At 40.3% G+C, this 131101-nt stretch overlaps 4 protein-coding genes and 1 long non-coding RNA gene across 5 annotated transcripts; 2 read left to right on the forward strand and 3 right to left on the reverse strand.

Moving 5' to 3' along the window:
• Positions 1–7571: 7571 nt before the first annotated feature.
• On the reverse strand, positions 7572–10574 carry LOC108676701. Its single transcript, XR_001931189.1, has 3 exons — positions 10513–10574; positions 10024–10155; positions 7572–8364 (listed from the first exon to the last, which is right to left on the reverse strand). It is a non-coding gene; the product is annotated as an uncharacterized LOC108676701 (long non-coding RNA).
• Positions 10575–26384: 15810 nt separating this feature from the next.
• Positions 26385–52615, reverse strand: LOC108676685 (transmembrane protease serine 9). The gene is made up of 13 exons (XM_018164807.2): positions 52412–52615; positions 48329–48384; positions 47830–47933; positions 45193–45352; positions 44250–44343; positions 43253–43401; positions 39985–40153; positions 38730–38785; positions 35338–35450; positions 32820–32973; positions 32545–32641; positions 29585–29727; positions 26385–27389 (listed from the first exon to the last, which is right to left on the reverse strand). Exons 1-13 carry the CDS (start codon positions 52584–52586, stop codon positions 27216–27218), a joined length of 1644 nt encoding a protein of 547 aa, XP_018020296.1. The 5' UTR covers positions 52587–52615; the 3' UTR covers positions 26385–27215.
• Positions 52616–60422: 7807 nt separating this feature from the next.
• LOC108676694 (acyl-coenzyme A oxidase 3, peroxisomal) lies at positions 60423–113653 on the reverse strand. The gene is made up of 13 exons (XM_018164821.2): positions 113333–113653; positions 112605–112748; positions 111488–111695; positions 71818–71989; positions 71320–71483; positions 70803–70966; positions 69200–69333; positions 67901–68013; positions 65647–65801; positions 63506–63677; positions 61988–62110; positions 60988–61137; positions 60423–60575 (listed from the first exon to the last, which is right to left on the reverse strand). The coding sequence occupies exons 1-13, from the start codon at positions 113401–113403 to the stop codon at positions 60423–60425; spliced, it is 1923 nt and encodes a 640-aa protein (XP_018020310.2). The 5' UTR covers positions 113404–113653.
• LOC108676707 lies at positions 85207–89244 on the forward strand. The gene is made up of 5 exons (XM_018164840.2): positions 85207–85936; positions 86051–86185; positions 86419–86553; positions 86736–87393; positions 87524–89244. Exons 1-5 carry the CDS (start codon positions 85303–85305, stop codon positions 89238–89240), a joined length of 3279 nt encoding a protein of 1092 aa, XP_018020329.1. The 5' UTR covers positions 85207–85302; the 3' UTR covers positions 89241–89244.
• Positions 89515–103629, forward strand: LOC125178537 (protein wings apart-like). The gene is made up of 2 exons (XM_047882519.1): positions 89515–90697; positions 103074–103629. Exons 1-2 carry the CDS (start codon positions 89515–89517, stop codon positions 103367–103369), a joined length of 1479 nt encoding a protein of 492 aa, XP_047738475.1. The 3' UTR covers positions 103370–103629.
• Positions 113654–131101: the final 17448 nt, after the last annotated feature.

Consider the following 131101-nt stretch of genomic DNA (forward strand, 5'->3'; position numbering starts at 1 on the left):
TGGTCTAATTGAAATTTGATTGCAAAGAATATCATGACAAATTCATCATCATCATGACAAATTCAACAACAATCGCGCTCCGCAACAACAACAATACCATCGCAGGGCCTATTCTGCCTATTTGCCAGATTTTCTGCCTATTATACCAGTCGTACCACGAGCAGTCTACTCAGAAAAATAAAGCGGCTTTATTGTCCAAAAAGTGGAACATGTTTTTTGCACCAAGCACTAATACAAACTTAATTAGCCGAGCCAAAATGGGTCCGGACTACGCACACAAAGGCAAAAGTTCCTCAACATTTGGACAAAGTCCCACTCATTTACCTGGGTGTACGCAAAACATCTCACTATGGGGTTCACAAACATAATCAGTGTTATGATCCGTTAATAGTCGTAATAAGTTCATGAAAATTTTTAACCGTCTATAGTAGGTATGGGAAATTTATCACTATATTATGAAGTATAGTTAATTCCCCAGATTTCGTAGCGTTTAAAAAAATTTTCATTTAGGCACAATTCATCATTATCTTTAATATGGTGAGGGCAAAGGGCTGGCTATAATACAGTTAAGATAGTTGACTTAATTACTCCAGAGTTCCATTAGTGTGATCAATAAAATAATCATCGAATAACATTATTATAATGCAGGTGTCAATTATTGTCGAGGTTTGAGAGAGTTTCTAAACGGAATGCAGAAACACATTCAATGAACATTTTCGCCCCTATAATTTTAGGCTGAATTCATCTCTGTATTAGGGCTCGCGTTAATACACAAGGATATAGGAATGTCTCGGCTGAATTAACTAATTATTCTACGGAAATAAATCAGTAAAGTAAGAACCCAATCGAATGGTCATGTATGTTTGTTTATTCACTGCAAAGCAACTGTGAGCTGAAGATTTCAGCCCCAAATTTAGTGCCGTTGGAGCACATTATATACGTTCAACAAGAAAGTTAGGCTTGACCACAGCAAGTTATGCTAACGTGCGTAAGTCTGATGTAATAATTGACTTAACTAACTCCATCAGAGAAATTGTCCCTTTACTAATATGGGCAGGGCAATTCTAATTGATAACTTTTTATACCCACTTAGGAGGAACTGAATTTCCTACTGTTATCCTAATCGGATGAGGCGGAAGTGTTCACTAATTTTAGTGAATTAATTAGTAATTTGGTTGAATTAATTAGTAATTTGGTAATTAATTAGTAATTTGGTTGATCGAAAGTGCCCATTGCTTGGCTCAAGTGGGGCAGAACTTCTCATCATTAATACTAAGTTAAGTTAGGCGAAAGCGACCAATAATTACAATATTTACGTGAAGTCCCTGTTGTTCAATTGTTGCTTTGTATCCGCCAGCCAACCGAAATTTCGTGGGCTGGTTCATGAGCAATTAGACTCATTCTCATGCCTGAGACCTGAAATAAAAATGCTCAATGACTCAAGAAAAATGCAATTTTTGCTAAGTTATGCAGTCTAGTGCACTCGCCAATTTTTCCTCCAATGAGGACGTTTTCAAACCAACTTTGAGGACTTGAGATAAATTACTTTTGATGGTCGAGGTAAATATGGCGAGTGATTGGCGCCCTTCAACAATGTTCCAGAAAGAAATAAGTTGCAATAATAAATGTAATTCTTCAACAATTAAAAGTTTGAGTACTGAAAATAGTCGTAACGACCACGAAATATCTTGACTAAACAAAAAATTATAATCTTTAATGAGCTGTAAAATAATGCGATCGAGTTGTAAATAGAAACATGTAAGACGGCCAATCCATAAATATGCTTTATACCTAGAATCAACCATATTTTCACATGTTTGTTGTCTTGGCTTCTGTCGTTTGATATATTCGTCTTTAATTGCGTTGTGAACCTAAACCCGCTGATGGAAGACGCCGCACGGTAGATTGGCCGTTTCTTTCAAATCTCGTCCGGCTCGCGCCCGTCCGCGCGTATCGTGAAGCGATGGACAGGCCACACCACGACCATCGGTGGTAATTGGCATGTTACTTGAAGGCCGTACATAAACGATAGGCCGCTTGCCACTCACGACCATATTTCGCTTGCTAGATAAACGATGATGCTCATGCAAGTTCGTATGTAAGTACATATTTGCCTACAGGGAGGCGCTAACATCTTCATACAGATTTGCTTACATGCAGGAGTTAAATTTGGAGAATAAGTAGTTACATATAGCATCTATACTTTAATACAGATTATGTACCTATTCACAAACCATGTAGAGTTAAATGTTGAATGTAGATTCGACAAGATTGAAGTAAATTCAAGTGTTGGCACCCTTACTGAACGGAACTTTTCAGTAATTTCCAACTTGCCAGATGCACATCTCAGTGACCGTAAATCCGTCCTAAAGGAATGTCATGTTGCTCCATCGCCAATGGCTGAATGCAGTCGTGAAGTTCGCCTACCTTTCCTTAGTTAATGGCGATCCGTTTGTCATCTCTCTTTAATGAAACCTGCCGTAAAAAAATATCTGATGACCGTAAGTTTAGTAATTTTTAACAACGTAGGCTTGGCCGATGAATTGTTACGGTTTACCGCTTAAAAAAGTAGTAACTCATTGACTGATAATTAATAGATAGGAACAAAGAACGATACCGGAGTTTGTGTATTTTCAACCACAGAAATATCATGTAAATTGTACAACGATCGCTCCCAATGCAATGCATCACCCATAGAAAAAGATTTTTATATGGATAACAACGGAAAAATGTCACACCAGCGGAAACTTGAATTTATACAACTTCTTTCAAAATTCACACTTGAGGTTGTAAACTTTCCGAAGCAATTCCGAGTACAGACTTAGCTTGATATTAAAGAGCATCAATTTAAGTACAGATCAAGATAAATACTGCGACACAACGTAAATATGTATTTTCGAATAACCGTTACACATCTGGATGATGTATAAATGGATAATATTTTCAGTTATGGAAGGTTTTTATTGCTACTCAATTTGTTACGCGGTAAAAAAAGACAATGCGACAATCTATGTCCGTGATAAAATACTAGTGGTTTTTGCCTCATTACACTTGTGTTCCTTTGAAGATAGTAATGAATATGGGCGACGCATACGCAATTTAATCACCCAATTCGGTATTACTAATATTAGTGGTCCTATTGATTGATGTAGTCGTACGTATAAAACTTCATAGAAACTACGACTAACAGTACCGTGTGCCACGTGGTGTATTGTCTGAAGATCTGGACAGCAGCACTCTTGCAACCAACAGCATCCTGGGCACAGGTTCGATCGACGGTGAATTCATAGTTTCTTCGAACGCGAGCCCTTGAGGTATGAGTATCCAATGTTTATTCAGCTCAGACGATATGTTAGCATGTACTGAAAAGTGACTGATAGTATGAGAATGAGTGAAAAATTCAGCTGAGGAAGAGAATCGATGAAAGGGCAAATAACGATAATTTTTTTTATTTTACTTAGGAGGCGGCCATGGATGATGTCGTGTAGCCGCCTTGATGTTACGCCGGCGCGTCAGGCCCACGGCGCGCATGTTGCAGGCGCTGCCGCGCAACGTGCGCCTAAAGACCCGTTTACACTAGTGGCAACGACATGCGCTTTGAGTCGTTTGCTGCAGTGCCTCACCGCGCACAACCGTTCACACTACTTTTTTACTCACTTCTATAACACCTCCCCACAACACCTCCTATAACACCTCCCACAACACCTCCTATAACACCTCCCCACAACAGCTTCTATAACACCTCCCCACACACAACACCTCCCCACAACACCTCCCACAACACTTCCCCACACACAACACCTCCCCCACAACACCTCCCCACAACACCTCCCTACACACAACTTACACACACTTGTTATATATAAATCCTACCAATACACCTACACACGCTAAACCAAAACACCTTCCTAATAAAGGCTCGTTTACACTAGTGACAACGACATGCGCTTTGAGTCGTTTGCTGCAGTGCCTCACCGCGCACAACCGTTCACACTACGTTTGTAAGTGATAGCTCGAGACCGCGCGCTTTGAACACTAGTTACCACCTAGACGTCAATGAGGATGGATGTCACCGAATTTGAGCTGTGGGCCATTGTTCTCGGGTGTGCTGGGGCCCGCGATTCTTCGCACTATGTCAGTTGTAAACGAGAATTTAGCATAGACATCATGATTAGAGAACTAGCACATTCAAAAAGATACAGTTTATAAAAATATAGTCTATTCTTAAATAATTCGTACCGATATTATATCATCCTTTGAAATCGCTAAACGGTAATGCAGAAATTGTCAGGAGTTGCTTAAATCACATAAACTAAACACGTCATGTAAAAATAACTTACATCATTTGCATTTCGATTTTTGTACTCCTTTGACCGAACAGTCCATAGGCATTCGTGTTCTCTATAAAGATCAATTAGGCGCTCTACTAGAGAGTGACTCCAAACGAGAGTGGTGCTTAGTCGACATTTGGTGTGCCGGACCAGCGTACACAATCAAGCTTACTACTACTAGACCACAGACAGCTATCTACTAACTAAGAATTTAAAAGCAAAGAATAGTCCACACAAATTCATATCTTTATAGAAAACGTTTCGGAGACCAGCTCCATCGTCAGTTCGTAGAATCTAGAATCACAAATTAATACATTGAAACCATAGGACGAATTCGATTTCTTTAATTAATTAATTTAGATATTTAATTTTATTTAAAATTTTAATTCAATTTAAATTCTTAGTTAATTTGCGATTTAAGCATACCAGTGATATCAATTCTTTAATAGCTATCTACTAAGCGCCGCGCTTGTGTTGCATGAGGCATGGCCCCTGTCAATCGCTAGCTCGTCAATCGGTCAAGAAGCGCATGCAGAGGCTGCAAAGCGCCTCTGCATGCGCTTTGAGGCACTTGACTCTCGTGTTTTGCCCCTAGTGTGAACGGGCCTTAAGAATTCCAGCTGGCTTTGAGACACTTGACGACAAACTGTAGTCTTACCTACTCGTGATTCAAAGTTTTCCACTAGACTTCTTGCCAATTTGGAATTGACATACCTTAAGCACACTTTGATGACCTGAACAACTTAACGTAACAAAATCTAATGTTCGTTTGCAGCATAAGTTAATGGATATTAAATAATGCTCTATAATCTGTTCTTTTAACGATAACTCGCCAGAAAAGACTAGGGGGTGAAAATGATTCACTGCAAAACCGTTTGAGCATGCATTTATTTTGAATTTAAGGCATTGGTAACTTCTCCAGAAATTGACGCTTTCAGGCTTAAAAGGATAGATAGAGAATTATGCGTATAATATTGAATACCTTTTAAAAATTTAAAACATTCGTCTTTGTTTACTTGATATAACCTAACAGTTGCAGCTAGCTTGCCCCTGCAGCAATGCCACCTACATCTGTCTTGTCTACGCCGTGACAGTATCCCATCCTGCACCATGTGCTCTATTTGAGTTTCTGGCAAACTTACAGGAGGTCCAAACGGCTGAGGCCAAGCCGCCGACGTAATGTGCACTGGAGCGAGTGCCCAGCCCAACATTCTCTCAAAAGGATTTGGAACCTCTATATATCTTCCCAAACTTTCTAAAAAAATCAATGAAGCTGGAATAGGAGATTGGAGAGCTATATTTTATTATCACTCCAGGTCATCGGAAGTAATAGAATATTACATGCCTGGTGTCTATTAGCGTAATATTTTGAAATATTTCTACATCATTAACTATATCTTAGACAACGGTCTCTAATTCTGGCACGGAATTTATGCTTCATCCATTGAATCAAAAGATGAAATTACTGGGCTAAAGCAATAAACTATTAAGTATTTATATTCATCGTAGCATCCGTACGTGTTCGCGACACATAAACTTATTATTTTTTTGCAATATTGGAATATTTGGGGAGAAGAGATGCGGTGGCTGACCGTTTTCACGAGCTTGTCATGGTCGTCGAAGCATACGAACATAAACTGCATCATACCATTTCAATTGAAGCAGCGACTGGCATAATTTTGACTCGAGGGAGTACATTTTCATCAATTGCAATTCAATCTATCAACAACCAAAGTTTGAAGTTTATAGTCTTGTATCAAAATGCCTAAAAATTGTTCAATTGTTCAAAGGAGAAAAAATCATCAGGTAAAAAAATATTGCCGACATAGCCCAAAATTATCGCATGCACCAGGTTGGCTGGCGTAATTATTTATTGTTGGCATAATTATTTAAATGTTATTTCAGTGCATTATCACGAAGGTAATTATTCTCGGGAATTTCTTTAACTTGCTTGTCGCATTCCAGCGCATCGCCCGTGGTTTGGCTGTTTAGTATGGCGTGCAGTTGGGGATGGAATTGTCGTCTAAAGTTCCAGCTCAGTCGCCAGAATGTATTCTGATGAAATATTTTAATTCTGTGAGAACTAACTTTCATTAAAGGGTTTTTGCTATTGATGTGCCCGAAGTGATGTATTGCTATTGATATATATTTTCGGTGCAGATTGATTCAAGATTTTATATTGTCTTTCGTTGTGCCAAACTATCAATGGCCATGTGGTCACATCAGAATGAACTATGTCCCTGGTATGTCGTAGTGCAAGGTGTATGGCAATGCTAGAGCTTCGTGAAATGTGTCTATATAATGCTCGGTTGGTCCCTTTGCGCTCCCTATAAGACCGCATTCCATGGTGTTGTCGGTTTTGAATGGCCATGTGTTCGTATAATGTTATTTTATATTCCGTCTTCAATGCCTGTATGTCATGAAGTGAGATGGGTATACAGTTTTGGAATTAGTGTTATGCGATCTTGGGTTCTGAGAGGCGTGTTAAAGATCATAATGGCGTGTTTTAGTGTGTCGGAGGAATAACCAGCGGAGATTTAGTGAATTAATACATATGGTAGGCGTGGTTCATGTGATTCTGTGAATTTCTTCATCAGTCCCAATTTCCTGCGGAGCTCTAGTAAAAGAACTCTATTAGAAGGCATCGACGAGTAACAGAAGGCATTTATCCACAAATTGTGAGCAGCTTTGGCTTCAAACGCTTATTGTATCAACATTTTCGTGGGGTTTCGTCTGTCCCTTGCACACAGAAAAACAGGGTATTTGATATACATATAAAGCTTATTGCTCGAGCAGCATGCGCAAGACTACCAAATTCCTACCCACTTACCAGAAGTGGTCTTTAGTTTTAAATTCCTGAGTTTCGAATGTTTCCTTGATGTGTACCGACGACCTGCTAGGATGAAACCTGAACATCGCCGTAGTCTAGTGACACCAGTAAGAAATTTCTTGATGATCTTACGGAAATAAATCATCCCGCAAAATAAAATTCACGTTAAAAATTTCAAAATCATTATTTCGGAATGTAAATTATGAAGCAACTTGATTGCATGTAAAAAGTGAACAAATAACTTAAAAGTGAACAAATGATAATCAAATCAATTTCAGATTTAATTAATTTCTTTGTCAAAAAAATTTGGTCACGTATTATCTTCGCTGTCATAACCTTATTCAACGGCGTGTTCACACGTCACTCTTCATTGATATTGTTTTTAATTTGATGAGTATAAATGATACCACAATTAGATTCATTTGTTATTTCAAATGAATATTTTATTTTAAACGGGAAGAATCCCCGGTTCCCGCAGTGATGATCATAAATAGGAAAGAGCAATTATCGGGGCCTATATATGCTTAGGCATGGCTGAGACTTGATATTTCGTTACGTATTCAAGATAACTCAAACGTGGGAGGTCAGAATAAACGTTTTCCATGAAAATATACCTGCAAGCAATAAATTAGAGCAGACAACATTCGCTAAAACTTAACCAAATATAATTTTCATAAATTACTTGATCTTTATTTTATTTTCTCTAGAAAATAAGTAATATTTTAGATTGAAAATCAATTGGTAGCGTATGGATCTGAATGCATATTTATTCTAAAAACACTAACTAAACATACCTATTTTCATTTGTACGCTGAAACTGAGAGAAAAGGAAGTGTTGCGCAAGAATATATAAGGGGCTAGGAAAAAAAGGGAACACTCATAATTTATATTGTTCATAGTCATTAAGAAGCCAAGGCTGAGGCAACGGTATCATATCCAGGGACGAATGGTATCAACATTGTCACCTGACACATTGTTAAGATTGTTAGAAAATGAACAGACAGACACTATTAAGGATGTTTAGCTTGTTTCTTCGACAGCTTGTTTTCAACTTTGTTTCCTATGCATTCTCTGATTGCTTGTTTTAAATTTGTAATAAAGATAAAAGCACAAGCGCGTGTGATGCCTACACCGTAGAGTGCTGACTGTCATCTTCTCCCTCTGTCTTGGTCTCTTGCACGGTCACAAATGGGGGACCAGCGTCTGCACACACGAGCAACATGATTACAATTTCATTATTTATGAATAAAACAGTTGACTGGGGCTGAATGTTGATGTTTATATAGGATAATGGTGGCTCTTGCACGGTCACAAATGGGGGACCAGCGCCTGCACACACAAGCAACATGATTACAATTTCATTATTTATGAACAAAACCGTTCACTAGCTACAACTGTATGGTGATGTTTATAATGGATTGTATTGGGTAAGAATTGATCTAAATGAGTTTTCAATTACTGAGTATACCACCGGAATTTCAAATTTATTCGACTTCTAGCCCGAAAAATTCCGTTAGCCAAAATTCAGATAAAAAGCCACTCGTCAGCCAAACGTTACACGGCTTCATAAAATTCAAGATGCATGAGAATTTCGTTCTCTTCAATCTCGATTTTCTTAATGCATGCCATCATCCGTGAAACTTCTCTCCTAATTGTCGCTTTCCTATTCCAATTATACATTTGCCCATAATAATGGAAACAATTTTTGTACAAAATAAAATGATAATAAATGAAAGGCCTACGCCGACTCACATTTTTCATATTATTTTTGTTCAACCTCGCTTCGAAATTCGATACTTTAGCTCATGTACTCATGAAGAAAATATATACCTCGCAAATAACATGTCATATTAGAATTTATTAATACTTTTTTTCTCTTTTGCTTCAAAATCTAAAATAGCTCCTAAATATCCACAACACTAGGTGTCAAGCAATTAAAAAAACATGTTTTCGCAAAATATATACTGATTAATGAGCCTACGATGCGAGCAGAATGCCTCTAATTCTCTCTCAAGTTAAAAACGCAGGCAGCGGCGACGACTTTCCTGGTTGGGCTCTTCGGTATAGAATAAGTAGCTTCAATCACGCACGCGTGACAAAGTTATAGAGGGAAATTGTTAAAATTTCTTCTGAAACACTGTTTCCAAACCAATGATAGATGCAACATAGGTAAGGAAGTTTTTTTTTTTGGTAGTGGCTCACAATCTGGAGCTGGCCGAGCTATCGATTAGCGCTACGTTGTCTTGAAATTGATGAATGAAAGTTCTATAAAACTCACTTCCATTTGAAACTATTCGGACCATCGAAACAATTAGCGTAAGTGCTTTGTCATCATGAGAATTGTTTATGAATTTCCGAAAATCAGCTGAGAAATGCATTCAGTTGCACGGAAAATAATTCCCCAACGTACATGATTCTACCCCTACTGAAATCTACTCGATTCAATCGGCAGTTTTCACTATTTCAGTACTGGAAGTCATCGTGAACTCGCTAATTTCATCAATCTTCATGAATGGAATGGCTCTTTCATTGCGGACGATGTTTTTTTATACTCCGAAGCACATAGAAGGCACCTGGTTCTCGTAGCTTCCGCAAATTAATAATGGATTTGCAAAATGAATTATGTACATCACATCAAGAGGGCGTTTACAACACTGATAATGACAAACTTTGCTGGTAGAACTGCCATCTAATAAATTTAATAAGCCGTGAAGATCCTGAAAGTTAGCCGTTATTTACCTTATACCGACACTCTGATAAGTTTATTTGAAGCTACCGAATAAAGGTCGTATATGTTTGTGAGTTACACTAATTATAATAATAAAAGAAAATGCCTGCAAAAAACAGACATTGTGAACATACTTGAAGAGGGTCGCACGGTGGTGAGCAATCTGTCGCGATAAGAGTAGCCCACGAACCCCAGAACAGCGACCAGCAGCAGGCAACCTATTACGATCCCCGCAATGGCGCCTCCCGCCAGACCTTTTCCGTTCTCTGCGCGATTAATTGATAATTACTGATGAGTAAAGCAGATAACATATGAAACACCTGTCACAAAAATCCCTTGGTTACCTTTATAAGCTGAGTGCTTTCGCGTCGGCGAAATTTCTTCAATGATCTATCGGAATCCACTTTTTGGAAAAAATTCAGATCATCATAATATGGAATAGATCATAGAACAATTTAACATGATAAACAATTAAAAGCTTATGAAGGTTTTTTCATAAGAGTGCTATAAATTGATGAGGGCATTGTTATTTTGTTTGAGAATACCCTATTAGTATCAACAAAGTCTTTCGTGTTTGAACGCTATCCTTGTCTGTTGCTCCTGCGCGTAGATAACACACTCACCAGGCGTTCGTGTTGTGCCTATTGGAGGTGGGGTACTTTGAACAGCGTCATCCCCATTTACTGCACAAGCGAAATAAAAAAAGATTAAATGTGTTATTAAAGTCAAAAATAAGCGGGAAATGAAAAAAAAAGTTAAATATGAAATTGAAGTCGAAAATCAAGCATTAGGTATATCGGCAAGTCAAGAACCGTCATATAAGATGAAAATAAATAGTAATATTGATTACCGGTGCTCATGCAAAGACTTCTACAAGATGGTACACACACCTACAATTGTCTGTAATTTAAGGTCTTATACTTCGAGGGAAAAAAGTTGATAATTTTAAACTAATTTCTCGTAGCCTTAAAACTGTGAAAACGCTAGATTGGCGCTTTAGTCTTTTTTGCACATTTCCTGAAGCACATCAATTGCCGAAAAACAGTAAATTATTAGAGTATATGATCGTTTAGGATAGATAGACATTGCTACTTTGAGCATAAAATTGGCTAAGATCAATGGTCGGTTCAAGATTTCTGACATGATCTGCATTTTACTTTACAATCTAATTATCAAGTTTTGCAGAAACAATTTCCAAATACGTTCAGGCTATGTATTACTTCGTATTATTATAATAATAATTGTATTGTATTATTTCATAATAATGGTATTATTAATATTAATAATTTAAGCCGGTGAGAGCCAGGAGGGGGAGGGTTGCTCAGTGCCCGGGGTGCAACAGGGTGCTGTCGGTCGCCAATATGGCGAGGCACCAGAGGGCGTGCCTGGTGTGGGACCCTGGGGGGGGGGGCAAGTCCCTGACGGGGATCGACGGCCCGGAAATGGAATGGAAATGGAAAAATGGTCACTTTTTTATTAATATTTATTTAGTTCTAATAAATTGCGTATACGACATGCGACTTGAGTGTTGCATGTTATACAGTAGTTTAGGAGTACCGAACGTCTACTAGTGAAGGCTTTTCTCCGGATGGCCGTACATCCAAAATGAGAATCAAATTATCCCGAATCCCGTCATTTTAAATGAAGTTACTAATTACGAAGCTTAAATTTACATACACAATTTTCAGAATCAAATTTTAAAAGTTATCCAGCGCTCCACTCCTCGTTCCAAAGTACCTCATGGTTCTGCAACTGAAATTAATTTCCAATTTCTTAAGTTCAGATAATTTTTCAGCAACTTAGGTTTAGTAAATACGAGCCCGAGCAATCGCACTATATACGAGTATTTACGATGCAAGGCGAAAAATCAACAAACACGCAGTATTTAAAAAAATTATGCATACATCGATCGAGAAAAATTCAGGTGTAACACGGGTTTCTCTATGTATTTCATGTAAATTCAGCACAGGTATGCTGCCAAGATTAACCATTACGCAGACATCGTGCTGATCCTGACAAACGATATTGGATCGCACAAGAAGCATGCATCTCTTAAGGGGACCGGCTACCCTAAAATTTTCAATTGTGGCGTTTTCCGGTTTTTGTGCTCATCTGAAAGCTGGAATTCTGCTCTTTCCAATGGTACCACTGCCATCGCTGTACGCCAATATTTACGTTCATGACGTCTCTTTAAAGGGAAGCGGGTGGGAGAGTTCTTCAACTAATTAGATATAAAGTAATTAGCTGCTGAAATCTTTGAATATAGTTTCTACTTGAGCTATGCTGCAGTTACATGCTTAGTCTCATCTTAAAGCTGACATTCTGAGCTTTCCAACGATACTACTGCGATCCATGTACGGCGATATTGACGCACACGGCCGGGCTTTAACGGGGGGCGGGGGGTGGAGTTCCTTCAGTAAATAGACCTAAGAAAATTAGAGCGGCAAGACTACATATATTGGTGTATCTGGCATCTGAGCTCAGTCACCCTAATAACTTTGTACGGAGAGGTGAGCTACAAGTTGCTGCTAGCATCCTTGAGTGGATTAAGCTACAGAAGCCTGTAGTTTGGTATCCATGCTACATTGAGTGCATATTTCGAGGCGCGCGGGACTTTGTCGCGCCGTCCTGAAAAGTTCAACTTATTGTCACGGAAAACCTATCTCCTCCTACAGTTTTTAAGCTACAGCAATGATACACATACCATTAGACTCGCAAAGACCAGGCCTATCGATTTGAACATCACTTTTTTAAATTTCTGTCTGGTTCGTTTTTTATATGCGGGAGAAGGGGCTGGGAAATGAGAAAAATGGGAAAAACGCGCATAAAAAAAAACTATAGGAAAAATGAAAAAACCCATGTTTGAATCGACAAGTATGGTCTTTACAAATTGAATGATACGTGTCTCGATGTTGTAGGATGATATTTGTAGGAGAAGATAGATTTTCTAAAGTACCCGTTTTTAGCCGTTTTCTATGAATTTCACGTTTTCTATCAATTTTTTCGCAAAATTCATAGAAGCAAAATGTCATTTTTTTTTAATTTTACGTATGTATGTGAAGTTTCATGATGGTCGGATAATAAATGTAGAAGTTTTTCTGGAGGGTAGCCGGTCCCCTTAACGAGGTACTCTTTAACTAAAACTAGTTTTTTACGACATCACCTCTTGATAAGTGTACCTTATATATAAAAATTGACTGAACAAATGTAAATGTCTCTAGAATAGGGGTGAGATACTTATAGTAACTCTCTTCATTTCAAATTTCTCAATCTGAATTGAAACAATCGTAGGAACATACGAACCAAAAACTTAGATTAGCGTCGAGAAAAAACATTTATTATATGGCTAGAAAATACTAAAATAAATATGATGAGTTTTAAAGGGAAATCATGGCAAATGATTGGCGCCTGTCACCAGAATTTCATGAACAACTCGCACGGCTAGGAGGTGAAGCCCTGGCATACCTCAGCTCAAGGTACCAATGCTATTCAGATAGGAGCGACACGACTATAATGTGTGGGGCATGAACTACGCAATGCGGTAGTGGGATGCCATTATATCTTGATAATTGGGAAGCTCCTATTTTATCGTGAAGAAAATTATTATTGTAATAGAATTAGGAGCAAACGAATTACACAAGTTATTTTCTTTCAGATTTCGTTATAGCAATACTCTCCCTCTCAGTTAACGGACAGATTCATTGAACAAATATTATTATATATATTTTTCCTGAGTTAGCTCCATCGCCTGGGCGCTATAGTGGAGGGTCTCCATGTACTACAACATTACCGCAATATATACGTTCTTCCTGCGACTATAGGGCATCTCCCGAGCGAACACGTCTGAAGAAAGATATCGCAACGGAATTCCGAACGCCCAGAAACGCACTTAATATCAAGAACTCATTCAGATCAATTCTCCTGTCACAACCTCAGTACATTTACGGTATTTCTCGTTTCCAAGTCGCTTGACGACGGACAACTCATTCGTTGAAAGCTCAGACTATTTCTATATAGTTAATCAGTCGGCGCACGTATAAGGTGCTTATACACGAGGCGAATAGTTGCGTCAACAAGTCGACGCAACTAAAATTTGTGATGATTGACGTGATCAGAGGCAACTAGCTGATGCATTGCACGCAGAGCAACTCAAGTTGCTATGAAGCAGTCAAGTGTGCCCAGTAGCGGTTCATACTGAATATAGTTGCGTCGCTCTCAATTCTTGCCCACTGTAGCGCGCACAGCTTTGGAACTCTCGCTCGCCTACACCATGCACATTCTTACTCGACAACTCCCAATGTCGCACTGGCGCAGGCGCACTGTACTGAAAACAATTTCCTGGTGTATAGGCCCTCAGCCGGCAAAACTGTAGTCGACTCAACTAATCGACGCAACTAATCGCCCCGACGCAACCTTTACATAACAAGGTGGAGTGGTACAACTTCCTTGTTGAGTGAGGCATATGAGAACCTGTCTACCTAACAAAAATAAGACTCTTTATTTACAGTGATTTGTGAAGACCTAGACATATTTTTATTATGCGAATTGTTTTTCATTAGATCAACGTAATTGGACTTATATTTCATTAATAAATAATGAAAATTTATGATAATACCAAATGAAAAGCATGAGGGATTCACTTCTTTCCTCATGAGATATGGGTAAATTTGAGATGATATTTGCAACTTCATCAGGTTTTGAGTTAAAAAATCTGTAAAATCGCATTTCTATTCCCATTTCAATGGCAACTCGCATAAAAATGGAGAGGCAAGCGTGTGAAGTGAGTGTTCAGGTTGAGGCGTAGAGAAAAGTGGGGTACAGTTGTACGTAGGGGATGGGAAAAATATCAATTATTTTACGTATTAAGGGATATAGTATCCCTCCCTGCCGCGTCAATAAAGGCTAAGACTTGTGTGCTTTTAATACCCTGGACCATTATTATATATCAACCAATATAGATGGAAAAACTGAAAAGTTTCATTTTGCCCCGTAATTCTCCCAGTCGTAATTCTCCAGTATTACTTAATTAGGAGACATAACCTTTTCAAAATTTAATACAGAAGTAAGATCATTTCGCATGCTTGAGAGCTGCTGCTATCCAAATGATATATTGTGATGGATTTTCCCATAAAAATATCAATATGCATTGATGAATGGTCAACGAATAACATTATGCATCGTATAGCTCATTATGAATCTTTCAGGTATCTGTCTCAGCTGCGGCTCGTGCTTCAAGTAGATAATAAATGAAGCACGAGCTGCAGGTGAGCAGATATATCCAAGATGCAGGGTGAGCTTACTTATAGGCACGAGCTGAAGCTGAGACAGAGATCTCCAAGCGGACCAAGGCACGAGTTACAGTTGTATATAAAATCGAAAAAACATGAATTTTTATTGCATTATTGTTTTTCACAGTGTAAACTTTTTTTGCGCGTAAGAAGTTCCCTGTTTTGCGTGGAAGTCACATGAATAACTATAATAATGTAAAATATGGCTGACTCAAGTAAATTATGAGGCTCCCATTTTCTGTAATAATATATGGATTTGCTGTTAATATTGACTTTCGGATCATTTGATTAAAAAAAATTGATTAAATGTAAAACTTTCCGTTGTTACCATTTGAACGAACAGATCCTCGCACAACCAGCAATATGAACTAACGGATCCTACCGCAATTGTAGTTGATGGAAGGAATATTGATAAATATAAGGACTTACGTGGTTACACGGGGTGGAGTGCGGTTAAAACGAACCCTCGGATTAAGCGAATTTTTTTAAAAGAAACGCACAGGAAAATTTCTCTGTAGTTGAGGAAATGAAACCTGCAACGCCGGACATCGTTAATGCTTGTGGGCTCGCGTTCTCAATCGGCACGAGTTTGTAGTCGTTGAATATGAGTAAAATTTAATGGATTGTTAGCGTTCAAACTTATTTTTCCTAAAAAAAGCCTCATGAGCAGTCAATGCCGTTTGAATTTTGGGTATATCCTTCCCTCATTTTATTGAAAAGTAAGTCATGAGTAACTCAAGTAAAATGCAGTTTACAGAGAAAACACTGTTGTAAAACTTTGGCAGCAATATATGTATAATTATTATATGTACTTTTGTACATTGTATATGTACAAATGTATAAGTAGTTTTACTTTACATATTTATAGAAGTTACTCATTTGTATGGAGTTTCAAGTACTTCTGATGATATTTAAACTTTCTAGAGTTTCATTGATTGATCTTCGGCTCAATTTTTTACCAAATGAATAAAAAGTTTAATTATCTGAAATGCTCGCAACGCATTGATACGCCTCAGCAAATATCTGTGTGGATGAGATTCAGAACATCACGACCCCAAGTGAATTATGGCATATGTGTAAGCGGCATCTTACCCTCAACACCTTGACTTCAGCTTTCGCGAGAATTATCAATATATAACCAATAACTTTCAAACTAGATATAGTCGGACCATTTGATGAACGAATGTGGATTCGCGCAAATAAAAAACCTGAATACATGTTAAATATCTACAAATGCCTGGCTGACATGTTTAAATGCTGTTTTTTCACTGGTGCACTGGGCATCGGATGAATATGTGAGTTTTGCAAAAATTTATGTGCATAAAATTGTCTTGCACACGAGAGCGATCCATTGCATTATGATTATATGATACTTGCTTCACGAAATTTCCTCATGCCCTCTAACAATGAAAGACAATGAATTTCGTATCAAACCAATTCTATTAAAATGGTAAAGTAATTAGAAATTTCAGAACATCAGCAACACCGAGATCAGAATCAAATTACCTCGTCAATTGTAGCAATACTTTTTGTTGATTATCCATGATGAGTGAGCGGAAAATCAAGCTCTGGGAGGTAAGTGCCGTATTAAACAGACAAAATCTAAAGATATCTGTGAAGTATTATAATGAGAATAACTATGATATTTATCATGGTTATTCTTTAAGCTTATAATGATGACGATATTAATAACATTAAGAAGAATACTAATAGTATTATATTAATTATTAATACAATAAATATGATGATAATTATAATATAATAATAACAATGATATTCAACGAGGTGAGACGCACCAACGTCGAATTCCGTATCGTAGTAATTAAAAACGCGCAGTCAATTGTACTCTAACCACCTGGCCAGTGGCGGATGCTTTTCTTAGAAGAGACATTTCTGGTAACCGACAATGGAGGTTCCCGTAGAAAGAAGAATCTTTCGACGAAAACAATATAAATACGAAGAAGCTACGGAATTCCTGACGCCCAGTAACTTTCTTATCGGGTACATCACTATTCCGGTCGATGTGCAGTAATGTTGTACATTGTCACGTACTTCCACATGGTGGAGAAGAAATTAAATGGCGACGTCATGGATCCTACAGGACTCTTACCTTCCTTAGAGAATTGTATACCAAGTACTAAATAACCCCTGATAGAGCTCCAAAAACTTTATCTTGCACGTTTAGCAACCCAGTGCCAAGCCTTGAACCATGCTGGTACTCAGCATGGAACTGAACACATCCGAGGAATCTAATTTATGCACGCTGACTTCGTTAGATTTGAGGCCCCGGTGCATACTGTATCTCTCGAGTTGAGGATCTATTGCACTTACATTTGTACACTTATCTCAGATATCAGACAGCTTGAAAAATTATAAATTGTATGATCTAAAGAAAATATTTAATCTATGTGTATCATAACAAATTCAACAACAATTGCGCTCCGCAGAAGCGCAAAGATTTTGCTTGCTGCTATTCGACCTCCAACGCTACATCCGGGACCCGATGGCGGGGTAACCTGCCTATCGACGACTCTGGAACGGAGGACGACGAAGGCGGTGCACCAGCGTAACCGGGGACTAGGAAGTCCCAAACTCATCATAAGGACATTAAGGAAATTGATGCCACATGATTTTAATCCTGCAACCACATTTCAGGATGAAAAGGTCGCACAATAACATTAATGGGGATTAATGATATGTCGGGGATTGTTGTTATGTTATGTTAAAAGTTGTTGTTGATGTTATGTTAAAAGGTCGGGATTAACATTTATATGCAATAAATAGCAGAAGTAAAATTGGTCTAATTGAAATTTGATTGCAAAGAATATCATGACAAATTCATCATCATCATGACAAATTCAACAACAATCGCGCTCCGCAACAACAACAATACCATCGCAGGGCCTATTCTGCCTATTTGCCAGATTTTCTGCCTATTATACCAGTCGTACCACGAGCAGTCTACTCAGAAAAATAAAGCGGCTTTATTGTCCAAAAAGTGGAACATGTTTTTTGCACCAAGCACTAATACAAACTTAATTAGCCGAGCCAAAATGGGTCCGGACTACGCACACAAAGGCAAAAGTTCCTCAACATTTGGACAAAGTCCCACTCATTTACCTGGGTGTACGCAAAACATCTCACTATGGGGTTCACAAACATAATCAGTGTTATGATCCGTTAATAGTCGTAATAAGTTCATGAAAATTTTTAACCGTCTATAGTAGGTATGGGAAATTTATCACTATATTATGAAGTATAGTTAATTCCCCAGATTTCGTAGCGTTTAAAAAAATTTTCATTTAGGCACAATTCATCATTATCTTTAATATGGTGAGGGCAAAGGGCTGGCTATAATACAGTTAAGATAGTTGACTTAATTACTCCAGAGTTCCATTAGTGTGATCAATAAAATAATCATCGAATAACATTATTATAATGCAGGTGTCAATTATTGTCGAGGTTTGAGAGAGTTTCTAAACGGAATGCAGAAACACATTCAATGAACATTTTCGCCCCTATAATTTTAGGCTGAATTCATCTCTGTATTAGGGCTCGCGTTAATACACAAGGATATAGGAATGTCTCGGCTGAATTAACTAATTATTCTACGGAAATAAATCAGTAAAGTTAGAACCCAATCGAATGGTCATGTATGTTTGTTTATTCATTGCAAAGCAACTGCTGAATGTGAGCTGAAGATTTCAGCCCCAAATTTAGTGCCGTTGGGGCACATTACGTATATAAGTTCAACAAGAAAGTTAGGCTTGACCAAAGCAAGTTTTAATAACGTGCGTAAGTCTGATGTAATAATTGACTTAACTAACTCCATCAGAGAAATTGTCCCTTTACTAATATGTGCGGGGCAATTCTAATTGATAATTTTTTATACCCACTTAGGAGGAACTGAATTTCCTACTGTTATCCTAATCGGATGAGGCGGAAGTGCCCACTAATTCTATTAATTTGGTTGATCGAAAGTGCCGATTGCTTGGTTCAAGTGGGGCAGAACTTCTCATCATTCATACTAAGTTAAATTAGGCGAAAGCGACCAATAATTGCAATATTTACGTGAAGTCCCTGTTGTTCAATTGTTGCTTTGTATCCACCAGCCAACCGAAATTTAGTGGGCTGGTTCATGAGCAATTAGACTCATTCTCATGCCTGAGACCTGAAATAAAAATGCTCAATAACTCAACAAAACTGCAATTTTTGTTAAGTTATGCAATCTAGTGCACTCGCCAATTTTTCCTACAATGAGGACGTTTTCAAACCAACTTTAAGGACTTGAGATAAATTACTTTTGATGGTCGAGGTAAATATGGCGAGTGATTGGCGCCCTTTAACAATGTTCCAGACAGAAATAAGTTGCAATAATAAATGTAATTCTTCAACAATTAAAAGTTTGAGTACTGAAAATAGTCGTAACGACCACGAAATATCTTGACTAAACAAAAAATTATAATCTTTAATGAGCTGTAAAATAATGCGATCGAGTTGTAAATAGAAACATGTAAGACGGCCAATCCATAAATATGCTTTATACCTAGAATCAACCATATTTTCACATGTTTGTTGTCTTGGCTTCTGTCGTTTGATATATTCGTCTTTAATTGCGTTGTGAACCTAAACCCGCTGATGGAAGACGCCGCACGGTAGATTGGCCGTTTCTTTCAAATCTCGTCCGGCTCGCGCCCGTCCGCGCGTATCGTGAAGCGATGGACAGGCCACACCACGACCATCGGTGGTAATTGGCATGTTACTTGAAGGCCGTACATAAACGATAGGCCGCTTGCCACTCACGACCATATTTCGCTTGCTAGATAAACGATGATGCTCATGCAAGTTCGTATGTAAGTACATATTTGCCTACAGGAAGGCGCTAACATCTTCATACAGATTTGCTTACATGCAGGCGTTAAATTTGGAGAATAAGTAGTTACATATAGCATCTATACTCTAATACAGATTATGTCCCTATTCACAAACCATGTAGAGTTAAATGTTGAATGTAAATTCGACAAGATTGAAGTAAATTCAATTGTTGGCACCCTTACTGAACGGAACTTTTCAGTAATTTCCAACTTGCCAGATGCACATCTCAGTCACCCAGAATCCGTCCTAAAGGAATGTCAGGTTGCTCCATCGCCAATGGCTGAATGCAGTCGTGAAGTTCGCCTACCTTTCCTTAGTTTAATGACGATCCGTTTGTCATCTCTCTTTAAAGAAACCTGCCGTAAAATAATATCTGATGACCGTAAGTTTAGTAATTTTTAACAACGCAGGCTTGGCCGATGAATTGTTACGGATTCTAACGCTTAAAACAGTAGTAACTCATTGACTGATAATTAATAGATAGGAACAAAGAACGATACCGGAGTTTGTGTATTTTTAACCACAGAAATATCATGTACATTGTACAACGATCGCTGCCAATGCAATGCATCACCCATAGAAAAAGATTTTTATGTGGATAACAACGGAAAAATGTCACACAAGCGGAAACTTGAATTTATACAACTTTTTTCAAAATTCACGCTTGAGGTTGTAAACTTTTCGAAGCAATTCCGAGTACAGACTTAGCTTGATATTTAAGAGCTTCAATTTAAGGACAGATCAAGATAAATACTGCGACACGACGTAAATATGTATTTTCGAATAACCGTCGCACATCGGGATGATGTATAAATGGATAATATTTTACAGTTATGGAAGGTTTTTCTTGCTACTCAATTTATACGCGGTAAAAAAAGACAATGCGACAATCTATGTACGTAATAAAATACTAGTGGTTTTTGCCTCATTACACATGTGTTCCTTTGAAGATAGTATAATTTATATGGGCGATGCATGCGCAATTCAATCATCCAATGCGGTATTACTAATATTAGTGGTCCAATTTATTGATGTACTCGTACGTATAAAACTGCATAGAAACTACGACTAACAGTACCGTGTGCCGCGTGGTTTATTGTCTGTACAGCAGCACTCTTAGACACATATCCCGAGGCCGCGAGCCGCGCAAGAGCGAACCGTAGCGCTTAAAAAGTGTACACTTCGTCGATATTACGGAGATATTGCGCGGGCGTTCCGTGTGATCGTCTCGATCTAAATGTACCTCGATACGCCTTTGATTTTTGACTGGGATGAGAGCACTTAACTTTGTGAAAAAACTGTTCGGGGCTTATGCTGAAAATTCCTGATAACATCAAGCAATGTTATGTGAGCAAAATCTAATAATTTAAAAAGCTTCTTCATTTGTTGTGACATCTATTTTAGGAATATTTTAATTTGAACTAATGGTCGTGCTTCAGGAAAATAACTTTATACACGTTGCTGCACTTGCAAACTGTTTCTGCCTAGAAAACATTTATTGAGATGAACAAAACATATACATAATTTCTGTGCAAATTACAATCAGATATTGTACTGTATTTATATATAACTTACCAAGTTTTTGAGAGAAAGTTCGGATAATTCGACTGGCGCTGGAAATCACCGTAACGTGACTACAAACAGAAACATTGAATTAGCTACCTAGCTGGGCCGGACAAATAGAAGAGTCTATACAAGTATCTATGGGGCGAAACAATTAGACAGAGAGAAAATATTACATTCATAATGAGTTAACTGGTTCTCCAACAATATGGAAATTATTTAGCAATGTATAAGTAGTAATTAACAGTAGCACTGTATTTAGTAATTAATAATATTTATTTGGTCTACGTCATGACTTTTTTCAGACAAGTTTGTTCCTTGAAGGAACTTAATTTAAATAAATAAAATCTAATTATTATCCTGCTTATCGTAATTGAATTCGAATTTGAAATTCATAAGAAAGTCACTTAAACTTTCGACAGGCAATTTGGCTTATTTTAATTGGGGTAGTTTTGCTGCAAGGAATCTATTGAACCGACGCAGTGATCGAACCGCGGACAACTGACCAGATATTCGACCAGAAAACTCGGATAGAACATGACTGCTAGATTATTATTGTATTGTGATATTCGCCATGAATTATTTGTATGACAGTGCTGGGCCAAAGCAAAAAGCAACATATATGTAAGCAGGATCTGTTCAATTTTATGACGCTTTTCCAAATTCCGTCATTTTTTTCGCAGTAGGAATTGAATTTATTGCGAAGAAATCGTTTACCTCGTCCGCAGTTATTTTACACCCTATACTTGGAATAGTTTAGTCATGAAATGGATTCATGATTATTCTTTCGGTAGAATTCGATTAAATTTAATTTTAACAACATTATCGTATACGAGAAAAAAGTTTGCGGTGACATTTTTTTTTTGTTCAATTATACAGAATTCGCTGGGGTTGCGTGACGCGGTTCCTTTCATGGCAGAGACGCCAAAGAGAGCAGCCAGTTAATCTTGTTAAACGTCAACTCATTCAGTCCACCCTTATTAGTCAAAGACAACATGTCTAATTTTAACACACAGTATAGTAACCACTCATTTTCTATATGGTCAACTCAGAGGTAATTATGTCTACCAATTTAGCTAAGGCAACACGCAGGAAATGAAAGACCATTTTACTCGAGACCAATATGGTGGTGCCACTACAACTATCAAATACCAACCGTTAATTATTTTCATGGAACTGGCCTTATGTAGACGCGTTCTTGTCCCGGTGGAAACCAGGGCTTTTAATCGCAAGGGCAAGAGCATGTTAAGTAGTAGCAGTTAGCAACAATACATTTTAAGTAATAGCGGTTAGCAACTATACTTAACTTGATGAGATACCATGCGGAGAGGTGCAACGTATAGTCCGTAAAACCAAACACTCGAAGGTAAATAAACGTGTTTGTGCAAACCACTCTTGTTGATCGTTGTAATTAATCTCAATGCTCTTCGTGTTATTTAGGATTTTCTTGCGAACAAATAATCAATATGCAATTGTAGCCAAAAGTCCAGACGCTATCCATCGCAAAGTCCGTTTAGAAAAGATCTGGTCAAAAGGCCAGTATTTAGATCTCCTGTGAACGAGTCACAAAAATTACATGAATCGACAACAAGGCGCAATTACATGAATCGACATGAAAATTACATGAATCGACGACATAACAACTAGGCGCAAATGAAAGATAAAACGAGCAGAGAATTAAATAAAGTGTAGATGATCGAAACCAATAACTTTCAATTATAACTTATAAAAAAAAATGGAAGGAAAAACCCATATCTTGCGTATAAAGGGTACTGACAACTCCGTTTCTTTCATCAGTCAGCGCTGACCTTCATTATTAGTATTGTAATGCAGGAAACTGCATGAATATTCCAGTGCTATCGATAAAAGATAATAAACATGACAATAGAGTGAGATTAGTGATAAATTGATATTATAATATTATTATACAAATAATATAATAAATTGTGAGAATTTCATTATGCATACACATCGATCGCCCCCTTGTACGGTGCCTCACTGGGACGGTCGCTATGGAGACTTGGACATCGTCACGTTTCCACATATGTAGATTAATTAATTCTATACACCCTCATGAATAGGTAGTGCAGTTAGTATGTTGATGAATAATACTGACTTTAGAAAGATTACCGCCTTTCTGTTCAAAGTCATGGATATTCTCGAAACCTCAAATTATTATTCAACCTCAAACCTCAAATTATTAAACTTCAAATGGTTATTTTTGACCCAATGACCTAAGTAAAATTTTGAAAAAAGTATAAAAACCTAACCTTGCTGGACCAAACCTTAGTAGAAAGGTGTCATTATGGAAAAATTATTATTCCGTTATTTCTCATATTTATTATTTAACATTATTTCTCATTTATGGAAAAGTGCACTATTGTGCTCGCCTTGTCCGTCTGTCTGTCTGTCCGTCCGTCCGTGACCTCAAGTTTTCATCGACGAGAAAATGCGCTCTCTGTCACTCACTGCAGTGAGTACTGAGTTATATTTTTTAGAATGTCCGGTAGTGTAGTTCATTTATTTTCGTGTCCGGTATTTTTTAACGCATTTTTAAGTTTCGGCTGTGTCTGTCTTGAACGTATCAGCTACCAAATACGCGCGCCCACGATCGCCCCAAACTCGACAGGTATTTCAGCAGTTTCTGTTTTGGCGCTTATTTCGCTCTGGCAACAGGAAACCAAAGCTGACATAGAGCCGCTAATTTACACCGCTAGGCAAGCTTGGGGCATCCATGTGCCAGCGGCTGACAGGAATAAAAATTTCGATAGGGATGCTAACGGCTGAATTCCAAGAAATTCAGCACGTCTAACGTCCTGACAATCGTACGAAAATAGTTCAATGAATGATTAAGAATAATTTAAGGGGGAGGTATACTTTTTTTCGGATTTGGCTTTTCTGGTATTTAGTATCAACTTAAAGCGGAGATTCTGCCCTATCCAACGATACCACTGCGATCCCTGTACGTGAATTTATACGTGCATGACGGCTCTTTAAAGGGGGGCGGGTGGTGTAGTTCCTCCACTAATTAGATACAAGGTAATTAGCTGCTGAGCATTTTAAATATAGTGCCTGATTGAGTTGCGCTTTAGTTACTCGTTTAGTCTCATCTTAAAGCTGACATTCTGAGCTATCCAACGATACCACTGCGATCCCTGTACGTGAATTTATACGTACACGGCTGCTCTTTAAAGGGGGGCGAGAGGGGGAGTTCCTTCACTAATTAGATAGGAGGAAATTCGCTTGCCAACACTAGATATATGGTTTTTTCTGGCATCAAGGCACAGTCACCCTCCTCGCTTCGAACGGAAAGGTGTACTGCAAGTCGCTGCTACCACCCTTGAGTGGAAGGAAGCTACAGAAGCCTGTAGTTTGGTATCCATGTGTGACCGGAAACACCGCCGCGAAGTTGAAATAGTTATGAGGGGGGGGGGAAATGAAGAAAAAAATTGAAAATGCGTGTAAAAAACTAAGGCAAAAATAAAAAATCGGGCTTCATTACTCGATTGGTATGGTCTTTACGCATCGAATGATATGCGTCTCTATGTTGTAGCTCGAAAACCCTAGGAGGAGATAGATTTGAACAGTACCCCTTTTTTTGTCCGTTTTCTATGAGTATCACGTTTTCTATCAAATTTTCCGAAAAAATCACACGAACAAAATTTGATTCTTTTGCGGTTTTACATATATGTGTGAAGTTTCAGAAAGATCCGTCCGTAAACAAAAAGTTTTTCAAAAAGTATACCTAACCCAGCTTGGCTATTCAGATGCTGACCGCCATAGGCAATCGTTAGTAATTCAGGTAACTGTATCATAGGCGCATACTGCCGTATTTCAGGCTGTAATATTTATTGTTACTATTTATTACTGTCTGTGAACGTAATGTTCATGTAAATATTAGACTAGTAATTTCTCGTTTAGGTTTTTAGTCACCACTGACGTGACCTCGCGTAGGAATCTACTATACCTTATCATTCATTATGACGGAGGTACACAGAGGTACGTGGTTCTTTTAGTCGTGTTTATTTTTAGTGTTGAAAGTGCTCTCGTGTTCAAGTGAAGTTTTTATTAACGTTTCAGAGAATATTTGAAGTTATATTTATTCCTGTATCTTATTTCATCCGTGCTATATTTCTGCGTCCATTAGTTTATTTATTTAATTTTTCTAATATTGTGTTTTCGTTTTGTACGTGCAGAAAGGCTCCGAAATGAGGACTTGATTAGATCATTATTGAAAATAGTAAGTCGATCTAAAGAAAGCGCACGGTTTTTGTTATTTGCTTATTTCTTGGTATTGTATTCATTGATAGGTTGTTTTAATTATTATTTTTTTAGCTCATTTATTCAGTTTTATTCATCCTTCTGAATGACAATAGTTATTACAATACAATCATAAGTAAATATCTGGGGCCACTGACGGTTTTATTTCTATATCTTTTATTTACTGAATGAGCCCTGACAGTGGTTACAGTTCAGAGTGCCGTGATTGGCGCAGTGAGGCACGGGTTCGATCCCAGCTCTGTGCGCCAGTTTATGGTCACAATCGGCGAGGAGGCCGGGCGGTTAAGCACAGAAGAATAATTGTAGCAGTGAGTTGCGAGTTCGAGACCGCAACAAGCTGTGAATGTTCTGCGATGTTAAGAATCGGCGACAGGCCTGCGGCCAACTAAACGCTGAAAACGCTATTATTATTATTATTACTTATTATTATTACCTTCTCGTACTCGGCACATTGCGTGCTTTCATAGGAAAACCAAATAAGAAAAACATTGTGTATAAGAATTGTTTTATTGAAGAAACGAAGAAATCATGTATAGAATACAATAGAAATAATTCACGATAAACTGTTCATTGGGAGTGCTCTAATTATATATGAATGAGCTGAAGCGTTCGCTGCGAGCTCGCCAATGACAAAAAATATTTGTAACTTTCGTCTGTACACGTGTTTCCTATCTAACAATAGTTTAGTTTTCGCTGAAGTTTATGAATGGTAAGCTGCACTCTGTTGTGGTGATTGCCAAGCACCAACGGGGAAAGTGGAAAATAATCAAATAAGTGGCAGACCCCAAACGACCTATCCAAGGATGTCAATGCTGACTCAGGTACTTTTCCATCAATCTCTCCCACGTCTAGTGAATAATACGCCTCAATTACAGATTATCTAATCTTAGAGTATAATTATAATGAATAGAATGAGACGCCTGATGTCCGAAGTCAATCTGGCGAGTAGTAATTACTATCCCTGGCTTTTTGATCTCTATATACTGCATTACCTGTTTACCAATAATTACTTATAGTGTATCCCGGTGTTTTAATTTCACATTTTCACTAAATAAGATTGAACCTTGCCCATCAGGTCAATACTTTCTGGCTCTTGATATAACTTTGGAAAAGTGACAATAATTGCAGTTTCATGCATGGAAAAACAAGCACACGAAAGATGCAGTTTTACTTACTACCATTCACTTACAGCTTTGCGGTGAGTATAAAACTGATTATAAATGTACTCCCTCGACAGTCTGATGGAAAATTTGATGACTTATGTAGTTCACGAGTTCGAGTCGAATATATAAGCAATTAGTTATTCAGAAAAAAATAACCTAGGATCCGTACAAAGTTTTCGCAAGCCACTCGACGTGTTCAGGTACACCGAGAGGTACGGATATTTCGTGCGACTCATTAGTATCACGTGAAGAAGTGCCAGAAGTAACGATGGAGAAGAGCTCATATCGACCTGCAGAGTTCCTGGTTACTAATGGAGCTCCTGATGACCCCTGGAAAAATAAGATGAGCTTGAATATTTTTTCAAGACCAGAAAACGTCATAAACAGAGATTTCATATTTTCTAATTGCAAAGGCTTAGAGCCTTAGACTATAATTTATTTTGGAGAATGTTGTCATGCTTTTGTGAGTTTGCTTGAAGCCTGGATCTGTCAATATCAATAATTGTTCATTCGAGCGCGTATTGACAAGGCATGTATGCTATTAGAATAAAAGCAAATCTACATAGCATCGCGTGTTCCAGCTACTCTACTATAATACTATACTATATATACTTTATACTATATACTATATAATACATACTATAATAACACTATACCCAATGCAAGGTTGCCTCTTATTAAAGCACCCGTGCTTTGTTAAGCCAATTTTAAGAAAAGGTTCTAAATTTTCGGGATTTTTTTTTGCTCGCCAGTCGAGATCGCCAGCCATCAAAATAACATATGTATTCGAAAGCCTTTGGACGAAGAAGTGAAGAAACAACTGCAATAGTGTGAGAGAAGTTTACGGTGGCAATAAACTAAGGTGGAAATCTAAGGTTTCCACAAGACGAATAAAGAAGTCTGTATTTCGATTAAGTTATAAGGCAATGAGTGTTTTCGAAAATAATTAACTGGATTCCTCAAGCTAAAGAAAACTTTGATTTGACTAAAAAACGAAAAAGTTTGATGTTGTCCAGTGTATGATGCCTTTGACAAAAGATGACCAAGAAACTATAGAAAAAATATCTATATTGGATGAATGAATTCTCATCTATTGTTAGTGAGTCTTTTAATTGGAAACAAGCCGTTTAACCAAGTTTTTCTGAAGAAATCATTGCAATTTGAAAATCCCGATTCCTTATATTCCAAATTCTATCATTCTGCATCCCAAAATCCGTCATCCAGTTTCTCGTCATCACGAATCTCTTCATCCCGAGCCGCGTCATCAAATAAATCGTTTCATAACTATAATGTGCTCAAATTGTCTCCATATATGTCCAGCAACGAGCTGCAAACCAACCAACTCGCAAACCAATAGACGTTAACAAATACATATAAGATATATTGTTATAAATTGGTTATAAATACAATAATTTGAATGATACTGCAAACAGTACTCCAGTTAGTGCATGAATATTTCCAGGCAAATAGCAACCCTATGTATACCAAAATGCCTACAGCAGAACGATGTCAGGTATTTTACATATATTTTGTTAAAATTTGTTTGTATGTGGGTCTGTTTGTATATGTGGGCCTGTGTGTGTATGTGGGTCTGTTTGTATATGTGGGCCTGTGTGTGTGCATGTGGGTCTGTGAGAGTATGTGGGTCTGTGTGTGTATGTGGGTCTGTGTGTGTTTGAAGTTAGGAACCTCGTAAATGCAGGGTCTGCTTGGGCGCGGATCCAAATACTAACTGTTTCGAGATATTGTGGGAGCCTGAAATTTTATTCTTATTACGAGAATAGGAAAAGGTTGAGGGAAAATATGAAGATTGGATGAGAAATCGAAATTCGGTCTGCAATTGCAATTTAAATTTAATTTCAAAGATTCGAAAAAGTTTCATGTGTACTTTGAAATGTGGGTTTGAAGTGGTCTTTACTTGATTATATTACTTGAAGTTTATTATTATGAGATTAGGGACAACGGCCATGACCGGATTAGAGATTGCAGGATTCCAAAATTGCAGGAATTATGAAGACCGAGCAATTTAGGTCTAACCTGCTACTAACGAAATTTAAGATAATACCTTATCAGCAAGTTCTCGGGTTCAAAGTCTATTAGTTAGTATCGAAAATTTTTAAAGAAATAGCCTTGTTTCTTTGTGCACAATGACAGTACTTATGATTCAACAGTAAACAATATAAAGATTCAAAAGGAGACTTTGGGTGTGGTGAAATTTATCGGTCAAATTTATTCAAATCCAAATTTTGTATGAACTGATTTACAGGCAATTATCACAAGAGCACGATATTAGGTTCACTCACGAGCACATACAAATACCTGATAGAATTTTATTACACAACTCATGCGTAAAAAGCTACTAGAATAGAATTACACAGCAGATTCACAGCTCATGCGTAAAATTATCGGGCAGTGAAGTAACGTTGTAGAATTTTCCCAAAATCTACTAAAATTCAGACATTCATTAACCTGAATATACTTGTATAATTACGCTATATTAATTTAACGCAATGTTTTATACTCACACTGCAAGCATCAACTGGGCCTTCTGCTTCGGTTACACACACGAATGTTTCATTCGAATATGTGTCCCATGATGGGCCCAATCTGGCTTTGCAGGCTGACTTGGGCACTGACTTGACTTTCCTGACCTGCATGATCTCACGTCCTGGAAAACAACGACAGAATAAAAATTGAACATTGCACTCTTTTTTATGACATATGCATTCAAAATTTAATCAGATAGCGTCTAACAGTTTTCAATGTTTACTACGTCTCATGAACTATATAAGCTTATTTTGTACATAACTAAAGAAGCAGGTTTCTCACAGGGGATCCAACGTTGCTATCAAAGCATTCAAGTTTCTGTAACATCTTTCTATGTACGAAATGTTGTTATCATAAGTTTCCTGATACTTGGCTTGCGTCGGGAGTTTCTCATAAATTGAATGCGGTTTATGAGCCTTCATGTAATATTATCAACTTTCATTTATTAGCACCTACGAGCATTGGACCAATACAAAATCTATTACACCATAAGTTAGGAACCTTTAGTAAGAATTATCACATTCTTTCCATTGCGTCACAAAAATTGTGCTGTACTTCCAACATTAGCAGCATTAATACAAGAGTAACCACGACTGCAGGATATTGTGTTCCATCTTTAACTCAGATCTATATACCAAATTATCAAGCTATGACAAATGATTGTTGCTTATTTGCGACTTTGCTTATAAACAACTAAGGTTTTCAACCATCCAATTTTCCGGTCTTTTTCTCGGGAAACATTTGATATGTTCCATTTAAACTTGAATACAACCTCTAGTCAAATCTAATATTGCATTAGTTTGAGGCCATCTTACATATGTATATATTGCTTAGAGACCATTCATTACATCAAGTCAAATTTTACGTTTCAAGGTAACCAGGAAACAAATGTCAAAATTAACCAATGTAAACTCATTGCTTAGTCAGATATAATTGATGTTGTTTAGACCTGTTCGATGTAGTAAGTCTCGGCTGCTTTTCTGCTCGCCCTGTTAGTTACGGATAGACCACTGAAGTCTTCAACGGAGTAGTTCTTATCAGTTATCACCTACCGAAATATATCTACTGAATGTGTAGCGACCATGTTTATATCATTCCTCCAGTTACCCCCGCAACTCATTTTCTAGGAACGTTGCTAGCCTAGTGAATTCTAGCAGAGTTACGCATCAACTCTAACTCAACATTATTATCATGTTATTGCCTTAAGCATCATTATCAATTAGCAACTGCAGTTGATATTCTGTTAAATATGATTTAGCTACATATGCATATTATTAGCACTGAACTAAGAAATTGCAATAGTAAGTAACTCCTGTAGTCATAATCATTTACAAATCTGAAATACAGCGCGTAACCTGGTCTCCAGACCTAGTTCCAGAATTCCAGTAAATGAGAACTCCTACTGTGTTTCATTCCCGAATACGAAACATAATTGCAAGACGCTAGCGCAGTCTGGTCTCTGACTAACATAATTGCAAGACGCTAGCGCAGTCTGGTCTCTGACTTACACGCCTTAGCCGAACCATAGGGCGTTTGGTATAACCAAACGTTTGGCACGAGTCATAGACCTTAAGGGAATCAATACCGCGCCGCTAGCATTCCCACGTCTTACAAATGGTACTTGAGATGGGAACTGGTAGTAATGGAAGTGTGTGCTATATGTGGCATTAGTATCACTCGGAAGTTAATTTAATTATGACTTAGTATTGGATATACGTACAAGTATGTTCACTTCTTTCAATGAAGCTACAATGTATGATGATAAATACCAGGAGAATTAATGTCTCGCAATAAAAAGTTAATGACTTAGAGATTGATTGATTTAAATTTAAAGTCCATCACCTAATAATGGATTCCTAGTAACTTGAAGATTGCATATTAATGACCTAGTACAGGGTGCGGCGTGGGAACTTACTCTTTTAAAAAAATCACAAAGTAAAAAGTATTAAAGATAGCGTTTTAATTCTTTCTTTTTTACAAAGAGCTACATTTAAAGTTTCGTTGGGTTTACTTACAAGTTTAATTCTTGAATATTACATCTTGTAGGTGACCTCCATGCTGTTCAATACATTTTAGGTCAATTTTGGTGATCACGTAACGGCAATAACCGCAAGAGGTAGGCGACAGATGGGGTGGATCTGGCGGACGTTCAGAACAAGAGAAGCGGAACCGATGATCATACTCTTTAGAGCCCTTGTAATACAAGTTCTCGAATACTGCTGCCAGCTCTGGGCCCCGTTCACACTCGGCGCAGTGCGGCAACTGGAAGGTGTCCAGCGAACCTTCACTTCCAGGATCAGAGAGATGGAAGAGTTGAACTACTGGGAGAGGTTGAGGCGCCTGGGTCTGTACTCACTGCAGAGGAGACGGGAGAGGTATGTCATTCTGTACACATGGAAACTGATAACCGGAATGGTGCCAAACTTCGAGAGCGAGACCTTCAGGATTGAGACATATCACAATGAGAGAAGGGGGAGACTGTGCAAGATCCCCCATTACGTAACGGATCCGCAGTCAGATTTCAGTCCTTGTGGGGAGGATCACTTACCGTGGCAGGGTCAAGGCTGTTCAACGTTCTACCAAAGGATCTAAGAGAGGGGGAGTTCACCCTGGAGACCTTCAAGAGACAGGACGTTTTCCTGGGCACAATCCCAGATCGACCTCCCCTGCAACACTACCAGCGGCGAGAAGCAAGCAACAGCATCGTACATCAGGTGGCCCAAATGAGGGCGGATGAACGATAATCAGAGGCGGCGATCCATCGTGGCCTGGGACTGCTATGTCCCAAACAAGTACCAAGATACCAAGATTAAAACCGACAAAGCAAAAAGTTGTAATAATTTAATTTTTGACAAGTACACCTGATAAAAATCATAAAAATGTTTGTTTATTGTACTTCCTGGCCTCATAATTCTAACTCCATTTTCACACTACCCACTAGAAATATCCAGTCTTATCGCAGTTCTCGTATACACGCTGGCATCTGGGAGCGGCTCCTCCCACGGCTTGGGCCAGCAGATGGGGGCCACTTCGCTCTGAAAAAAATTGTTATATTGAAATGTGCAAGAAATTGTTCGAGGAATTTCCATCGCTTGCAGAATATATATTGATCAATATTGAGGCTTGGATAGAAATTTAAATTCTGAAACAATAATAGATATTCCATGGAAAACTACTGGGTTAGTGGAAACCCTCTTGGACGACATGACTCACCGTGAATGGGACATCTGCCCCAAGACGCAACAAAGCCATACCAAGCGTACGAGCTGCAGTTGAGTCGTATTCAGGATGAATCTCAACAGACTCTATTGAATTTACTGTACTGCCAAGAGAGCCTCCAAAGCGAATTACTCCCTCAGAGACGTACCTGGAATGGATATGTTTTGATGAGTCCCAGCGTAGCGAGTTCGCTACCAATATAAACAAGGATGCCTGTTTTAAATTTCTTCCATCGCTAAGTATCCTACTCATAATGCAATCATAAAAAGTTTGAATTAACAGTGCTCTCGAAACTGAAATCCAAAAGGCTCATTTGGACGGATACAAAACGTGCTGTTTTGTTGTAATGAAGAGCGCTCATTTCATTTGAAGAGCCAGCTATTTGAAATTTCTTTGTAGTTAAACACAAGTTCGTAAGGCATAAGAATGAACTTTTTTAATAATAATCATGAAATTACAGAGTAGAGGGGTTGCATTGGCTATTGAAAGCATTTATTGCAGACGGCAGTGATTGAACGAGCCACGCATTTTCGGTTCTCTCTGTAATAAAATGTCACTAAGGACGGAATTCACTTCAACAATCTACAGATGATGTGCTCAGAAACATACGAGAACAAATATGAAATAGATTTGCTTCCAAGTGATATTCTTAATCAGCGATTGCAAATAATTTTTTTTTAATTTTAAAATATGGCTTGATTTCAATCAAATTTGGAATTTTATTTATTTGCATTATTGTAATTAAATTTAATTCTGATAAACAATTATTGTTTATATGGGCAAATTTCCTCGGAAATTTGGAGCATGGTAAGATTTCGATCAACATCTGGGTGCTTGGGTATTAAGGTTTATGATAGTATAGCCATTCTCATGAGAATGTCGCGATAGTTTCGAACGTTTTAGTCGGCAAATTAATATAGATGGTTCTGAAGTTCGCGATTTTTTTTTCAGACGAAGCTCATATGAATGCGAGATGAATATTCATAAGGATGCGTTAATGAAGGTAGTTTAGGCTACTGTAGGATTCACTCTAACAAAACTGAATGAGCCATGCACAATAGAACGAAGACAATCTTAATGCTCGCTACTTAGGCACAAAAAAAAATTTTTTTTGTTGAAGAAAATTATGTGTCTGCATTAAATTGATTGGATTGCCTCAGATATTTCTTGGAATAATTTTCTGTAGGTTGGCATTATAGGTATTCTGGGCTTCTACGAAAATCTTAGCTAGCTTGGTGTATATAGCTAGCTCGGATGTGGATGATTTGAATCTTTTAAATACATTTATCTTAACGATATTTACATTCAATCTGTATATTATTTTGCGGGGATAGCGATATTAAAAAATATCTATTGTCACAAAAGAAAATCACTGGAACACATCGGGATTTTCCCATAAATTCAATGTGGTTTATGAGTCTACATGTAATATTGACATTCACATATCACAACCTACGGACAGAGGACGAAATATTTGATAAATCAGGTGTAAATGCAAAATCTATTACACCATAGGTTAGGCCAACCTTTAGCAGGAATTACCATCCCCTCTCTATTGCGTCACAAAAATTGTGAGTTGCTTTCATCTAATGTTAATACTATTCTTCAGTTAAAACTCCCTTGAGTTTTAAACTCCCGTCTTCAGAGACGGTGGCATGATCAGTTTAGTTTTCAAGTATTTTATCTAAGATAGATTGTGACGTTATATTTAAAGCCCTTTCTGGCAGCTCTGGGTCTCAATAAAAACATTTTAGAAAATTCCTTGCTTGATTCCGAAGTTGGCAGTCTCTGCTCTTGTTAATACAATTTTTCAGTATCGATGAGAAAAAAATCATCTTGGTGGTGCAGAATTATAAACGCTTTAAATAACCTGGTGGTCTTCTGGGATTCTTGGGATCTGTAGCTTTTTCCTGAGCTCTGACCATTACGTTTCGGTGTTTTGAATGATAGGAATAAAGCTCGTCATTTTTTGATAGTTATAGAAACGCCTCGATCCGCATCAAACTTTGACATGTACGGTATATCAGCTTAATTTTTGTACACTAACGGAGTACCAAATTCGTACGGAGTAAAAATTTTTCGCTAACCCCCAACATTAATAACACAGCCTCCGCAAACATCGTGTGCTCCAGCAGACTTCTTAGAATTCTCCCATACTTAATATACTGATATAAATTAACATATATCAGTAAATTTTGTTAAACACTACTGTGTTATCAGCAGTAGGCGATACGTATACACCCGCTGGAAAACCCCAAATATCTGTTTATCTTTTTGTGTCTGGAGCAAAAGGTTTGAGACATGGATACTGACATCAATAGAGGGTTCTCCGCAGTTCATTATCTACTAATATTCCCATGAAATACATGAGTCTTTTCCGATTTTTAGGTCAAATTGATTGTGTCGTATGTTATTAGTACTATTTCCGTTATGTAAAATACTTATGTGAATCTATTTTTTCTTAAAAAATAGATTCACGTTTCATTGGTCACTCGTCACATTGCGCACTCACGTTTCAATACAATGAGCTGCTGTCAAAACCCAGCGCCGGTTCATCAGCACTCCATTGCAGAACAGGCTGAGGGTGCTCACTCCACCTCTGTGCCTCTGCGTGTACAGCCCTGCCTGGAAACGATTTAAAAATTGAATCAAATAAATCTATATCAATCTTCAGCCATAATAAATTTACTTTTAAATCTTACGAGCAATATCAGTGAAATACGAATTTTTAATAAATTTAAATTCTAAAACCAAATACATCTTGAATTGTTCATTCACGATTAGCGTTGAGACAAATAGAATAAATAGATTAGAAATTTCTTAATTACAGGCTGAAATAATCGAAAAACCTCAAACCTTGGTACCATTAAAATGTAGGAAATTATTGAACGTCGTTCTGAGATTTTGCGAGACTGGGATTCGTGAACCTATAAACTGAACCCAAAAGAACCAGAAAGAAAACTACCATCCAGATACTATATTTCACCAAAAGAATTTCATCCTAAACTGCATGCAACGAATATTATTAATTTTGTTGTGCTTATAATGACGACTTTAAAACATTACCATGTGCAGCCTGTAGCATATAACGTTTCCTGTATTCTTGATAACTAGCGGCTAAGAAGAAGCACGTTTTAGAAGTCGTGCTCCGTACGCCTTCGTTCCTGTTTCATGTTCATTATGTTGGTTCCAATAAAGCCTGTTCCGTGCTGCCGTGTTCTTCCCACCTTTCACGCGCGTAACTTCATACATTACACAGCCAATATTTCAAATTCATTAGGCTATTTGTTTCGAACATAATATATGCATCTTAATAACACATTATTAACCTACGGTTAAATTGTAACTTCAAGTAGTGGAGTAATTCGTATATGCATGAATTTAGAATGAAAACAGTATTACATGAATTCGGTTTAATTAGAAAAATTGATAAAAGAGAATAATTCACGAATAATTACAAATAATAAAGGAATGAGGGCAACATTTTAGGGCATAATTTGAAGGAGATTGGTGTGGTATGAATAGAAAGGTATAGGTAAAAAAACTGTGGGTCGTTTAGGGTAAAAACCAAGCAATACGGCGTTGCGGGTTGCGAGGTATTTAAGCAGCACAGCGCACTGCGGGAGTCAGTCGAGCACGGAGCGAAGTCTTGGACGGTTGTCTACCGAGTTAGCCGGCAATAGAAGCCCGGCGTAAGTGTGAGGAGCAGAGTGTTTAAAGACAACCGCGACGATTTGAGATGAACAACCAGAATTAACGGCCCGGAAGCTACAACGCGAGTCGAGTTCTACGAATTACCTGCCGACAGCGATTTTCACCGAAGCCGAGTTCTACGAATTACCTGCTGACAGATTTTTTCACCGAAGCCGAGATCTACGAGTTACCTATCACCATAGATTTTTAACGAAGCAAAGAACAACGTCGAGTATCTACGAAGAAGATATCGCAATCGAACTATATGAGCTCCGAGGACACTACGCGAGTGAATACCAGAGAACAAACATCATGAGTATTAATTTCCCAAGCCTCGTACCGAAGCTTCACAGTCAGATTTCCGTGGATTGCCCTCCTCCACAACTCCCGGTGATGTATTGGTTTCAGCAATTGTGCTAGGCAGTGCTCTTAAATGTGTTTGAAATTTGTGTCTAATTATTAGGTTTTATCCGTGTCCTCATCATTATCACCGTGTTCCAGCCATGTAATTAAGGGGAGCGTCTAGGGTAAAATTTATCTCGGCTATTTACAAACGGATCACTCTGAAACTTGGTACACATATGTAAAATAGAATTCTAAGACATTTTTGTTCGTGTAAATTTTTCGAAAAAAATGAAAGAAAACGTGAAATTCTTAGAAAACGGCCAAAAAAGGGGGTACCGTAGAAATCTATCTCCTCCTAGGATTTTCAAGCTACAACATTGAGACACATATCATTCGATGCGTAAATACTATATCTAAAACGCAACACGAGGGTTTTTAGGATTTCTCATTTTTGTGGGTGTGGGGGCATTTTTCGTAAATTTTTCGAAAATTTTTCGATTTTCCCCCCCGCCACCCCCCCTTTTGCGGAATAAAATCCAAACTATAACGAAATTAGAAAAACGCCCGTGTTACGTTAATCGAATGGTGTATGTCTCATTGTTGTAGCTTAAAAACTCTAGGAGGAGATAGGTTTGCAGTGACAATAAGTTAACTTTTCAGTAGAGCCCGTCAAAGTCCCGCGCGCATCGAAATAGGCACTCAATGTAGCAAGGATACAAAACTAAACGTTACTGCAGCTTGATTCCAGTCAAGGATGGTGGGAGCGACTGCATGCACACCTCCTCATACGACGCCAGGCGGGTAACTAAGGTGCACTTCAAGCAGACACTCTATTTAAAGTGCTCGCTGCGAATTTCCTCCCATTCTATTTGTTAAAGAACTACCCCACCCCCCTCCCTTTCATGATCTGTCGTGAACGCATAAATCAACGTACAGAGATGGTTTTGGTACCGTTGGATAGATCAGAATGTCAGCTTTAAGATGAGACTAAAAACCGGAAAAGCCGAAATCCAAAATTTTACCCTAGACGCTCCCCTTAAGTGCCCTGATTTTTATAATATAGGAAGTGTTGAGATATTCATGTGTTGTTTGTTCTTTTCCTTCTTGTCTTCTTGTTAATTCGTGCTGCCATATCGAGAACCAATAACTTGCCTCACTTAAACCGCTAAGGCTTAATCAACATGACATTATAAGAAGTTAACATAACGTAAAACCTGAAGGGATGAGGTTTTCTTTCTTGATAGATCATCACAAGAAGTACATTGTCCGAAATTAAATTAAATAGGAAAGAAAAGCATCAAGAATTTAATAGAATAGAACCATCATAACTTTGTCAATTTTTTTTAAAGGCCTTTGTCAATTCAAATTGAACTGTTTAAAAACTGCTGCAACTGATTCTTAGTTTTGATTTGAACTAATGACTATATAACCTTTCATTGTAAGAATGAAGTATTGGTAATCTCGACGAGAGAAAGAAAAATAAATTTAAATTGTTTAAAAACGGTCAGGCTAAAGAGCCGCTGTGCACTGCTAAAGACGCTTCAGAGCTGGCGATTAGCTACGTATTTTGGGCCGCTGGTGCTGTGTGAGAGCAGGACGGAAGTACACTGTTGCAAGCCATTAGGTACGAATATCGTTAACGAAGGTAATTTTATCAGAGATCAAAGGGCTTAATTTTAACCAGGTAGTAAATACGCATATAAATGTATATATGTTTACGATTATACAACGACTCATTATCGATTTACATGAATACGAGTATAAATGCGCCAAATAAGAATGGTTAGGACAACAAATAAAAAACTTATGGAAATGATCAATAATATTGATGTTTTAATTGATGAATTGTCAACTTTAGGATCTTACCAGCCATGGCCAGCTATTGTCGGTTGCGCGTCGCACCTTCACGCCACAGCCTCCCCCTGCTCATTATTAATCGTTGTTATTCGCACCACATCAGACAAAAACTGATCTGTGTGTATCTAAGTTTATCATGATTGTGGCGAGGTGTCACTAGGAAAGAATGAAAAAACAAGAGTTGACACAGATTGGCCTAAATGATGAAGGATAAATGGAAAAGACGTTTAGTGACGAAGGTAGATGCGTATCACAATATAGAATGAGGGTTTTAGATGCTGAATAAGGGTATCCGAGGCGAGAAAACTCGGCAGGGCTTTGGATGTCTTGCCGAATGTGTAATGAAAGGGTTATGGTTTATTTTTCACAGTATTTATATACAGGTTCTAGCTTTAAAGTTCCTCGAAACAACTCACATACTACATAGCAGATAACAAGCACATAGTGATAATCAGACTGTATTTGGATGTCTTGCCGGATGAGTGATGAAAGGGTTATGGTTTATTCTTCACAGTATTTATATACAGGGTCTAGCTTTAAGTTTCTCGAAACAACCCACATACTATATAGTAGATAACAAGCACACATGGTAATCCGACTGTACAAATTATATCCTTGCAGTTATGGAGCATAACTCTTTCGCTACCAAGCGTTGGCCTGCTCTGCTGTCCATGGAGCCAGGTGATAAATTTTATCTTATATTGTCTCATTTTTCGCACAGTTGTGGCGTTTAATTAGCAATAGTTGAAACTGAACGTATGATTCTTCATTACACGCAAGTTGTCATATGAAACCCTTCAGACAACACTCGAAAATTTATAATGGTCAAAATGGTCCTAATATTAACCCAACGCCTTTTGATACCCGAGCAGAGTGGCGGACTTTTGTAATTCTGATACCTATTGTGATACCTATTCTTCCTTCTCTCAGTTTTTTCTACAGGACGTTTTAGGGGTTGAGCCATACAGGACGCTCATTTGAGCCATACAGGACGCTCAGGGCTGAGTTGTATGATTTTGTATTGTATGGTAGTTAGGTGTACCGAACAGGATTCATCCGAAAGACTTGCCTCTCACTCACCAGCAACAGTCTCCCCTGCAAGGAATTTATTTGCCACATGAATTTATTTGCCACGCAAAACTGACTGTACTTTGCAGCCACCAAAACACGAAGTAAACAGGAAGGCATCCATACCACTACACAGAAACGAAAGCACAAGACCCCAAAGAAAATATTTGTTTTGACAATTACATAAATTATTTACCTTGTGCAGATATGGTGTCTCTTATCCAGTTAAGGTTAATGGGCGTGCTGAGTGGTACGGCGCCTTCAGCAAACATTGTTAAGCTGCATGTTGGGCCGTTGGTGACGATGCCAGCCAGAACGTGGTTGCCCGATGTTGACTGGAAGGTAACTGGTGACCCTGAAGCACCCTGACATATGTAAGTTTAAATTATTATCATAAACTATTACTTTTACGTCTGACAGACCGTAAACTTATAATGCAAATGTCAGTTAAGAAATTTCTCCTAGTGATTGAATTCCTACTACGGAGTATTAGATAGACACCTATCCATTTTACTGGTATACGATGTCGGTCATGCGCCCGAATGAACCAGTCAATCAGCAAAAGATTATATTCGTAAAACCATCAGTCTTGACAGTACAATGCGATAAAATTTCCTTTCAAGACCAAGCTCATAATATACCAGACCGTCCACAGCAACACTGTTCCAAAAAACAATGGAAACATCAAGAAAAACGTTTTCATTGAATGTTTGTCGCGTATTTTACATTAGAATGGCAAGTGACCACCGATCCAGTTCCTATGTGTTCATCATCTTTCATGTCATACATAAAGTTATTATGTTTCAATTGATGTGTAGCTCATATCATAAATGTATATAAATTCACATGTTACTTTGATGTGAGTTTAAATCAGGATTTTCAATTTTATAGTATATCCACGGCAAACATTTTCTTTGTAAATGTTTCACTTGTTGCAGTAGCACTGCTTAGGTGAGTGTAACTTAGGGGTGTTAACGTTTCGATGACAAATCAGTTTGAAGGTTTTACATATATGCAATGAATTTTGATAAAATTAAGCTATTGAATACAGTATGCATAACAACTTCTTGGTTTTAAAAGGAAAAAATATACAAATTGTTCAGTTTGGTGCGAGAAAACGACTAAGGGATCATAAAGCATAGTTGGTATTCAATAACTTCACTTTGTGCTTTTGATATGATTATTACGTAAATTACATACAAAAGGGACACAGCGATGTTCGATAATTCAAACGCGAGGCTTCAAACGATAAATCGCGAAGCTCTCATAAAGTCTATAAAAAACAAACTCTGCCTTCATAATTCTATGAATTGAAAAATCTGATGACAATACATTGTTTGAAATAACGTTGAGAAAACGGTCTGACCAGCGTTACAGTTGCCGGCCTCTCCATGAAATTAAATGTCGCCGCCTTTTCCCAGTATGGTTCGGTATTCAACTGTTATCCCGCAGAAACGAACAGCGACATCCTTTAATTTCACTTTATATGGCGGGCCACTAAAATAGCGGTCAGACCGTATATTGCGGCGTTTTTTAGAACAGTGTATACTATATACCACATATTTCGCCTCAGTATAATAAAGCTTAGTAGCTTATGTCTTCAACCCGTTATTTTTACGTCATTTCAACAGTATAGCCAACTTGCGCTGCCCAGCATTCAGTAGCATTCTAAAATCTTTGTTTCTAGTACTTGTGGTGTACAGTTTTGTCAAAAATGACCAGCACTCTGTACATGTGTTCGCAGCAAAGAGCTTGCAGTTTGCCGACATGATGTTTCCCCAACTGCAACCAAAACCTTTGCTCGTTGAGATATTTGTAATAGCTTTGTTGGAAGGCAACAAAGTGCATTCGTCTTGCACAATTAAGTTTCACACACTCGGATGCATTATAACTCAATGTCTCAACAATCAATTTCTCATTTTCGCATCTTTGTAATTCGAACGAATTTTCAGAAAGAATGTGTGCACGTAACGTTTTCTCAATTTACAGTTCAAATTATGGCTTAGAAAGATATTTGCATCCGTAGAATAACTACAAGGATATAATTATAATCAGAGCAAAATCAAAATTGCACGCAAGTGATGAAAGTTTAACTTCAATCCTTTATTGTCGCTAGTTCTCTCCCGCCATTACAAAATATAAAACTGAAGGCAATTGCTTATTCAAATCTTCTCGATATGTGCTTAAACTAAGTGCAATCTATTCATCTAAATAAAAATGAAATTATACAAATGTTATATGCTCTCATGATGGAAAATATATCACTAAAATATAACAACAAATTTTGTCGAAAGCCTTCCTTATCAAAAACCATCTTTGCGTTTTCTCGTTTTAATTTATAGCGCATTTTCTCATTTATGGAAAAAAGGCGCAATATTGTGCTCGTCATGTCCGTCCGCCCATCCGTGACTTCACGAACGGTCGCACGAGAAAATGCGTTCTCTGACACTCACTGCAGTGAGTACTGGTCCGCTTTTTTCAATATTCAATTACTTTTTCAAAAAATCAATTCTTAGGTATTGTCAGCATGTCAGTTATCGGAGCACTAAAAAAACTGGCCTGCTTATATATATATTTTGGCTCAGTCTTTAGAATAAATAACTATACATAGAAAAAATATATTCTATGGAAATAGTAGAATCATGAATACTATAGAAATTCAGCTAGCGATATTTACGTATAGCAATCAGTATTAGCTAAACATATACTTAATTAAAAAAATTATTGCTTCATTGTGGGAAAAGAAATATGTTTTTTTCCATCTTACATGCAAATCAATTTTCTGCAAAAATGATATTAATTGATTATAATTTTCATACAGAATACCGAACCTTCTAGTGATATTTTGCAGATTCCATGTCTAATTCATTTCATTCATCCATTTAGGAACATCACATCACGTTGGGGTCATGACTGACACAAAATTATGATTGCGTAAGACTAGTATTCCGTATAAAATTACTAGTACATTCTAGGAGGCACAGGTCTTATATCAGATAAAAGAGTGGTAATTATTTAATTTTCACAATTGTTAATACGCCTTATAAACAAAAATAGTTTTAAACCTCAAATGTGTTGATGATATTCCTGTCTAATTGTGCTGTAAAAGAACATCACAAAACAGTTGTCAAAAGTGGCAATTCTTGTTTTTTCAGAGTTTCTGATTTCAAAAGTAAATAGCTTTTCAGCACAAAAGTTGCCAAAGAATATATCGTAAGTACCTCACAGTTCATTACCGAACCTTTGTAACTGCACACCACTAAAATCGGTTTTATATTAATCAAATCACGCATCAGGTCGCATAGCATGTCGATCAGTCACCACTCTCGTTCGTCGTTTTTTCGCTGCATTATGAATTGTAAAAGCACAATAAGATTACCAAATGGATATTCTATGTTGTAGTGTTGTATTTTGTAAATCATTTCCTTCCGTGGAAAAGTGAATAGCTGCATAAGAGGGCTTACCATACAACTGTCGAGACCTCCAACTGGGTCGCCTAAGCAGGCAACCTGATCATCAGAGAAACCCTTGCCGTCTGCAGGAGATGAGTCGTGAAAGTAGCTGCACTGAGTCAGAGGTGACACAGTTACCTGTCCGTGTTGAAGCTTCAATTCTGCGCAGAAATGTCTATATTAATAGGTAAGGCGCAGAGCTGTTAGCGTTGAGATGGCATGTTGAAAAAATGATACGAGCCTAAGCTGGTGTTATCCTTACATATATATCCTCAGATGGAAGCAGCGTCCTACGTACTACCACATGTAGTATAATTTAGAATCTTGGTTTAATGAACGATTTATCAAATGAATTTCATTTAAAACGAAAAATCATATCGAGAAAAGCGTTTTTCATCTTTATTCAGGTAGCTTAAGCCGTGGAAAGAAGCGAAACATATAATTAGCCATTTGAATGTACTTGAGTGTAAATTCACCAGACGTCACTTTAATTTTGGTGTTTATTTGAGGCTAGAACTTGTGAAACATTGTTTCGTGAAAAAGTTTATGACTAGAATAGGAAACATGCTATATATTACATGGTAGCATCATTGAGTTTTGGATTACCATGCAACTCCCAAACAAAACATATAATCAAATATAGATTCATATTATTGCAAGAGTATCAAGTATCTTACGCCAGTCCTTAAATACGTACGCACGGAAATCAACACAATTCATATGCATGCACTGCGTTATCATATGCGCTATGGTGACATGTTGCATCGCTATGGAAATCATCATCCCAGCGTGGAAATAATATCTTCCTTGGGAATTATAAATTTTCTATACCTTAGATTTTTTATATAAAATATTTGGAGAGTACAATAAAAATTAAATTTAAAAAAGATAATTGCGCATTATTATATTATTCAGATTATATAATTATTATTATTATTATGTAATTATTATTATTAGTATTATTAAACTCAGATTTTAATTGTGTTCGCAGAAGAGCTTGAATGCTTACTTCCGTTACTACCATACATGGCTTTGGTGAGGCGCTTGCCGAGCAGGGAACCCACCACGGCATCGTCAGGCAGACCCAAAGGCCGCACGCTCTCCTTACAAACAACGTAAAATATTATTTTAATTCTGGGTGTGCGGAGGATGAATAGCCTGTGAATTTCATTGTTATTTAGTAAGTATGAATACGGTATAGTTCTATTGTTATTAAATTGAAGTAAAACGTACATAAAAGTATGCGGCATAAATTATTTACGTTGCTAGTTGTACAAAAATAGGTCCAATATGTGAGAATAACGACGAGAGTGAATGGCTGTCATTTGTCATTTTTGCGCACTTATGAATCAAGCGTCAAATATTATTCAGTCAAATTTTAATAGTGTAATTTACTAGGTTTCATGCATTAGATGAATAAGTTTAATGCTATTAGTACCCTCGCAAACTACTGACATCAGAAGTAGAGCTGGTGAAAAACAGCTGTCAATAACTGCTTCAAGAGTTAATAGTTCTCGTAGTGAGTTGAATCTTATGAGGTATTTTGAATCGATTTTATCTATAGAAAGTCCCTCCCGATGCGACTTATCTTCAGAATTATTTTTTCTCATTTTCCGAAAAGAAGATAGTTCTGAGTACTTAGTGCAGGACTTTTACGGCTCTTGCAGGATTGTCATGGTAATACATTGACGCTTGTTGCATTGTTCATGTATGTATATAGCCCTGAGTAGAATCAAGCAGAAACAGAGGAGCACTGGGCATGTTTTTCAAATTGAAAAATTTCTTAAATATCTGTGTGAAATTTTACACAATGATTACATTTTTTCAGGACAGATATCGACAGTTTTTTTAAGAATAATATTTCCCAGATCAATCATTGTACCGAAGATTGAGTCCTTTTTGAATGGATAACTATTTTTATTGTATTACTTGCTATTAACATCTATACTCACCGACAGAAGCGCGCTGTTCTTGAGTTTAATAAGGGCAAGATCGGGACTCAAGCCGTTGGCGAAGGTGCTGTTTATTCCAAACAGAGGGTGAGTGATGTAAGTGTCGAACACGTAGTCATTATTGCTGTCAAAACCACCCAGTCTCACGACATCAGCATTCCTGCAGAACATTCATGCATAGTATTGACCATGAACAATAATTGATATCATCCTATAGCAGCGAATGAATTTTTAGTTTGCTATTCTATGAGAATAGTTATTAACAATAGAGCATAACTTATTATTGACAACGATATCTCATCATTTTATTTTCTTTCATGCTTCTCTCTATTCCAGGTGCAAGTTTGATTCGCAAGTAGTGCACTGATCATTCTTTGTTTAAAAAACAAACGAAATTTGTCTGTGCAAACGCTCTGTTTGCAACCGATGTACGGTTGCAAAAAAACACTCTGTCCGGGAAAAATTGTTTTCTCGACCATTCATTTATTCACAACTGTTTTAGTTTTCATCAAGGAGTTTTTCATCAAGTTCATTTCTGCGAATTTTTTTACTTTGTTTGAAGTTTGGCGCAGCATTGAATTGTAAATATACGTATAGTCTATTTGGTTTTCAGTGGTGAAGTCATGCGACATTAATTACGAGACGGCGGTGGGAGAAGAGGGGTTAAATTAAAAAATGAAGTCGAATTTTCTGCTTTTTAAGTGTTTATTTAATTGAAATTTCGAAATAGAAATTTCCATTCTATGCAAAAAACGGCAAGCAAAAGTATTGCTTGGAAATTGTTTAATTGAATTAGGGATAACGGAACTGGAAGGTAGCGCGATTTCGGAGAACGGGATTCTCTAGTCTCGGGGATTCTCTATCCAGAGCAACGTTGGGTCACGATGCTAGTTCTTCATATGTGATAACTTTATAATATCATGCGACATTCACGATGAAGTACCGATGGGATGTAGCTAGTCATCAAGTGTGGAAACTATTACAATACCAGCTGATTTGCTTCTTGCTTAATCAAAATTAATGAGACAAGCTCGGAAGCTTCTTTTGGACACAAAAACATGCATAGAAGATCTCTACGGATCGGTACAAGGCATGGTTTTGTAAAACATTCTGATGGACATGCACTGAACAAATTTTCGATTAAAGAGTACAAGCTTCAAAACAATACCTAGGTTGTATTGTAATCGATAATGATTCTCTACTCCACGTTTGGTCTGCAGTTTTTTATGTGTACAACTGTACCTCCGACCACCATCTGTACACTCTTGATGAGTCCATTTCCGCATTTGATTGGGCGACTGCAGGATGCCGGTGCTCATAACTTCCTTTTCTTTCCGCGATTGCGCTTTATTTTCCAAGACAGTTTTTGACGGTGTTAAGCTAAGGTATATGTTGCCTATTCACATTTTCGAGTCCTTGTATATATAGTACAAGTAAAGACAGTCATGCACGGTCCACTCCAATATTTTTTTAATGCATTCCTGTAGATGAATTTGCACCAGCCTTGCAAAGCCTATGCCCTGCCCATGGTGTGAATGCTTCTATGGAAATGCATTAATGAATATTGGACTGGACCGTGGGTGACATATGCCTAGAGTGTGCCCGGTAGTACATATGGTGTGATTAGTGTGGCCGTCGCTGGTACAAAATAATCACGAAAGTGCTGGCTGGAGGGACGGACGTTTCTCGGATGTTAGATTCTTTTTAAATATTGACTAAACAAAAAATTTCATGTCATCGTATGGATTAACGCATTCCAGATTTTTTATTTAAAATTAAGTGATCACTTCTTCATAACTTAAAAATGCAATCAATAATTCCTGGTAAATGATTCGAGTCGCCAGACAGGCGACTGATCAACCGAGCGTTTGAATTTAACAATGTCAGTATCAGAAGTGGAGTCAAATAATGTCATGAATGCTGCACATGTCTGGAAATACACAACGTGATGGTTGCTCAGAAATGAATAATGATCATCCAAACTTTTGCTGCAAATACGTGCATGCATGAAGCTTTGATTCAGTTTTGGAGTTTTGCCTGAGCTCGTGGCAAAAATTTGTCACAATATTTTCATCTTTTCGTGGTAACGCGTTAACCACTGATTGCTAAATATTTGCGTCGAATTTTAACGGCTATAAATTTTTCATTTGTGAGTGACTATTAATTTGTGTAATCACGAGGCAGTTCATCATTCCAAGAAAAGAGAGAATAAAAAGTTCCTAAAATTTGCATATATGATATTAATGTACAGCATATGTTAAATTCATAACGGAAGCCATGGAGCGCAAAACACAACTAAAACATAGCTTAATTTAATCGCAGGCGATATAAGAACGCATATTATATAATAATAAATAATAACATAGAGTGATCAGATTTTTTCGATCAGGTCATTCAGGCCTGTTGGCGACCATCCAGCCACCAGGCCGGTTTCGAACAGAGTTTTCAAAACTTGTGAGTTGGAAACCCTAACTCTCTGCATCAATCTCTGTGTTATCAACTCGTTTGTCAGTGATACTCGTTAAAATAAAATGAAAATTTTGTCATATTATGGTAATATCAAATAGAATAAAGAAAAAATAGTATTTATGGAAAAGTTTGTGTTCGTTTAGTCAGTACCACGCTAGCTGTACATACTCATTTTTGAGGCAGTGGGCAGCGGTCAGCAGCCAGTCTCTGCTGAGCAGCACTGCATGGCACACCCACTGGGTGCCGTAACGAGTGCCTCGGCCCAGCACCGCCTGCCACAGGAAATTATAAATAATCATGATTTTCGTCCATAAATTCAAACATATTTTGTGGGGTAATTGTTTGGTGTATGGCCTGTTTTGTAAAATCTATGCATTATTGGACGGCTTTTGCTGAATTGTTTCCTGTTGATTGATTCTTAAAGAGAATGACTTGTTTATGGTATGGGCAGTCCGCGGCGAATGTACGATGGTCATTTTAGCAGTTAATGAATTTTTGAAGGATTGGTATATTGGAAGTATATATGTTCTATAACTGTATATTCGAAACCAGTGCAGAAGAGTGCAAGTCATACATAGAAGAGTGTAGTTCACTTGAGATATTGAGGACTTAGAAGAGAACTATAAATGACTTAAAATCGAACTATAATGACTACCCATGCACTCACCAACCAAGGAAATCGTTGAGTTCCAGCGTTAGCGTTGGAGGCCACTTGGCCGCACACTGAAAAAAGAAAACAACTCGAAAATTTTAGTTTTACCGATTATCTATTATGTACTTACTCGCAATTCAGATACCGAGTTGTGTTGGGTACATTTTTCACGTAAACAACGTTTCCTATGCTTACTAGCATAGGAAGCGCAGCAGTGATTCATGTTCAATATTTATCCTGTAGGTACAATAATTTTATTCATATACAACTAAACCGTGTATACACTAAACTAAAAAATACAACAAAACCTGCAGGAAGACGCTGTGGCGCTCATTGTGAAATTTTCCCAAGCCGTTTTCAGATGATGTGAGCGATTCATGTAAGGCAAACAACACTGAGCTTCGATTTCACTGGCAAATTACTATGTAGTTATTTCAGTGGCTAGAGAGTTTATATTAGGTGCGGTAGAAAATCAGTCATTTAAACAGGTTTTTAGTTTTTAAGCTGGGTTACTATTTTACGACCTGACAAGGCGTACAATTAAGGCGACCTGACAAGGTGGCCACCATCTTCCTTATATTGTTTCCAGAACATAAGTATTCTAAATGGTATGTTCTGCTAACCTCGAGGAAAATAAACTTTTTTCTTTATGTACCTCCTCTCTTTTATTTTGCCTCAAAACTTCTCAATCGGTTCTGCCCCACCCTGTATATAGACATAAGTTGAACATTTTAAAGAAGCATTCAAACCTATAATGTCACATATATATTCTCAACGTTTGAGCATCTTTGAAACTTGGAAATAAGTAGGAGGCTGATTGGGCGTGTATACACGATTTTTATAGCGTGAGATATTGCCTGGAAATTTATTTTTCACGTCGAGGATAGTTTGCTTTAAAAAATTAAAACGTGATATTTCTGTTGCTAAGTTTAAATAATATGAAGTACAAGTTTCCAATTATTTGAAAAGTTGACTTAGACTGGAGTTCCGTACCGAATGTTGGTCTGAACGGGTCAATTGCAGTGCTTTAATTGCAAAATTATCAACTGGATGGGGGATGAGATTCGAAATTCTCAAATTGGTGATACCATGATTTTTAGTAACGGGATTCTCAAATTGCAAAGATTATATAAATGTTGAACCCCGGAAATGTCGGGCTAAAACGCTAGTTTAAAATGAATTTGGTAACAATAATGTAAAAAATATGATTAGATTTTAATTGGCAGAATTAACGCCGTATCGCAATTACTCATGCTTCCATCATCAATTGTAAATTTTAGATCAAGGTTGGATTCAGATTATCTTGACAATATTCCGCCACGACAGGTATTGTGGATACATAGTGGAATAGCCTTTACGTATAATACCCCCGTTTGATGATGCGCTAGGCAGCAAACGTGCATGGTAGCTTCAATCCTCTTCTAAACTTTCCGAGGGATTCTTATGCGAGTAAACACCATTATGAATGGAGATTTATTCTAGTTACAATATGCTTGTCACACCGGAACATTATTTTGAAACATGAACATGAACGGTCGCCGCACCGCGTTTGTTTGAGGGAGTAATTGCTATATGAGCATCAGCCATATCCAATGCTTTTCCCAGAATCCATTTATTACGTGCTCTTAAAAAGTCATTTTGTCAATAAAGTGTTCTCTTTAATAACATTAAACTCATGAAAATATGAGTGCACTGCCCATTATGAATATTTTATTGAGGTGAAAGACGTGAAATTTTCATTTAATTGTGTGTTAGACTTGATGTATCAGGAGCACCTTTCTGCCTGATCACTGTCGAGAATCTCAGTCAAAATAACATAAGCCGGTACAGACCAGCTATTTATCGGGGTGAAAAAAAAGTTGTTTAAAAAACGTTGGACGATTGGATGGGCGAAATTTTTGGTACTAAATTTATACAAACAAAATCCCTAGGATAGGATCTTGGTCGCGTTCATTCTGTACTCTCTGACTATGAGTTTTATGCTCTATATGCATCAATCTGCCTGAATTTTGTATAATCTGTCCAACAGAATCTTACACAGTTTCAGGGCTCATGTTTGATGTTGGTCGACAATTCATGTCAGTTAACACAAAGACTTGCTGCTTTTCAATTCAGATGATCCACCAAAAACTGCGTTTGTCCAAAAATATGGAGCCCCCAGCACCGACATCTGTGATAAAAACCTAACTCCAATTGATGAAATTCCTAAATTAAATTTTAATCCGGTAACAAGCTCCAAATTCGATATGAAAGGCTTCGACGATTATACTTCACTGCATAGGCGCTTACTGAGAGTAGAATTTCGAGGAAACGCGGCGCTTTGTCGCTTATCACTAGAACCTAACAATTGGCCATTCCGCGTTGTCTCAAGAGTCATTTTTCTTTGGTCTCTATCGCGTGAACAACCGCTAGAGTTAAGCTTAAATTAAAACTTAACTTGAATCTAATTTCTTTTACTTAAAAATCTCTGTAATCTGGCGATAAAATTGTGTCTACGAATAAGGAGTAGCAAGCCATAAAAAATGTGCATCGATCTTACAACAACATTAAGACTTGAACGGAAATTGGCCGTATATTTCCTATTCGGTTAATGCCCTAGTTGATGTTTACTTTGAACATATAGTTTCAAGTCCTTTATTATACACTGATATATATTGATTTAATGACATGTCATAGTTCTAACTACCAATGTCTGTACAAGTCTTGGTCAGCGTAACCTTCTTCTACTCTCAATAAACCATTCAGGTTTTATTGCTGCACGTTTATCATAACCACGGATACTACTTAATTAATTCAAATATGTACCGAGACATTATCTTAGATTTTCCCTCAGTACTATCTACCAGACCTCATCTTATTACCACATTTGTGATCACGTGATTAGTCTTGATATGTCTCGGTAAATATCCACTGAAAAGATGTAAATTTCGGAACATATATAAAGCTTTTATTACATCCGCGAAGTATCATCTTGTCTCGCTATTTCCAGCATTAAAAATAAAAGTTGAAACCCGACAAAATTTTCATAATAAAATTAAAGCGTCTCGAAGCAAAAAACAATGAGACACAGATGCTTAATGAGCACTGCATGCAGTCTCCTGGCAGTCTTATCCGTACATCCGTCAACGCGCCATATGTTTTCATGCAGTGGCGATAGCACGGCAGTGAGGCACGAGTAAGCTTACCTGTCTCTTCTATTGTTTGGCATTTTAACAACTGATAAATCACTCGTTTGGCCTCGGACTTACATCGAAAACAATCTTTGGCAATCCCTGGTAAATTTTTCAGTGTAAAAAGAATGGAAAATAACTATAAGGTACTCGATTACACTGTGTCTACGGATAAACAAATTTCATCAATTTATCTTTACTCACAAGTAATTGAAATAGTGCGCTAGTTAGGACATGAAACTTGTTATTGATAGGCAATCAACAAGTAAATTGGTAATTAATAGAGTAATAATAATTCAGTAAGCACTCTATGACATAAAAACATAATTACAAACTAAATATTCTACAGAAGCAAGCAAACCTTACCGCCGAAATAAAGCAAAAACAGATTTTAAATGATTTTTTACTGTTGCCGGGCCGATAAAAAAGAATTGATAAGAACAACAGGTGGTACAGGGTGGCCAAAGAAATGAAGGAGAAATGTAAAGGACGGTAGGAGCTTAAAAAAAGACGCAGAACTTGTTTAAATGGTGTGTGGGGTTTGGGGGGATCCGTCTGGTCCCTGGATTATTTATCCGTGGAGGTGATGGGAGGGTGGTGGTTTCTTGTTTACATTATTTATATTTTTTTAGTAAATTTGAAAGAAAATAAAAATAATGAGTCCTCTCTTTACATAAAATGGGATTTATGTCGCGCACATCATGCCTCTGAAGCTTAAGTGTGAAGCTGTAGAGGCCGGTACTCAGAGGTGGGCAGTAGCGCGCTACGTGTAGCGGCCGCTACATTTTCAGTAAAGGTAGCGGTAGCGCCCGTACATTTAAGCGATTGTAGCGGTGGCGGTAGCGCCCGCTACATTTAGAGCATGTAGCGGTAGCGGCCGCTACATTTCAAAGTAGCGCTGCCCAGCTCTGCCGGTACTGTGACTCACCTTTGACAAGCGCAGAACGAAGCGCTGGAATGATGTGAGTGACCGGAGTCGCCGTCGTGGATGCCGGGGCTTTTGGGATGAAGTCAGCGATGGAGTCTCGTCTGGCAGCAAGAGTGGCAGTCAAGATAAGTAAGAAGAATACGCATTTCAACGCACTCATAATGGAAGCAGCCATTGCATATATATAGGCTCTTCCTACGATTAATTTTCTGCGGAAAAACAAATAGATTTGTAGTTAAAAAATTGACCGTCCTAGTTATTGCCCGGTTTTTAGTTAATGTAACTTCTCGACTTATTATTATTAAAACTCATGAAGCTTGTGAGACAGAATCATGCGGCCTAGATTCAATAAGAAAATTCTTCGCTAGATGGTGATCCATCCAAGGGAGCTGTAATTAAGTGAACGAGATGCTTAAAAGTTCGAGTGCGAACTCAAAAGAATCGTATGGATGGCGTAATATTAATCATGATTTAATCTTGGTTACTGATGCTAATTCAGACGTAAATAAGGTTAATTCTGTCTACATTGCCCAGGCAACGCCTCATTTAAGACGGAATTTCAGTCGTCACAGTAAACTTCACCAAAGACAATTTGAAACATTGGAAGAGAGGCTTGTTGGTGTGACTTGTGCTGCTAAGAATCATTTAAGCACGGGCTTCAGCTGCCTAATTTCAATCGAGCAAGAAAACACGGAGAATGCAAAAAGTCCAAGCAAAGTTCTCGGTAATACGAACTTATCGCAGCAGTGCAGTCAATTCACGCAGTTATATCTAACATAAGTCTTCTCTTACATACAAGCGGACTAGACCGGCGGTGACTGATTTATTACCCTGAGACCAAAGAATCCCTGAGATCGAAGATTCACGTTATCCCGGATACTGTAATCCTAAATCCCTTCACTCTTTATCCCGTTCACAATTTTAAAACTATTGCAGTGTAAATACTATATTTCAAAAGAAATTTATTTAATAAAATACAACTAAAAATAATATCTATTTTAAACAAACTTCTACTTCCTTCCATTTCCAAAGCCTAATGATTCAATCACCCAAAATAGATTTCAGGCCCTGTTAATATCCCGACATGATAAGTATTTATTGTGGACGTGTGTATCACTTCAGTGTTCTGTGCTGGCGAAAAATACGGCCCAGCGTCCTACATTTCTTGGTGAAAGTTTTCCGATGCATTTAACAGCTAAGGCCGTTTTCGCTCATCCATGTCAGCAACGCTCGTGATTTTTAAGTCGATATTTCCTGAAATATTCTCTTCCTTCGATATAAATCAAGAAATGAGGCGAATTCTGATCACGTACAGCAAAATTTTCAGTCCAATGAAGTGCAATAAAGTGCAATAATAAATAATAACTATTGGAGACAATGCTGAGCAGTTCTAGACGCGTCTGATGTGCCAAAAGGGAAACATCAGCAACTGCACTAGCGCGGAGAGGCCTGCAGCCTTGCATTAGAGGATTTGTACGGTATACGCATGCGCTAAGCATACGCCAAGGTCACAGGTGAACTTAAGGCGACAAAAAATAACATCACGTTGCGTAACTTGTCGACATTCTTAGTAGGCTCTCATTTATATTTTATGTCTTCCAAATACATTGCGTAAAATAAGATTCATTCATTCAGGCTTGGCAGTGGAAATATTAATAATTTTCATTTTCAATGAACTCACGCGCGCGGAAGTAAGAATCACACGAGAAATATCAATTAAATGAGTTTAAATTTTCAAAATATGTTTTCTTCAGACCCAAAAATATTAATGCAGGCAAAAAATGTTGAGAAAAGGTTGTAAAATATAATCTTCCGTATTGGTAAATAAGTAATAACTCAGTTATTTTATGGCTATCCTCGAATTATCACGAACATTATCACGGAATTTTGTTAAAAGACGCCACTGTAAATAACTTTATACCGTAGATATTAAGCACGCCCTTTAATAAATAATAACTATATAATGTTTACCCTGTACCAACACTCATTTTTGAGTAGTTTTTTCTTTCTTTTGAAGTTATGTCAAAGAAGCACTTAAGATAAATTAAAGCTGACAATCTTATATCACACTAACAGTTTCACTTATTTTCTTCAAAGATAACAAGCCAGCACTGAACTTCAAAAGAGATATATTAGGTCCCAGCGACCGAGCAGGAACATCTTTCCGAGGAGAGCAACAACGCAAACGTCCCGTCGCCGCCACTGCTCAGAGACTACAGAGACATGGAGGAGCCGTACAGCCAGGCATGGAGAAGCCGTACAAAGCCAGGCATGGAGGAGCCGTACAGCCAGGCATGGAGGAGCCGTGCAGCCAGGCATGGAGGAGCCGTACAGCCAGGCATGGAGGAGCCGTGCAGCACACCCCCACCACAAATCAGTCTAAATTAGGTGGCACAAGCGCTCGTGTCTCTTACCTTCGAATGGGATAAATTTTCTCCTGAACGATCAGTCCATTACTGCAAAAAATTAATTAACTAGCATAACTGCAAAAAATTAATTAATATGATGTTTTATCACGGTCAATTAATATAAGAATTTTTCAGTATTGGCTAAGCTATACTGAAATGGCCGAAAATCTTATAATAGCTTTTGAAATGAAAATAGCTTCCCTGCCAAATTTCATTATCACCCGCCATTTTTTTTATCGTCCTGAATACAGAGCTCGGCCAGAGAAAATTACAAGTTGCCAAAATCTTTTACGGTGTCCGAGCCTTTTTAGAGTAGCGAAGCTGATGCCTTCTGTCGTCCAGGGCCTACTTTCAACAGAAAGTAGGCCCTGAAAGTAGTAGGCCCTGTTTCAGGGCCTACTACTTTCAAAAAAAGTTACGAGATCGTAAGTTCATCATCCAATCATTGACGGCCTTTCAAGCAAAATCCACCAATCATAGGCTAGAAAATAGAGCGTAAGTAAACAGCCAGGCATGGAGGAGCCGCACAGCCAGGCATGGAGGAGCCGTACAGCCAGGCATGGAGGAACCGTAGGAAATTATATGGATACTCTGATAAATTATTTATGATGCACACGTCGCGAATCAGACCTTAATACAGATAGACATCATGCGCATGTGCAATTTTTTAGTACAAGAAGTAACCCAAATTAACTAGTTTTTTAATTTCCTTTTTTATTTGCCTATATTTATAGAGTATATGTATATACTGTCGCGATGATATGGGTGAGAGCAGAAAACATTCGCCGTCTGAATTTACGAGAGCAATGCCACGACATCCTCCTCTCACGCCTACTTCAAGGACACCGAACGCGCGTCGCATCGCGGAAATGTTCGTCCAGGGGTAATGTTTTATCGTCGCTCTGTGCTGCGCCTGTCTGCTTGAGGAAGCTTCTGCCTGTAGGCTTTTAATGAGGCTACTCAGGCAAAAATACATGCATATTTGTCCCAAACAAATACCAAGGATACTAAGGAAGGATATAATATCGCAGCTTCAGCGAGCGCTAGCCTGCGTCAGCGTGAACATTTTCAGTCTTGTTACGGGGCCAGTACCACTGGGCATAGCGTGAGTCTTTATAGTTTATACAATCCGCAATAACCCAGCCACGGTTCGTTAAACTTCTTGCAGATCAACACAGAGTCACCGACCGGAGAATAAAGACGATCAAATACGAAACTCTAATTCATTGTACAACGATAAGATAAGCTGAGTGTTCGTGAGTTGAAGTTAGGTCAAGACTTCGGAGATCTCTTTGTACGAGATAAAATAGTTACAGACGCTAAACATGGACAACATCTCACGGACGGCCGATGTCATATATTTGATTAAAAGAAGGATCAATATAAAATACATCCTCTATTAAAGTTGCATTTCCCTTCACTACAGTCGGCTTAAGAGGAGGTTGTACCAACACACGTGTCTCTTATAGACCTTCGGATCTGATCAATTTTCTACAAAAAAATCAGTCCAACGCTTGAGAATTCTGCCTTCGAAGAGGTGCGTCATAATTGCAAAAAATTATTTAATAGGATGTTTTTTCGTGGTTAATTGATATAAGAATTTTTCAGTATTGCTGAGCTAAACTGAAATTGTAGAAAAGGTTAAAATTAATAGCTTACCAGCCGAATTTAATTGTTTCCGGCCATTTTTCGATCGTCTTCAACACAGGGCTCGGCCAGAGCTAGTAACAAGTTGCTAAAAAAAGTCGCTATAAGCTCGGTGTCCGAGCTTTTTTAGAGTAGCGAAGCTGATGCCTTCTGTCGTTGTCATGGGACAGATGCTCTCAGACGCCGTCCCTGCTGCTCACCTCTCAGACGTCGTCCCTGCTGCTCACCTCTCAGACGCCGTCCCTGCTTATAATAATGCCCTGTAATGTACCTCACATCCCAGGATTGCTCCCGGTCGTCACGGCAACACGAGTTGGCGCGACCGTGTAAAGGCGGTCGCACAAGCTACGGAAGGAACTCCTGACGAGCTGCGCTAGTGTGACAGGACTTTTTCTACAACTTGTGTCACAGAGCAAACCATTCAAGGTAGAGGTTCCACCTCGCAACCCGAGAATTATTCATATATCTCCCTGAAGCTAGATTCGAATATTTCATGTTAGTGACTCATTCCTTTACAATCCGGTTCATGTGAAGCACTACCACCTCAATGCAAAACTAATCTAATACCACCACATGATCCCAACAGAGGTTGGCGAGTTTCGATCAAAGACGGCCAGGGTTATATTTTATTGTGGATCGGCCAACAATGCTCTGCAATATTTATTTATATAAGGTACTTCAATTAGAGAATGATTTTAAATTAATATAATTTGGATGATTGAACAACGATCACTTTTGAGTGAAATGCATGTATCTATCCCTGCCACCTCTATGCAATATGGCAGGATCCATCAATTTTACCCCACTAGTTGGCCGTTAACGCATCACTAATTTCCTATTCAAGAACTCCACAGCAGCTCAGCCGAAGAGTAAGTGAACGCTTCATTGACAACGCGTTCAACTTTACCACTAAAAATATTGGTTGAATGTTCAGCGTATGAAAATATTCTAGCAGCGATTTTTTATAATTTGAAACACGCTTCCACATGGTCCTAACGTTTCACCTTTATATTGAAACGTGCATTAATTCCAATTTATCTGCATTGTTTTCTAATGCCCTTATTTTCAGCGAATTATGCGAGATCAAATGCAAGTGACACAGTATATGGGAGGCTAAAATGTTGTATAATGGTACGCAGTGGCGCATGAGGACACGCTTTGACTTACAGACTGCATTGCTAAAAGTTAGAGGACCGCAGGTGACACAAGACTGCCCATGAAGGAGGGGTGTGACAGGATCAAAGCTCTGCAGTATAAACTTTCACGAAAATTCCAGGCGCCTCATTTACACTTTACACACAGAATCGCCCCCTGAACCGAACGCATCAATTTGCTTCTGTGTCGATGCCTCAAAAACTACCGACATTTCCATCCTGCATCTAATTTAGTTGGTAAATTATCCCTAAGCTGAATAAAATGGACCACCATGCTATCAACAACATTCTTTTATATTTAGGAACTGAATTAGAGAACTCATCACTGAACGTTAATCGTCAACTCAGCATCTTTTAGCTCAACTCACGGACGAACCTCCCTCATTCTCCGGCGTTGCAAGACAAGAGCTCAGCCGAATGGTTCTATAAAGCTACGTCATATGCGTGGAGTGTTAGCAGTCAAGCCTTACGTCCAGACTGAGTGCCGTCAAGTCTTACGTACAGACTGGGAGCAGTCAAGTCTTACGACCAGACTGAGAGCCGTCAAGTCTTACGTACACTGTCGAATGCTTTGGCAAAATCGAGGTACAATGCATCCACTGGCTCCCTTTCGTCCAGCAGGCGAGTCCAATCGTTCAACGTAGATAATAAGATAAGTACTTCTTATATAATATAATAATAAGTACTTCTTTCTCAAGTCTTAGGTCCAAACTGGAAGCAGTCAAGTTATGCGCGTGGAAGTGTGACCATTGCTGTCACGGATGACGAAATTGCACCGTGTAAATATTTTACCAAACGGTACATCTCATCGAACTAAAAACACGTTTTCAGCGTGCAATGCATTGGATAGAAAAGGATGTCAATATTGTTTGTAACAAAGAAGCCCATTAAAATGCATCTCAGGCTACCAATCAAGGTTAATTTCTTGCTCTGCAGGTTAGCTGCTCTTGTCGCATTGCATATCACTAAATGATTACTGATAATGTTGTCATGTCAAGAAAGACTCGCCGGAGTTAATGTCATTGTCGACAATTAGCCACTAAATTCGACGCCGGTAAGGGGATGAAAAGTAAACGATACAAGTTGGCTAAAAAAAGCATGTCGCGTTTATTGAAACACAAGTTAAGGACCAGCATTAAAATTTGGAAATGAATTCCCAAGGATAATGTCGAGAGTATGACTATACTTCAAGTATAAATTATCTAAACTATATCTGAACTTAGTTAATTACAGCGTAAACTAATTCAGAGATTGCATCAGAAGGTTCTTCTCACGTGCCAGTCAGCAGACTCTTCTCTGTTAGGCATTAGACTCACTAAATAAAGTTGCAAGTGGCTGAATGGTTTTATGATTACAATAATAATAATTTTAATAAAGTACCAAGTGTTAGCTGAATAGTGTTTACAATAATAATAATTATAAATAAGTAGCAAGTGCGGACTGAATAGTTTTATAATAAATTTTTATCTATAACAAAAGCTTAAACAACCAAATAATCGAAAATTATTCCATGCAGTTCATAATGTTCTAATGATGAATGTGAATACATTAGCTTATTCACCTGGTTATATCTAACAACAAGCGATAAGGTCGCAATCAATCAGAAACCGTAGTGACGCGAGGGCTGCGAGAATGCATGGTTAAGATCGTAACGAAAACCACGACATCGATACACTATATCAGTTTATACTGGGTGGCTATGAATATTATTAATACTGTTGTTTGTTGATACTATGAATATTGCAAGTGTTGACAACTCAGTGGAAAAGATTTGCATATAAATTACTCTGGGAGTGATCATAAAGCAACGAGTTATCGGTAGTAAGCTTAATTTAAATTGTAATCCTAGAGCACCAAAGGCTCTCTCATATCTGTTCAGATTGAGAGTTTAGACGGAAATTCTTCAAATTGATCAGATCTTCAGGTACTACAATCGAGTATTGATACTTGAAGTATATAGTTAAGATTTACATCACTATTAATAACTCAGACTGAAACTAAGTTTCGGTTTCGCAAATTTCTGCTCGTAACGGTGAGCATTTTTCAAAATTTTATTTGACAATTCCTCTATCATACATTAACTATTAATTTACAGGCTAATGACCGATGAGTCATATGTACTTTTACAAAAATAACTATTCCCAAACACCCTTACTTAATTAAATTTTCCTCTCTAATGAGCATGGCAGTTCTCAACCAGGCATGCTTCGATTCATGTCTTCTTTGCCTGGTCTTGCAAACTTGAGAAACTTTCACTATATTAAGACTGGCAAGACTTGCTTTAACATGTCATTTGCCTAGTCCTGCAGACATGAGAAACTTCCACTATATGAAGACTGACAAGACTTGCTTTAACATGTTCTTTGCCTATAATCTTGCAGACTCGCGAAACTTCCACTATATAAAGACTGGCAAGACTGGCTTTAACATGTTATTTGCCTGGTGTTGCAGACTTGGGAAACTTCCACTATATAAAGACTGACAAGACTGGCTTTAACATGTTATTTGCCTGGTCTTGCAGACTTGGGAAACTTCCACTATATAAAGACTGACAAGACTTGCTTTAACCTGCTCTTTCTCTGGTCTTGCAAACTTCCAGTACATAAAGACTGGCAAGACTTGCTTTAACACGTCATTTGCCTGGTCTTACAGACTTGAGAGACTACAGCGCTAGCGTTACTCAGAGTTCGCCCTGGTTGTCGGTGACGTTGTAGGCGACCTACATAAAGACCGGCAAGACTTGCTTTAACATGTTCTTCGCCTAGTCTTACAGACGTGAGAGACTACAACCCTAACGTTTGCTCAGAGTTCGCCCTGGTTGTCGGTGACGTTGTAGGCGACCCAGTCGCGCGCGATGGGGGCGCTCAGCATAGAGTCCGGGATGGCGAAGGCCTCGGTGAGCGGCAGCGCTTGAGCTGACAGCTCGGCGCACAGAGACCGAGACCCCTCCACCAACTGCAGCAATAATACCAATAAAGTTAATCATAAATTGTAGTACTTTTACAAATAAATGATTTTTAATACTTTTATTTATAGTCAAAATTGTGATAATTTGTAATACCAAAATTTAAATATTATGTCAAAATTGTAATACCAATATAGTCAAAATTGTCGTACCAATATAGTAAAAATTGTAATACTTTTAAATTTAAATGACAAGTTAATGTCTAATAAAGTTCGCGAGAAAGTATTCATTTATTGGACAATCGGCTGCTGATAGGGCCACCATGAAATGGCCCATACAATATTAGTTCTTGTTGCCGCAGATAATTTCGGTGAGAGCGCAGGTATGAGGCACGAATTTAACAATAACAAGCCAGCCATGAAATTATAATGTTAACTACAATCCAGACCAAAGAGCTGTCACACTGACCTGCTGGTACTGCTCTGCACTGAGCAGTCCGCTGCAGAGGAAGAAGGCAGGGTCCTGCTCGAGGAAGTTGATGGCGTAGAGGCGGTAGAGCTGAGGCAGTACCGCCGCTAGAGACGGTTCACTTTTCTGCGTCACTGAGAAGAACTGCGAGACGCAATGAACTTCTTACTATTGGGTTAAATATTTTTTATTTCTTGTCTCTTTAGGAAACTCAAATATCGGTTTTATTTGTTGTCTCTTTAGGAAACTCAAATATCGGTTAGGTTCGCGAGGGTTCACTTTTCTGCGTCACTGAGAAGAACTGCGAGACGCAATGAGCTTCTTACTATTGGGTTAAATATTTTTTTATTTGTTCTCTCTTTGGGAAACTCAAACTAAGGTTAGGTTCAAAAGTCTGGTATGTGGCCAGAGAAATAATTTCTCCGACAGATGTTAATCGAATTTTTTCCCGCAAATAGATACAACAGTCCAACTCATATAGACCCAAAACATAACCACGAGCTCGTTCCCTACTCAGTTACTGGATATGTTAACGTATTTATACAGTAGCCTGCAGAGCTGACCTGCTCAGCGACGGTTACCTACTCAGTTACTGGATAAGTTAACGTATTTATACAGTAGCCTGCAGAGCTGACCTGCTCAGCGACGGTTACCAACTCAGTTACTGGATATGTTAACGTATTTATACAGTAGCCTGCAGGGCTGACCTGCTCAGCGACGGTTACCTACTCAGTTACTGGATAAGTTAACGTATTTATACAGTAGCCTGCAGAGCTGACCTGCTCAGCGACGGTTACCAACTCAGTTACTGGATATGTTAACGTATTTATACAGTAGCCTGCAGGGCTGACCTGCTCAGCGACGGTTACCAACTCAGTTACTGGATAAGTTAGCGTATTTATACATTAGCCTGCAGGCTGACCTGCTCAGCGACGGTTACCAACTCAGTTACTGGATAAGTTAGCGTATTTATACATTAGCCTGCAGGGCTGACCTGCTCAGCGACGAGGCGCTCAGCGTAGGCCCTGGCAGCGGCCTGCACGAGGTCGCTCTCCCGCAGCATCCACGTCTCGAAGACGCCGCTCTTGCCCGCTGCTGCCATCTTCTTGCCAAGCTCCTGATGGAGGGATATTTTTATAATTTTAGATACTTTATTTTATTTTAATATTTTAAAACTTCTTGCCAAGCTCATGATGGGGCGGGATATTTTTATAATTTTTAATATTTTATATAATTTTTTATTTTATTTTAATATTTTAAAACTTCTTGCCAAGCTGCCAAGCTCCTGGCGGCATGGCGGGGCAAACGAACGTTAAAGCTCTATAGAGACAAGCGTGCTTATAAGCCATCAATGGTCGACAGAAGTATTTCAAAGTCAAGCAAGGAATTATAAAATATACTATTAATATATTTATTATTATCATAGTATACTATTATGGGAATTATTATAAGCCATCAATGGTCGACAGAAGTATTTCAAAGTCAAGCAAGCAATTATATAATATAACATTAATATATTTATTGTCATCGTACTATACTATTATAGTTATTATTATATACTATTTCAGTTAATTGATGGTAATCAAGGGATAAAGGATGAGGCTTATCCAAAAATAATGTATCTAGGAAAGAACAATTGTTCATCGGGTTAACGAAGTCATGCGATCAGCTGAGATCTTCAATATCAGAGGCTCTCACTGGTAAAGTCAGTAAGTGGAGTAAACCAATAATATTAGGTAGACTTCAGTAAATCCGAAACGCCATCAGGTGGCACGTAGACACTTCAACTTTTTTCAGCAAAAATTGACACAATTATTTATTAATGAAGATTTTCAGCTGAGTAGAGATCTATTTTAAAGACTAAAAAGTTGTGAATTTATAGTAAATATAGTTGCGCTTAAGTTTTTATTGCGCAAGACTAAAAATTTGCGCTTTTATAGTAACTATAGTTGTACGTAAGTTTATACGGCGTCTCAGGAAGAGCTAGGTTACCATAATCATGATAATATCCATGATGATATCCTAATCCATAATAATCACGCCGCTCTACAGACTATTGGTACAACTGCCTCATGATTAAAGTTGTGCGTTTACGGTACGTAAATATACCAGTTGTACGTAAGTTGATATCGCATCTCAGGGCAGACCATGGGCTAATCCATAATAATCATGCCGCTCTACAGGCATGATAATTCCATTATCCGTTGGCACAATTGCCTAGGAAGGTCGTACCGTGAAGAGTTTGTTTAACGCTCTACAGACAGACATGAACGCTCTACAGACAGACATGAACGCTCTACAGACTGAATACTGAACGCTCTACAGACATGAACGCTCTACAGACATGATTATTCCATTATCCATTGGCACAATTGCCTAGGAAGACCGTACCGTGAAGAGTTTGTTTAACGCTCTACAGACAGACATGAAGGCTCTATAGACTGAATACTGAACGCTCTACAGACATGATAATTCCATTATCCATTGGCACAATTGCCTAGGAAGACCGTACCGTGAAGAGTTTGTTCTCGCGCTGTGCGAGGAGGTCCAACAGACCGCATCCCGTGTCCGTGGCCGCCGGTCTGAACGCGGCCAGTCGCTCCTTGGCCACCTTCTGCATGAGGACCGAGCTGTCGCCCTCAGCGGTCACGCCCGCGTGGGCCAGCCCGATGAACGTGCCAAATCTGAGGGGAGATCAAGATAAGATAATGAGAATAATATGTTTGCATTATAATATATATTATACAGCGAATTATGCAAGTATATGTATTATACATATAGATATGTGTAATACATATATGTATATGTATTATACATATGATATGAATATGTATTATACATATACATATTATATAATATGTATATGTGATATATCATATATAATATACATTTATTCTAAAAATATATTATAATAAATTATAAGATGCTATAATAAGAACTTTGCAAGCAAAACGCCCGCCTTAATTCGCCAAGACTGATTTGCATATTATTGTGGTTCACGATCAAGAATTAAAATGGGAGGAGAAGCGAGAATGTCGCAGTGCGTATTAATTAAGTGAGGCGCAGAATGCTCATTCAAATTCAATCTCTTCAGATCGGAAATAAGATTTTGCAATACAATATTGAAATTAGAAGCAACAAATGATTAAAAGCCAGTCGCCAAGAATGATTGCTTAGTGAGATATGACACTTGATCCATTTATTTATAGAATGTAGGCATACAAAAACTTGCCTATATGGAGATACTCGAGGTCACGCAGAAGTTCGTCTTTCCTTCAATTTTATCATGAAAATTTTAAATGGAAATTAATTAATTAGCAACAAAGAGCGGACACGTATTAGACATCGGATGCATTGCAGCATGTAAAAAAGTCTGGTGGAATTTAATTCAATTAGTTTATTTTTCATTAATTTTTAATATTCTCCCCTTCTGGCCGGTCTCAAGTCAAACCTAAAGAAGAATAATTGATGAAAAATCTCCAGATTTTCCTCCACTATTCTTACCGCAGGAAGCTCTCACTCTCTGGAACTTACATTCTACTGGTCTACCGCCACAGCAGCTAAGTAGATCTGGCCGCAGCCATGTTCTCATCCGTACTGGTCTTCATGGTGGCTCGACGAGAGAATTTTTTACTTACCTGAAGCTTTGACGTACGTTCTTTCATGGTTGAACTATATAAGGTTGAACAGTTCTCCCATGGTTGAACTATACAAGATTGACCCACGAGAAGTTCCGTCTTTCAGTTCAGCTCTCTTGTTACGTCACTGAGATCGAGAAACGTAAACAATCCCGTCATTCCCATGACGGATTGGTTGACTGGTTTGATCGCATTTCGGTGATTGGTTAATGCCCATGACGTCACTGAGATTGGTGACGTCGTCACAGGCGAACAACAAACTACATCCGCAAAAATTAGCTTCTCATGGGTCAACCGGTCAACCTTATTCTAGTTCAACCATGGGTTATCCTGCGCCACAGCTGCGGCATGAGGTTGTGATCCCCCGCACCAAGTCCGGGAGACGTCAGATGTATGGCTTGTTTCTGGCCAGAGATTTGCTAGCCTCGTTCCCAGCCAAATTTTTAATCTGGAACATCCTTCAGGACTGAACCGTTTATTATTCTTGAATTCCACCGATTTTTTCCTTTTACTGTTGTTTACTTGATATCATTATTCTAAGATTTCTATGATAATTGATATTGCATTTTAAGTTTGGTTTGCCTGCAGGTTGGATGTTTGAGATGCCATGGATGAGCGAGCCAGCCATGATATTCTCCTTACATTGATCCCATGCCCCTAAGGGGATCAGGCGAGTCCCTTCTTATAACGCTCCTCCTCAAATGAAGCAGAGGGAGGAGGGATTCTCCTTGGAGCTTGAAATAAAGTATGTTCAGGTTTTTCGTAGTTAATCCTTTCGTATTTTCCTCGAACGTTGATTTAGTATGGGAATTTACTATAGGCGGAGATTCGCAGTGTCATCTTCATTATGAATTCAATTCAGCTTTTTCTAAACAGCACGACCAATTTTGGATGCTGCATTGGTACAGAAATATTTACTGAAAGTAGTTCACATTGATGAGAGGCCGTCACCTCAGAAGGGCAAACTGGCCACCACGCACCTGTTGCAGGAGAGGAAGCCCTGGCCACCACGCACCTGTTGCAGGAGAGGAAGCCCTGGCCGCCGCTGCGTTCCCTGCAGACGGTGGCAGTGCGCTCGAGGTGCCACGCCGCCAGAGGTTTGATGGCACAGCACTTCGTGACCACAGACGCGTGCTCGCTGCCGTCGCTAGGCTGCTCCGCCCAACACCGCTGACCGGCAGGGGTGGTAATGGTGGTTAATAGATTTAATGGTGGGTAATACATTTATGGTCTGATCCTCAACAACTGATGTTGGGAAATTAATGGCATTGTTCTGAACTTTTTTGTTGAATATTCGATGTATCAACTCTATAATTAAAAGTTGTTGAGAAAAATTCGGCACGGGCAACATAATATGAAGCTGCAATACCAAGAAGCGGGACCTCATATTAGACCTCAGTCTATTCTATTATAGAATACTTTCAATGAATTATATTTCTCTTTGCCGTCTTGATTCTTATACTCGAACTGAGCTCCTAACAAGTTCCCTTTACGCTGCCAATATCAATTTATACACATACGTACTGTATCATAATGGCGCTGAGATAAACTTGTTATTCAAACCCTATAAATCACTTTCTCTCTCTCTCTAATCAGCAAATGATATTCGTGTTGCTAAGTATTCGAGAACGAGTGATGACTTGCCCCATACTAGACCATCACTTGCCCCCACACATCACCTTATGACCTTATGATGAGTTCGGGACTTCCTTGTCCCCGGTCTAGCTGATGCTCCGCCTCCGTCTCCGAGACGTCGCTAGGCAGGTCACCCCGCCCTCGGGTCCCGGATGTAACGTTGGACGTGTTCCGTCTATTTGCCCTCCTTTGGGCCAGCTGATGCAAGATGCTGTTGCTTGTTACTTGCTGAGGGTAGTTTCCCATTACTGGACAGTCTGGGATCTTTCTCAACCACTTGTCCAGTTGTCTCTTGAATGTTGCAAGGGTAAACTCCCCTCCTCTCAGCGCTTTTGGCAAGGCATTAAAGAGCCTCGGTCCTACCACGGACAGTGATCCCTCACGGAGAGTCTGTACTCTGGCCGCGGCTTAGTTATTAAATGGGGGAATCCTGCACAGTCTCCCGCTCCTCTCGTTGTAATATGTCACTATTTTGGAGATCTCACTTACAAAGTTGGGAGCCAGTCCGGTTCATCTTCCAAGTGTACAGTATGATATGCCTTTCTCTTCTGTTCTCCAATGAGTACACTCAGTACAGTCCCAGTTGTTTCAGCTTTTCCCAGTAGTTCAGGTACAGCTCCCTCATGCCGCTGATCCTGTACGTGAAGGTCCGCTGCACTGCCTCCAGTTTTCGCACCGCACCCGCCTTGAGTGACGACCAAAGCTGGCAGCAATACTCAAGATTGGGGAGCACGAGGGCTCTGAAGAGTCTAATCATTGGTGCTGCTTCTCTCGTTCGAAATGTCCGCCATATCCACCCCATTCGTTGCCGGCTGCGCGCGACTATTTCCTCGAAATGGGCATCGAACATGGCTTCAGTACTCATCAATACTCCGAGATCTCGAACTAGTTGCTTCACCTCAATTTCTGTGCCATCTGATGCCAAGTAGCGATGTGGCATCCCGATCTCTGCGCGGTCTCTGTATCTCATTACTTCGAACTTGGTGCCGTTGAACTGCATATTGTTCACTAGGGCCCAATCGGAGATTGTCGACAAATCATCCGGTAACCTCTCGCAGTCTAGGTACTGGTTCCACATTAGACCCTTGACTTGTCGTCCCACATTAGACCCCCTGACTTGTCCCGCACTAGACCCCCTGACTTGTCCCACAAAAGACCCCCTGACTTGTCCCGCACTAGACCCCCTGACTTGTCCCGCACTAGACACCCTGACTTGTCCCGCACTAGACACCCTGACTTGTCCCACAAAAGACCCCCAACTTGTCCCGCACTAGACCCCCTTGACGTGTCCCACAAAAGACCCCCTGACTTGTCCCACAAAGACCCCCTGACTTGTGGGACAAGTCAGGGGGTCTTTTGTTGGGTCTTATCCCAGACCCCCTGACTAGGCCTCCCTGCAATGCTATTCATTGCAGCAGAAGCAGACATGCTGTGCTATTTATTGTACTAAATGCAAACATTGCACTTAATGCGGCAAGACTGCGCACTCGTGCCTTACCTTGACGTAGTCCAGGCCGATGTTGATGGCGTAGGTGCGGGCGGCAAGACTGCGCACTCGTGCCCTACCTTGACGTAGTCCACACCGATGTTGATGGCGTAGGTGCGGGCGGCAAGACTGCGCACTCATGCCCTACCTTGACGTAGTCCAGGCCGATGTTGATGGCGTAGGTGCGGGCGAGGAGCGGCAGGAGGGCGCGCTGCTGCAACTGGTACTGCAGGATCGCGGTGTCCGAGCGGCCGGTCGCCCCTGCAAATAGCTATAGTTATATGAGACCGTCCAGTCCACACGAGACCGTCCCGTCCACACGAGACCGTCACGTCCACACGAGACCTTCACGTTCACACGAGACCGTCCCGTCCACACGAGACTACCTGTACTCTTCACTCACAAAACTATACCTTTAGTCTATCGACGCCTACTGAAGTGTTATCAAGACATTGGAGACGAATAACATTGACGGCCAGGATCAGCAGTGGACAGAGGACCCAGCAGAAGTGACAAACTGATTTCATTCAGTGTGATAAGTAAGGCTTATGACAAGTTGGGCTGATCAATTTAGTAGGGCAAGAATTTAGATGTCTTTCTCTTGGAAAGGAAGCATGGCTAAGGTATTACTATACACGTTCAAGAATACACGTTTCAAAGGAAATACGTTAGTACACGTTTATAAAACAAATTAGTACACGTTTACATAGATAATACACGTTTCAAGATCCTATGATCTTTGTTGAGCGTTTCATTTGGACATTTACTATATTTAGATGGAAGCAACCATGCCGTTATTTGTCTTCTCAACCGATTTTTTTATGTTATAATTAAGTGGACTGAAAATTTTAGAACTTCCCGAACATCTTCTTGATGCAACTGCATGAGGTTTCGAGAAGCAACGTTCACAAACAGGTAACAAGAAATTAAATTTGCCAGCGTCGAGTTGTAGGGTTAGACTCCACAGTTTATCTCGCAGAATATTCGTGTTAAAAGGATTCTATTTGCCGATGACGAAAGCCACTTCGAATAAATTTACACACATAAAACTTTTGATCACAACTACGTAATCGGAAAAGAATGTGTTAGAAGATCAAAGAAATTTTAGCTGCACACTCGAGCAAAGTCAGAAAATACGTCAAATTTGATAATATTAAATAATTTTGACATCTGGAAAGAACACATCGAACTGAGTTGGAAACATTTGCAGGTTACATACGAGAAAATACATCGAATATAATTGTAGCAAAATAAATATTAATATAAAAGGGTGATTTATTCGAAAGTAATGGCTCAGGAAGAAGCTTAGAAAGTAATGGCTCATGAAGAAGTTAAGAAAGTAATGACTCAGGATGAAGTTTAGAAAGTAATAGTGTGCAGAAAGGAAGAAAATGTAGTAAAAGTAATAGTGTGCAGAAAGGAAGAAAGGAAGTGTGCAGAAACGTACCGACAGTGAGCCTGGTGGCGGCGTAGCGGACGGCGATGGCGAGGCAGGCTTTGCTGCCGCCCACCGCCATGCTCGAGATGCAGATGCGGCCCGACAGCAGCTGGTCCGCCACGCTCAGGAAGCGACCGCGGGCGCTGTGATAATCTCAATTCAAATATACAGTTCAAAGTATCGCACTTCTAGCCAGCATTAAGTCAATATAAGAGCTAAATTATTTATAAGGTAACTCCATTTTAATTCGTAACTTCATTTAAGAAACGATTTTAATAAACAAGATGGAACAGAAACAAGATTCCATGCAATGCGGCGCCAATATTCAAGTTGGTTTTTCTGTACCACAGATTATTTTCCACCGCTATCACGAAGGCAAATCCCATTAGAAATGAACGAAAATAAACTACGTCATTTTTAATGCATTTTTTGAAGTCAGCGACAAACTGAACGCAAATGAAATGTCCTCGACTCTGCCGAAGAAAAATGATAGGAGCCGCGGTTCAAGTGGAGGTCTAATGTACAGACGCTACGTTTTGATCTGCGCGGTCTGAAGACGGAATGAAAAGGTTGCAATTTTTAGAGCGTCCTAACGGTGCAGAGATATCTGTATATTTCGCTCGGTTTTGTGTGATATCATCATGGAGGAGATGCCAAGAATATTATTACAGCGATCTACAGCGTGGAACAAGAGGCCAGATTTTGAATTAATAAGGCTATCGTGGTAAGAGATCAATTCAGAGAGTACCTCAACAATCAAAGGTAAATCCTCGGTGAGATAAATTTATACCTTTTATCAATTAATGTTGTAATTAAATAAATTAATAAGGTGATTACATATAGGAAATTACTTTTTCTTAACTCTTCTGGTGGTTCGTTAACTGCAGACTTTCATTTTCGTCCATGCTATTTCTATACTCGCTTAGTGTCTCCTTATAATCTATAAATGTAGTAACAAATCAAAATACCAGAAAGATGGCTAGTAAATTTTGCTTTCTCTGGCCCCAGATCGAATCGATGCAGTAATTGTAATTTTTGTCTATTCTTCACGGAAAACTCTTCTCTAGGAATCGACTTTTTTGCAACTACTTCACTATATACCGTTGCATTTATTTCTTTAAAAATGGAAACTAAACTCTCATAAGCCTCCCCCTTTTTATCCTTGTCACTGCACTCCTTAGATTTGACACGCCAAATGCATGGGGAAATTTCATATAATGCAATAAGATCGGTAAGAAACTCCCGAAAACATTGCCGAAGGTCAGCCATTGTCGCCTGACGAATGTCAGCCATTGTTGCATCTGGACCGACGCTTGTTCACCATGACCAAAAAATATAACTCAGTACTCACTGCAGTGAGTGACAGAGCGCATTTTCTCGTCGACGAAAACTTGAGGTCACGGACGGACGGACAGACGGACGGACAGACAGACAGACGGACATGGCGAGCACAATAGTGCATTTTTTCCATAAATGAGAAAATGCACTAAAAATATGGTTAAGTAACCTTAATTTCGCAAGTTAGTCAATTAAAATACTAGCAAAATAATCCTATCATGAATCAAGTATGGCTTAAATTGAAGTTTCTGCGGTAATTACAGGCGGTGCTGACCTCTTGATTTGAGAATGGAACTGGCCGTCCTCGGTGATGTCGGAGTATCTGTTGAGGAGGTTGGTGCGAGGCACCCGCACGTTGTCGAAGAATAGCTTGGCGTTGTCGACGCCGTTGAGGCCCATCTTGTGCCCCATGTCCTCCACGCGCACACCAGCCATCACCTGCGTACAACAGCAGACATTCTCATGTCAGCAGACATTCTCATGTCAGCACATTCTCATGTCAGCACATTCTCATGTCAGTAGACATTCTCATTGACAATTCTAAACTTTAGTTTATTCAAACACAGCAAAAGAGCAAGAGAAGTGTTCACAATAGGAATGCTAGCAGAAGCTAAGTCTTTGTGTATCATAGGCCAGGCAATTGACACTAAATATCAAACAGCATGTTGAAGCCAATTATATTTGTTAGAGTGAGACACAGGATATTGACTATTCGAATGAGCAGCAATGGGAGGAAAAAAATCATAGAAATGAATCATAAAGACACGCGCTGCCAGAAGTATCTCACGTACGCGTAATTGGTTGTCCCTGATGGGCACGAGGACCGCGTGGATGCCGCGTTCCTCGCCGCCGACGCGCAGTTGAGCAAACACGACCACGTGCTTCGCGTGCACCGCGCCGTTGGTGATCCAGTACTTCTGGGCCAGAGTGCTAGGCGTGTTCACAATCAGCTCGTCTGGCGGCAACGAACGAACGACTCGTGTATTAAAGATGCAAGACACACGGATATAAATGAACTGCATTTTAAACAATATTCCGCGTCGAACAAGCAAGTCCAAGAGGTGGCAAACAAGCATAAGTCCAATTTAGGCGGCCAATAGAAAATTAGGACACAGTCGTGGAATCCCCACTTGTGGACAAGTCGTACACGGCAGCGATACCCACCTGTTGACGGGTCGTACACGGCCGTGATCCCCCCCTGTAGACGGGTCGTACACGGCCGTGGTACCCACCTGTAGACGGGTTGTACACGGCCGTGGTACCCACCTGTAGACGGGTCGTATACGGACCTGTTGACGGGTCGTACACAGCCGTGGTCTCCATCTCGACGGCGTTGTTGCCGTAGCCAAGCTCGGTGAGGCCAAAGCAGCCGACGTCGTCGAGGGAGTCGATGCCGGGCAGGAGAAGCGCGTGATGGCGCTCCGTGCCGAGCTTCAGCACCGTCCCACCAAACAGGTTGAACTGCGCCGCAGTGGTTGGTTAGGTACAGGTTGAACTGCGCCGCAGTGGTTGGTTAGGTACAGGTTGAACTGCGCGCGGCACAGAAAGGTTAGGTACTTATAGATTAAACTGTACGCGTCAGGGATAGGATATAAAGGTAGAACTGCGCGTGGCTGGGGCAGGTTAGGCACAGGTTAAACTGCGGCGGCAGGGGTTGATTAGGTACGGGAGGTTACGCGGCAAGGCCCAGTCTAAAATCTTGGCTGCGGCGCGCCTATAAGTACCGGCGTGGAGAGCGACAATAAGCGAGGAGCGGCAGATTTATCGATTCTCCCAAATCTCGGCGATATTGCTCTCGTGCGCTGGGATGAGACTTATGAGCCACACCGTGAGCATCGGCGAGTATAGTAATGTACACGATTATAACATGCAATGGTAATGAATTTTATAATATTGAATGTACCAAAGAAATAGTTGTGCTTTCAATTTTAATTATATATATGGCTAAGTTGCACTGTAATGCATCACACTACCGACTTCCAGTGAGACTGTAGCAAATTATAAGAATGTGCGGTTTGTAGGCATACAGTCACACACTAGACGTGAACGGACTACGCAAAGATATTCTATGCAAGACACTCTGCCACTGCCTGCTTACTCACTTCCAGTTCAACTGAGTTTATGGTTAAAATGGTGAACACAGGATATTTTTAAAAATATTCCACCATCGTAAGTGAAATGTCGAATGTTCCAAAACAGTTTGAGTAATTTGACATTCAAAAATACAGAATGCCGTTTGTGAATTAAAACTTACTAAATAAAATTGCAATACTCGACATGAATTTTCTGTTTATTTCTGAACTTATGTTTGATACTGTGATGATGCATAGTATGTTATTTTTTTGTAATTCGGACAAGATGAGGATCAAAGCCATATGTAAGATTGTGTACGGCTAATAGATAATCTGAATTCATTCCTATTTGAATAGTCTAACAATAGTCTATTCATCCTTCATATTCCCAGCAAATGGTCAATGAAAAAGGTAATCCAACTTTAAATGGACAAACAATAAATTGGCTTTGTTTTTGCCATGAGTTTTGCTTCTCACATACTCGTACACATTTAAAGTTTTTACTCATTGGTGATGGTTCATCATTCAAAATGCGTTGAAGCAAACTTACAGAGAACACTAATACTTCTGACAGCTCCATGATAGTTAGAATGAATGACATCGAGCAGTGATTTGGGATTGCTTTTTTGTCACACACTTGATTATCTGAATATTTCAGATAATCAAGTGTCAGTCCATCAGTGCTGAAATATAAATAATTGCCGCACGTCTTTCAGTGCTGAGATAAAGCCCTCATCTTCGTGGCTAATTACGCGTAGACCCCAACACAACGAGAGGGGGTGAAAAGGAAACTACTCCCGAACTTCGATCAACCAGGTGTGTGACGAATTAGATTAAATCATGCAATTCCTTGCCTCATTTTTACAATAATGGTTTTTTGTTTATCCGCATGTGAAGGAAGGAAGAAGAAGAAAGGCCAGCTTGACGTTGCAATAAAAAACTCCATCATGGTAGGTATGCTTACTTGAACAATTGGCAAGAGAGCATTTCAAATCATTTAAAACTAGCTAAATTTTAAGACCCCAAACTTTTTCTATACATAAATATAGACGGAATTCCATTATATCAAGATACAAGAAATTTCCATGCATATCCAATTTTATTGGAATTATGCATCCCCGAGGAACCAAAAATAATTTGTGTGGGAGTGTACCTTTGAGAGCGTGGAGATTCAAATATAATGTCTGATGTTGATGATTATCTTGAAGATTTTGTTCAAGAAATGTCGCAAATGCTTTGTATAGGGTTGACAATGGGTATAACGCATATTAAAGTCTGCATAAAAGCCTTTGTTTGCGACGCTCCTGCTCGTTCTGTGCTGAAGAAAATTGTTAATCATAACTCCTACCCAGTTAAAATTTAGGGCAGGGAATAGAGCAGGCCGTCGCCGGCTGCAGAGCCGGCGTAGAGACGCGACAGAGCAGCGATAGAGCAGAATATCGTGCTATGCGAATGAACTAGATGGAGGATGAAGTTCATTCTCTCGTCACTGTTTCCAACCCCTACCCCTCCTCCCTCTCTCAAAACCCCTCCATACACGGCCTGCTTGCTGCTCTGCACAGCTCCCTGCCGGACAATCCCAAGTATCAGCGCTAAAACAGCGCAGAGTTCCGGCCCTGCCGAGCTACTAGAATTTTGTCTCTGTATCTGCCATGGCGCAGCGCAGTTTTAGGGATAGATGGCCGGTTATTGTTTCACGGCTCCATCCTGCTAAAGCGCGACCAGCCCGGCTAAACCCGGCGCCGGTCTCGGCTCAAAATTCTAACTGGGTATGCAGACAGTGAACGAGTGTCCAAAAAGGTTCCTACGCAGTAAGTCATGCAGTCCTCAATAGAATGAGTGCTCCCTTGAGAAGTGATAGGGAATTTGAGGCTCAAGTTCCGGCTCACCACACGAAAGGGCTTAAATCTATCTCCAAAGACTCGTTATTGGAATGGTTCCAAACTTTCCTCTTAACTACATGCATCTAACTTGCCTAGGAGTTATGAAAAGAATGCTCTGCAGGTTAAAGCACTCAAAAAAATAAGAGTAATGCAATCTTGACAACACCAAGCAAAAAATTCGGGATGAAATAGATGCATTTTAATCTCATATGTATTTTCAGATTTCAACAGGAAGCTAGCTAGTGGATTTGGATCACTGGCCTACTGGAAAAGTACTGAAATACGTTTGTTTATGTTGTATGCAGGCATTGTGGTACTCTCAGGAATTATTTTCGAATCTTTTTATCTAAATTTTTTGTATTTCAGTCTCGCCACGAGGATTTTACCAAGTACAAATCAAACGTCAAGTGTTGAAAATGCTCGTGATCTGCTAAAAAAAGTGTGTTTCTGGGTTCCAAAGAATTATATGGCTCGAGTTTCTTGTCGCTTGTAACGTGCCCTCGAAGTTCGATGTGAACAAGACGCCACGACAATCTCTTCGTGGTATAATAATAATAATAATAATAATAATCTAGACTACCTAATACATCTTCCGGATGATTATGTGAAGTATGGTTCCCTAGACAGTGTCCTGTTTCCCATCTGAGAATAACTTAAGTGTCGCTGTAAAAATATGGTTGTCTGGACCATTAGAACAAATAGGTAAGCACCTCAGCGTGGAAAACAAAAAAATTTCAAGTGTACAGTCTGCAGTTAAAATGGGCAGAACTAATAAATGTACCTGGGTAAATGGTTCACTCGTGTGAAAAGTGGTGTCAATGGAGACAGAGATAATTGCATCATGTTACAATCTGGGGAGATTGCAATCATCACAGCAATTGATAAAAATTTACCGACTCTTGATATTCTTCAGAAGTAATTCCTTTTTCTCAATCCAGTGGATTCACAATTGTTAGGTATTCATTGTAAGGATGTAAAATTAGGTATGTAAACTAAGTTGTAGAAGGCACTGAATGGGAGGCGACAACAGTAGTGATCGACCTCGACACGTCAGTTAAAAGCTGTTAGTTACGCACTGAGCAACCCATTTAACGGCACTGTCAACTTGCTGTAGCGCATCTTAGTGACTTTAGCATAGCATAGCTGACAAGCACTGCTTTTATTGGTGAGTTACACCACTAATTTATACTGTGAACATAGTGAATTAAATGATTGATTATAACTGCATAAATTAGGAATTAATTAAACTGTGATTATCATTTCGTATTTAATGAACAAAAGTAGTCAGGCTTGAAATATGATTGATTTCACGTGTAGGGTTGATGAGCTGGAGTCAGGGTGCTTCATGGGCTTTGGAAAGCGGGACGTAGACAAGGTGGAAACTTGAAGGTCGGGTTTGAACTTTTGAAGATTCCGTCTGGGGTGTTTCCTGATCAAGGAGCCCTGATCTCGTTAGAGACGGTTAAGCCGCTACCCGTAATATGTATCTATGATGCTAAGTGCATATATTTAGTGTTCCTCTGATAAATGTTCTTTCGAATTAATGTTTAACTATTCCATTCCGTTCTGATTGAATAAACGCTTGTTGATTGATAGGAGTGTTTTAAGGAGCATACCTCACACTTGTTAGAAATGAACCCAAGGAAGCTACCAGCTTAATTACATTCCTAAAGAACACTCGAGCAACAAGCAGGATGTTGCAACTCTTTAGCAAATTAATTCAAAAATGATGCTTGTACCCATAAATGATAGCTACATTTCAATCAAGCTATTTCACTCTAAAAGACTGCAAATATTCATAGCTTCTGAGTAATTTCCATGCATTTAAGAATACACGGATTCTTATTTTACAAAGTGTTATTATTTGTATTTAGGATAAAAATTAACAGTATTATTTAACATCCCATTCCAGTAATAGATATTGTTGTCTGCCTAATTTTGCATAACCGAAGAATGTGGGACTTACATGTAACTTCACACAATCACAGATGAAGCCACAGATTTTGCTTTTACTGTGCATCATTTTCCTTGTAATGTGTTTAACACAATAATTGCACATTGCTTGTTTTTTCACTGAAAGTTTTCGTCTATATATAGTGTCTTGATAGCTTTCGAACACTCTGTGAAGAATTTTTTTTCAATCCCAGTTGTGACAACTTCCAGTTTTTTTCAAGGTGCAACGTTAGAACGTCTATTTAATTATCATAATATTCAATTTCCTTGAGTTTGTATAAATTCTGCTGTATGAAAAGATTAATAAAGAAATGCCAGTCCCCATCCACCCAGAAGAAATACCCAGTCCCCATCCACCCATCACTCCTCTGTCTTTTTTATTTGATAGTATATAGTAGCTGATAGTATGCACAAGTAATGAACCATAAGTTCAAGGTTAAGTTTCTCCAGCACAAAAAGTTTTGTTTCTAACAGGAGGAAAATACTTCCCTGGTCATCCGGCTCGGTAGGGGTTCTTAAAAATTTCAACTACTGATTGTGTTAGTATAGACTTGAAAGCTCCATTTGATGTGCACTAATGCCTATGTTTTTATAGATTTTTAGTCATGTATAAAGTTTGTAGGCATTTTCTTTGAAGAGAATTCGTGGCAGGTAGTTCCTTCCGAATGGTTGATGAAACAGAATGAAGCTATTTATGTTTGGTGGCCTCCAGAGGGCAATGTAAATCATTTAGCTGAGCGGAAGGCGCGTGTTGGGAAACGGTGGAAACGCTTCCCAGTCAAATGCACTGCGACCATCTCAAGTAAGTCATATGTATAAACATCTAAGTATACATTGACAGCTTTATTTGTTCACTGATCTGTATATATAAATGATATAATAAATTAATATATGCACTTTTTTTAATTTAATGCAATTTCGTCTGTCACAAGTAAAATATTCTACAACTCTGAAGCAGCTGACATACTATATCCAGAAATAACCATGCGCTTGCAGTAAACGAGTGCCCTTCGCTATATTACGCTTAGCATGTTGACTCCGGCGCAAAGCAAACCTGTGCACTGTGTGTAGGTGATGAATTTTGTGTGAAATTGTAAATATTGCCAACAATTCATAATACAGATTTCGTTTCGAAATTTCAATTTCGCCAAATTTTTGCTGCCCACAATACTCCTAGCTTCAAACTTGCTAAATTTCGGGTTTGGATTTTAAGCTGTCTTACCACCAACCAATATACGGTAGACAATACTTACTCGTTTGTGGACCGCTTGAACAGTTTCAATGTTCAGGGTTTGACTATATATGGCTTCAATTGCTGTAGAAAATTTGTTTACTAACATACCCCTTTCTGAAACTATTGATATTTGCCTTAATTCTTTGTTTAAAGATGTCAATGAACTTGTCATAGGTTTGAACGCAATTTTTTTAAATCTCTTCTTGAATTATCAGTTTCAAACTCGGTTTTGTATTTGCTGGCAAGTTTTATAGACAAATTGACGGTTTGGGCATGGGTCTTCCTCATGGCCTTACCTTTGCCAATATTTTCATGTGCTTCCACGAGGCTACATTGGCTAGCCAATTGTCCCACTGATTTTAAGCCAATTTTCTATAACCGATATGTATATGATACATTTTCAATTTTCCAACATCCCTCTCATGTGGGCCTTTTCTTTGATTATCTCAATCTCCAACACAAGTCCATCAAATCTACTTTGAAGCTTTCCTAAAACTAAATCTAAAATGAACTGGCATATCGCATACGTTATATTCTTGATCTGATAGACGGTAAACTTCCAGCATGCAACTGAAATCGTTTTCGCTAATGTGCGCTGAATTACACAATTATTATTTTATTTTCGATCTAATTTTTTGTTCGAACATTAGTTCGCGCGCATCCAATACGTACAGACTCTACGCCGCTGTTTCATTCATTTTATTATCGCAAATGAAATTATTTCAGACTCTCGAGTGTTAGCGTGTTTTTCTACGATTTTTTATATATAATTAAATGTCTATTTTATTGATATGGCTAAAAAGCGACGACGCGCGTATTTACGAGTTAATGAGTTCAGGCATACGCTTGCCGACTGCAATGAACCAGAAGTATTGCCGCATAATCCTTCATTACTTGCTCGTGGCGTTGAACTTCCTATCTAGAATTCCGATATGTTATCTGCAGCGACCCTGACTTCTAGCATACGCGATGTTCTCGATAGTAAATCCGATGAATTGGATGGTATCGTAGTTGTATCTGTATCGCAACCCCCAGTCGCGTCCCCACTTTTGTCGTATAACAATTTAATTGATCAGGCCCAGGCCGCAGTACCAGCTCGTGTTCAAGAATGTAGTCAACGCGGTGTTCCAGGACGCATGTGGCACACAAGGTCCTGGTTCAAAAAGCGAAAGATTGAATTGCCCGCCGATTTAGACGCAAGACCAGTCACTTCAAACGATTCACTTCCTTAATTGTTGTTGAGGTCGCGCCTCAGGTGCTTCAGTGCAGCAACTGTCATAGAATCAACAGTGCTGACTATGAATTGGAATTTCAGCCGCTTCGTGCTGATTTGGTGGCGCGCTCTTGTGGAGATTCTGATAACTTGCGCGAAGCATGCATCGTATGACAGTGCTGTGCCAAGTATCTAACGCCTAGCAGCAACAGGTCAAACAATTTGAAGTAGTCCATTGCTTGGTCAGCGGTTATCTTCACAATGCTAACGAAAGCATCTGCTGACTGTGGCTACATAAAATTGATTCAATTATTGCCACTTACGTTGAGAGATATATCGAATCATGAACTTTCTGCAGAGTGGAAGGTTCCACCAATTTTTTAGATTGCACCAGTCACGTACTAGAGTTCCGCCGAAATAAAATCATTTCTATTGGGAGGGCTGGTTGCTGTTATGGACAGATTTCCTTTCCCAACGGGTATCTGTCCTCAAGTGTGCAATTTGCATCCCGAAAACGAGAAAGACAAGAATTTTATTCCAGTGTCGCAGTATCTTAGATGGATATGTCGTTCTTTTAATTCTTTAAGGCGAATCATCACTTTTTTGATGGCCGCAGGCCGGATGGGCCCATGTTAAAAAAGAATTTAGAATGGATGACAGGATCTACCTTGATTGTCGATGATGAGCAGGATCTTTCAATAATTACGTGTCCTATGAAAAAAACATTGTGACGGTCGTAAAAAGTTTCTTCATGTTCCAAAAAACCCTGTGGTAATAACGAAGTAATTCATTGGGTGCCTCCTCATGTTCATTAGCGCCCGGTCCGTCCATCAGCCACTTTTACTCTAAAAAAGAAATACATTCGATGGGCTTCACCCTACAAAATCAGCCGGATGTGCACAAAGCTCTCACTGATGCTGAAATACGCAATCCCGTTCTTTACAGTGACTTCGTTGAGAGTTATGAGTGCAGTAAAGACAAAGATTCCTCCGAAGAATTGTCAGTATCTTGGTAATCTGGCACATACGTAGACAGTTCAGACGCCATTTTGCAGTCAAAAGAATTCAATGAGCTAAATGCGGTAACTGCCGAGTGCAATTCGGATAGAATGGGCAAGAATCGCGTTCTGAAAATTGTCCATCTCGCTAGTGCTGCTGGTTGTCTACCTTACGATGTGCCGTTTTTACTTTTTAGGTGATGTTAGTCCGAATCACAGCTCGGGAATAGCCGACCATGCATTCTGTTTTACACTCATTTTTGCATTCTCCTTACATGCACAATTTGTTTCTTGAGCAAATGCAAACTGTGAAAGATGGAATTTTGCACGAAACCTTACAACTATTGCTCGAACAAGTCTGCCAGAACAAAAAACCCATGAACCCTCATGAAGCTGAAACGTTATTAATAGAATCACTTTCAACTTCAGATGCAATACCGCGCAATGCCGACCCACTGCATGCAGCCAGTGCTATTCTGCAGGACTTGTGCCAAGTCCCTAGCTTTAACTTGCGCAGAAATTTCGGTAGATTGGAGAGACAAGCGGAAGCCAGTTCTAAAATACTCATCGTGAATTGTTGCGATGTTCTGTGCACCAATAAAGTTGTCCCACTTACCCTTTGCAATGGCAAATTGTTTCTATCTTAAGCCAGAAGGTATCATTTCGATCACAAAAGTCGTTACGTTTTTTGCTGTGGACTTCCGGTGGACTCCGGATTTAGACTGGCATCACTGTTCGGATTCTAATTCAGATAGCAGTGGTGTCATGAGGAACTTGAACTGGAATTTTCAGTGAACAGCCTTCAGTAAGCTTGATGACGAAGGAACAGTTCATTAATTTGGTTTTAGTACAATCGAAATTGAGGTGTTCTCGACATCCATCCAAGTACATGATGAAGGAGCGTGTAAACCCTCCAGTCAAAGGAGTGGCATCTAACTTGATTTGCAGGTAAGTAGATTGTTCTTCAGCAATGGCATAGAGGTGTTCTAGCGCTTTTGGAAGCCAGATCTATGACCGTTGTCGAACTGGGGTTTGCGCAAAGCATGCAAGCATAATCTTTAAAAGCGAGACAGGATCCGGACTTGTGCAGCATCCTCAAATCTTGTTGTATCTTTACCGAGTGATCCCGTCTTGCTTTTCGGCAAGTTGCGATCTTACTGGTACCGCTATGAATTTCAGGGAAGCGGTGCGTTAGGCAACCGACCGCATGTGCATGCTGGTTTGACAGTCAACAAAGAGCATTTGAATCCCGAAGACCATCGAACGCGTTCACAATCGCATATCTGATCTCTTCAATACATACTTATAACAAGTCGGATTGTGCCACTTTGTTGCAGGGATTCATCAACAGTCCTGATGAATATCAAGCTATCAACAGTCAAGATGAATATCGAACTAGACAATGCCATAACGCGTGACAATTGTCGGAATGCAGCGTCGCGGTGTCAAAAAATAAAATCCGATGGAACTTTTGCCTGTCGTGTTCCACGGCACGAGGGCCATCAACCGGGTTATTTTAATGAGTCGCAGTTCATTTTCGACGACGAAACTAAGGAACGACTGCACAAATTACGACTCGGCAGTAAAAATCCAAGCCATTTCGAATCGTTGGCGAAGACAGAGGAGATCACTCTACCTGAAGACCTGCGAGGGGGCCGTTACATCTAGCCGACCGATCCTGAATACATACGCGTGCTCAGCAACGGTCGACTCTTTGCCGCTTTCAAAAGCATGGTAAACGTGCAACTGTGCGATAGGAGATTTCAATCCTCATATCTTGCAAAGTATGCTGCAGGTGCGGACGAAAAACGCCTTGCTTTTTATCAAATCTCGTTCTGAAAATCCAAACTATATAGAAGTGATCATGCAGGACCTTTACCACGCCAAAATCTCAGGTGCTAGGTTTGAAAAAGATGAGCAAAACCGTCGAAATGGGAATAGAGAAGCGCTTGCTCGAGAGATCTCCTTGACAGAGGTGATTTGGTTTCTACTCGATCTGCCCTAGGTTTGCACCAATATCGAATTTAAACATTTCTCAACTCATGCACAGGAACATAAAGGTGCTATCGTGAAATCCGGCATCATATGCTGTAAAAAATTAATAGGCGCATCATTATTGCCCGTGACATTCACGATGTTGCAAATAATTGTCCTGCAAGAATACTCAGTCACGGTTTTCAGTTGATTCCACAACTTTGTTCTCTCTGAAGCCACCCAAGCTGTTGTGCATAAAATCTCCGGCGAAATATTTGCAGTGGTTCTCAGGTAAAGCCGCGAGCAAGTACAATGCATCTGCTGATTTGCGCAGGAGTCCTTTGATGGATGGTTCGTGCCGTCGCGTAAGTGTTCCTGCCACTTTCCGGGGAATGACCGCACTTCAGGTACGAACCTAAGGGTCAATATATTTCCCTCGAGAACTCACCTTACTATCATTTTAAAGGAAAAATCCTGAAGTTTTCTGTCAGTTTTCTGATCGACTAAAAAGTTTTTCCTAGCTCATACAGGGAGTCTGGAAATTGAATTCAAAGTTTTAAAGACTTAAGTTCACGCTCTGGTGGGAAAAACAACACACTTATGTCCGAACTGAAATAAATTTTATCGCATTTGAGCTCAAAAAATTATGGAAGATGCAGCTCGGCCAGGCCCAACTTTCCATGTATCCAAAAGTTGAAAAATTTATTCTCCCTATGATTTTCAAAATGGCTCTAGCGTTCTGCATTTGATATATGTGATAGACCGTGAAAAATGATGTTGAATGATGGTGTGACCAAAGCATATAAGCTATAATCAATTTGATTTTTCTTCGTCTGATCGGTTCCAAAAACTTCCCTCCAGAACGCACTTCCCTCCTAGGTTCGAGACCTGTCTTGACAGCTTTCCTCCAGAAGCGCCCTTATAACCTGTAATGCTGACAGGTTTTTCTGACAGGTCCCACCAGGGAATGGACCACAAAATCAATCAGCAAAGTGATTTTGAGCATTGGATTCCCCTGTAAAGCCCGATTGCACAGCTTCTACGCAGCTTCTCGGAAATTTTGTAGCGGGTTCATTTCATTTTTCTTCTTAGACCAATCATTTGGGCCAATAGCTTTCGAGTTAGGAAGTTCTACCATAGTTTTTTGGATTTTTCAGCTTTTTTGCGTTAAGATCAAAAATCTTTTAACGCAAAGCAAAAACTCGAAATTCGCCATAGGAAAGGAGTTATGAGCGTTTGAAAAATTCATTTCATTTTTCTTCTTAGACCAATCATTTGGGCCAATAGCTTTCGAGTTAGGAAGTTCTACCATAGATTTTTGGATTTTTCAGCTTTTTGGCGTTAAGATCAAAAATCATTTAATGGAAAGCAAAAACTCGAAATTCGCCATAGGAAAGGAGTTATGAGCGTTTGAAAAATGTATGTCAAAAATTAATTATTTTGCTTTCATATTTTCGCAATTTCAAACTTATGCTTGTATTTCACGAGAATCCCCTATCTTCTCGTTTAATATCACCGTAATTAGTTGGAAATATCGTACTAAGTTAGTACTAACGAATACGGTCAGTACTAACGTACTAAGTTTGACGGTTGGGAGCGTTAGTACGAACGTACTAACTAGTAGGTACGTTAGTACTAACTTAGTACTACCGTACTCACCTGTAAACCAGTCACTTCGACAGGTTTTTTGACAGGTCCCTTCACGGAACGACCACCACAAAATCTATCAGCAAAGTTATTTTTGAGCTTTTGAGCATGAAATACCCCTGTAAAGACCGATGTGCAGCTTCTTCTAGTGCTAAGTTAGTACGGTACTAAGGGATATTCGCTGGTGGTATCTGGCATCTCAAGTCGGAGGCAGGCGTGCGCTCAACGGCCGCAACGGCCGCACTTGTCAGTCACTCAGTTGGCCTCGGTCTTTCGTCACGTGTGCATATGTGTGTGTCGCTGCGTTCTTTGAGCCGGCATATAATGCAAATATTGTGTATTAACCTTATGAAACTTTTGTGATTGTTAGCAGTAACTAATTGTGAAGTAACAGAACACATATTTGAAGTAATTTTTAGGACTAATTAGTGGTTTTTGTGACTATTGCATCATGCTTGCAAGTGAAACGTTTGAGCAGGGAAGCCTGGCTTCCGACCGTTAACCTAGCAGTGCAGCCCGGCACGTGTGTTCGTTACAACTTTAGTTAGTCGGACTAAGAATGAACTTGTGTGATATAGATGTGTATTATTGATATATTATGTATAAATATTGATTCATGTGTATTTGTTAGACGACGACAGCGTGGATTCAGGCAAGTTAGCTATGAAATTTTTTAGCGTTTTCATTTCATTTTTATACTTAGATCAATCATTTCGGCCAATAGTTTTCGAGTTAGGAAGTTCTAACCTAGTTTTTTTTTTATTTTTCAGCTTCTTTGCGTTAAGATGAAAAATCTTTTAATGGAAAGCAAAATCTCGAAATTCGCCATAGGAAAGGAGTTATGAGCGTTTGAAAAATTGTATATCAAAAATTAATTAATTTTTCAATATTTTCGTAATTTGAAACTCATTTATCTGGAAAACTATGACGATTAAGGAAAATTGACACGAATAATGTTTGAAAGAAGACACAAATGTGCTTCGATTGGTCCCAAGTGTTGACCTCAGGGCTATTTCGTTCCCCAGATATTGACCGTCAAATATGACACATATTAAAGATGACCCATCAGGTACCATAGTAGAACAGGTTCGATCCTTGTGGTAACGATTTCATATCTAATTGTGTTTTGCAGATTAATTACTGTGTATTTGTTAGACGACAGCGTGGACCCTAGGCAAGGTAGGAGGAAATTTAATTAGGATGTACTTCTTTCTAAATAATTTCGTAATTATAAATAGTATACAAATAGGACTTCTTTCTCCAATTTCGCAATTTTTAATAGAATTACTTGGTGTTTCTTATTATCCTTGGACCCCAATTTGTTAGACGACAGCGTGGACCCTAGACAAGGTAGGATGAAATTTAATTAGGATGTACTTCTTTCTAAACAATTTCGTAATTATAAATAGTATACAAATAGGACTTCTTTCTTCAATTTCGCAATTTTTAATAAAATTACTTGGTGTTTCTTATCCTTGGACCCCAATTTGTTAGACGACAGCGTGGACCCTAGGCAAGGTAGGAGGAAATTTAATTAAGATGTACTTCTTTCTAATTAATTTCAGCTATCTATATTTATGTTCTACCCGGTCGGAACCTGGTTAAACCAGGTACCGGAATTTACTCACTCGACAAAAAACAGGTATATCCAGTTAGGATTTGTTACCACAAGGATCAAACCTGTTAGTCAATGGTACCTGATGGTAGAATTTAATGGATTTTCGTATCTAATTGTGTTTTGCAGATTTCACAGATCTATCTAAATTTTTTGCGAGATTTCTTGAATGAAAACACCTTAATAATGAGCAGCTCGAACTCATCACGCTCACCTTCGCCAGAGCGGCGACTTGTAGGTAGTTTGAAGAGAAAGATTGCAGAGAACAAGAAGAAGAAAGTTGTTAAGAATGTATTCAAGAAGCGAAAGCTTGAGAAATCTAAGATTCTGCCTCCTGTCAGGCCTCTTACGCCCCGGCCTCCTCTCAGGAAGTCAATTGACGAAGTCAATGAAGCATCAACTTCTAGCGGCTACCGCCGTCCTCGGCCTAAGAAAGCAAAAGATAATTTGCTAAGCGACCGTATTCCAATGATGGATCTACTTCCTGATGAGAGATCAAAACCCGTATATTTTTTTGGTCCAGATGGGCAAAAGATCGTTGGTGCAAAGAAGAGGAAGTTGAGTTTCATGAGCAGATTTGAATTGAAAGAAAGCGTACAGCCAGAAGTCGCATCATTATTTTTGCCAGAATCTATTTCTTCTGCGAATGCTGCACCTGCAGAAAGGAGCACTCCTAAAAAGCGCAAGCAAGGAGGCACAGCTGCAGTTGAAGTAATCAATGAGCAGGTGAAACGCCACCTGGAAACGTTGCTTGGCGAAGCCTGCGGCGAGGAAGGAGGGCGGACGACGCGTGGTGAAGCTGGCGATGCTTCTCATGAAAGTGAATTATCTATGTCAATGATGATAATGCAGTTAAATGTTGTATCTAAAATGGCTTTCGATGCTCTTTAGTTATTCTTTGTAACTCAAAATGTGTTGCTTTACTTTTTCTTAGGAGATGGCTTGCATCACGAAGACACGCACGTCGAGGAGGCAGAGGAGACTCCCGTTCAGGAGGGAGGCGAAACTTCCTGTGGCGAGGAAGGAGCGCATACGACGCGTGGTGAAGCTGGCGATGCTTCTCATGAAGGTAAATTATCTATGTCAATGATGATAAAGAAGCTTCATGTTTTATCTAAAATGTGACCCTAGTCAAAACCTGTCTTGACAGCTTCGTAACCTGTCTTTACAGGTTTCGACCCTGATGGGGTACCGAGAAGGGAACGATCACCACCAAGTGCGTTTGATGGTAAAACATGAATCTTTCGATGCTCTTTAGCTATGCTTTGTAACTCAAAAATGTGTTGCTTTACTCTTCCTTAGGAGATGGCTCGCATGATGAAGACACGCACGTCGAGGAGGCAGAGGAGGCTTCCGCCGGCGAGGACGGAGGCGAGACTTCCGGTAGCGAGGAAGACGGGACGACGCGTGCTGAAGCTGGCGATGCTTCTACTGAAGGTAAATTATATATGTCAATGATGATAATGCAGTTAAATGGTTTATGTAAAATGCCGTTCTATGATCTCAATTATGCTTTTGAACTCATACACAAGAAAAACCAGCATAAAAATGTAGTACCGAACGTAGAATTTATTTCTCCGAGAGATGTAAAAAGTTTGTGCTTTGATTTTCCATTGCAGACACCACTGTCCCTGAGACTGAGGAAGGTTCGCCCTACGACATCTCGTCTGGGGACGATTCATTTGTGGACCGCGCATACGTTCCGCCTGATGACTTGTCATCATCCAGTGATGACAGCGACGAAGAGCCTCCTGCCAGAGACGTCCAACTTTCTGATAGAGCGCAAGAGAGACGAGCGAGACGGAGGAATAGGGCGATTGCAGAAGGTCGACGCTTGCGTCGTCCAAAAGGGACCATTTCCCAATTCGCCGTTCCTCTGTACAGCACGTCAGGTAAACAATTCAGCCTGAACCCCGAGGCTATAAAAAGTCGACGCCGAAGGCTTGCTTTGAAAACTCTGACTGCTGACGATTCGTCCGACTCTGCGCAACCATCATCGGGAAGGATCCGTCGCTACAAGCCAGGACAGCTGCGTCCGCCACCTGGGGCAGTGACAGATCACGGCATCCAGATTTTCAAGAATGTATCAGCACGAGACCAGAAGCTTGGGAAACTCAATCCAGCTCCATGTAAGGCCAACCCAGTCCTTGCGGAAACCAACGACGCGGAGCTTGAGAAGCTGCTGGCAGATGCGAACGCGATGCTCCACAGAACAGAGGAGTATCTTTTCAAGATACGCGCAAGAATGACCATTGACGAGGCGTTTGCAGCGGCGAGGTTTGTATGAGTTGTCTCACAGGGAATCCTAATATGAATGTTCAATTGTTCTTGCCTTATAACATTGGAAATAATGCAATTTTTCTTGACTGATACGCTTATTACATGCACTCGTGTATTCTCTTGGCAGGGAGAAGGTAGAAGGCGAGGGTTCAGAAGACGACCCTGCAAGTGCTGGATCTGGGACATGTGCTATCAACCCGATGAAGGCCATGTTCAAGCGAACCCCCAAATGCCTGACTGATCGTAATCAGGAAGACTGTTTGATCCCTTCATGTAATGGCCGGGCTGTGATGAAATATATGCGTAGACATTATGAGTCGGCGCATAATTTCTTGCCTAATCATGCCATAACAATGCAAAGTCACCACCACAATCTTGTAGAGATAAATAAACGTAAAGAGACAACCTTGGATGCAAAATCACTAACTGCTCGATGTAATTTCGTCATTAATTCAGTAATGCCTGAAATTGATTTACGTCCTGCAAGCCAGGCGTTGAGTGAAGCACTTTTGCCATTATCTATTGTTAATGCTATTGTTGACGGCCTTGGCAAAGGCACGGTTCTAAAGGATCAGACTGCTAAGATTGTCTCAGGGCTGGTAAAGAATGCAAATGATGGAGAAGCAACGAGCAGCACTGCTAGCTCCACTGCAGACGTAGAGCTGTCGACTTGCCCCCCGCCTCAACCAGAACAAGAACCTCTCCAGCCTCAACCTCCTCAACAGTCCGCCGAAGATGAAGAATGGGACAGGCACCTACGCCCGGGCGAAAAGCCCAAGTTGCGTTTCATCACCCTCTGCCCGAGATGCCACAAGCCATTCTTGACTCGCCGTCTCAAAACTCATCTTCTAACCACAGAGAAACTCAGCGAGGAAGCCGCAGACCTGGCTTACGAGCATGCTCAAGTCCATGAGGAGCTCGTTTTGCTAGATGCTGTTCCAACAATGGGCAAGGCGGTAGCAAAAATCACTCCTCCAGAGAAGATCAAAGAATTACGACAGAAATTCACAAGAGGGCATGTCGCCCTTCTAGAGATCAAGATGATCCCTCCGAAAATAATTATGCTGTCGCCGAAACCTGGCCGAGAGCTACTGGAGAAGAGAGTTGGTACACCGCTCGTGACACAAGCGGTGATGCATTACGAGGATATGGATATACGGTTTCAACAGGCTTTTCCAAAATTATTTGAAATTCTGACTGACTTTCACAGGAGTCTACTTAACTTGGACTCGACCTCAAAAGGTCAAACGGCGGCTGATAAAAACTTGAAGGACTTTCTTGTGGTCATTTTTTGTTACATTGCCTCGCTACCGCAGGAGGAGCGCATTGACATTGACATCAAATGGATCCTTCGAAACTGCAACCGGATGCTTCACTCTTTCCGTCAGGTCGTGGGAGGCGTACTGAGGCAAGGGACGATGATAAGACAGTTGCGGTCCGTGTCCATCTTCGCCCTCTACGTCAACAATCTGTGGATGAGCGAAGAACAGCTCGGCAATTTTTCCGTCGGTAACGTGAAAGAACTGGTGCATCAGCACAATCTTGTGATCCTTAGAGACTACGAAACGCACAGACATTTTGAACCGATCGATGAGCGCAATTTGCGCACCATGATAACAGTCGACGCCATCAACCGGCTCTTAGATGCATCCAAAATCAAAAACTTCTGTGAACTGGCTCTAAGTTACGCCGAACATAAGAGGACCAATGCACCTATTCCGTTTGAAGAGTTCCGCACTGTCATGCCAACACGCAAAACAGCGTTATACCTGAGAGACGTCCTCATCACAGTCATCGGAATACAAACGGCAAGAAGGTCATTGGAGATGACAACTTTCAACTAAGAGTCGTTCAGACGGCCAGTGGTGGTACGCGAGGGTAAATACTGTATATACAAGGTAAGGAGGCATAAGACTGGGAGGTCTATACTTTGCCATTTAACGGTGCTCGGAATGTATGCATCCCTCCTCTCCGCCTACGTACTCCACTATCGGTCCACTTTCACGAACGATGACTCTCCTCTGTCTCCAGTGTTCTGTACCATGACTTCCAGCCTCACTGAAGCTCGACCTTTAATGGTGAGCACGGTAGGACTGATCACCATTCACCAATAAAGTCATGGTAAACTACGCCGAAGTTACAGACCAGCCCCGGTTCACGCTGCGAAAGAATCGCAAGCTAGTGGTGTCTGTAACGAAAGACATGCCAGACCAGAGTCCCGTACTAAACAGTGAAATGGCTTTAGTTATGGGGCACACGTATGATACTCAAAACACGTTCTACACGGTGGGTACTATGGACGGCCGTATTGACCGAGTCACGAGTCACATCTGGCAGAAGGTTTACAGTAGAGAAAGCTATCGCACTCCATTCGAACGCTCCCACATTGTTGGCGCCAACTTAGTGCCTGGGGCAAATATACCTGCTCATGACGACACCGACGTCATAATCATGAAAGATATTGAAGCCGCCCGAGCTGCTAGGCGTGCTAAATTAGCTTTAGCTCGCAAAGGACGCTCGAGGCCTTCCGACGCACTCTCAGAAGAAGACGAGTCAGAAGAAGAAGACGAAGAAGACGAACCTGACGCGGCTGCGCAGGCCGCGCAGAGTGAGTTAGATCTGCCAATTGACCTTCCCACGGATGAAGAAGAAGAAGATCCTGATGACCCCAATGCCTCCAGCAACTGTTCTCTCCTTGCACCGCCTCCAGCAACTGTTGGCAAAGGCAAAAGCGGGGGCAAACATAAGACTAAGAAGTCTATGAAGAAAAAGACAGCGCCCACTGGCACCTCAACGGATCCCGCTAGGACTTCTGAACCTTCACCGGTCGTGGCTCCTGCGACTCCATCTGTGGCTCCTGCGACTCCATCTGTGAAAGGCTCTCATTTACGAAAGTGGCTCCTTACGTTTCCATCTGTGAAAGGCTCAAACATCTCAGTGGCTCCTGCGACTCCATCTGTGGAAGGCTCAAACATCTCAGTGGCTCCAGCGACTCCATCTGTGGAAGGCTCAAACATCTCAGTGGCTCCTGCGACTCCATCTGTGGAAGGCTCAAACAACATCTCAGTGGCTCCTGCGACTCCATCTGTGGAAGGCTCAAACATCTCAGTGGCTCCTGCGACTCCATCTGTGGAAGGCTCAAACATCTCACTGGCTCCTGCGACTCCATCTGTGGATGGCTCTGGCTCAAACATCTCACTGGCTCCTGCGACTCCATCTGTGGAAGGCTCAATCATCTCACTGGCTCCTGCGACTCCATCTGTGGATGGATCTGGATCGATGATGTCAGTGGATTCTGCAAGTCCTTCGGACCATGGTAGAGATGGGAATGAAAGCGTCCTTGAGCCTGTGTCAACCCCAGCATCTAAAGAGGCAACCCAGAAAGAGTTGCACGTTGCCAAGAAACTATGCAACACTAACAGTAGGATACTAAGTAGACTGATGAAGACCCATAAAGAAATTTTCATGAAAGAAGTATTCAATGCGACAACTGTTCCATTGATCTTTCCATTTCTGATGGCTCCATTTAACAGTGAAGTTGAATTCATAGTCGTGTTGGTTAAGGCTCTCCAAGATTCGGGTGCTATTAGAGTGAAATAATATGTTCCTAATGTTCCCAATGTGCCTCATGAAATAATAGTGATTCATAATAATGATCTTATCCTTATAATGATTCATAATCCTTATAAGAATGATTCCTAATGTTCTTGTTCCAGCAGTTGTGCTAAAGGAAAATAATATGTTCCATATACTTTATTCATGTTCTGTATCAATTTCTTGAAATAATGATTCCTAATGATTTTTCCTAATAATAATGATTCATAATGTTCTTCCAGCCGTTATTGCGAAGGGAAAGTAATATATATGTTCTTTATACTTGATTCATGTTATGTTCATTCATTCTTGATTCATTTTATGTTCATTCATTCTTGATTCATTTCATGTTCATTCATTCTTGATTCATTTAATGTTCATTCATTCTTTTATGTTCATTCATTCGTGATTCATTTCATGTTCATTCATTCTTGATTCATTTAATGTTCATTCATTCTTTTATGTTCATTCATTCTTTTATGTTCATTCATTTTTGATTCATTTTTTTGAAAGTTTGTAACAGGATTTATTTCGAATAAACTTTTAAAATGTACATGTTTTGTCATTAATCTCCTTAACATACTGAAGTTTGAGCTTGATTGAAGTTTAACTACTGGTTTTTCAAAAAGTTGAATGTAAAATGAACTTAACGATCTGTGGAGGGAAGCTGTTATGAAATTTATGAACATCATGGTATTCTTTCCCTACACAGTACCCTATGAGGTTCGAAACCTGTCATTACAGGTCAAAACCTGTCTTTACAGGTCTTACTTTTAATGAACCTTGATGAATAACTAAGTCATTTTTTAAGATAGAAGCATGAACTTGGTCTGGTTGGATGCGCCTCAAGCTCCCATTTCGTATATTGGCAACGGAATTTGGCTCCCCAAATTCCCCAAATATCTCCCCAGATTCTCAAATGACAACCTTGGACGCATCTTACCAGAAGAAAGTAATATTCTGCCTTTTAATGTGACTGAGCTATTCGTCCAAGTGCAAAACCTGTAATTACAGGTTTTGAACCTGTCCTTACAGGTTTCGAACCTCATTGGTTAATGTGGCGGGCACGATGACCAACAAGTGCGTTTGAGGGGAAAGCATGAATCTTGATGAATAACTAAGTCAGTTTTAAAGATAGACGCATGAACTTGGTCTCGTTGGATGCGCCTCAAGCTCCCATTTTGTAAATTGGCAACGGGATTTGGCTAGGTGCGAAAACGAAGAAGTTATTCAATATAATGTGATTTTTCTAAATAACTTTGGAACTATCGAAGTTTTTTGCACCAAAATTCTACCAACATGTCTTTAAATCCTAATACATAGAATTACGTGCTGCAATGCTTCATTCGAGATGAAATGATGAAAAACATATGTCTACATCGTAACTATTTGCTAAAGTCGAAGCACGTTCCCAGATTCTCAAATGACAACCTTAGACGCATCTCACCAGAAGAAAGTAATACTCTGCCTTTTAATGCGACTGAGCTATTCGTCCAAGTGCAAAACCTGTCTTGACAGGTTCGAAAGCTATCTTTACAGGTTTCGACCCTTATGGGGTACCGAGAGGGGAACGATGACCACCAAGTGCGTTTGTTGGGAAAACATGAGTCTTGATTAATAACTCGTATGCTTTCCAGCCGATTGCTTTCAAACGTTAATATGTTATTGTCCACGTTATTCCGGTCATTTTGATACCTGACTCGTTACAGTGCAAGAATAATTGCGGTTTGGGCACACTTTTGTACCGAAGCTGAGGGTCTAGTAAACTGATATACAACTTTACCTCATTTTTTGGACCAAGTTTGAAACCCTCGAAATATTTTTGCTGAATATCAACCCAATTTCAGTTTAACACTAAAATACAACAAAATGCTTCAAATTAAACCCATTTCAAGGGGGATTCATACCCAATATCACCCTATATCGGGCATCCCATTGATATGCACAAAATCAAATTTCATGATTTTTCGCATGTTCCCCATGATGTGCGCATGCTCTTCTCGAATACTTGACGCGTTCTAGAGTAAAATTGTTCCATAGATTCCTAAGTTATCACCTTATAGCGGCCAACAACCTGTGATGAACGCGCTCAAAAATTTCAAGCCATGTCATGTCGGTCCCGACTAAATATGAAAAAAATGGGTCAAAACTCTTTGGATACACTTAAGGAAGCTTTGAACAAGTCTATTGGTAATTATAAGGCATTTTTATGCGCTCTGGCGGCGTCAGAATTGAATAATAGTCAAAATTTGAAAAACTCCTATTTTGCTCCTAAGTATTTCATTTTGGTCCTAAAATGATCGCCATGTCAAGTTTACCAACACACTGAAGTTTGAGCTTGATTGAAGTATAACTACTAGTGTTTTCAAAAAGTTGAAAGTAAAATGAGCCTCACGATCTGTGGAGGGAACTTCCGGCTTATCGAGCGTGGCTCCCAGCCGACATCGATGTGACATAGGTTCATTCTTCCCTTCCCGTACCAGCACCAGGGTCGAAACCTGTCATCACAGGTCAAAAGCGGTGATGACAGGTCGAAAGCTGTGATGAAATTTTAGGTGCTTTGGTTCCCTTCTGAGATATTACCAGTCCCTCCTCAAATGAACCTCATGGTATTCTTTCCCTCCACAGTACCCCATGAGGTTCGAAACCTGTCATTACTGGTCGAAACCTATCTTTACAGGTCTTACTTTCAATGAACCTTGTTGAATAACTAAGTCAGTTTTAAAGATAGAAGCATGAACTTGGTCTCGTTGGATGCGCCTCGAGCTGCCATTTGGTAAACTGGCAACGGGATTTGGCTACATCCACAAACAAAAAAGTTATTCAATAGAATGTCATTTATATGAATAACTTTGCAACTATTCAAGATTTATGCACCAAAATTCTACCAACATGTCTTTAAATGCTAATAAATAGAATTATGTGCTCAAATACTGCAATTTCGGGTAAAATCATGAAAAACGGCTATTAAACTCCTAAAATATTGCAAAAGTCCAACCCCGTTCCCAGATTCTCAAATAACAACCTCTGACGCATCTTACTATAAGAAACTGATATTCTGCCTCTAAATGTGACTGAGCTATTCGTCCAAGTGCAAAACCTGTCTTGACAGGTTCGAAAGCTGTCTTTACAGGTTTCGACCCTTATGGGGTACCGAGAAGGGAACGATGACCACCAAGTGCGTTTGTTGGGAAAACATGAATCTTGATTAATAACTCGTGTGCTTTCAAGCCGATTGCTTTCAAACGTTAATATGTTATTGTCTACGTTATTCCGGTCATTTTGATACCTGACTCGTTACAGTGCAAGAATAATTGCGGTTTGGGCACACTTTTGTACCGAAGCTGAGGGTCTAGTAAACTGATATACAACTTTACCTCATTTTTTTTGACCAAGTTTGAAACCCTCGAAATATTTTTGCTGAATGTCAACCCAATTTCAGTTTAACAATAAAATACATCAAAATGCTTCAAATTAAACCCATTTCAAGGGGATTCTTGCCAAATATCTCCCCATATTAGGCAAAACATATTTTTGCTCAATATCAAGCCAATTTCACTTTAACACTAAAAAACATCAAAATGCTTCAAATTAAACCCATTTCAAGGGGATTCTTGCCAAATATCTCTCCATATTAGGCAAAACATATTTTTGCTCAATATCAAGTCAATTTCACTTTAAAACTAAAAAACATCAAAATGCTTCAACTTAAAACCATTTCAAGGGATATTCATGCCTAATATCACCCAAAATCAGGATAAAGGAGATGAACTATACCTAGCTTGGACCTAACCTGCGAGGACTTTCACGCGCGCCGTGGATCGAGTCCCCTCTGTGAAAGGAGGCTAGTAATTCCCATAGACTTTTCCGGCAGTACATTTTCGGATAAGGGTGGTCTCTCTGATATGCGGCGCTGTGAGAGAACTTAGACTTAGCGGTCGCTGATATGAGCTGTGAGAGAACGTAGACTTTCGAGCATGGATGGTCACTGACATGCGCTGTGACACACCGTACAATTCCGGTTGTCTTGCAGTGGCAGAATCTCATAATATAACGACAAGAAAATTTATATATGTTCTAGATAAATATCCAACCGAATACTATTTATCAGCCTTTAAAGTCGATTATTGATCGCCACAAGTCGATACACAAGTTGTTTCAATGATAGAAATACTTAGATACACTTTTACACATGACTCTAATATCTTCCCTTCAACTATGCACCCGGACCGCGAGGGTCATTGCTGACGGGAATATAGGTTCACACCTGTAATGCAGACTTCCCTTCCTGCCCTTCATAGGTTCACCACCTGTCGTCACAGGTCCTATAATCTTCTCACCTATAGGGTCGAAACCTGTCTTGACAGGTCAAAATCGCCGGAGGGAATTTCCCTCCAAGGGCAAGGGAACGCTTTCTGCTAGGTGCGAAAGGTTGACTTTTAATCAACTTACAGCAAAGGGACTTATACCATTTGAAAGAGCTCTTCAAGACAACTACATCACGTGTCACGCACCCTCTAAATCTTTCGATTTAAAAAGTTATTAAAGATTAAACTCATAGGGTCGTCTGTGAAGGGAATTCGCAATATCCCGGCGCTATAAACCCTCAGTAAAACTCTTACCAGTGAAGAACCTTATGGACCTAGCAGAGCGCAACACTTAGGTGTAGGAAAGGTTAGATGCAGTATGACCATGCTTGACTTGAAGCAGGCTTTAGCGGTGACTGTGGACCTGGTCACCGGTTAAGTGGCCATGTGCGCAAGTGACTTTTAAGACATTTATGCCATCTAGCGTGCCGACCAACAGAACGGTATATGAACTAAAGTGTTTAGTTGGTTAAAGTTGACCTCCGGCAGGCGCTTCACATAAGCACAAGTAAAAGGAGGATCTGAAACCCCAGCCAGATGCCAGCACGCGATGACAGTCTTGATACAGCAGAAAAATATGATTATAAAATATATGATTCAGCAGAAAATATTCCACTTGGCCACTAATTCTGAACCGTTATTATGTCGGCCGAGCGTTTGGTCCTTGCAGGTCTGCTCTGGTAGAATAAATTAATTACTTTCTAAATGATTACTCAGTATTCGATCCCTCCCATGTTGTGTATCGCCATTCATTGTAAGGAAAAAATACTGGGATATCAGCATGAATTGAGCTTATATTTTCTTAATATTGAGTTAGGTGCTCAGTTCAGAACGTGCCTAATAGAGGAGCAAGTCGTTTATCCACAGTCTCAACTGATGATCATAGTTTGAAGCTCGTAAATTATACGAAGTCTCGAACGAATAACTCATTCGACTAATGCCAGCAAAAAACGTTTTAATAATACATATTAAAATTGGAATTTCGATGAATTGAGATGCGCGGGTTATTCACGAATCATTTGATGGTATCCATCCCGTATGAAACGTTTTACGAAAGAACCGAAGATTTATTATTTAAAAATAAAACTTAAAGGTAACTTCATTTGACACGACTCAATATGACCCGTGTGATTAATATTATTTAATAGATTCAAAAAGGCATAAGGTTTTCTTCTTAGTGAAACTATTATTTTTTTTTTCAAAATTCTTCCCATCTACGATCGAATGGAATCATCGTCGCCCGATTCCTAAATAATTCAGACTATTGACATGATTGCACATATTAATAAATTCTCGTTGCGAATAAAGGGCAGTAACCGCTGAGACCACGTCCAGAAGGCCCTGTTTTTTTTAAATATACCATGTCGTCAGAAGGATGAAGAAAACACCTTGTACAATGTAAAATTGTTCTATATTTTTGTCATTTGAAGCATATCATTGATGTTTTGAATCATAGTATGCTTGGATGAGGAAAATTTACAGGATAAGAATAAGGAAAACAAAAGGATGAAGTAGACCGGACATTCTTTGGAATTAGAGATTTATAGAAGCTTCATCGTTTGCAGGGAGCAGTTGCTTATTGACGGTTGTCAACGCATGGTAAGTCGGTGTACTCCGTTGTTTGATCGAGATGTTCTCGAAGCTCTAAAGAGGTCTATAGTATAAAATTTCCCAGCAAAGAAAACGTCTAAATACATAACTCGAACCTAATGCCTTGTATATAAAAATAATACCATCAATCGAGTGAAGATGGAGACAAATTACGTCGTGACTTGCAATGCAATTGAACAAATTATGGTTATTTAATTTCTCGAGAATTAATAGACATGATTTGCAAACGTGAGTGCAGCATATATACCGCTCAAAAACAAAGAAAAGTGTAATAAATAAACTTCCGTTCCCTTAAAATATTCAATAAAACTATGAAAACTAAATTCGATTAACTGATAATTGATTCAGAAACAAGAATGGCGTTTCAGATCTGAATAAATTCTACCATCTACAAATTATTTAATATTGTTCGTTACATTTACTCCGCTTGCCTCATTATATCCATCAAGATTTTTCAAAATGCTCCTTCGGGGCGTTTGACTGTTATGCAGAAGCTAGAGTTATAAAAACTTTCGAGTACAAATTGTTTCATTTCTTATGGAATTTACGGGGCGTATTTTAAGCACAAACGCTTAAATTATTACAATTTTCGCCTCTGCCTAATAAGATACGCAGAGCAGTTACGCTGTCATACTCGTAAAAGATAATACCTAATGGTCTATAATAAGATAAATGATAGGGCATATATGGCAAATGATCGAGTGACGTAGACATTAGAGTGCCGTGAACATTGTGTTCATGCAGTAACATGCAACACTTCGAACATGCAGTAACATGCAAAACTTCGAACAATCTGATAGAATCTGAGTCACGAATAGCCTGAACTTGATATCATGTTTAAAATATTGTTTCCACTTTTAAAACGTTTCCATACTAACCTGTTTTAATAGGAAAATCATATCGACACCAACTTCATATTAACACTCCAAACCCCCCATCAAAATGAATCTAATATCCTTGGGTATTATCGAGGTGACTGAAACCTTCGAACATCAGTCTCTTGGGAGGTTTTTGTTAACAGACACTCCGGGCGTCCTTTTGAAATTTTGCATATTGCATCGAAAGCTAAGGCGGCTACTGTGGCAGAGGTGACAACGACCTCCGAGACAGCGACAGCAAGACGACTTCGGCAGTTACGGTGGCAACGATTGGTGACTCAGTGATAACAATGGCAAAGTCAGCGATGACGTTGGAAGAGGTGATAATGAAGAGAGAGTTAAGATAATGTCGAAAACAAGCTGCGACTTGTTGTACTGCGAAGTCGGCGTAGCGACTTGTTGGAAGAAGTAACAATGCGTTATATGTTATAAAAGAAAAGCTACATTAACAACCTTTTACAGGTATCACATTCCTTCTCGACTATTTCATCACTAGTTCCAAGATAAGTAACTTCCCAGTTTTGACCATGCTTACCTTTGAATTGGCAAATCAATAGATTTCTATCACTTTCCCACTCAGCGATCTTTTCGAGATAATCATTTATACTACTAAATAACTTAAAATAAGTATCATGGAAGTTACATCTTCACTGGTTGGTCACAGAAAACTCAAAGAGATATTTCACTGAGATAGATCGGTCACTTATTAGTTTCCCACTATTAAAATCAAAAAGTGTTTTTAAAAATATCGAGTACGATCCCGTATTTTTGATTAATAATGTGAATATCATACATTAGCAAACGTTGTAGAAAATTTAAATTATAGAGTGTGTCAGCGATGTTCTGACGCCAGCGGAGCAGCAATAATTTCTTTCTTAGTTCAGTATGCATTCATGGCACTTCTCTTGGCATCCGTCCTGCTCACCTGGGCATTTCTTTAAATAAATTTTGTGAGAAGCTAAAAAAGAAAACTGGCAAGTTGGAAACCCGACGTACGTCTGGGGCCATTCGTCTTCTTTCTGGCCACTCGACGCGCCAAGTATAACGTCTAATTACATCTACGTCAACCGTTTCCATTTTGTTTCAATATTTTTAAGCGTTCAATATGAATAATTTCCAGACGAAGTGTTCCTCTCGCGTAAAATAAATCCCCTTCACAGTTATTCTGATAGCGATTATGGACTGACGAAATTCACAGAGCTTGACTAACAGTAAAGAAGAGATTGAAGACATAACATCAACCAAACATATGACTTCTGAACCTTCTTTCTTTGTCTCGAGCAACTCACTCATCACCTCCATCATCATCGCAGTCATCACCCTCATCGTCGTTCCATAAAAAATTTTTATCACGGAAACAAATAAAAATCGTAACGCAGGTATATGGAGAGTTGGTATCATATTCTTTTTATTAATAATCTATTAATCAAATGGGAACTCCTGATCCCTCCTTAAAGCCCGCCTATTAAGTCCTGAATAATTCTTCCTATTCCCGTTCAACCCTAACCCAACGCCGTACCTTGTCCGTGCCAATTCTCGGTCCATAAGAAATGCAACAATTCTTTTGAGTACGCTTTTATTGTTCAGAACACTACAAATGTTTAAGTGTCTTCAGAATTTTTTTATGTGCATAGTTCACCATTGCTTCAAATCTAAAGCTTTATGTTTCTATTAGGAAAAAAATACTATAGGTCATCTTGGTCACCGCGTTTGAATTTACACGCTCGAAATAATCATAATGATTCATGCGACTGTGGTTAAGAAGGCTACATAGTTCATACCTGCATTATTCTTTCAGCTTATGGTTTTATCGCTACTCAAGCTGCAGCTAGTTACGATTTTCACAAGCACTTAATAAATTTGTGCACTAGATTTACAATTTAATATTAATTTCTAATTAAAAATTAGAATTTTAACATTATCTAATTAGTAATTTTTTCGCATGTCACAAGTTGTAGAATATTCTATCTTAGCAATCAATATTGCTTGAAACAGCTAATTTCAAAAAATTTTATATCCATGATTAATCATTTTCAAAATAACTTACCAATTTCAATCTGTCATCACTGATTCATAACGGTTTCATACCAGACCATACGAATGAATGTCCTAAAGATTGTTAATAATTGCTCGGTGCTCATTTTGGCATCCTGAATCGCATTAGTTCTAACGTCGGTAGCGAAAATGAGTTGAAATACCTAATTAATTTGTACTTTAGCAGATACATTCACATTCGCAGATACTTGGAGCGTCTATTTTCATTTTGATCATCTCCATGGCGACGATGATCGAGGCCAGGGTGCCAACGGCGGTAACGATAAAAGATGTGGATAGGACGACCAATGCAGCGGCAACAACGGTGACGACGAGAACTGAGGCAGCAGCGGCGTTGTTGATGACGGCAGCAACTACAACGGAGGCGGCGACAAAGCTCGATGCGTCGGCGCAAATTGTTGAGAGCGAGCGTCAAACGGTGTGAAATTATTTGCAAATCATCTATCGTAATACGAAATATAACAAAATTTAAATGAAAAATATGCAAAATAAACTTGGTAATCACTTGGATCAAATAATTTATGACCATAAATAGTCGTTATTCGGATAGCACACCATTGAAATGTTCATCAGCAATGTTGTACGAGCAGAACGGTTTACTTAAGTAATATTGGCCTAAATTTTGTAGAAGCTCGACTGTTCGGCTTAGCGACGAAGGCAACTACCGTGTTAATAGCTTTGTCTACTGCTACCTCCACCAAGACCTGCATAGTGGGTGAGTACCGTTAACAACGCTCTCTAGCCGTCACCTCATTCAAGTCCAGCATTGTTAGTGAGTACCGCCACACCACCAGGACCTGCATTGTCGGTGCGTACTTTCACTAACGCTGTCCACCGCCACACCACCAGGACCTGCATTGTCGGTGCGTACCTTCACTAACGCTGTCCACCGCCACACCACCAGGACCTGCATTGTCGCTGCGTACCTTCACTAACGCTGTCCACCGGCACCTTAACAAAAACATTCATTTCAGGTGGTTTCCGCCATTAGCTTTCATAACCAAAACCTTTTTAAGTCCACATTTTTGTTATATTTGAATATATCATTTGTTAAAAATTATAATGGTTTATAGCTACTTAGTTTCCCAAAGAACAGTTAATGCTCAGCTCATAACACAATTTCTGTTTCAATTATTTCTCGGATTGTACCATTGAACCAAGACTCATGCATGCAGTATTACATCATCAACATTGTATTGCGGGAAGAGATTTGTCTCAGAAAATTATTACTGCACAAATATACCAAAACATCACAGACGATTGAGTGAGGACGAAGGACAAGGGAAGTTTTTTTTGATGAGGTGAATGTTCCAATATTCTTTTCAGACTTGGAATATGAATATTCTTATTGCATATGAACATTCATATTTAGGGACTGGGATTTTTGCATAATTTGAGTGCCGTACATGGACCATAAGCTTCTTGTCATGTGTAGGGAATTGTCAATAAGAAATTCTCTCGAGTTGTTCTTATAGTAATGAATAACTAGCAACCTAGATTTTAACCTTTATGGAAGGTATAACTTTTGAAATATCTGCAAAATTAAAGCAGAATGACTAAATGCCTGCGGTAAACAAGTTAGAGGAAGCCAGTTATTGGAGGTTTTTATTTCCAATTTGGACTGTTGATCCACACAAGGCATAGAAACTGTTAACGACATTTTTTTTTAATGCTAAAACAGACTCTAGTCGCAAATTTTCTCAAGTAAACGCATCCATGAATGTCGTTATACTACTCAGAATTAAAATTTTGCTCATTTCAGTTCAAAAGAGGCTACATTTCAGGGTTTAGAGACCAGTGAATAGTGAGTTAGAGCCTAACAGTCCATTACGGTAATAATTGAATTTTTAAGGGCTACTTTTCTGTAGTGCGAGGTCCCGGTAATTTGTGTAAACGCAAACGCCGTTACTTGGAAATTCAACGAGCTCTGCCGACTGAGGAGAAGTTTACCGGAGACGTCGAGCTCTCCGGCTCCATGATGGACTCAAGTCGTCCGGACGAAAAAATCGCTGACAAGTCCTCCCGCGGGTTTTTGACTTTCTGGAAAGCATCCACTTCAACGTTTGTGCTGACATCCAACGTCACCAGCTTCGTTCGAATAGGGAGATTCATCCAAATCTTCATTGGTTTAGGGTGCAGAGCCACCCTCTGCATACACAACTAAATGCATTATGAAAAAATACATATCTATTGCACTTTAATATGTTACTCGACCCCAAATAATTGAAAGATTCCTTGATGGCTTACTTATATCGCTAAGAGAGAATGAACTTCAAGTGAAGTTCACTCTTTACCGTGCATGATCCATATTAAAGTAAATATATTCATAAAATGATTTCGGTAAGATCCTATTACCATAGCCGAAAATGGTAACACTAAGCCAAATTAGTCATGTAAACACATAACATTTAAATTAATTGCAGAGAAATTTGAAATGAAGTTGACCAAAATATCCTCATTGCCTAATAAAGCACTTTTCAAGCTTCGTCTGTAACATCCAGACGAGTATTTTCTGTCGACGTATATCAAAAGCAATGGATTAAATGTAAATATTCGATTATAAATAACTTCTACATCAAGCTAAGAAATACAACTATAAAAATTGATGCGATTTAACTACTGCTAGTGAAATAGTTTGACAATTAACTGAAAATCGCTTAAATTCCTTGGTGAATTCGAAATATGAACAATTCGTAGCCTAATGCATTGTGGAATATTAAAATTTATAAATGAATAAGCCGAGCTTTTAATTAAGAGATTCATCTATGCATATGGTAAGTTGTTGTTCTCTTCGGGAGAAAATACTTACTCTATCGTATTCAACGCTGTTTCAGTACAATAATGCATCAAACTGAGAGCAAGCTTAGCTAATACACATTGAGTGTGTCTTTCTGAGGCTCCTAAGTTTTTTCAATGTCCATCATATTCATTCATTCTACGTATAACTTCACCGAAATGTAGAGAAGAGCACTCGTCGTGTACCTTATCTCTGACTTTAATCCGAAATTACCCGTAATCGTGTCAGGTTCAAATTTTGTTATTGCGGTGCCACCAGAAAAAAGTGGAAAAGAACGAGAGGAGGCGGGGGGTGGCCAGCGAAGAAGGTGAATTGAAGAGTACCATAGAAGATGAAAAAATAAGGCGCATTGCGCATGATTTGGTTGGACTGCAAGTAGTTCGGACCATGGTAGAGATGGCAATGAAAGCGTCCTTGAGCCTGTGTCAACCCCAGCAACTAGAGAGGCAACCCAGAAAGAGTTGCACGTTGCCAAGAAACTATACAACACTAACAGTAGGATACTAAGTAGACTGGTGAGCACCCATAAAGAAATTTACATGAAAGGATTCAATGCGACAACTGTTCCATTGATCTTTCCATTTCTGATGGCTCCATTTAACAGTGATGTTGAATTCATAGTCGTGTTGGTTAAGGCTCTCCAAGCTTCGGGTGCTATTAGAGTGAAATAATATGTTCCTAATGTGCCTCATGAAATAATAGTGATTCATCCTAATGATCTTATCCTTATAATGATTCATAATGTTCTTGTTCCAGCCGTTGTGCTAAAGGAAAATAATAAGTTCCATATACTTTATTCATGTTCTGTCTCAATTTCTTGAAATGATGATTCCTAATGATTTTGATTCCTAATGATTTTTTTCCTAATAATAATGATTCATAATGTTCTTCCAGCCGTTATTGCGAAGGGAAAGTAATATATATGTTTTTTATACTTGATTCATTTTATGTTCATTCATTCTTGATTCATTTTATGTTCATTCATTCTTTTATGTTCATTCATTCTTGATTCATTTAATGTTCATTCATTCTTTTATGTTCATTCATTCATGATTCATTTAATGTTCATTCATTCTTGATTCATCTTTTAAAGTTTGTAACAGGATTTATTTCGAATAAACTTTTAAAATGTACATGTTTTGTCATTAATCTCCTTAATAAACTGAAGTTTGAGCTTGATTGAATTTTAACTACTGGTTTTTCAAAAAGTTGAATGTAAAATGAACGTAACGATCTGTGGAGGAAAGCTGTTATGGAATTTTATGAACCTCATGGTATTCTTTCCCTCCACAGTACCCTATGAGGTTCGAAACCTGTCATTACAGGTCGAAAGCTGTCAAGATAGGTCTTACTTTTAATGAACCTTGATGAATAACTAAGTCATTTTTGAAGATAGAAGCATGAACTTGGTCTCGTTGGATGCGCCTCAGGCTCCCATTTCGTAAATTGGCAACGGAATTTGGCTACATCCAAAAACGAAAAAGTTATTCAATAAAATGTCGTTTATATGAGTAACTCTAGATTATAGATTTATGCACCAAAATTCTACCAGCATGTCTTTAAATCCTAATAAATAGAATTATGTGCTGAAATACTGAAATTTCGGGTAAAATCACGAAAAACGGATATAAAACTCATAAAATATTGCAAAAGTCGAACACGGTTCCCAGATTCTCAAATGACAACCTTGGACGCATCTTACCAAAATAAAGTAATATTCTGCCTTTTAATGTGACTGAGCTATTCGTACAAGTGTAAAACCTGTAATTACAGGTTTTGAACCTGTCATGACAGGTTTCGAACCTCATGGGGTAATGTGGCGGGAACGATGACCCCCAAGTGCGTTTGAGGGGAAAACATGAATCTTGATGAATAACTAAGTCAGTTTTAAAGATAGAAGCATGAACTTGGTCTCGTTGGATGCGCCTCGAGCTCCCATTTTGTAAATTGGCAACGGGATTTGGCTAGGTGCGAAAACGAAAAAGTTATTCAATATAATGTGATTTTTCTAAATAACTTTGTAACTATCGCAGATTTTTGCACCAAAATTCTACCAACATGTCTTTAACTCCTAATAAATAGAATTACGTGCTGCAATGCTTCATTCGAGGTGAAATGATGAAAAACATATGTCTACATCATAACTATTTGCTAAAGTCGAAGCACGTTCCCAGATTCACAAATGACAACCTTGGTAGCATCTTACCAAAAGAAAGTAATACTCTGCCTTTTAATGCGACTGAGCTATTCGTCCAAGTGCAAAACCTGTCTTGACAGGTTCTGAACCTGTCTGTAACGAGTCTATGCACTAACTGCCCTCTGGGCACTCCACGATACCTTGATTGGGTCGTATGTTTGCTTCTATGAGCCCTGCCTGTCTGCTTAAATTCACGGTTTGAACTCATGACGTGTTCAACCAACCCGGTCCCGATTTTGCCGTCGGCACAATATCAGCCACTTCAAGACGATGTTCTGGCTTTGGAGGAGTCATCTCACATACAAGGATTTTTCATAGAAGCTCAAACTTTTCAACTGAGAAAACTTGTCACACACCGCTCGTGTGCATCCAGGCAGTGTGAAAGCTGCCACGTGCTTAATGACCTAATGATCTCTGCCCAGCACAGGCAGGAGGACGAACTAGTAGCACCTACATCCACGCCGAGGTCTTCATTCCAAAACTTGAGGCTGCGAACACTAAACAGAAATTAATGTCTTACACTAGTCAGAGCCTCGCAGAGATATTCATCCATCCTGATTCTCTCAAGGTATTAATTCTATAACGTTGCATGGATACCATCACTTTTCATAAACCTTAAATTTCTCATCTCATTTGCACACCTTCAATTACGTGTAACTTTGGATTTTATAGTAGAAATCCATATCGCAGCTTAAACTAATTGATTGCATCTACAACAGAGGCTGGTTTTGAGGGAAGTAGTAACCTTGTTGAAACGCTCCTTTTGAAAAAAAAAAAAACATTGTAGAGATTCTATTTTTGGATGACTCTACCGTGTATGCAATAACCTGTGCTGAAAATTATGACAGTAAAGGCTACTTGTCGGATGAGATTCAAGTTCAATCGGCTCTAAGATATTTCTCCATTGAGTGTCCAAATTTCCCTAACCAACAAATAACCTGCCTATTACATCATCTGGGATCATTCTTTTATCATTGTGTTACCTGCAAAGGCTTTGAAGCAAGAAGGAAAACTTGATGCTTCCATGAAAAAATTCCCTCATGATAGGTATGCTTACTTAAACGATTGGCAAGAAAGTATTTCTGCTCATTTAAAAAAAAAATTAAATTTCAGGAAACAAATATTTCCATAAATGTAAATATAGATGGGATTCCTTTATTTGAAGATTCCAGACGTTTTCATGCGTATCCCATTCTATCGCAGTTGTGCATCACGGATGCTTCAAAAATAATTTGTGTATTAGTGTACCTCTCTGAATCTGGAAATGAAAATAAAATGCCTGATATAAACAATTTTCTTGAAGATTTAGTTGAAATTTCTCAAATATTTGTGAAGGATAAGGATTGGCAATTGCTGAAATGCACATTGAAGTTGGTATTCAAGCCTCTGTTTTTGACGCTCCAGCTCGTTGCGAATTGAAAATAATCAAGAAACATAACTCGTATGGAGGCTGTGAACGTTGCATTGAAGAAAGTTTGTATGCTGGTGGTCATGTATTACTCCCTGATATAAGTTCTCCCATAAGAATTGAGGATTTTTAGTACCCGAGTAATGCCAACCCTAGGCAAAGAACCCGAGAACAGCCAGTAACCGCGAAGCCCAGTCAAAACTGCAATTAGATTAGCACTAAAAGGTTAGTAAAATTTTGCCTCTTTCACAACTTCTTACTCGACCGCATATATAAATGTCTAATTAATCCCATCAGTGACGTCCTTATGCCTATTTAAGTCAAGCTTTACTCCTCCTAAAACATTCTGAAGCCCCCTCTCAAAAAAGTTATCCCAATTGAGAGGAGGGCACCAATGCTCACATTGTTGCCCCGAATTTAACATCAGACGAGCCTGATGGCAGGCACTCCAGGCCTTATCCGAACGGTGGCTTGCAAGAGCTCTTCGCGGGTCCACCGCATTCAACGCCTCCAGAATTGATTGTGGTTGAATCTGCTGAGGCACAGCCATGTGCTTCCGAATTTAGTGCGAGTCTACGTGAAAACTTCATTATAATTTACAAATATAACTAATTTTTTACGGATGATCATCGTATGGAAACATTGAAAAAAATTTGTAGAGTTTGATCTCACTTTGAATCAATACATATCTTATAATCAACACTAAGCTCGATTTACAATTTAAAAAATAATTCTTCAGTTTAACGAAGAATCCAAGAAAATATTGCCTGTGTCAATTGCGGATTGTCGAAGCATAGATTTTCAATTAGGTCATCATTTTTGTGAGCCTGCATTAATATCACGGCTGCTTGGATCATGTGTTCATTTATAATATAATCCTGTGGTAATTCGCGTGATGAGGTAGAATAAACTTTAGCTTTCACGTAATGTGTAACGCTGGGCAAACTGAAAACCGGTGCACTGAATTATTATTTATCCTTTTTCTTCCGGTCGGCTTAGCCAACATAATACGGGGCTTCATCGAGCGCTTCTCGTTGAGGATTAATTCGGCATGAAAGGGTGTTTTTTCTTCATTCAAGGAAATTTTTTATAATAATGTCCTGCAATCTAGTTCACGACACATTGTTTTAAAAGCTTTTTATTATACATCATATAGTTTTCTGAGCTTCACTTTCACACAATTGTGACCTATGTAGAACTTTTTGATTATTCATAAGCTTTTTTTCCTATGGAATTTTTTTGTGATCAAGCACTACCTCTACTATAGTAATTACCGTTTCGACGCTAAGGGTGAAATTTCTTTACCTTTGTATTACTGCATCACTCAAAATAAGTAAGCTCCCGATTTCACCTAACCGAAACTAAAAACTATACGTCTTCCTAATAAATGTCACGTCTGCTGTGCATTCATTTATTGTACATTGTTTAATATACGTGAAAGAAGAAAATTAATTTCCTGGATTATAGACACCCATTTCGTTTATATTCTTGTATATGCGACTACAGATCATTGAGCGGTCGAACAGTTCCTACCCGTTACCCTCTACCATACATCCGAGACATTGCATCGTCACTCGCGGTGAGCACAATCTTCAGCAGTAGTAGTTTAATGGTTTGCTAGCGCTTCAGCTATCAAACAATTTTGCACCGGAGGACAAAATATAACATCGTCAGCGAGGCGGAAGGTCTTAATTGTTCAAAATCTCCAATAACACCCACAAGGGGCGGGAGATCTCAGATGTCCACCCCGCTGAAGCTGGCATGAAAGAAGCAGCATTAGCATCTCAATGAGACGAAGTGACAAGGAGGGACAGGTGAAAAGCAACAGAAATTAAGACACTTACCTTCATAATAAGAAATTACGACACACGCCTTTATAATAACTAACCCCACAACTGAGACCTGCAGTCAGACACAGCGAGCTCAGCGGTGGGTCGCTCAGGAACAAACCCACTAGGAGCGCGAAATCCCATAGGACTTCCGATGAACAAAAACACCTATCAGTAGTCTCCCTGAGGGGGCAATCTTCAGCAAAATTGATCTGCTCCGGGCATACAATCCAATTTACGAAGCAGACATCCCGAAGACAGCAATCACAACTCCTTGCTGCCTTTTTTGATTTGTTCGCATGCCTTTCGAACTACGCAAACAAAATGCCGCTCTGACGTTTCAGCGCTTCCAATACCAAGTTTTAACTAATCACCTGCGACGTTTGTAGCAATTGTTACGTTGCAGGATTAGTTATTCTAAATATTACTTACGGAAGTCTTTCACGTCTAAGTTTCATATGCATTGCATTTTTTAATAAAATCTACAGAAGGAAGTGGAGCCACGAATCAATTGGACTAGTGTGTATAACTAGGGATAAAATTGCACAGGAGTGTGGGAATAGTCAACTCACCATCAGCTTTCAAAACCACCAAACAGAAACGCAGGAGCTTGCGTCGTTCGACAACCTTAATCGTCAAAAGCCATATACTGTAATCCCTTATCAGTGAGCAATCATGAACCATTACATTACTTGCTGCACTAAGCACTTTCGTTAAGTGTTAACATTTAGATTGGAGTTATTTCATCAAGCGGCAGTCGCGCGTTTTCAATATGGCGGGAGAGCTCTAGTCACGCTGTTCGACAAGTAATCTATATAATCCACGCTCACGCTGGGGTGAGTTCAAACATTAGAGGTGGAAATGAATGCAGCTAATTTGCAATAAGTCAGAAATATACCAGATTAAGGCAATAATACCAGATCAAAAATATCAATACCAGACACCGTCTCAAAATACCAAATTTGTGAAATCTGGTAAGAAATAATACCAGTTGTCAACGCTGGTCTTATGTTGGACAGGTGCACAGCTCACTGCCGCCGCGCGGAGCAGCTCACTCGGTTGTTAAAGTTTATACGTAGTTAGCTAAATGAACTACCTAGATATTATAGAGCAAAATAGCTAAATTATTATTGATCCAACACTAAGAATGAATCTCAGGTTTAAGAGTATCTCGACAGACAAGGCTGTGAGATTTGTGGTTATTTTTTTTCCCGGAAGTTATTAGAAATCAAGGGCGTTTTCCTGCAAACCCAGCACGATTAGGATTAAGCTAGGGGCCTCCCCTGTGCTTATCCGTACCTTGACGATGTAATGACTATTGATAGGCAGTTTCAACATTCAAACTCAATATTAACACCTTGAAGCCATTTTGAACGATTCGAATAATTCAACACTTCCAACGGCCTGTCCAACACCGTTATTTGAAGTCATGAGTCATGACTGAAAGGGCCATGCAGTAAGACCCACAAACGAGAGAGCGAGTAAAAAAGTACATCGCTAATTGGACAAGCGCTTTACTCATCTAAGTGGGTAATACAGACCTGCTCGTTCGTCTCAGTGCAGCGTAATTTAGCGAACTGTCGCGCTAAAAAAAATGGACACTTCGTCGATATTACGGTGATGATACGCGGGCGCCCGTTCCAATCATCTGGAGATTGATCTATTTCAATGCGCCGGCAGTACGTCTTGGATTTTTGACTACAGGGTAGGTGAAGTACATGCTGAGTTGCGTGCGGCCGGAGTAGGTTAGGACCGTTAGGTACAGGTTAAAATGCGCTCGACAATGGTAGGTTAGATACAAGACAAACTGCAAGCTTCCAAGCAGGAAGCTAGGCTCAATTTGAAATGCGTACGTGGCATTTTCAGTAAAACATGACAGGCTCGAGCTGCTACAAGACAGTGAGATAGGTTAGTGATGTTCATTCTTCACCTTAAGCGCCCCCATACACTAACGCATCTGGCTCGCAAGTCCGGCTAGCTAATTCTGACTAGCGAATCTGATTCGGTGATATTCCACCACACACCTATATACTCTTTTGCTCGCAACGCTCAGTGGTGAAGATTAGTCCGGCGAGGCAAGTTGCAGCTGCTGCCATCGTGGCCATACCGTCTTGTTGAATGAGCTCCGGACAGTGAAAAAGCCACAGAGGAAAAAATCTATGTGACCTATGGCTAGTCAATGGACGAAGATGCAGTCAATATGAATTTGCTAATTCATATTGCATAGATGCAGTCAATATGAATTTGCTAATTTGATAGTCATTTTGCAACGATAAGCAAAATGACTATCAAAATTATTCAAGGATTATTTATTTTCTTAACAAAGTAACGGTCTGCATTGGGAACTTTTTCTCGCGTAATTCGAAAGAGATATTCCCTTGCTTTATCGCTTTGTAATTTATTCGAATATTCTGCGCGACGGACCTTCCACAAGCACGGCTAATTGCGGTACTCTTCAATAAACTTGCTTCGAAAGTCGGCTCGTGAATAGCTTGGAGTCCGCCATGACTGCACACGCCCTACTAGCTTGGCGTCTGCATAGCAACTGAACTCGAGCCGTCACCCCGCCAGCCGAGCCACACAGCAAGCAGAGGGAGCCGTGGCTCAGCTGGGTCGCCAGCCGGAGACCACCACTGCCCAGGATGTAATGGACTATCATAATTCCTGTCCTCCGGAACGTAGCCTTCAACACTTCAAGCCGTCCGTATCTAAGCCGTGGGTCAAACCAGCCCTCGGTCGAACGGCCACTCGTCGAAGGACGATAAATTTTGGAACAGAACTTTGCTATCTGAAACCTAACCTTAGATACGGTGAACGTAAAAGTACGTAATTTAACGATGCCCGGAAGTCATATTCGATCCGCGGCCTGGTGGTGCACGGCAGGTTTTATGCCAGGCCGGAGGTGGACAAAACCTAGTGGTTCACGGCTGATTGGTGGATGTCCGGAGAGATCCAAGGCGTTCGATTCAGGGCTCGTTGGTGCACAAAATCGGTGGTGCACGGCTGCGCTCCCGCTCAGCTCGCCTTTAGTTTGTCCATCTCGGTTCGTTCGGCGCCATACTTGGGGGGTTTTGAGGTTAGCCGAGTTAGACTCGCGAGTCGAACTCCATGGTGTAAGGGGCCCTTTAACGTCAGGGGTGATTCACTAACGTAAAATCGGCAGGCGTCGGGTATCAACAGTAAAATGCGCATAGGTGGTCATACGTTTTAAACATTGGCTAATAAAAATGCTACCCAGCGGGAACTAGTCTGTAGGACTTTTAAACATGCCAACGTCACCTAGACGTTAATTTTAATAGTTGAATTGGATGTCCAGTAAAACCACGAAGGGGCTATATAAAAGTAAGTGGCCCACCTGCACTGTCATTTTTGTAGTCATGGCTGGGTCGATGATGGCGGCAAGCTCGTGGGCGGCGAAGATCCTAAGCGGATTGTTCCTGAAGTCGAGCACTGAGATGAAGCCCGCGTCGCAGATGAGCTTGAGCCTCTTCAGCGCCACCTCGCGCTCCTCCGCCAGCGGGATGTTGTAGCGCGGCTTCATCACCTCATCGCTCATGAAGCTCCTGCAGCGCAAGCCAATGTTTCCTCATCATTACTAATGTTATAAAATGATGAAAATCAATTCACGTTGAAGGTTATGTGACGTCAAATGATATTTTGAGTTCTCATCTTACCTACAGGTTAGAATACAAGCTTGAAGGAATCAAAAGTTGGAAAGTATTCCAGTGCAACGAAATCTCGATAAACGCCGACACAGCATATCAGGATACACTTTAACCATGAAATTATGGAATTGACAGAGTAACAGCAAACGCAGCGTTATGAGTGCGCATCTTCCATTATAAAGAAAATAAAAGATTCACGGATCTTCTCTCTAGTTGAATTTAAATCAACAAGAATCCACAAGGTTCAGGGGTTGTAAGCATGTTACTCTGACACTAAACAACTAATACAAAAGTTTATTCTTGCGAAGCAACTAAATACTTTTGGGTCAAAAAATGTTTCTTTGAATTACAATTTTGTAACAATGTACATATATTAAAACGTTGAATAATGTAATAATTATTCAATCCGAGTGATTTTATCAAGAAGCCATCAACTACACCCTAATTGACCTTTTTCATAATTAATATCGGTAGGTTAGACTTCAAATGGAGCAAGGTGGGTTATTATACGACTTGCTTGTAATATAACACGGGCTAGGAACAGAAGCTGAAAATTGGTCACGACAGTCAAGGAGCGAGTGAGAGATGCGGTTTGTGACGACAGCGTCATGAAGGAAGTGAGAAGTTGCATTTGGTGAGGATCATTCACACTGAATATCGTGAAGATGATTTCAGCTCGTAAGGCACCCGCCGTGCGGCCAAATTGAGCGTACCAAGCACGTAACCGTTGAAGTCACTGGTCGTGCGATCGATGAGCTTGAATTCCATCATGCAAGTGGAGTCATCTGGCTGCTGGCAGAGACGCACCTGAATTTGTTCCTCATGTCGTGGTTGTCGTGGTCCAGCAGCCGCGTCATGGCCGCGACGTCGAACACGGCCGGCGGTAGCGCGGCTCTGATGGCGCATGGGTCCTGCTGCGCCGCAGGGACGGCACTTGAATTGTGTCGCGCGCTGTCAAGAGACACAAAAGACATGGTCAGCTGAGACACAAGAGACATGGTCAGCTAAGGCACAAGAGACATGGTCAAGACACAAGAGACATGGTCAAGACACAAGAGACATGGTCAAGACACGAGAGACATGGTCGTACGATTAAAGAATTGAAGTGTTCTGTACTCCGACTATCGGCATGAACACTAAGAATTCCGATATACAGACATTATTTACAGTGAAATGTTAAATTTACTTACTGCCGTCAGGAATAGTTGCGCACTTTATTTTAGTTAATTAACTCGCAAACTTCAACATTAGTTAGAGTTTGCGAATAAATAACTGAAAGACTGTCTATATTATTTCAACACAATTAACAACCTAAAGTCTAGCAGAAAATACCAGTCACAACCAGTCATATGACCAGCTCCTCCCCAACGAGGTGCTGCAGAAGGCCTTACCTGAGGGCGACGCCCCGCACGGCTCGGGCCAGCAGNTCTATATTATTTCAACACAGTTGACAACCTAGAGTCTGGCAGAAAATACCAGTCACAACCAGTCATATGACCAGCTCCTCCCCAACGAGGTGCTGCATAGGACCTTACCTGAGGGCGGCGCCCCGCACGGCTCGGGCCAGCAGCGCCGCCGATGAGCAGCTCAGCCGTGTGCACTGCATGGCTCCTGGTCACTGCACTGGTCCTTGCCACTGCACTGCTACTTGTCACTCCACTGCTACTTGTCACTGCACTGGTAATTATCACTTGACACTGCACTGCAGTGGCTGGTCCTTGTCACTATTTGTCACTAGCACAATACACGCAGTGCAGAGAGAGCTCCTGCCACTCGGAAGCTAAAGGATGCCACTTCAAGCGAATATTATGCAATGAATATTATTTATGCCTAGAAAATGAGAAAGTTTCAAATCAAATGTCAACCATTTGAGATAAGAGAACAGAATGAGGCTTGTTGTCTACAGATAAACTCGCTTATCTCAGTGGGCGAGTAATGCGTTAGAGTGGTCTTAGCCTGACCAGGCGGACGCTGCCTGTCCAGACCAGGCGGACGCTGCCTGGGCAGACCAGGAGGACGCTGCCTGGCCAGACCAGGAGGACGCTGCCTCGCCAGACCAGGAGGACGCTGCCTGGCCAGACCAGGAGGACGCTGCCTGGCCAGACCAGGAGCACGCTGCCTGGCCAGACCAGGAGGACGCTGCCTGGCCAGACCAGGAGGACGCAGCCTGGCCAGACCCAAGTACACTATCAAACCTAGCATCATCCTATGGACAGGAGGACTTCTATATACCAAGTCCTCTGTCCCCCGCTTGCGGCGGACTCGCACCGCCCGGTAGCGGGACCGGGGACGGTATTTTGCTGCCCCCGTCCCCGGGCAAGACCCGCCGGTCCCCGCTTTGTTTGATTAAGTCAAGCGCAGGACATGGATTGCCTGCAGCCATGTGAATATCACGATCGTGATATTCATCGCCGTACTCTCCGACACAACACATGAGGAGACAGAATACAGAAAGGAGAAAATGAGCAAGGAAATATGACTCATTTGAACTGGCTGTCTACTGCAAAACATCACATTGCCTGTTGGATAATTCGAAGCGTATTAGTCCCCTTGAATGAAGTACGAAAGACATCGAACGGCACTAACTGACGAAGGAAATGTACGCAATTATTGGCAGGTTGGAGTTGTTCCATTTACTGGCCTCGATCACGAGCAGACGAAACACGTCATGTTAGGCACCTAACGTTGGCCTTGTGGGCATTCTTGAGAGAATGCATATAGGCAAATCAATTTATTTTTACGAAATGAATCTGGTTGGTAACAGACTAACAGTACATTAAAACAATATTTTTTGTAACATCCTATGACTTGGTTAAAAATCGCGTGAGTTGGCAGGTTCCTTCATTTAGTCTTCCTCGAAAGAGAGGCGCAGAACATGAGGGCAGCGTGGCACGACTGCGGCCGCAAATGATAAGGATGACGAGTGCACGACGATAAAGACGTGGCTTCCGAAGCGTGCGAACTCAGATAAGGTTAAGCATCAATAATCAAAAATACGAGCGGCAGAGAGGAAGCCTACTTAATAAGCCGAATAGCAAACAGTCACAGCCGCCCGGCCTATAGACTGAGACTAGAGGCCAAATATGAACACATCAATACCACAGCTGCGCTTGGCATCCGGCGTATGAGTGACTTATAATTTATTCAACTGCTAGTTCAATTTCACCAAGAACTAACACAAGAACGTTACAGGCCTGAGACGACCGTCAGAGCAGATGACGGCTCAAAGTAAGGAGTGAAATAACGTCACGCACAAGGAATCTCAACAAATATATTGACAGTTAAGAAAATATATGGTACTCTACCCAGTTCGAAATTCTCGCAGTCATTGCGGCCGTTCGCCGCAGAGACGTTCGCAAACGCGCAAATCTAGGCCGTTGTTGCCGACTTTACCTCGCGTCCAAGCAGTCTAGCGACGATATGGCCTCATCTGCATGCCGGCCTGGTCGCTCGCGGTAGGACAGACTGACTGCGGCAGCAGGCCCTTTCCAGGCCGAGAAGCGCTGCCACAATATTGCGCTGCTGTGGACGTTCCTGCGCTGTTGATCACCCTGGCGTTGCGCTGGGGCGAGCGTTGGCGCAGGCAAGTTCACCCGCGGCTGGCTTCCAGACTGCGGCGATTTCTGACTGGGTAGGAGCTACGTAACTCAGATGTGAACCGCGTCATTTCATAGTCTCTTCAATAAAGTAATGGAATGTATAACACAACACATTGGAAATATCTTACATAAATATTACGTCAATAATGCATGTGAGGCCTAGTACAAATATGAAGTACACGACGCCAGCGTTGCGACGAGAGCGCGGGTCACGCGTAGCAAGCCATGGCACGAGGGAAAGCAGGCGTCAGGGAAGACGGCAGCCGAGGAATATAAATGCTTTACATATAGCAAAAAAATGATTCGTTTGAGATGGCAGAATTTGCTGATTTATACGCGTACTATTAGAGACCAGAGAATTCGTTGATTAAAATTATCAGAGAGTCAGAGAATTCTTCGAATGACGTTGGTAGATCGAAATATTCAGGATCGAAATCCTGATATATGCCTTTCGATCTACCAACGTCATCTGAAGAATTGTCCTACTCTCTGATAATTTAAATTAACTAATTCTCTGGTCACTAATCTCACGCATATATATTATCTACAAATGATTCTTATAGTATTATTATTAATGCGAGGTTTGTTGGGAAGACCGACGTTTCTGCGCAATGATTAAAGAAATGGTTCAGTAATTTTACCGCAATAAGCGTGGTCAGGGATTCTGATAATACTGGAATGATAATAATACATGGAATTCACTGTGCGGAAAACCTGACACAAACAGCAATATAATCTATCACAAATTCACAGATATCCTCATACTTTAAGAACAATTTTCATAATTGCATGAAAAAAAGAACACCGGTAGTTATCACGTGGGCTTTATCAACAGATATGAGTGAATGTGATACAGAACTGCAAGACTCAAATGCAACATCCAGTTAGTAAGCGCGGAAACGTGAGAGCGAGATTAAACGGTGTCATATTAACGCATATTATTGGAAACTAACAGGTTAGCTCGGCGTTGCAATTTATAGAATTTCGTATCAACGAATCCCGTAAATGATAACAAAGCTAATGAATACCTATTGAAAAAAGATCATTTCAAACCAAATCTTACTTAGAACATATAACTCTCAGTCGACTTTTCGTTGTAAACAAAAATAAAATATCTGGCATCTCTCTAATAAAGTATATACTGCTCGTCTTTACTAGTTTAAAAATAAAACATAAATTTTTGTTGCAATCCTTCCACCCACTTTTGCAATGCCCTAATGTTCTTTCACTATATGTAAATTTTCAGGTGCAGGTAATACGCCGACACAATAAGTATCGTGGATAAGCACCTAAGAAACTATTCGTTTAAGGCGCAAGGCTTCAAATAGACAAGCTAACAAAGTTTGATAAATACACATAAGACAAATGAAAGTGTAATGTATTGTGATTTTTGAGAGGATATCACAAGCGCATCAACGGAAGCAAGCAAATCCTAGCAATCCTGGAGGCGAACAAATACGCAGAGAATTTGTCATGAATTACTAACCTCCTCTTAACAATACAAAGTAAATAGTCGGAAAAGCACATTGACGAAAGCCAGTAACATTTACTAAGTGAAATGATATCGCATGAATACAACCTTATCGAAGAGGGAATATACAGAGACACTCGTGTGAAGAGCTGGCATTGCCGGCCAGTGCACATCACCAACCTATATTGCACTGAACTAGGTACATTACATAGCTCTGAGATTCCTTATTGTTAAGTAATTAGCACGTGTTATTGGCACAAGGAGTGATTGGAGCACAATATTATCAGGTCACAGCAGCGGATGAGAGCAACAACAGCCAGAAGAGCCCCCCGGGCAGCGGCCTAGATTATCTAGATTATCCCAGCGGCCCGGCCTCATAAGGATAATCTAGTTAAATCAACAGCAGGGAAGCTCTAATTATACTCATACCGCCTAAACTAAGTCGTCTGCAAAACATCATGATGGCTACTGACTCCTGCGAGCAGTAAAACTGAAGCAATTCTCTCTTACTAAATCACGACAAAAAAGCGTTCGTGAGGAACACTAAAAATGCTAAGCAGTTCACAGTTCTATAAGACGACGCTGAACGACAAATTCGTTCATTCTATTAGTAAATTAAAAAGGCTATGTTAAAACAAAAAAGATGGCCTAAAATTGACTATAATAACGCAGAATACTGACTGCTTTAAGTAGAATAAAATTACTTCGTCTAATTTGAATTCATTGTTACACGACGCGAGCCATTTGGCCTTCACAACTTTAAATTTGAAGTGCAATATCATGAACTACCCAAACCTATAATGAGCCAAGAGAAACGTTCACTGCACGAGAGAAACCTTCACTGCACGAGAGAAACCTTCACTGCACGAGTAAAACCTTCACTGCACGAGTGAAACGTTCACTGCACGAGAGAAACGTTCACTGCACGAGAGAAACGTTCACTGCACGAGAGAAACGTTCACTGCACGAGAGAAACGTTCACTGCGCGAGAGAAACGTTCACTGCACGAGAGAAACGTTCACTGCGCGAGAGAAACGTTCACTGCACGAGAGAAACGTTCACTGCACGAGAGAAACGTTCACTGCGCGAGAGAAACGTTCACTGCGCGAGAGAAACGTTCACTGCGCGAGCAAAACGTTCACTGCACGTGCAAAACGTTCACTGCACGAGCAAAACGTTCATTGCACGAGCAAAACGTTCATTGGGCTCCGGCGTTCAACAAGCTTCAGTCAAACAAAGAAGGCTTGCCCGAGGCAGAGAGGCTGTACGGTGAGGCTACGGCAGCAGAAGCTCCTTCGTCATCGTCACTTTCACTGCTGTCACTGTCAGTGCCGTCACTGCTGCTGCGCTCAGTCGCGTTGGCAACACTTGCATCACAGTCAGCATCGTCAGACAGAGCCTCACTCTTGTTACCAAGCACTGTCAGCATGGGCAGCACCGCTTCGCTGACGTCGTAGCTGACGTCGTGCACGGCACCATGAGGCTGATGAAGCGTCACGGCAGAAGGAACAATTTGCTGCGCTTCATGTAAAGCGTCATCACGAAGCTGAGTTGCGGGCGGATGGTTCGTAGCTGCAGGCTGCGTCTTTAAGAAGACAGCAGCGGTACAATGCGTTACGAGTGCGTCTGGTTTAGGCGCGACGTCTTGAGGGACGCATGACAAAGGAACGACGTCAAGAGAAAGCGCTGATATGTCAGGGAGAAAGCTTTCCTCCACAGGAGAGAGCGAGGCGTGTTGAGAGGCGCCCACACACAATGAAGGCGGACTTACATTGATAGAGGGTGGACTTATGTTAGCGTGTGTCCCAGGTGGTGGCCCAGCTTGTGGGGCCTCAACTTGGGGCTGAGGCGCCTGTTGCGGCTGTAAGACTCGAATTTGGGCAGGGTACTGTTGTAGTGCTGGGCCTGCGTTCTGGCGCATTAGGTTGTGTTGATGTTTGGGCACAGCACCCGACGTATGAGCAGCGCCAGGCGGTGGCCCCTGCTGGGGATGATGCTGATGTAATTGTTGGTGCTGCTGTTGATACAGTAGCTGTTGTTGGTGCAAGTATTGTTGTTGTTGTAGAAGCTGATGATTATGTTGTTGCTGTTCGTGTTGGTGCAGCAGTTGATGCTGCTGGTGCTGCTGCAGTTGCTGGTGCGACACTTGGTGTTGCTGTTGCTGCTGCATGAGATGTTGCTGCTGCTGCTGCATGAGATGTTGCTGCTGCTGCTGCTGCTGGAGGTAGCGCTGCTGCTGGGCCTGCAGCACCAGCTTCTGGTGGTGAGGATGATGAGGGGCGAGCTTCATGAGGAGGCTGGGGGAGGTGGGATGGGGCGTGTGGTGCAGTAGATTGTAGCAGTCACCCCCAGCAGGAGGCCGGTATTGGGGCAGCGCGTGGTGATGATGGGGCTGCTGCTGCTGCTGGGGGAAGTAGGGGGCCCCAGAAGGCGCATAAGGCGGAGTGGAGGGCGAGAAGGAAGCGACGTAGCTGGCAGGGGAGGAGGTGAGGTTGGAGTGGTGTGGTGTGGTGTAAGGTATGGAGGGGAATGGGTTGGTTGTGTGGTGGGGAGTAGGGGGGTTGGAGGGCGACGTTGAGGGGGGCGCCAGGGAGCCGACGGTGTCGTAGCAGAAGGGGAGCTGCACGGGGGAGCAGCGGGACGACGCGAGGGACGCCATGGAGGCCTGCGACATGCCTGCGGGGCAACACGGCGTCAGATGAAGCGTCGGAGCAAGACAATAAAGCGTCGGAGCAAGATAATAAAGCGTCGGAGCAAGACAATGAAGCGTCGGAGCAAGACAATAAAGCGTCGGAGCAAGACAATGAAGCGTCGGAGCAAGACAATGAAGCGTCGGAGCAAGACAATAAAGCGTCGGAGCAAGACAATACAGCGTCGGAGCAAGACAATGAAGCGTCGGAGCAAGACAATGAAGCGTCGGAGCAAGACAATAAAGCGTCGGAGTAAGACAATAAAGCGTCGGAGTAAGACAATAAAGCGTCGGAGCAAGACAATAAAGCGTCGGAGTAACACAATAAAGCGTCGGAGCAAGACGAGAACAGTGAAGTGGCAGTAAGGATCAAGGCAAGGAGTGAATAATGAGAGATGGAGTAGTGCCGTCTGAGAGAACACTTCGGTGACATGCCTTCAGCTTAGAGGTCATCAGCGGAACTACCAACCTCAATCACGTCGAATTTACGGTGGCATTCAGTTCTTCATGGCTAAAATATTTAAGCTTCATGTGTGCACAAATACGATATCTAACGACTTTTCCAGCTGTACGAGGGTCAGAGCTTGCATATCAACAATTAGGTACCAACAGACATAATTACACAAGATTCATCAGTATTATTGTTCGGTAGCAGGTAAAATGTGGTCTTGGATGGCGAGCGGTCTATCGTTTGCATGCAGCCTTAAAGCACCAAGCGAATTATCGCCAATGGTCACAGTGCGGCCAGTCCATCACATCGATCTCGCGCACGGGCACAAGCAGATCAAGGCTTGGGAGAAATGGTCAGTCTAACGAGCCGCGCCTATAACCGCCTTCCATGCCAATCAACATACGCAAAAGTCATGCAATTTAGACTGGGAGCCTGTTACCGTTTAACCGAGTCGAAGATCTGAAGCCACATGTTTTGTAAATGTAAACACGACGTGCGAAATAGCTACATAGTTGAAAACTATTCTGAAGATTTCCATCAGCTTAATGAACTGCTTTCAGTAACAACACTTGCGAATGGTTAAAAACAATCGACTGAATTGGAAGACTGTGGCATGCGGTAATTATGATGTCTGTTAATATGAGAAATACAAAAGAACAAAAATCAATCGATATATGCTCAAGAATTGAGCTCAGCGAGTCGACTGAAATGGACTTAATGCGCAGCAGTCAACACGAATGTGGCAGATAAATTCGTCTATCTTCACATGAATACAACGCTTGGTGTCTCCTATAAGCGATATGAGCAAAATAAGCCTACTTTCAAGCGATCACTTAACTCTATCAGGATAGATAAGTACGGGCACACAAATATGTGGTAAGACACCATGTGCGATACAAGCCTTTACCTTAAAAGTACCTCTACACACGGAAACATTAATTAGTTGATCTTCAAAGGAGAATGTTACTGAGGAATGTTAAAGTATCCGCCAACTAATGGTTAGGATCCGGATGGTTAGGATCCGGATGGTTAGGATCAGGATAAAGCGTTCAAGTATGAGGCTTACGCTTGTGCTGAGCGTCGATGTCTTGCCGCGCCAGCTGCTGCAGCCTCGAGTACACGGCCGCCATGTCGGGCCTCTTCTTGGCCGCCCGCACCACGCACTCCTGCACAGGCACCGCAATCACAACTATCACAGATAAGCTAAAAATAATGATAACTTCCATTAGAAGTTTTTTTTTTGGTGTAAATAGTTTTCTCTTTCTATCAGAAGTTTTTTTGCGTAATATTTTTTCCGATTTTTACGTAATAGTGCACACATCACACCAGCAGGGGGCAGAGGGGAGGGATTACAACTGACGGAACACCCGTCTCGTGGGTTTACAGGGTGATTCACAGAAACTTCTTTATTTGAACACTCAATGAAAAGAACTATTATAAATATCATTACAAGTAAAATTTTTTTGAAAAATTAATTACCTGAATTTTTGTAGCGCTTACGTTAGTTTTAAAGATGATATCGAACAAATGATCGCCCACATCGTCAATGCATATAGTTAGTCGATTTTTGAAGTTCCGTTCAACTCAATGAAGCATATTACCGGTATATTGGCGATGGCTTGGCGTATTATTTTCCTTAAATGAGGTAGAGACTTCCGACATTCATTGTAAACAATTGATTTAAGAAAAATCACCTCATGAAAATCACACGGAGACAAATCGGGAAATCGGGCCATCCAAAGAGGTACGCCTCGACAGCAAACGCACTCGGCTCGCTTGTCCAATGCATAATGGCAACTGACTAGGCAGGACATAAAACTTCATAACTTTACCTTTCAAGTAAAATACTGTCCTCCTTTTTCCTATAATAACTGGCTGCATGGCGCGATATACAAAAGAGGAAGTTTTCGTGGATCACCCTATGTCATAAGGGCAAGAAAAGATGCGAATATCGCGACTGTCCATTTCTTAGTTAATTCCTTCAACGATAACATGAATCACAATCACTGCAAGAGAACATTACAGCAGATATGATTTCACTACTTTATTATGTTCAGTTTCAGGGTTCTATCCACGCAGGGAGTAGTATTATGTCTGACCTTGCCGAGACTGAGGAGCTCAGGGAAGACCCTAGCGACGTCGTGGCCTGCCTTGTGGTCCTGCAGCGACCCTCCGTCAGTAGCGCCGCACACCAGCTCCTTCTGGACACACCAGGTCGTAAACGCGGTTATAAAATCTCTCATCTATCACATAGAGAAATTTACTTCACCAGAAAGAGGTTACTTAATTCTATTACTTAATATAAGTAACTGACTTGACACTCGAGAACTTGTCCATATCGTAACTCATGAACAAGTCAGAAAATTCCAGCATGGCAAATTTTTCACCAAAGACAAATGATATCAAGCTAGTATAACTTGTGAACGTATCGCAAGGAAAGGATTTATCTGATGTCCCGCCAACAACAGAATGTTATCTTATCAACAGAATGGATGCCGCTGCGCGCTTCTGTGTTGCTAATCGCTACATTGTCCATGAGATATAGGCTACTTAATTATTATCGCTTGAAGCACCGTCAAGCAACATCACGAGCAAGCTCAGGTTGCTCACGAGGTCAAAGTCTTAGCGATAACGACCAAATACCACGAGTCTTTGACGCAATCATTGCCAGGCAACAACGTGACGTCATAAATTAATGAGAAGCATATGGGAAATGATGGCGACACGTGAATGAAATGTTTGAAGAATATGTCAAGAGCTCGAGGCTGCATAGTAACTTCATTTACTTATTACATACAAACAAGATCATTTTCCAGTGCACACAACCGGGCACATAGCATTTCCGAGAACCCCTACTATGATGGTGGCTAAGCAGATCAGAACTTCAGTAGCATATTATTTCGGAAACCTTTAATATACCACGCTTGATATTCCTAATTAAATCCTCAAATAAACAATGCACGTTCAGTTCTGTTTAGAATTACGTGTGAAATCACACGAGCTGCTAACCGAATGGAAGAATGTTTTTCAGTAAAGCGAATGAGTTTTGAGCTCCATGCAGTCACTAGAGAGCTTCGGGTTGAAAAGAAAGCTCCACAAGAATGGTCATGGGTCAGAACAGCACGGCTGGGAAATTTATTTCAGGTAACAAATAAATCAATTGTATTTTAGATTTTCAGGCCACGCATGAAGATTCAAAATTCTCAACACTTCTCATAATCATGAATCAAAGGCCTGACTGATCTAATCCACTCAGGCACTGAGGGCGAGATGTCTTAGGCTTGGTTCACACCATACGAAATGGCGAATGTCTTTACTGAAGGCGAATGTCAGACCTTGCCGAGACTGAGGAGCTCAGGGAAGACCCTAGCGACGTCGTGGCCTGCCTTGGGGTCTTGCAGCGGCCCTCCGTCAGTAGCGCCGCACACCAGCTCCTTCTGGACACACCAGGGGCCATACTTTCAAAACTGGCTAAGTGAACGTAAGTACTTACGCTCTATTTTCTTGTCAATGATTGGTGGATTTGGCTTGAAAGGCCGTCAATGATTGGCTGATGAACTTACGATCTCTTAACTTTTTTTGAGAGTATAGGCCCAAGTCGTAACGCGGTTATAAAATCTCTCATCTATCACATAGAGAAATTTACTTCACCAGAAAGAAGTTACTTCATTCTATTACTTAACATAAGTATAGTTGATACATCAAACAACACTCAAGAACTTGTCCACATCGTAACTAATGAACAAGTCAGAAAATTACTGCATGGCAAATTTTTCACCAAGGAAAAATGATATCAAGCTAGTACTCGTGACCGTATCGCAACTAAGGAAAGGATTTATCTGATGTCCCGCCAACAACAGAATGTTATCTTATCAAACAAGTGGATGCCGCTGCGCGCTTCTGTTTAGCTAATCGACAAATTGCTCTTGGGATATAGACTACTTTTATCGCGTGAAACACCGCCAAGCAACTTCAGGTTGCCCATGAGGTCAAAGTCTTAGCGATAACAACCAGATACACCAGTCTTTGACGCAATCATTGCCAGGCAACAACGTGACATCATAAATTAATGAGAAGCATATGGGAAATGATAACGACGCGTGAATGAAATGTTCGAAGAATATATCAAGAGCTCGAGGCTGCATAGTAACTTTATTTACTTATTACTTACAAACAAGATCATTTTCCAGTGCACACAATCGGTCACAGAGCATTTCCGAGAACCTACGACTATAGTGGCTAAGCAGATCAGAACTGGATTAGCATATAATTTCGGAAACCTTCAATATACCACGCTTGATATTCCTAATTAAATCCTCAAATAAACAATGCACGCTCAGTTCTGTTTAGAATTATGTGTGAAATCACACGAGCTGCTTACCGAATGGAAGAATGTTTAACAATAAAGGGAAAGAGTTTTGAGCTCCAGTCACGAGAGAGCTTCGGGTTGGAAAGAAAGCTCCGCAAGAATGGTCATGGGTCAGAACAGCACGGCTGGGAAATTTATTTCAGGTAACAAATAAATCAATTTAATTTTAGACTTTTAGGCCACGCAAGAATATTCAAAATTTCTCAACACATCTCATAATCATGAATCAAAGGCCTGACTGATCTAATCCACTCAGGCACTGAGGGCGGGATGTCTTAGGCTTGGTTCACACCATACGACCGTACAAGTGCCAGTCTAATATTTTTTAATGCATTTCTTTAGATTAGAAGCATCCTCACCAGCCATGCACGTGCCATGCCAGACACGGTCCAGCCACGATCAAGGCAAAATATATTCTGACAAGGGAGTGCCTGCAGCGTTGCCAACTACTTTCTGCCGAGTTTATCAGATTGCCAGCCCAACATACTAGATGTTAGCAAATATACCAGATTTTAGTAAATACCTATACCAGATCAAAATTATACATACCACACACCATCTCAACATACCGGATTTCTTAAATCTGGTATGGCAATATATCACTTAGCAACGCTACGTGACTGGTATGACACGTGATACGAAATGAACTGAAGTGAGGCCGGACCGTGACCGAACTGCGGGAACTGCGGGACACACACATGGCGGGATGACAGACACACACGGCGGGATGTCTTACAAGGAACCATCCACCTCATACCGTGTCTAACAGACACACATGGCGGGATGACAGACACACACGGCGGGATGTCTTACAAGGAACCATCCACCTCATACCGTGTCTAACAGACACACATGGCGGGATGACAGACACACACGGCGGGATGTCTTACAAGGAACCATCCACCTCATACCGTGTCTAACAGACACACATGGCGGGATGACAGACACACACGGCGGGATGTCTTACAAGGAACCATCCACCTCATACCGTGTCTAACAGACACACATGGCGGGATGACAGACACACACGGCGGGATGTCTTACAAGGAACCATCCACCTCATACCGTGTCTAACAGACACACATGGCGGGATGACAGACACACACGGCGGGATGTCTTACAAGGAACCATCCACCTCATACCGTGTCTAACAGACACACATGGCGGGATGACAGACACACACGGCGGGATGTCTTACAAGGAACCATCCACCTCATACCGTGTCTAACAGACACACATGGCGGGATGACAGACACACACGGCGGGATGTCTTACAAGGAACCATCCACCTCATACCGTGTCTAACAGACACACATGGCGGGATGACAGACACACACGGCGGGATGTCTTACAAGGAACCATCCACCTCATACCGTGTCTAACAGACACACATGGCGGGATGACAGACACACACGGCGGGATGTCTTACAAGGAACCATCCACCTCATACCGTGTCTAACAGACACACATGGCGGGATGACAGACACACACGGCGGGATGTCTTACAAGGAACCATCCACCTCATACCGTGTCTAACAGACACACATGGCGGGATGACAGACACACACGGCGGGATGTCTTACAAGGAACCATCCACNTGAATACAGGACGTGATGAATACAGGATGTCCTAATTTACTCCTGCAGCTGCTTAGCTCATTTTCTCCGCCTAGTTTCACAGACGTTGATAACATAAAAATTGGACAGCAACCTACGTACAGTAGATGCTGAGTTGTGGTGAAGGCACAAAGAACCTGCGAGCATTGCTGAATGAAGAACTACAGGGAGCTTGCGAGCCATTAGTTCTTATTTAAACCTCCTGTTCACAGTCACTGCGTTTCAGTTATCCAAGTAATGCATTGTATGCAAAAACACAAGCATTTCGGTCAGCTGCAGCTCATTCTTTTGGTGAGGAACTGTTGAAGCTATTAAATCCCCGACAGCGACAATACAAAGTATGTTTTATTACCATTACCTACCAGGAATAGACAGCAATGCCCGCAACGCTGACACAAAAGCAAGTATAATGATTGGGTTGTAATGCAGCGAGATATTACCACACATATCTTAGCAGTTATTTTATTTCATTTTTCATTTTTTTAAACTGTAGCCAAAAAAATTGAAATAATTTAAAGGGTGAAATTTATAGTGATAAAATTATATTGGATCTCATTAAAATTTCAACAGTATTGATCATATGACGAAGAAAAGGTCGATGTTCACTTAAACTCATCTCTAACGTTAATCCATTCATATTGTACAAATACAAAAATAGAAATCATGTTCGCAATAAATATGAAGTTACATAACATTTATGATTACGACTCAGCACCAGACCCTTGCCCGCTAAGGCCGGGCCACCGCGCTCACCTTCATGCTGGTGTACTGACTCATGGGACCTTCCCGGGCCAGCCCGAAGTCCCCCAACTTAGGCTCAAAGTTGCCGTCCAGCAGAATGTTGGCACTGTTAGAAAAAACGGTGAAAAAATGGTGGAAAAACGTTGAAAAACGGTGAAAAACGTTAAAAAAAACGGTGGAAAAAAATTGAAAAAACGGTGAAAGAACGGTCCCACTGGCATTTTAATGGCCGGTCGCCCCGTAAAAATAAACTGTTTCGCTGTTTTTATCAGCTGTTTTACGGATTTCTAGTGTTAAATTAGACTACAAACGGCAACACGTTGTTTCTTTTCACGTGCCGACCGGCCACTGAAACGCCGGTAATACCGTTAACGGAAATTTTGCTAACAGTGCGCAGTGAGCAAACATACATCACTGCAGCAGGATGTTGGCACTGCACAGCAGACCACTGCAGTGAGCAATTATACATCACTGCTGCAGGATGTTGGCACTGCACAGCAGACCACTGCAGTGAGCAAATATACATCACTGCTGAGTCTGCATGCCTGAAGATTTAAGTGATCGTCACGGCCAAGGGGCCAGCAGTGAAGTTAACAATGGAACATCACACCATGAGATGAAAATATTTTTGCAGAGCAAATTATCAAGTTTATTTCTTCCGATTTCAATGGTCACGTTCGTGAGTTGAAAACAAAACGATTTATTTTAACATTTATATGACCTGTAAAATGTAGATAATAAAGAGAAAGATAGAAAACTCACCGTTCTTTAATAGAACGAGTTCAGATATGTCCAGGGAAACACCGTGAAAACTAGTATTTTTCAACTCTCAATAAATGGAGCCTCAGATACAAGTTCAAGTTTGAAGCTCTGTAAGAAACAACTCACCTCCGTGATAAAATAGCTCACACTCGTCCTTATACCTAGGAACTACATCTGCCGTGACTAGAAACTACGCCGACCGTAGCTAGAAACTACGCCGACCGTAGCTAGGAACTACGCCGACCGTAACTAGGAACTACGCCGACCGTAACTAGAAACTACGCCAGCCGTAGCTAGAAACTACGCCGACCGTAACTAGAAACTACGCCGACCGTAGCTAGAAACTACGCCGACCGTAGCTAGAAACTACGCCGGCCGTAGCTAGAAACTACGCTGGCCGTAGCTAGAAACTACGCCGGCCGTAGCTAGAAACTACGCCGGCCGTAGCTAGAAACTACGCTGGCCGTACTAGAAACTACGCCGGCCGTAGCTAGAAACTACGCCGGCCGTAGCTAGAAACTACGCTGGCCGTAGCTAGAAACTACGCNNNNCAGCCAGCACTGCGCGGTGCAGCTGCTGGAGCAAGACAACGCGCGGTACAGCAGCCAGCACTGCGCGGTACAGCAACCAGCACTGCGCGGTGCAGCTGCTGGAGCAAGACAACGCGCGGTACAGCAGCCAGCACTGCGCGGTGGAGCCTGTCCATCCCGATAGTTATAAATTAGCTATTAGCCTAATCCTTCATAAATATACAGCCTAATTCCCAAGTGTAAAGCATATGTAAAATAAGAAAACGCCTCATAAATTAATCTTATCTACATTGAAAACGTTTCGGAAAAAGCTCCAATAAATAATACAGTACAATCAAAAGAGGAAAGCCGAATTCACAAGGAGATCAAACACTAAGTATCTAAGAGTGGTGGGGCACGTGTGGAAGTGAGCCAATTTGTTTGAAAATCTATGAAGGCAATACTGACTTCCGCAGCGCCAGCGGACATATACGGCGCCAGGGATTCAGCCGTTGCAGCTGGTGTAGAATGCAATATTTCCAGCGTGGTTTGTGGCCTCGTAGTTCTGAAGCCAGGAGTAGCTGTCCATGTTAATGATGAGCGTTGGCTACGGTGCTAGTTTAGGAGTTAAATTTATGATCAACGGCTGGGTTCACCGTTCTCTCGACAAAACGTCAGTTCTCGCTAGTTGACCGCAGCGTCAGCAAAATCAGGGCCTATACCTTCAAAAAACGTTAGAGATCGTAAGTTCATCAGCCAATCATTGACGGTCTTTCAAGCCAAATCCACCAATCATTGACAAGAAAATAGAGCTAAGTACTTGCGTTCACTTAGCGAGTTTTGAAAGTATGGCCCCTGGTAATCATTATCTTGTTACGGTCACGAACAGAATTCAGGATGTCGCCGGACGCCTGCCGCAACCTTTAATCTTGTCAGAGTGTCTCGAGCCTTACGGCCAAACGCCGGCAACCATCTTGTTAAAATACGATGACTTTGCCAAAAGTTCAATAGCAATTAATTGCACTGGGATTCCGTCAATTAAAACTTCGGTTAACACGGATAAAACTATACTTTTATTCCAGAAAAGAACACTTTAAAACAGGCACATTCAAAAATAGGATTTACGTAGTGAAACTGAGTGAACATGCTTTCAGAGTACAGACACGATACCTGGCGTTCTGGCGTAGTTTCACAATGAAGCCACCAAGGCAGAGTGAGCTCAACGAGAGCCTCACCGTAGGGCTGGCGGGACACGACTGACTAACCGATTCACAGTTTCACACTTCACAGCCGCTCAGTCCTGGGGCCATTTTTTTAGTGTTCACAGTGAAAACCTGTACGAACAGGCTTCTGTATTCTATGATTTCCGGCGCCAGCCTGAGCAGGTAACCAGCACGCTGGCAACCTGCTTTCACTGTGTGCGTACCCTTACACTCTATTTTCTTGTCTATGATTGGTGGATATTGCTTGAACGGCCGTCAATGATTGATTGGCTGATGAACTTACGATATTTTAATTTTTTTTTTTTTTTTGAAAGTATGGGCCCTAACCTTGCACTACGTCGCTACTGCTGAAAAAAGGTCCGACATCAATGTTACTACAGCGGCCACGCTATAGATGTGGCTTTCGGTATGCAGACGAGATTAAAAATTAAGAAGGCTAATAGTGAATAATGTTCGCCGTTCACAATGAGAATAGAGAATTTTTTTCTTCTATGAAAAAATCCTGATTGCACTTGCTGTGATGCTCATTAGAAATTTTGCTCGAAGCCGGAGCTTTCATTTCAGAAAGCCACACATTAGGTAGAGAAGAATATATAAACGTACGAAATATCTTTAGGGTTGTCAAATTGCGCAGCCTGCAGCCTGACTGAGCAGCCTGCAGCCACTACAGCCTGACTGAGCAGCCTGCAGCCACTACAGCCCAACGCATTTCAACACACTTATTCTACTTCATAGGTACGACGAGAGAAGATTTAATTAAAGAATGAATTAAAGCAGACTAGCAATAACGAAAATTGTGAACTGAACGCTCGTGTTCAGCAGCTAGCAGGCTGTAGCTAAAATGCCGCTCTCAATAACTGAATTATTGAAGAAGCCACTTAAATAACATCGAGCCGCTTACCTTCACAATAAATGACCAGAGGAAAAGCAGGCAACATCGCGACTTCACCTCACAGAAACATGAACGCAATGCAGGTTGCAGCGAACGACTCGCGCTCCACTGTTCAATAGTGTCCATCTTCCACTTTATAAGCCCCTAATAAAACCCTGTAGTTTAACTCTTCAATAACTCTCTTCCACTTTTTAAGCCCCTAATAAAACCCTGTAGTTTAACTCTTCAATAACCATCTTCCACTTTATAAGCCCCTAATAAAACCCTGTAGTTTANATATTCCACTTTTTAAGTCCCTAATAAAACCCTGTAGTTTAACTCTTCAATAACCATATTCCACTTTTTAAGTCCCTAATAAAACCCTGTAGTTTAACTCTTCAATAACCATATTCCACTTTTTAAGTCCCTAATAAAACCCTGTAGTTTAACTCTTCAATAACCATATTCCACTTTTTAAGTCCCTAATAAAACCCTGTAGTTTAACTCTTCAATAACCATATTCCACTTTTTAAGTCCCTAATAAAACCCTGTAGTTTAACTCTTCAATAACCATATTCCACTTTTTAAGTCCCTAATAAAACCCAATAGTTTAACAATGTTGACCATTGCGCGACTGGTCGCGCAATGGAGCGCGACCAGTCGCGCTCCATTCTGAGGATCTCGAGGTTTGGGGCCCCGCAGCAGCATGAGTTGCATGAGCGAAACCCAGCACGCCTTGCCCCGCACACACCCTGCACTCTACTATTCTTCCCCAACTCACCCTAGCCAGCACCCTCCACGCCCCAACTAACCCTGCCCAGCACAAACCCCTCCTCCCACTTTTCTTCCCCCACTCACCCTGGGTTGCACCCTTCCTGCCCGAACTCACCCTGCGAGCATCCTCCCTGTTCATCCCCCACTCACCCTGCCCCTCCCCCTCCCCCACTCACCCTGCCCTGGAGCCTGTCCTCGACGCTGCCGTTGATCATGAACTGATAGACCA

This window comes from Hyalella azteca, unplaced genomic scaffold (genome assembly GCF_000764305.2).
Source record: "Hyalella azteca isolate HAZT.00-mixed unplaced genomic scaffold, Hazt_2.0.2 contig10646, whole genome shotgun sequence".
In the NCBI taxonomy this organism is placed as follows: domain Eukaryota; kingdom Metazoa; phylum Arthropoda; class Malacostraca; order Amphipoda; family Hyalellidae; genus Hyalella; species Hyalella azteca.

Bases quoted from the DNA above. Each gene is read 5' to 3' on its own strand.
- LOC108676685 (XM_018164807.2), bottom strand. From the start codon at position 52,586: ATGGCTGCTTCCATTATGAGTGCGTTGAAATGCGTATTCTTCTTACTT. The intron at 47,934-48,328 runs GTGAGTGCATGG...TTCCTGTGGCAG, and splicing joins CTCAACGATTTCCTTGGTTG to GCGGTGCTGGGCCGAGGCAC. The intron at 32,642-32,819 runs GTGAGTCATGTC...AATTTTTTTCAG, and splicing joins GGGCAGATGTCCCATTCACG to AGCGAAGTGGCCCCCATCTG.
- LOC108676707 (XM_018164840.2), top strand. From the start codon at position 85,303: ATGAGCAGCTCGAACTCATCACGCTCACCTTCGCCAGAGCGGCGACTT. The intron at 85,937-86,050 runs GTGAATTATCTA...ACTTTTTCTTAG, and splicing joins TGGCGATGCTTCTCATGAAA to GAGATGGCTTGCATCACGAA. The intron at 86,186-86,418 runs GTAAATTATCTA...ACTCTTCCTTAG, and splicing joins TGGCGATGCTTCTCATGAAG to GAGATGGCTCGCATGATGAA.
- LOC125178537 (XM_047882519.1), top strand. From the start codon at position 89,515: ATGGTAAACTACGCCGAAGTTACAGACCAGCCCCGGTTCACGCTGCGA. The intron at 90,698-103,073 runs GTCCTTCGGACC...GTTGGACTGCAA, and splicing joins GATGTCAGTGGATTCTGCAA to GTAGTTCGGACCATGGTAGA.
- LOC108676694 (XM_018164821.2), bottom strand. From the start codon at position 113,403: ATGCAGTGCACACGGCTGAGCTGCTCATCGGCGGCGCTGCTGGCCCGA. The intron at 63,678-65,646 runs GTGCGTGGTGGC...ATCTCCCCTCAG, and splicing joins GGCTTCCTCTCCTGCAACAG to ATTTGGCACGTTCATCGGGC. The intron at 61,138-61,987 runs GTCAGCCCTGCA...TGCGTCTCGCAG, and splicing joins AGCGCCTCGTCGCTGAGCAG to TTCTTCTCAGTGACGCAGAA.